This window comes from Talpa occidentalis, unplaced genomic scaffold (assembly GCF_014898055.3).
Source record: "Talpa occidentalis isolate TD23 unplaced genomic scaffold, MPIMG_talOcc4v2.1 talOcc4.9, whole genome shotgun sequence".
NCBI lineage: Eukaryota > Metazoa > Chordata > Mammalia > Eulipotyphla > Talpidae > Talpa > Talpa occidentalis.
This window is the reverse complement of record NW_023605305.1, coordinates 21,310,568-21,419,053: the sequence shown is the minus strand read 5'-3', so window position 1 is coordinate 21,419,053 and position 108,486 is coordinate 21,310,568. Positions and strand designations below refer to the sequence as shown.

At 41.3% G+C, this 108,486-nt stretch overlaps 3 protein-coding genes across 5 annotated transcripts; 1 reads left to right on the top strand and 2 right to left on the bottom strand.

Moving 5' to 3' along the window:
- Nucleotides 1-18,321: 18,321 nt before the first annotated feature.
- Nucleotides 18,322-47,897, bottom strand: LOC119237221 (protein argonaute-1). 2 transcript variants are annotated; one of them, XM_037501342.1, is made up of 19 exons: nucleotides 47,672-47,897; nucleotides 42,394-42,577; nucleotides 39,719-39,839; nucleotides 39,094-39,275; nucleotides 38,559-38,695; nucleotides 38,201-38,335; nucleotides 37,983-38,070; nucleotides 37,437-37,584; nucleotides 34,252-34,371; nucleotides 33,780-33,902; nucleotides 33,510-33,643; nucleotides 29,806-29,990; nucleotides 24,553-24,712; nucleotides 24,279-24,369; nucleotides 23,040-23,234; nucleotides 21,198-21,332; nucleotides 20,496-20,597; nucleotides 19,987-20,186; nucleotides 18,322-19,771 (listed from the first exon to the last, which is right to left on the bottom strand). In XM_037501342.1, exons 1-19 carry the CDS (start codon nucleotides 47,694-47,696, stop codon nucleotides 19,663-19,665), a joined length of 2,574 nt encoding a protein of 857 aa, XP_037357239.1. In that variant the 5' UTR covers nucleotides 47,697-47,897; the 3' UTR covers nucleotides 18,322-19,662. The 2 variants fall into 2 exon arrangements, with proteins under 2 accessions (XP_037357239.1, XP_037357238.1); XM_037501341.2 differs by having other exon boundaries at nucleotides 33,771-33,902; nucleotides 47,672-47,799.
- A 90-nt stretch (nucleotides 47,898-47,987) lies between these two features.
- Nucleotides 47,988-61,011, top strand: LOC119236166 (60S ribosomal protein L10-like). Its single transcript, XM_037499850.1, has 2 exons — nucleotides 47,988-48,116; nucleotides 60,356-61,011. Exons 1-2 carry the CDS (start codon nucleotides 47,988-47,990, stop codon nucleotides 60,959-60,961), a joined length of 735 nt encoding a protein of 244 aa, XP_037355747.1. The 3' UTR covers nucleotides 60,962-61,011.
- Nucleotides 61,012-67,272: 6,261 nt separating this feature from the next.
- On the bottom strand, nucleotides 67,273-100,536 carry AGO4 (argonaute RISC component 4). Of its 2 annotated transcripts, none has more exons than XM_037498897.1 (18): nucleotides 100,344-100,536; nucleotides 93,946-94,111; nucleotides 90,089-90,209; nucleotides 88,723-88,904; nucleotides 88,401-88,537; nucleotides 88,177-88,311; nucleotides 87,429-87,516; nucleotides 84,268-84,415; nucleotides 83,912-84,031; nucleotides 83,656-83,784; nucleotides 83,278-83,411; nucleotides 82,002-82,186; nucleotides 80,627-80,786; nucleotides 77,780-78,095; nucleotides 77,501-77,635; nucleotides 71,895-71,996; nucleotides 71,431-71,630; nucleotides 67,273-69,236 (listed from the first exon to the last, which is right to left on the bottom strand). In XM_037498897.1, the coding sequence occupies exons 1-18, from the start codon at nucleotides 100,360-100,362 to the stop codon at nucleotides 69,128-69,130; spliced, it is 2,586 nt and encodes an 861-aa protein (XP_037354794.1). In that variant the 5' UTR covers nucleotides 100,363-100,536; the 3' UTR covers nucleotides 67,273-69,127. The 2 variants fall into 2 exon arrangements, with proteins under 2 accessions (XP_037354794.1, XP_037354795.1); XM_037498898.1 differs by lacking the exon at nucleotides 100,344-100,536 and adding an exon at nucleotides 100,090-100,118.
- Nucleotides 100,537-108,486: the final 7,950 nt, after the last annotated feature.

The window sequence follows — 108,486 nt, the reverse complement described above, 5'->3', positions numbered from 1 at the left end:
GCACCACACTATGAAGCAATCCAAAGCCTCTGCAGCACAAGTTCAATCCCCAGCCAGTCAGGGAGCAATCCACATGGTGCAGCAGACCTCTCCTGGTTCACCCGCTGCTCCCCTCAGCAGTGTATTTCACTCAGTCTGCCTGTTCTGTTTCCCACTCTGGTGAATCCTCTCACCAACCCCCCCATCTCTGGCCTGTAGCCGGCTCTTGTATGCATAAATAAATAAATCTTTAGGGAAAAAAATGTGTTTCAACAGGGAAGCAACTTAACCAAATGCAGCTGAAACTTCAAATAAAATTAAGATTCAAGAACTGACCTACTGGGTTTAGCAAACTCTTTGTTAACTCTGATAAGATCAATTTTAGTAAAGTGGTGGGGAAAATAAACTGAGGAATAAGTTCATAAAGAAGTCCTGAATTTCTCATCAAGTCTTTAGGTCCTAGCAGTTTACAGGAAATTCAGAGTAACATGTTAAATTACACCATGAAGACGAAACCAACAAAATCCAGACTGTGAGAAACACTAAAAGGACAAATAATCCATAAATTACAAGGGAGAGGGTGTATAAAAGATAGGAAATTTACAGATTGAAAATCACATAAAAGACGTATCATTCACAGTATGAGGAACTTATTTGGATCCTAAGTCAAAATGGAAAAAGAAAGTTAAAAAGTATAATATGTGAGACAAGTATAAATATGGACACTGACTGGATATTTGACATAAAGAATCATTATTCTGATGTGACAATGGTATTGTGGCTTATTTAAAGAAACCATATTTTGTATAGACTAGATGTTTATGAGTGAAATAAAATTATGTCTAGAATATGCTTCAAAATAGGAGAGGGGAAAAGTAGATGAGACACCAATACCAGTAGTCATGGGTAAATAACTGTTGTGTTGGGTGATGGGTACAGGGAATTTTTTATACAATTCTATTTCTATACCTCTTCAATTCTCTACAGTAAATTGTCTCAAAAATAGAAAGAGAACAAGTGCCATTTCCTTTGCATATTTAATCTGTTTACTGTACTGATAAAGAAATTAAGGTTAAGAAAAATTAAATGCACGGCCCAAAGTCATAGTTCAATCTTTAAAATAGACTTTAACTTTTTAAATAGAAGCTATTTTATTTTATTTAGACTTTATTTTAAAAGCAGTTTTAGGTTCACAGCAAAACTGAGCAGAAGATAGAGATTGCCCATATGTTTCCTGCCCCCACATAAGCACAGCCTCCTCCAGTATCAACAGCTCTGCACCAGAGTGGTAGGTACATTTGTTACAACAGATGAACCCGCAAACGACACATTATTATCAAATCACAGTTAATGTGAGAGGCAGGGTTTGACTCCAAAACCCATGCTTTTTACACTATATCACACTGCCAATTTTTTTCTCCATTATCAGTATTTTGCCTGTGGTTTTTAGAAACTGAGAAAAACCAAAATTCTGCTCATGAATAGGCAATAGAACAGAAGTCCACTATTATTAACAAATAATCACATTTAAATAATTTAAAAATATTTCAATATAAATTAACTATTTGTCAATTATATCAATATAATACATATTTCCAGTGATGCACATTTTAGTTATTTAACAAATACATAATAAATAAAGCACTGTTTGGAATTTCTCTCCACTTCAAACTTTTCTTCTTGTTGCTATAGCTAGTATTGGCTATCTTAATTAACCACCTTAAATGTCAAATATAAAACCTTACATTTTTCAAAGCAAATGCTATGTATGTTTTTTTTTTTAAGATTTATTTATTTATGCATACAAAAACTGCGGTACAGGCCAGAGGTGGGGGGGTGTGTGTGTGAGAGGATTCACCAGAGACAGGGTGGGGAACAGAAGAGGCAGACTGACTGAAATATACTGCTGAGGGGAACAGCAAGCAAGACAGGAGAGGTTTGCTGTGCCATGTGGGTAGCTCCCTGGCAGGGATGGAACTTGTGCAGCAGTGGTTTCAGAGAGCTTGACAGTGCTGTGCTTAACCCCTTGTGCAAACAGGGAGGCCCTATGCATGTTATTGACATGTACCAGTTATGAGTCTAAAGTGAAATCATGGCCTTCAGCAAATGTGACTGATAAAAGATAGCAATGAATAAGTCAAAATCAACTACAGCATACACTATGACTTGTTATCAAATTATGGATTTTGACTGGGAACTTTTACTGCAATGCTCATGGAATGCCCCTTGTTTCAACAATTTTACTTAGAGCAATTTATCCTAAAGCAATCACCACACAAAAACATATATACTAGGATACTTTCCAAAGTTCTAATCCTAATTTAAAAACAAACTGGATAAAATCTAAGTCACCATCAACAAAAATTGATTAAATAATACATAAAGGTAGGCCTTCCAGGTGGCACAAGGGGTTAAGTCTCAGCACTATCAAGCTATCCGCAGCCATGGCAGCACAAGTTCTATCCCTGGCCCGGGAGCTGACCCACATGGTGCAGCAGACCTCTCCTGTCTTGCCTGCTGCTCCCCTCAGCAGTGTATTTCAGTCAATCTGCCTCTTCTCTTCCCCACTCTGTCTCTGGTGAATCCTCTCACACACACAACAGCCCCCACCAACCCTGCACCTCTGGCCTACACTCCAGGTCTTGTATGTATAAATAAATAAATCTTTAAAAAAATAATAAAGGTTAATGCTATATACTCAGTAAAAATTATTATATTGTTATATAGATATTAGTGTTAATATGGAAACAATGTTCATGACATATTACTGAATAGAAAAAGCAGGTTAAAAACAATATGATAGATTGATAACAGATGGTTGATGTCTGGGAAGATACACAAGGAAAAATTAAAAATGGTTTTATCTGGAGGATGGGATAATATGTCACTATTTTAGACTTTCCTTTATTGTTTGCTTTAAAAAAATAATAAACATGTATTTTTATAATCAGAAAAAAAATTCCTTTTTTGTTTTGGTAAAATAAGTATATGATGTTGACCTCAAAATTTGACATAAAATACCTCTGTTTACTAGTTAACTTCACAAAGCTAACTACTAAATATCAGCATGAGATTTTAGTAACTTCCTACTATCCATTCAATGAAACTTTACATGCACTTAATATAGATACAAACTTATAAAACATTCAGTCTGTTGAGGGTTAAATTTCTCAGAAGGCAGTATGGGGGAAAATTTTTTGAAGACAAGAGACATTATCCAAGTAGTTCCTGCACTGTGGAGAAGTCTTGAGATTTATTTTGTAATTGTATGTTGAGCAGTTTTTAAAAAAGTTTGAGCATCCAAACAAAAATTTTAGAAAATTTTGAATATTAGAGTAATATCACTTTTGTGGTTAAATGTGTGTTAAATATGCAGCTAGAGAGCAAGTTCTAATTTAGAAGCCAGAGGCATCTTTAGAAAAATGACTTCATTGCTAAAGCAGAAGCCCATTTTACAATCTATACTTTAACCTTTTTAAAAACTCAGAGATATACAAATGAACTGCAGTTGTTAGAGATTAATAAGTCATTTAAAATATCAAGTATTGGTAATGACTCAAAAACAGCATTAAGTAAGCCTACAATTGAGAACATTTTCTTGCAAGATTTCTTCCACAAAGGAAAATATAAAAATATCCAACATCTATATCTTATAGATACCTTCTGCTTTCTCAAGAACTTGACTAAACAACGCAGGACAAAAAAACTAGCTGATGTAAAATAAAGAATTTTTCCAAATTATTTCATTAAACTGACATTCCAGACTAATGCACAGAATTTTTTTATTGTAACCAAATCACAAAGTCTGCATTTAAGATATAAGAGAAAGCATCAGTTGTGTGATAAGGTTTTGCTAATCTCAATAGTCTTTCTTTTTTTAAGCAGTGTCTAGTCAAAGAAAGTCATTAATATTAACACAGATAATGGCAGAAAACTACAGAACCTCCAAATACAGAAAGGCTGTTCATGTGTCCGAACAGCGTAATCATTATGGTTGAAAAACCACACAATATTCTTTCTCACATCTGTTTTGTTAATGAGCCAAGAATGAGGGCCTATTGAGTATCCTAGACAACTGAATGAGAAGTAGGAATTTCTGGTGAATGCTGTTCATCCCAACAAACTGAGACTAAACAGGTTTGGGAAGGATACTGATCTTAAATAATCTTTCAGTTTTACCTTCCTGAAAACAGAACTATCCTATCCCCTTTTCTTCATTTGTTCAAAACCAAACAAAAACAAACTATAAATTACTTAAGACCCCAGTTTTAAGTATTTTAAGAGCAAATGTTTTGTTAGACTAACAAAATATTTATTTAATTCATCTTTCAGGTAGACCCTCAAGTATTCTAAGCCTTCCGAAACCAAAGTGCAACAAGATGGTTGTGAGGAAACATAGTATTCAATCACAATCCAACAATGTATGGCAATTTAGCATAAGTTCTACTCTGATCTAGGGTTTTTTCCTATACAAAGAGGACTATTCCAGGAAATGTCCCCTTTACAGGGCCCCAGACCTCACTGCAAGCATACTGAACCAAACAAATGCAATGTTCACTGGAAAATACAATTTAATTCTAACTTTATTACATAAAATTCTCCAAATGAACAAAAGTTTCAGCAAAGATTAAAAATTATTTCAGAATTTATAAGTGGGACAGCTGACAGGTAGCAGATAAAATTTTATATCCCATTCCATATTAGAGAAAAAATAAAAAGCAGCTTTTAGAAATAATTTCATTCATTCCAACTGCTTTCCTAAATTAAATCATCAAATATTTTTAATTAATAGAGTTCAAATTTGTTAGAAAAATTTTAAGTTGTTATAACAAGGGTAATTTTACAAAGTCTTCACAGTAATGGGAAAATATTTGCAGGTTACATATGTTTTCTTTGCTTTAAATTCTTTGTTTTGAAGAAAAAAAGTTATTTCAGGTCGTCTTTCAGTTTTCCCTCAAGTTGTTCCGTCACTGTCAGAGAAATTAAAACAAAAATCAAAATAATCTTGCACATTTTTGTAAGTTTCACTGCCAGTAAAGAGCAGCAAAAACTAGATAAAAGATTATAATGGCAACTCCAAGCAGCACAAGGTAAAATATAAGTGACAACCAAATAGAAAATCTTTTCCATGTTCAAAACTCATGCTCCACAAATATTTTGACATTTTTTCTCTCAAAACAAAAATCTACAAGTGAGAATATTTATATAATACAGTCATTTCCCAAAGTAATTTAAAGATTGCTTATTTTAAATGCTAAACTAAGAATCTAATAGCATTATATATTTCAGTATTTTAAATCCCCAACTTTAACCCACCTCATTCAAATCTAGCTTCCATATATTAAACTTCTGTTCCTTCAATACTTGTTCTCAAAGGACTTTTCTTGATTTCTAATAATAAGGAAATGCAGAGCCCTAAAATGAATATATTCAAACAGAATTTAAGAGCATAACTAAGAAAGAAACAGAATCCATTCAGTTTTGCAAAAACTATTTAAAACTACTAATGAATCAGGGCCTCCCCGGTGGCGCAGTGGTTGAGCGCTGGGTTGCGAAGCTGCCCTCAGCCTTTGCTGTGCCGGTTTGATCCCTGGCCACCAGGCAAGGTTCCCACATGGCGCACAGATCTCTCCTGCCGCCCGCTGCTCCCCTCAGCAGTGTACTTCATCAGTCTGCCTGTTCTGTTCCCCGCTCTGGCTCTGGCTCTGGTGAATTCTCTCACCCTCCCGCACTTCTGACTGTACCCAGTGCTTGTATAAATAAATAAATAAATCTTTAAAAGAAAAAAAACTACTAATGAATCAGTTGCATATCATTAATTTAACGTAAAAGTAAATGGTTTCCTTTCATTGGTAGGTAAGTTCATTTACCTAAAAATACAGACTAGGATATTATACTCCTTAAAAAACAATGACTCAGAAGTGAGATCTCAATGGGCACTTCTGTTTCCCCATTCCCACTTCATTTGGAACTAAGGACATAATATACACTTTTAGTTTAGGTGTAATCAAGCCATAAAATACAGTGTTTCATCAGAAATTCCCTGGCAGAGACACAGATGCTAAGCTGATTATTATTATTTAAAAAAAACAGTTTCACCTTTTTTGTTTAAAGCAAAGTTCACACAACATTAAATCAGCAGAATGTATAGGACATCCTTAAAGATCACTTAAAATATTTGAAGTAAAAGCGAAGAATAAATATTAACTTTTAGTAAGGAATGACTCTAATGACCTCTAACATAAGTAAATTTTTCTATATATCCACCTAAACTAGAATTTTAAATCTATTACGAAATCTTTACACAGAAGAAAAAAATTAGAGCTGAACTGGATAGTCAAGATCCAATTCTGACCCACTAGACTATTCAAGAACATTTACATCTAAAACGTTTTAAACCAAACGGTGTATCTGTCAGATTCTTAATTTAAAATTCAGTTGCACATTTTTCTCACATGGAGTATAAGTTACCTATAATTTCCAAGAAGAATGAAAATTTGTTAATGATGACAAAGTATACCTTATCTTCATTATAGATTAGTCAATTATGTATTAACTGCACCAAAGAATAAAATTTGCATTTCACTATAGCTAAGCCTTTGGTTGATAAATCTAACTATATCTTTCCAGATGTAAAAACAGTTAAAATGACTCTATATTTCAGCAATGGCAAAAAGAGGTAAAATGTATCCCTAGCTTTAGAATTCACAGGAGCATTTACTGAAATGTACTTGGTGAGCTGGACCACCTGACCAGGTGGTTTGATTTCAGAAGTATTTTCTATGATGTTGTCCCAATAGCTGGGCATAACTTCAAACGAGAAACCCAAAGGAGAAAAGGAAAAAAATTAAGGGAAAAAAGTGAAATATTAAAAAAAGTTTTAGTATGATTAATAAATGTTTAAAACTCATGTTTTGTTTTCCATGCATGACAACAGGACAGTTTTTAAGAAATCACCTATAGTCTCAAACCATCACATTCCTAAATAGGAAATTTAAAAACTAGGAAAGGATAGTTTCGAAAATACACAAATTAGTAATAAATGAGTCTAAAACTCCTCACCATCTAAGTAACTTTCCCTTTTTAAGAAGATATTAAGACTACAAAAAAAAGCATGCAAAACAGAAACAGTACAAACTGATTAGAGAAAATTACATTGAACAGAAAGTAAATCCCATCCCATCTCTATGATTTCAGTGCTTTTTGCATCTAGGTAACCATTATACTCCTTAACCAAGTCAACTGATTTTTTTATTATCATTATGGTGGGTTTCTTTTATGTATGTTTTTCATATATGACATTCAGGCACGTCTCAAACTGGCAGAATGAGGTGTGTAATTCAGGATTTGTTATACCATTAGTAACAAACCCCTCCCATATTTTGAATATTAATTTTAAATAATTGTGACTGGATGAAGTATACTTTGCACAATTTAAGATGCCAAACCAAGTACGATCATTTGGAAAGCAAACCGTTACGTAACACCTACTTTATGTCTCTCAATTGATTAGTTTAGAAAAATAAAGTGTAGCTTTTTTATGGTAAGCAATTGCATCCTTGCTGCAATTTTCCTCAAGACTGTCGTTTTTCCCAAGGGCAGAAAACCATTTTCTTAAAATTTCAATTTTCCAAGAAAATAGAAAAGCAGAACATCTGCTTTTCCAGGGACGAGAGAATGAAAAAAAAAAAATTGTCAAAAATTTAACTGCCACCTCCTCACATAAACAGCGGTCCAGGCTAATGTGACATTTCCAAGATCCTCAGATGTGTGCAGCCACACACATGTGAAGAGAATTCAGGGGTGGGAGAAATGCAATCTTGGACTCGCCGATGCCGTAATACTTATCAAACTTAATTCTCATCCGTTATCTGGATGTGTGGTCGCCACTCCCGTAAGAGGCAAGTTACGGAGAGGGCCGGCGGCCGCTGCCTCTGCGGGACACGGCGCCCGACGAAAGGACACGCACGCCGTTAAATGTAAAACCAGAATAAAAGCGAAGGCAACCTCCTCAGATTCCAGGAAAGGGGGTATTACCGCCCAGAAAACCCCAAACTTCAAACCTTTAAGCAGTGACTCCTCCCCGCAGTTCCGCCTACTCCACGTTCCCGAAAACTGCGGCGGGGCTGCGGGGCGCAGAGGGGGGGCCGGGCTGGGGACCGACTGGGGAGGCGCCCGGACGGCGCTCACCTCGCGCACCTGGGCCGGGGCGGAGGGAGCGACGATGCTCGGGGGACACCCGCGCCGACGCGGCCACTCACCTGCGGAGCCGATTTCCATTCATGGAGCTGGGGGGAGTGCTGCGGGCGAGAAGGCGCTTGCCGCCGGGGGCAAGGGGGCGGCGAGGGGACGACGCGGCGGGCACCCGGACTCGGCCCCGGGGCGGGGTGGCGACGGCCGCGGGTCAGCAGCCGCAGTCCAGCAGCGAGCGCCGGGACGCGCCGCCGTCGGGAGGCAGCACCCGACCAGGCGAACGGCGAGGCGCGGGGCCGGCGAGGGGAGCCCCGTGCGGAACTTGCGTCGCCCGCGGCCGCTCACGCTCCCGCTGCCCCTCCACGACTGCGGCGCCGCCGCCGCCGACCTCCCCGGGCCGCCCCGGAAGCCCGCTGGCGTCAGTTCCGCCGCCCCGACTCCCCGACGTCCGAGTCTCGCCTTTTCGCTCCGAGTGTGCGGGCGCGACGTCTGTGCGGGCGCGGCCGGCGCGCAGGACGCAGTGTCGGGCAGCCGACGCCGGGCCTGGGCGGGGCCTGGGGCACGCGCGCGGGGCCGTGCCGGCCGGAGACAACCCCGCGGGGCTGGGCTCCTAGCGCCACCCGGATACGGGGCGGCGCCTGCCTGAGGCGACGTCGCGGAGGGCGGCGCGCCTCACCTAGGGAGGAGCCTGCCCGGAGCTTGACTGAGCTGAGGGGCAGGACCCGGTCCGGCAGCCCGGTGTCCCTAACCCGGCCCGTCTAGGGCCGGGCCACCCTCCACCCGAGCCCCTCAGCCACGCCCATTTTGGGTGGCCAGAGGCGCTTCCTTCTCTGCCGGCGGGCAAAAGGCCGCAATGGATGTCTCAACGCCAACGGGCGGCTCTGACGACCGTGTGGGGGACAAAATGGACAATGTAGTTTGGGAAATGATAGTTAAGAGGCAGGACATAACAAACATCACATAGAATTTCCCATGATTACAACTCTTTAATAGTGCCTCCTTTCACTGAGAAGACACAAACTTCTTTCCAGGGCCAAAACCCCTCTCCAGAAGACCACTTCATTACTATTCTACAGCTACAGGGGTTAAATTCCCCTCAACGGGCAAACTGCTTTTCTTGCCTACAGGGAACCCCTCAGCTTTTGGACCCCTCTCCTATTTCTTTACCCTCACCTTTCCCCAGCACCATTCCGTTTCTCTTTATAGTTCAATTTAAATCATCTCAGAGGCCTTTAGGCCACCCGTTATTCTAGTGCTGAATTTCCTTAACGTTTCCCTTAATCTGCACTTTGTTTTACAAGTTTTATAAGATTACCTGGGCCAACACTTTAACTGGGCAAGTAGTATCTTTTACTACTTAGTATCTTTTACCTTAATAAAAGAGGATACTATTCTGGTTGAGGAATGAGTCATGACTTTTCCCTTTGGCCCCTTAGTAACAGTAATTTTCAGACTTTAAACTCAAAATACTTTTTTTTTTTAAAGCCTTGGACAAAAAGGCAAAGGATAAAAATCATCTTCAGTTACCCCTAATCACTGTGGGGATTTGGGCCAATCACTTGACCTCTGGTGCCTCAGTTCCTTCATCTGAAAAATGGAGAATATGTACCTTACAGTTGTCAGGTTAGAGAATGTACATAAAGGGGGTGGGGGGGGAACTCCCTAAATGTGAGTGGATTTTAGAAGTATTTACTAGTTGCCATTATGCCTTTTAAAGGCATTTATTAGATGCACCTACTAAAAACAATAAATGGATGAGATTCAAACCCACATCTGACTTCAATTCCTCCTCACTTCTGTCTCAACCCTACCTCTTTGAAAACACTCCCCAATTCTAAAATATGAAATTAAATGTCACCAGATGAAACATTGTATCTTAAAAGTTATTTTCTATCCTTGACTGTACACAATGCAAGTTATGGTAGCAGCATCTGACAGTGTAAATACCAATTCTTGTGCAAGGAAGGGTCTAGCACACCCTAAAATCCTGATTCTGAAACTGATCCCTAAAAAAAGTGCAGGCTTTTACAACTTCTCCTAAAAAAGACAGTGACAAATCCTGGAGATGAGTCTATCTTCTTTGTTGACATTGGTAGAGCAGGATTTAGACCCTCTGACTCAATCCAATTTAATGGATGTCCATGATGTCTTCCCATCTACTTCTACCACCCAGAGACCTCACCTATGTAGAGTTGAGTCCATGTGAAAGTCTCACGAATTATAACAACTAGAAAGGCAAAAAAGGCTGAATGATTCTGCCAAAACCAAGTTGTATGGAAATTTCCCCTGATCTCACACATTCACACCCTAATTTTAGATAACCTCATTCCCAAACGGATGTACTCTTAAAGGTATAGAGAAGGGTCTTTGCGTGTCTTGTTAATGGTCATAGCCTAGTTTAGAACAGTGGCAGTGCCTGGCACATAGCAGCATTCTATAAATAGTAGTTGGAGGGATGGCTAGACTGACAAATGGATGGATGAGTGGGATTTAATGACTGGCATTCAGGAATTAGATGAAAACTCCGCACCCACTTCCCTTGCAGCGCTGGATGCTCTCAGAAGAAGGAGAATTAGAAAAATAGTACAGAAATCTCAGCAGCAAGAAAATCAGTATCCTCTGAAACTTGAGCAGCAGCTTTAGGGACCAACCAAACCCCGAATTCAAAATTTTTGAAAATATACAAAAAGTAGAAACTAGAAAAAAGGCAAAAAAAAAAAAGACTTCAAGTTAATAAGCTGGCATTAAAATTTTAAACTTTTTCTCTTCAAAATGAAAAGGCAAGACACAGACAGAGAAAATGTTTGCAAAACAAATCTAACAAAGGACTTGTGTCTACAATTTATAAAGAACTCTTACAACTCAAGAAAAGCAACCCAATTTTAAAATGAGTGAAATATATGAACACTTTTCCAAAGAAAATATCTGGAGAACATAAAAGCACACACACACACAAATGATGATGAACAACACTGGCTTTAGGGAAAGGCACCATGAGCTATCAAATACCCAATGTACTCAGAAAAAAGAAGTGGCCAGTTGCCTGCTCTAACTTCTTGTAAGACACTAAGCTCAGCAAATCAGATTCATGGACTCACAGTGCATGTCTCTCCTTTGCTGCCACTCTTATTCTGCTCTACTTGGGACTTTCATACTCCTAGGCTTCCTGTGTTATATAAAAGCATCATCACTGAATGACAGCAACTAGATAGAATCCTATTCTCTTGTAAGGTCTTAAGTTAGTCAACCTGACAATTCAGATCAAATCTCTTCTCCTAGACCAGTTTTCACACAACAGAAAGCAGGCTACTTTGCGCTGTAGCAGGACACAATAAAAAACCTAATGGCTTTATAACTAAAGGTCTTCTGTTACTATATGATTCTAGGCATAGGCAAGTCACACTGTGGAGCCTCATATTCCTCATCTGTTAAAAAATTACAAAGCAGACACTGCTGGATGCCTACCCAAAAACCCTACCCCATTCTTTTTTGCCTAGTAGACATGACCAATTTTTCTAATCCACAAGACCCTGAGGGTAACTCCTTATTAATCTCACTTGCTTTGCCAGTGATAGGAGTAGGAAAATGACCCTATCTAGCAAATGAGACATGAGGCCAGATCTGCTGGGGCTCCAGAGATTTCCTTGCTTCAAAATAAAACATTGGGAAAAATTGTTCTCTCTTTTGATAGACATTGTTCTGTCAGCATTTCCTTCCTGGGATTTCACAGCCATCTTGGGATCCCGAGTTGAGCTAGCAAGAAGATAACTAACACAGAGGATGGCAGAACAAAAAGACTACAAGAATCTGATTTATTGGTATTATCACTTATTCACTGAATTAACCACCTTGGAGTCACATTAAATCAGGAAGTCTTGTTATATGATAGTTTCCGAAGTGAATTTAATTAGGAGTTTGTTATATGCAATTGAAGGTAACTGTGAAGAATTTCACATAAATGCTGTGAAGATGCAATAAGAGACTCTGAATAAAATACCTAACCAAGTACTTCTAAGTACCCAAGTCTTTCCTCCTTTTTCAGTTCACATCCATTAACAACCCATAAGGCCAATTTCCAAAAATGTAGCTGGGAGCTCCATTATCTCTTAAAAAGTTCATTGTCTTTAGAAGCTGTAGCAGTCCAGAACAAAGGACAGTGTGTTCCTGCATGGTAAGCCATAGTGGCCTAAAAAACCTTGATAAGGTGTCTGAAGACAGCCCTTATGCTTAAATGGAGAACTTACAAATGCACCTCATCCCCAGCAAGTCCATTTTGCCAACTATTCCTTCCTAACACAGCTTCTTAAAGGAGAGCTGCTATTATGCTCTGTGCACATTCTATGCTTGCCAGGTTTTCTCAGCTTATAGCCTAAGTCCTAAAAGCTGGAAACAAACGAGGGGGGGGGGGGGAGCGTGCGCGCACTAATTTTCCAATTCAATGCTATTTTCTATTCAAGCTACACATAACAGCTTGAGGATGGCCTAGATTCAGAACTCAAAAATAGTCTTCTCTTCGTACTATAATCTTTTCTTTTAGCCACCAAATCTTAACTTCATGAGATTCTGGGGGTCTGCTAAGCCAAGGGATACCAAAAAAAAAAAAAAAATACTCAGTTCCACTTTGCCCCAAGGCACTTGCTAGATAAGAATATATTGCCAAGAGACAGGGCAGAGGGAAGCTGCTTAACTAATATAGAAAAGGGATGTCCAGGTAGGCTAGGTCAAGTCTTAACTCAAAACCTTGACTCTTAAGAACAGGCAAATCAGGCCTTGGGTGCCCATTATCTTTTTCTCTTAAATGACAACCAAAAGTCAAACTCTGAAACTGTTTTAACATCAACCATTTCTAAAACTAAAATTTATGGCAAATGTGCCACAATCACCATATACTCTGACTTGCTCTGGTAAATACTTTATTTCTGCTTCATTAAGGGTCATAAATGTAATTTAAATCCAATTTCACAAATTTTATTCCATTGAGGAAAATCTCCTTCACTTTCCAATTTGCTCAAGTTCGACCAATCTCCTACACATTTGCTGCTGAAAAGGAACATGGGTCTTACTGGCTTGCTCCAAAGAGAATCTGGCAGGTGGTAGCTACAGGTTAGCTCAATTTGAAAAATCACAACACTTGGTCTCAGAGGAATGCTAGGCCTGCTTATGTACACATTAGCTGCCACTAAGAATTTCTCACTGGGCCCTCTGCCAGAATCCTTTCTGAGCCATCCTCCCCCAATACACAGAAATAACAATACTTTAGCAGTAGCAGAGAGGGATGCCAGAACTTACATGTTTGACAACTGTACCATCAGCTTGAGGCACAAAACCACAAAGTCTCCAACTTGGGGTGAAAGTGAGAAAAGATGAGAGTAATCTGGTTAACTTGCTGCTTATCTGAAGATTCAGGAAGGTTGACTCCAATCTGTGTACTCAATTATCACTTCTTGATTCTATAGTCATGAAACAGATTTCTAACTCATTCAAATCTATTCATAAAATGTAGACCTCCCTAATATATGTGATGGACCTGAGAAGAGAAAAATGTAAATAGAAAGTAAATTTCTGCTCCTAGTTCACAGGCTCTGGGAAAAACAAGTCATAAAAATAAATAGAGCAAGTTGCTAAGTGCTACCTGGTGCACTGGAACACCATCTATGACACTGGTTAGAAAGTAAGTTAGGTTTGTTTATTTTGTTCTTTTACAAGTATCTCCTGAAGATAGGAGAAAGCTGGAGGTGGTGGTGCTAACAACTTGGAAGTCCTAGTTTTTAGTCTGAGGTTTGTACAATGCTTATTTTCAAGAAATAATGGAGAATGACTGTATTCATCTAAGATCCCAGAGACAATGGGGTAAAGGATAGTAAACTGAGAATAGTCCCTCCTTGCTGCAACAATTCATGTTGCTAATTATACCCATCTTGAACCCAATACACTCTCTTGGTTTTTCTCACACCTCATTAGTATCAGTCAAAAATATACAAAGAGTCACCCAGTGATTTGATAGTCATCTTAGGTTTTGCTTTCTCTTCTTGTCCCTTAAACTGTGTTTCCCAAAGTTTTGTTTGTTTCCTAGAGTTGTGTACTATGTTTCCTTCACTCTGTTTTTCTAAGCCATAATGTTGGTTCTTATGGCTTTAACTACCACCCCCAAGTATGAATTCAGTATCCATAACTGCTACTTTGTAGTCTTTCCTGAGCACCAAAAGATAAAAGGTTTACTGGAAACATTAACCTCATTGCCCATGGGAGAAACTCAAGTCTATGTAAGACTGTCTTTCTTTTCAAAATTCACTACCTTCCTTCTGTGACCTCCCCTCTCCCTCAATCTTGTTTAGAGGAATGTCCCAATATACTCACTTGCTCAAGCAGAAATCTGACATCAGCTTCTACTGCCACTATCCACTGAGTCTAATTCTATCTCCTCAGTGTTGCTCAAATCTGTTCTTTCCTATCTATCTTTGTTGCTAAAGCCTAAAAGTTCTGCTCTAGTAAATTCGCTCCTATACCAGGAAACCAATTAGCTACAAATACCCCATACCAAACCTTAAGCTCCACAGAAAGAAACTGTTTTCTTCATTTTTGAATTGTACCTGCTTGCTCCCTCACAGCACTGATGTACATAGCACTCTGCATATTTGCTGAATTGAGAATTGGAGGCATTGTGAAGTATGACTGCACACAGTATGGAGTTTCAACACTTCCGGTTTGTTTTTATCCACTTCCCTCCTTTAGAAATGATGATTCTGCTCTTGTTACAACCTGTAATTCTAACCAAAAACCTAACAGAATGTATTAATCTGAGCAGTTTGCTTTAGTAATCGGGGAAAAAATGAGAGAGACCGCACTTTAGAAACAGAAGCCACTGTTGTCTTTATAAAACACAGAATTGTGCTGTTGCTGTTGCTTGCTTCAGAAGGAACTGTACATTACTGCTGCTTGGATAATTTTACAATGGACTGGACAAGGTACAGCTCAAAGCAGGACACAAACACAAGTCTCAAAGGGAAACAAATGCAAACAAGTACACAGCTGTGGGGCTCCAGGGACATTTCCCCATCCATGCTGGACTTGAGGGATAAAAAGTTCAGAAACTAAAGTGAAACCCAGAGTAGTCACACATGCCCACCAAATGGCTGCTAAGTACAACCTGCCACACCAATCAGGTTGGACTGTGTGCACAGGAAAGTCATTTCATTTTTCCTTATTGCTACTACACCGGGGGACTCAGTGCATTTGACACATTGTCTGTACTTGCACAATTCTTGGAGGGGTTTCTCTTTTCCTTCTTAAAGAAGAAAATCTGCCTTCCCCACCTTATTCTGCTTTTCTGTTTTGAGCCCATTCCTCCACTCCTTTTTTTGGGCTCCCAAACAGAAACCAGAGGTTCTAAGTCAGTAGGAATAGAGTAAGGGGAGAGCACCAACCTAGCCTCTCTCCCTGCCCAGGGAGAAGGCAAATCCTAATAAACAGGGTAAAGAGGAAACTAGAGATCCCTTCTCCCCAAACTGCTTAGAAGGTCAAATAGGAAAGCATGCCCTGCATATCCCTGCCATGATCAGACTTTACCAAGGAAGGCATCCCAGCTACCATCCTGGATTGGACTAGGCCCAGTAAATATACATAAAAACAACTTCCTTCAACATAGTTTCCAAAACTTCATTTTGACCAGTTGAGATGACTTCCTACCTGATAGGGAAAGGAACTTCTATTCTTCTTTGTTACACATGATGCTAAGTCTAAAACACTGCCCAAACAGCTTTACAAATATCTCATGGGCCAGCTAAGAAGTAAAAGTGTCCCCTTGGCTGTCCATCTTTGAGTGCTAGCCTCATTGACAGAATTCTGGACAATAAAAACTATCTAAAAACATTGTGGTTTAGCCAAAAAGGAAGCCATGGAGGAGCTATCAAGTAGGTGGGAACCAGGAGCTTTTTAGGGAGGTTTCACACTTTTAGGTACCTTCTTTTGCAGCATTATTCTAAGTTCCCAGCAACCAGTCCCAGGCTTATCCCCAAAGGCCAGCAGTAGCACCTCAACCACCAAAGGATCAGGCTAGATTGGAAAACTGATCATTGAGCAGTGTTCTCCTTTCCCACATTTATCCAAACTTTCTCCATTATCTCCCCATCACGCTCTTCTCCCCTCATGTTCATCCCCCCCCCAGCCCTCCAACCCTGAATATACCCAAGGAGTTTAACTCATGGACATCCTCAGAAAAGGAAGACTTCAGGTAGACAGAATTAAAACTAGATCTTAAACAAGCCATGAGAAACCAACTCCAAGGAGTTGACTGGTATGGAAATTGCCAGAAACCCTCTTGATTCATGCCAGTTGCGCAGACCTGCTGGTCTGCCTTCATGTAAGTTTAAGAGCAGTCCAGCCAGAAAGGACATCACTGGGTTTGGGGAACAGATTCTTGGTCTTCTGCAGCCATGGAACTAAGCCTGATCTTGCCAGCTAATAGTGAGATCACTGTAGCCATGCAGAGAATTCATCACACAGGCAGGCAGGCCAGCAAGCAAGCTGAATGAATAGAAAAAAAAGGAAAAGGAATCCAGAATGAGAGAAAAAATGACAAGAAAGGCAAAAGAGTGAAGAGAAGGAAGCAAGAGACCTGTCTAGGAGGATGAGGCTGGGGTCCACCCAGCACCTCCTCAGAGTTTAAGAAGCACCACTTTAACCAAATCAAAGAAAGCCAAAGCTTGTTGCCACGCCACTTCTTAATCTGCATGCACCACCTTTCAAACAAGAATGAATAATCCTCAAGGTCAAGAATGAATAATATTTTTCAAGTCTCAAAGGTTAAAAAATAAAAAATCAGCGCAGTCATTTTCTTGCCATTGCCAAAACTACTCTTGCTTATATTTCTTGAATGGTGTGTATAATGCCGAAGAGCTAAAAACTGCATTTCAAGTTCCAGCTCAAAATCCAATGGAGAGATTGAGGCAAAGAGAGAAAAGGAGAAAACACAAACTTGTTGCTGAGAGTAGGTGGCTACCACCAGCTCCCTGTGAACATTTGCAAATGCTGGTGAATGACTGGACCCTCCAGGAATAGTGCCCTGATCCCAGACCCAAAATGCACCCAAAAAGAGAACATGCAGAGCCCATTGTCCCAAGAGAGCTCCCCTCCCCAATGGGTGACGGAACATGAAGCAGACAGTATATGAAGGCGATGGACAGGGCAGATGGAGTGTTGGCATCACTCTCTTTAGGCACTTGTGTAAGGAATGTAGGCTCGCCAGTGAGCTGCCTCCTCCCAGAGCCCTCCATTATGTTCTTCAGCTGGATTGTGCCTGTGGGGCACTCCATGCTGCAGCCAGCAGGAAAGAAGGAGGAGTTACTCAACAGTCCTGATGCCTTCTCCATAATTAATGTTTGTGCTACGGTTTGTGAAGTTGCTGAACAAAGTAGCCATCCAGAACAGATCCTGGGATAGACTGTTTTGCATAGCAAATCTGGGTCTGTACAAGGGTTGTACAAGAGTTGCTGGAAAGGGAAAATGGTAGCTTTAGCTGCACAGGCCAGGATTCAGGCTGGCCTTCCTCTGGCTGGCCTCCAAGCCTGGGCTAGGTCTAAAGTGTCATGGCTTCGTCACCAGAATGGGGCAAACCAAAGCCCAGGCTCCTCAAAAAGAGGAATTTCCACACTGAAGCTGCAATTCCTCATCCCAAGAAGTGGGATAGGAAAAAATAAAAAATCAAGGAAAGAGGGGGCCTTGTCTCAAGGCCGGCAGGCACCAAGCTAGAACCCCCTACTTTTGTAGTTCTGCAAGACAGCCATACCCTATCTCTATCTAGGGAGACCAAAATAAAATTTTTTTAAAAACCCATGCCACCCACTCACATGCCCTAGTGGGAAACCAGGAAAAATTCATTTGTGTAAACAGAAGCAATAGGAAGCAGCAAAATCCCTCAGCCTGTCCACAGGACACACTGGAATTTGGGGTGAGCCAAAGTGTCAAGAGGACAATCCAGAGGAAGGAAGATGCACTTGCAGGAAAGAGTGCAGGGCAGTGCAGAGGAGGGAACCTGTGGTAAGAAAAAGATATTATCTGCACAGAGGAAGGCTGGAGAGCCTGAGCCCCATCCCGGGAGGATAACCACCCCCTACCTCGCCAGGCCAGAGAACGAGTCAAGTACACAGTTCCTTCTGATGGCTCAATGTTTCTGGGATGTAAACTCATTGGGCACGGGAGGAATTTCCAGATTTTGGCAATAGACTCAAGTTATGGTATAAAAATAACATTTAGTTTTTGTTCTTCTTTTCTTACTTTTTAGACATAAGGATCTTTTGTTATAAGATATCCCAGTTAAGAAATATTGAAATATAAGAGAGTTGACCATCAGGGAAAAAAGAAGCCAAGAATGAGAAATGCTTTGAAAGTAGCTCCAGACCCGGGAGGCTGGGGAGGAATGAAGATAGGGAGAAAAGGAAGCCTACATGGAAAGCCGGGGCCAGTCATCTCAGCAGCTCCTAGACTTGAGTCTGAAAGTGCAAATGTCAATGGATTTTAACCATCTTGAGGTTGTGATCTTTTTAAAAGCTCAATGAATATGGAAGTCAAAACCTTCGAATGCAAATAGCTGGAGCTCTGTCTGGAGGCCTGTTGGGTTAGGGCTTTTTATTCCCTACCTAACTCCTCTCCCTCCCCACCCCCTCCCCCCAATGAAAGGTACAAAAGGTTGCAGTTCTGCAGCATTACCGTTACAGGGAAGGCACTGGTTGCCCACCAGCAGGCGGAAGGAAGACAGGGTCGTGTCACTTCAGAGCTAAGTGCCATAGTGCCTTAAGTCTTACTAGGGGCTGGATATCTGTCTGGGAGGTGTAAGGTAGGATAGAAAAGGTGGAGAGAAAGGAATTAAGGGTAGGGGGTGGCAGCTGGGGGAGGAGCAACCAAAACCATTAGCATTAAAAATCTTCCTATAAACTGGATTCTCAACCCATTAAAACATCTAGTATCCTAAAATATTGATCTGGGTCTTGTTTCATTTTTCTTCTTAAACAAATCTAGACCTTTTCTGATTAAGGCTCCTAAAAAATCCTTCCCTTCTCCCACCCACTGTCTCAAGTCCCTCACTTTCCCATCTAAAGTATCAAACTCAAACCTACCAGCTTTTGTCCACAGGGCTGCAGAGCCAACCTTACCAAGCTGTCAGGCGTGAGTCTTTAGCACTGTGAGTCACATGAAACACCTGTGTGTATGGTGGGCACCAGTGCTGCCCCTTTTGGTCCAGTGGGGTCAGGGCCAGATATGACAAGATGGGGTGAGGGGTGGGGGGCATGAGGTGGATATCAGAGATTTCTGGCTGGTGGTCTGGCTTACTGGCCCTGTTCCCCACCTTTTTGTCCCCTCTGTAGAAGGAAACAAGGCCTTCTGCACTCCCCCCTACCCCACTTCCCTCCTCCCTGCTTCCTCTGGATTTGGGCGGCACAGCTCTTGGGGCTTGAAAAGCTTTCTTCTATCCAGTGAGGTAACAGCGTTCTGCCTTCAAGCGAAGTACATGGTGCGCAGAGTATCCTGGTGAACCTGCACAGCTTTGGCCAGGGCCTGGGGGTCCCGCCCATTGCTCTGCCCAGATATGTGGCTCCCCTCTCCACTGAAAAGAAAAAAATGAAAGAAATCTTTCCTGATGAACTGAGCTAGCTAATCCCTCTCCCCATCCCTAAGGTGCAAATTGCCATAGCAACTTAAGAGAAGACCCCAACAGACATTTGGGCAGATAAGCCCAAGGACACCAAGTCAAAAATATCCATTTCCTTCTACACAAAGAAATTGAAGAGTGTCTGAAGCAAAAAGCCAGCCTGATCTCACCTGTCATGTTCCTTGTCCACCAGGTGGTATCGTGCCCGGAAAGCCACCAGGCGGGCATAGTAGGCAGGTGCTGGGATAGAGACGGAGCGTGTACATCGTACATAAGTGTGGCACAACTGGTACGTCAAGATCTGGAGCTCATCTGCTGTGAAACGGTTGTCGTCCCAAAGGACATAGTAATGGGATGGTCGGCTGGTGCCCTGGGAAGATAGGAAGATGGAGGGGTCCCAGATTAGGCAGAGGAGATGGCTGATAATAGGAAATAGAATGTTCTTGGAAGATCCACCCAAGAACAGACAGACACAGTCACCTATGTCAAAGTACACCTTTTTAATGGACAACCTGCTTAAGATGTTTAAAATGCACTTCTGTTCAACCATATTATGGATTTATTAAGTGAACAATGCTGTTTTGAACATCACTCAGTGATGACTGATACATTCCGGAGGCACTGGGAATAATCAACTTAGTTTTGACCCATCAGAAACCCAAGGACATAGCCCAGTCACCTGGATGCCTGCGTGGCTGCACAGATAGAAGTCAAACTCAAATGGGTGGGTGATGTTGGTGTCCACAGTGGTCCCAGCTGGAATGTTGCCACTCTTCCCAATCTGTGTAGAAACAAAGACAACCAAGATCCCAAGACCTGCCTGGCCCACACCAGGGCCCCGACTCATTCTACTCTGTTTCCACCAGAATCTGAGTGTTAAGTAGAAGTTACTATTCCCAAAGGGTACCAGTTCTAGAAATAACGGGCTTATAAATTCACACAGACTTGTATTTAAGTGCTGGTTTCACCATTTATTAGTGTGATCTTAGCAAGTCATTTCACCTTTATGAGGTTAGCTGTAAATAATAATACCTACCTCACAGGGCTGCTGTGAGGAAGACGCCTTGTACAGTGTCTGGCACATAAGAGAAGTTCAATAAATGGTAGTTCCCTTTCCCTTCTCTGAGAGCTGGTCTATATATGGGGTCTATAGGCCAGGATGCTGGGAGAAGGGAGAGAGTGTATAAGGGAAGAAGGGGAAGGTGGAGAAACTAAAGAAAGAAAATGGCAGAGGAAGCACCACAAGAGCTAAGGGGAAGAAAGGGGCCAGGAAGATGGAGAGGCCAGGGACTAAATACCCAGATTTTATTTCAATGACTTCCACATTAAGATAGAGGAGACAAGATGAGGGTATGGGTGGCCTCCTCAATCCCTCACTCACTCGCTCATTCTTGTCAGCACAAAAAAGGCGGGTGTGATGGCGTTTCTGCACCACAATGTATGTGATCCCAGGCTGATAGTCCTTTTCCAGTTTGATGCATGCATCACGAATGGCCAGCAGCTCATAGTGGAGGATCTAGGCACAGGGTGATGAAGAAGACAGAGAGACACAAAGCTCCTCTTAAGTTCATGTATCTTTTTAAACTAAGGGGTTGCAATGTGTAATATGACTTTTTGCTCAATCTCTCTTTATAAACTGACACTCAACAATCAGATATGATAAGCCCTTCGTGCCAGAATCAGCCTGATACTCAATTTACCCAATATGTTCCTTCCTTGGCTGGAAGAGTTGACATCAGCAGAGAGCACTCACCTGATTCCTATGCAGAAGGAGACTTAACACTGAGACACAGAATCAAGGTTCACAGAGAAAATCACTAAAATCACAATGTCAAAAGTAAGGTCAATTTCAGAATGAGGATAACAATGGGTTTTTCACTATGAGCAGAAAACACTGGAACCACATATGGTTCAAGAATGGGTGCAGAGAGAGGAGATAAATTCAGTCTTACAAAGACGCAGGATTATAAGAAAATGGACTAAGATGCCACAAGTAAATAACCATAGTCAATAGCTGCTTTGTGGCCTTAATGTCAAACATTGCGAGTCAAAACTCCTTTGATATGGTATAAATAAAATTTGGAGTCAATTAGAACTAGATTTAAACCAATCATTATCTAGTATTACTGTAAGCAAGTTATTTAACCCCTCTAAGTCTCATTTTCTCCGCTTCTACGATAAAACCAACCTCACAAAGCTATTATGAAGACTAAAACAGATAACCAAGTAATAGCATAGAAAACCTCGTAGGAGCTTAATAACTGTTACTTGCTTTGCTAAGCTAACTGCTTTAGACTATGGGAAGCTACATTTCAGAACAGAGAAGTGATGATAAATTTACCTGATATTTTAGTACATATTGAATGACTTATAAGAAATTGGACATAATGGTTAAGAGCATGGATTTTGGAATCAGACTGATATATCTGACCCACTTCTACCACTTACTAGCTTGGTTGACAGTGAAAAAAAAAAAATCACTTAACCTTTCCTAGCCCTCACTGCAGCCTCACCCCTGCCCTGGACAGCTCTCATTCTCCTCACTGGACCCCCACATTCAATCCCTCACCCATGAAGGGTGTCATCTCCTCCCTCAAATCCTTCCATGGCACCCACTGCCAAGATGCTCTTGGAGTAGTGTCCTTGTCTTGAACTTCAGTACTGGATTTGAACTGTTAAATGTTTTAATAAGCCCTCCACGTGATCTTGATGCATGCTAAAGTTTGAAGTGTAAGGAATCAGTCTTCAAGGGGCCACCCTTGTGGCACAAGGTGTTAAGCTGCAACCTATGAAGCTATCCACAGCCCACATGGTGCAGCAAACCTCTCCTGTCTCGCCTAATGCTCTCCTCAGCAGTGTATTTCAGTAGATCTGCCTGTTCTGCTCCCCACTCTGTCTCTGGTGAATCCTCTCACCCCCTCCTCTGGCCCGTACCCCAGTTCTTTTATGCATAAATAAATAAATTAAAAAAAAAAAAAGAATCGGTCTTCAACATGAACCAACTAGCAAACAGGCGCTGAGGGTCTTCAGCAGAAAGAAGAAACGTCTATAGTTGCGTGTGTACTAGATCGGTTGTGAGCTCTGGTCCCAATCCTACTCCATTTAGCAAAGCTTCCCAAGAAGTAGCACCTCCCAGTGCCAACAGGTATGTAACAGTCTCTCTGCTATCATTAGGCCCTCTGGCTTCAACGTGAAGGTGTTCTCCACTTACTGTGGGCCCTACCTGGGGGAGCTGACCTTCAGGAACCCCATCTCGGTAGAAGATGATGCGGGTAGGCTTGAAGCGGGTTGACTTATAGAACTGGATGAGGAGCTCACGCACCATGTAGGATAAGTCTTCAATGATCTCCTGCCGTGGTCGCTGTACCCGCACTGTAGCACAGTAACGGCTGGGGTGGGCATCCATACTGCCTACCACCTACAATGAAAGAGGCAGAATCAGTCCCAGATCTTACACCCTCCCATAGTCAGGATGTCAGTTTGGGGAAAGATTTCTTAGCAAGAAAGAATGCAATTGAATGAGAAGGGTTTTGGATTCAATGAGCTCCTGTTTCAATCTCTGTTTTATTACAAATGCAAAGTTACTAGGCCTATGATCTTTTTTTCCCCTTGCAAATAGAGATGAGACTACCACCTGTTTGCAGTACTGTGGTGATACATATAACATGCTTTGCACAGGGCACAGCCCACAGTAAAAACTTGAAAATTTTGATTTTCCTGCCCCTGAAAAATGGGTATGTGAAATTTTAGCACTACTACCTCAAAGAGTGATGTTAGCCAGTCACAAATTTGTCCTTTTTTCAATTCATGTGCTAATCTACACAAAAACCACAGTGATGACTATTCTTGTGGTTGATGCAAGTAACATCATTTTCAAAGGGGGTAGTGGCCAGAGCCTAGGATGGGGCCACTAGGAAATTAGACATAAGCACAGTATAGGGTTTCCCTGATTTACTGAGATAAGAACACTCTGCCTAGAGAAATGTGAGGATTGTGAAAAGAGAAGTAAGAAGAAAATCCCTAAGGGCCAGGGGCAGAGAAAAGTCAAAAGAGGAACTGGAAAGACATCTAACCTAGTGGGTAGATTGGGGTAGGGATGCGGAAGAGGAAAAGATGGTCCTAGCAACTAAGTAACTCCTGGAAAAGGCATTTCAAAGAAGAGATAGAGCAATCCCAATCTCAAAAGTGGGTATATAGAGAGAAACCTGAACACAGAGCAAGAGAGAGTGATGGACTGGGTCAAGTCTTTGGCTATAACCTACATTCTTATTGATCTCTCTGGGGGAAAAAAAAAGATACCATACAAAGTTAGTTTTATGAAGATACCAAGGGTTAATAGATATATCAATATAACTGAAAGGAGACAATCTTATGAAAGGTCAAGAGTTAGGGCTGAGAGAAGGAAATCATGTGCAGCCTTGGGGGCTCAGAGCAAAACCTTAAGATGGAAAGTATCACTCACTGCTGTGATAGAAGGTTTTTTCCCATCTCCTGCTGGGGGATGTGTAACATCTGCTCCCAGGAATATCACTGGCTGTTGAAAGACAGCAGAGCTGAACAAAAAGAGAAAAGAAATGGTGAGGAGTTGGGTCTTCCCTTCCTGGCACCATTAGCACCCACTCTGGTCCTCTCACCCTTGTGTCTCACTGACTCTGCCTGGTCAGGGTTATATCTTTTCATCAATCCCTAGCATGGTAACTTGCTTGACAAAATCAAATGGACAACAGTGTTCATACCGCTGGTGTGGGACTAGGATGTTGTTAATGCCACCAAGTTTGACATTGATCTTGAGGCAGAGGTTGGACAGAGTCTGAGGTGAAGTCTTGACCACGTTCTTCACTTGCACACACTGTGTAGCCATTCCCAATAGTGTATCTCCAACACGTTTCACTTCAGCTAAGAGCAGGAGAGAAGTGATTAGTGCATTCACCAAGTATTTACTGAATGCCTCCTAGATGCCAGGCAGTATAGGAGGTGCTAGTACACACAATGGTGACCAGAAATACATAAGGTCCTAACTTTTACAATGCTAATTTATCACTAACAATCACTCTTACAGCAACTAATTTTTAAAAATCATGAGAAGTACAATGATTAATGCTATCACAAAAAACTCCATGGAGCTACAAAAGCATATAAGGGGGTAATAACTGAGCTAGGAAAGCATTCTTGAGTAAGTAATAATTGAACTGAACTCTAAAGGTAGAAAAGAATTTAGGATTTTGAGAAGCATTTCAGGCAGAGGGAATGCAAAAATGCGTTCTGATAGGAGATTGCAACAGACAGAAAGAATGTGGTCATTAGACTTACCTAAGGAAGAAATAAGAAGTACATAAGGAGAACAGCTCATATTAAGGAAGCTGTTGTTAAGATGGATAGAAACAAATTGATTCAAGAAATATTTAAGTAACAGAGACTATATGAGTAAGGGAAAATAATTTTATGATAACTTTTGAGTTTAGTAGTCTGGAATAAAGATATAAATCTGTGGGATATTTAGGTATTAGTGACTGAAGGCATGATCTTGTTGAGACCACCAAGGAAGAGAACAGAGTGAAAAGAGAACTCAGACCTGAATCTTGAGGAACTCCCAAAATTTGTAGAATAAGTAGATGAGTCTGTGAAGGAAGAAAATCCAGAGTAGAAAGAAGATCAAGATATTGTTGTACCATGCCTGCCAGGGGCAGGGGGAGTGTTTCAAGAAGTAAGAGGTCAACAAAGACTGCTAAGAGATCAAGTAAAATGAGGACTAGAAATGTCCTTTGGATTTAGTGATACCGAAACAAAAATTAATGTATACAGGCAAAACTGTTTTGTTGAAAGAAAATACCAAGGAAGAGATCAATGAAGGGTTTGTATGCTTTCAATAGCAGAAACATGAGCAAATTCAAAAAGTTAAGGGGCCATTTTACTTCTAAGAGAGATGGAGTAGTTAGTGGTAACCCAGTGCTCCTGGAGAGAACATTCAGAAAAGTCACATTTTAAAAAAAAGTCATCTTTTTTAAAGCAGCAGGGACAAACTGAGATAACAAGAACTGTAGGAGCTAAAAGTCCAGAGAGGTAAAGAATCTCAAACAGGTGTGCTATCTTCTGCTTTTACCCAGGGTATATTTTCAGATTCTAGGTGTGGACAGGAGGCTGAGATTGCATGCTTTACACCTGAGGAGGAACCACTGTCAGGGGAGAGAGAAAACAAGAGAGTTTTTGGCAGAGACACACTAAATGTTAAAATCAACATTTTTTTTAAAAGAAAACATAGACTAGTATTCTTATGACATTGGGAGTCCTTAAATAAGACACAGAAAAGACTAGGCATAAAGGAAAAGTACTGATAAACTAGACCTCATAAGATTTTAAATTTTGTTCACCAAACCCTAGGAAGAAAGTAAAAAGGCAAGCCACAGAGAGAAAAGATATGTGTAATAGACATACAAAGGCATTATGGAGATCACCTAAATCAATAAGGTTATTCAATTAATTTAAAAAGATAAGACTTAAGTTGGCATTTTACAAAAGAGGCTGATGAAATACCTAACAGACATATGAAAAGATACTCAACTTTTTCAATCATTACAGAAATCAAATTAAAAGCACAACACAGTATCACTATATACCCATAAGAATGGCTGAGATGAAAGACAATATCAAGTTTGATGAAGATGTAAATTATCTATATCTTTCATACAGTGAAAGTAGAAGTATAAATTGGTACAACTAAAATCCCTCTTAGATATACACCCAATAGAAATGGATATATATGTGCATATGTACAGGACATATAATAATGTTCACTGAAATTTATAATAGCCCAAACTGGAAATAACCTAACTATGTCTGCTTAACAAGATGAATAACATATGTAAGTTGTGCTATATTGATATAATGGAAAAAAATAACAAACTACAACTACATAAATATGGATGAATTTCACAATGCATCCATTTATATAAAGTTCAAAGGCAGGTAAAACTAATCTCTGGTGCCAGAAATCAGAATAGTGGTTACCATTGATAGGGAGGGGAGTTGTGACTAGTAGTCCTGGGTTGTGGTAACGTTCTGCTACCAGAACTGGGCTCTATTACACTGCCGTGACACTATGAAATTTCACTGATTTAACATAAGATTTTGGTATGTATGGTATATACTTCAATAAAAAGTTTACGTTAAAAAAAGATAGTATCAATTAGTAGAGAAGGAGTTGAATAGACTAAAAACAGGATGAGCTCTGGTGCTACATCAGAATTGGGCAAACATAACACTATCCTATACTTTCACGGCAATCACACCACCATCTTGACCTAGCTTTGACTATCATAGGGAGAAATACACTCACTTGCCCTCCCAGGAGGGAGGATGGAAGAACTTTAGGAAAATCTAACTGCTCCTCTTAACCTGCGGCCTTAATTCCTAGGCTGATGGCCCTATTGTCCAAGTATTTTAATCAAGGTATGAGCCTGGAAAGAGGAATAACATTATTAACCTTAGGAAAAGGAAAATTCTCAGAGTAAGCATGGCCTTCCCCAGGCATGCTGTACTATACTTCCCAGGCAAGCCAAAACACTGGAGTCTTACTTTAATGGAGGGAACCTGAAACATTAATTAATATTCAAAGAGTTCTAAAAAGCATCCTTATTTTCTATCCAAGGGCCATCAATTTAAGACCCAAGAGAGACATGGATAAGAGATCAACATACTTCCGTCCAGAAATAGTTACTTCTTATCATGTCAGTGAAAGACTATACCTCAGGCATATAGGTACAGAGAGAAGATTATTTCAGAGCAGAATCAGATCTATTCCATGATCAAAATAACAACAAACAAGGTGGCAACTGATCAGCAGCCTGATAAAACTTCTAGAGGAATCTAGAAAGAGATGAGTTTATACTCAATGTGGAATGAAAGACTTTAAGAAATAAGAACTTTACTCTATGACTTGAAGGATAGAGAGAAGTTCAGTGGCAAGGTGGGGGATAAGAAGAGTACTTAGATCTTCTAGGCCAAAGCAAATGATATGAGCATAACCACAGACTGGAAAACACAGACAAGAAATGAGCATTTAGAGGTCTACTATGTGCCCTGCAATGCTGTTAGATGCGGTTTTTAATGTGATTAATTCATTAAGTTCAGAAAGATAATTTGTTGAAATTGGTAAAATGGCATAGTATTGAAATCCAGTTCAAATTCTAGAACAAGCCAGCATATGTGGCAAAGAGAACAGGATAAAATAAGGCAGAAAAGGGTAAATAAAGATCAGAGCCATGAAAAACTTTATTTTGTGAATGCGGATCAATGAAGGTTTTTTTGGAATACAATCACAAAAAGTCTAACTCAGCAATGTATTCAAGAAAGACTTAAGAAGAAATACAGAACTAAGTTGAGAAATGTGGGTGGACAGGTGGGAATATATCTTAAGACTGTAAAAAAAAAAAGGGGAGGTGAAACAAAGATAAGATACACTGTCTCCAAAATTTAGACAAAGCTACCCAGAAACCATTGTGATAACAAACACAGAAAAGAAGGGTTTACTAATAGAGAAGATAAACTACTAAATAGACTATCCACCAAAACACTTTAATAGACTACATGTCTTATTTACTAGAGTATTCAGGACCTAGCACAGTGTTTCACACACAGATCAATAAACTCTTGTAGGAAAAAAGAGAGGGAAAAAGGAAAAATGGAGGCAGCAGAGAGCTGAAGGTTAGATCAAGATTTTTTTTTTAAAGATTTATTTATTTATTTTTGTACAAGAACCTGGGTATAAGCCAGATGCGTGGGAGGATGAGAAGATTCACCAGAGGCAGAGCAGGGAACAGAACAGGTAGACTGAGGAAATACAATGCTGAGGGGAGCAGCGGGCGAGATAGGAGAGGTCTGCCACGCCATGTGGGATTCTCGCCAGCAGGCCGGGATCGAAGGCATGCTGCAGAGGCTGCGGACAGCTTAACAGTATGGCGCTCAACTGCCGGCGCCACCAGGGAGGCCCTGGATCAAGATTTTAATAAGACATTGCAACATACAACAACAATAGATGATGGCTGAAGGAACTGAAGTGGAGGAAAATTTCACCAAAATGTAAAGACAGAGAGAGGGCAGAGTGTAGAGAGCTGAAGAATACCAGATATTCCTGGTAATGACAAAAATAAGGAGAAACAAAAGAGAAAATATCAAGAAATCAAAGGAAGAGTAAACCGGAAAAGGTCACTGGTGACCGTCTGTGGAGAAGAGGTTTAGGATAAAGGTAGAAGTAGTGAGATGACAGAGGTGAAGGAGTAAAGGCTGGTGAGGAAATACATGTAGTGAATGCGGAGAACTCACTCAAAAATTTTAATGATGAAAAATAAGAAAGCAGGAAGACAAAAGTTAAAGGAGATGGCGTAATTTTAGTATGTTCAAAGAAGGGGACTCTGAAGATGTTTGAGGGATAAAGGGTATGAAGCTCCAAAACCAGACTGGTCTGGGGGACGAGAAAACACATGGATTAAGCAAACTAAGAGAAGGGACCTCTCTTCCTTGGAGACAGAGAGGTGGAGAAGGAAAATGGAATAAGAGAAAAGTATTGAGCCAGAAATGTAAATAATTATTCCTATTTTTAATGAGAGAAAAGAGAGAGAGAAAAGTTCTCAAAAAGTCTGAGTCATTTATTTCCAGGAAATGGAACACTAACAGAACCAACACAAATTGTGCTTGGGTGTGCTGGACAATGTAACAGACAACACACTCCTAAGGGTTGGAATCTGCACAACTTAGCCTGGCATAAAGACCAACATACAGAGGACCCCAGTAAATGATGTGGGGAGGGGATGTGAGCAGGTGAGCAAAATCTGGTAAGAGTCAATGGTTCATAGAGGCTGCTATTCCTCCTACAGCAGGAGCATTGACATTTAGGAATAGCTCCAAGCAGAAGAATCCATGGAGTCCTCCCTAGGAGCTTCCAGGGAGCTACCTTGAAAAGTCTTATCATTATTACTGTCCCAAGAGAACTGTACCATATACTGGTGTCTTCCCTGGCAGGATGACAATAATGAGCTGCAGCCCTGAGTAGGTGTTCTTGAGATGCCGGAACATGGGCTCCACGCTGTCTGCCCCCTGTGCGTATTTGCAGAAGCAAGGCTGACCCTGGATGGGCATCCCTGCATCCTTGGAAATCTTCCGTAGCTGGTCTGTGAAGTTCCTGCAGGATAAGTATGGTGATGACAGGTGGCAGTAAGTTTCCCTTTAATATCTGACCGAATGCCTCTATCTTTAGGTGCCTAACACTGTAATAGGCACTGAGGGATTCTAAGATGAATTAGACATGATCATAGCTAGTGTAAAAAACACATTTACAGTTGAATAGGACATGACAGAGTATACTAAGTGTTCAATGGTACAAACAGAGAGTTAAGAGAGCCTGAGAAAGGGGCCTGTGGGAATTTTCATGGTCTCCACCATGTCCCACTCAAGCAGTTGACTCCTGTGCTCTGTCGCAAGTCCACAGCAATAGGCAAGTGCTCAAGAGGAAGGTCTCTTTGCTGAAAATGTAATAAATAAGGTTTGAACAGTGATCAGAGCACAGTGGATTCTCAGTAAAACTGAGCTCCCTCCTCCCCTCCACTGCTGCTTTGAAGGCTGAGCATGAACAATTAAACAAGCTTCTTTCCTTTGGCTTTAGGGCTTTACACCCTGTAAATGGAAGACAAAGCTGAAAAAGAAGATACACATGCAACAGATTTTTAAAAATCAAGCTACTTAAACATAATAGACAATGAGCAGCAGGAAATTTAATTTGTGAAAATACTGCCTTTAGATTAAAAATAATAAAGTACCATTAAAAATGAAAGCAATTATTTAAGGGATGTTATTATACAGCATATAGACATCAACATGAGATTATACAACCCTAAGGAGTGAGAAAAATTTTCACACGGAAAAACAAAAAACAAATAAATATGGCATGAAACTGAAATTTTAAATAATTTATAGTTCTATAAAACATATAAATTGCATAGGAATGTTATAATAATTCATGACAGAGACTGCATCAGAAAGGAAGGATGGGACTAGAACAGAGGATATAAAGGAACACCAAATCTATGTGTAATACTTATTTTTTAAAAGAGGCTAAAATAGGGCCTCCCTGGTGGTGCAGGGGTTAAAGACATAGCACTATCAAGCTATCACCAGCCACTGCAACATGAGTTCAATTCCTGGCCAGGGAGCTGACCCACATGGTGCAGCAGACCTCTCCTGGCTCACCCGCTGCTCTCCTCAGCAGTGTATTTCAGTATATCTGCCTGTTCTGCTCCCCACTCTGTCACTGGTGAATCCTCTCACCTTCCCCCCAACCCCAGTTCCCTCATCTCTGTCCTGCACCCCAGTTCTTGCATGCATAAGTAAATAAATCTTTAAAAAAAAAAAGAGTATAAAATAAATATGACAAAACTTTTGGATGATGAATACATGGATGCTTGCTATACTATACTAGGTTTGTAAAATTTTTAAAAAGAAATGCTAAAAAAAAAATACAATCTATTGTTTCACATAAATAAGAGTCAGAGGCTTGATGGATTACTAACAATACTTCTTCCAATTCTCTACCTTGTATATAACTACAGGGCAACCACTTAAAAAGTCAATGTGTTACTAGATTCCACTAGTGGGTCTCTGCTTCAAGGAAAGTGGTATTCCCAATCTTTATACTACATCACGCTTGGGATATTATGCTGAGGAGCATAAGAATGTTGAAAGAAGTCTATGATGGGGAGGGTCATAAAATCCTGTGCTAAAAGAAGATGTAGGTGAAGGAATGGGGTCTCTTTAGCCAAAAGAAAAATTCTGAGGATTGACTCTAGAACTTCCTTATCCATCCCCAATTACCAATCTCTCTACCTCCACAACCTCCTTCACCTCTTCTCTCCTCTGTGTCAGTGGGAAGGGTGTCTTTTCCTGTGTTCTGGACACCATCCCCTAATACACACTTAGGAATGTCGGTCTATTTCCTGTCCAGTTTTTCTGAGTTCTATTTTCAGCATCTGTTTGCTATGTATATTCTTTCTGGACAAGCTCATCCACTGCCATAGTTAAAGACTCCCAAATCTCAACCTTTGGCTCGGAATGACACATATACTGATCCAGGTGTACATGTCACCTACTTAGGTCCTATAATCCAAGGATGTCTGAAGAGCTGACTCCTTCCAATTCTGGGATTCGAGGTTTAATAGTTTCTATGCCCTAAAATATCCGAAACAAGTGACTATTTGTTAAAAGACCTGGACAGGGGAAGAACGTGGGAATAAGAGAAAAGCACATAGTGAACAGAGCTACCAAAGAGGTGACACAAATGCTAGGCCAAGACTAGGAGCAGCCTCGACTAAGTAGGGCTCAAATTCTAAGAACTCAGCAAAAGGGAAAAGAGGAACACACAAGAGAAGGTATAATTGTAAAGGTGGTACTTATGTACCTGAGGGGGAAGAGGAGGGTGCATGGCAGCCATAACTAATTCTTATAAAAACCCAAAGGCCAGGGAAGGGGGGGGGCAACAGCAAGATGGTGAGGGCACAGTGGACTATGGTGGTGGACTATGGGTGTCATGGTAGTGGGTACAACATGGTAACAACACCTGAGGTGGGAGATCCTGTACATCTAATACATAAATAACAATATAATCCAATACCTCAATAAAAATAAATAGACAGACAATCCAAGGCCAGCTGAACCCACCAGGGTGCACACCTTCTATTATCCTCACCAGAATTGATGAGGATTGATGAGTACAATTCTATCTAAAGAGGTTAGATCCATGGAGTCTTCCTCAGTTCCAGAGTCATTGACTCCCCTCAAAACCCAGAGAGAATAGTAAGTCACCAGTTTAGAAGACAGAAGGATCTATCAACAGTATACTTTAAATGAATGAATTCTGTGATATTGAAATATATCTTAATAAAGCTGTTTTTCCTTTAAAAAGGAAAAAAGATAGCAGAGAAAGGGTCAATGATTTTTTCGTTTACTCATTTAAGACCATCACTCCCCTAACCTTTTCCTTTAAACCATTGGGCTCTTATCATTTTCTTCAGAGCTGACACCTACTCCCAGACCTCAGCCACAGGTGGCTCGGAGGCCTCATATTCACCTAACTCAGGTCACTTAGTCCAAACAAATTCTGTATATAGGAAAAGACAGCTCAAAGTATAAGCAGAACAAGCTGCTCTTTTTTTGTTTTCCAATTAGGAAAACAACCTGAGCTTTGAAGTCTCAGGTCTGATTTGATGCCAACTCTATCACTTTCTTGATATGGAAACCTAATACAAGTTACTTTTAACCTTTTTTGAGCCTCAATCCACTAAAAAATGGATCACCTATTCCCTATAAAGACGAAATCAAAGAATTAGGTACAATGTTGGCATAAACATCATAGTCATCACTAGTACTATTTACTACCAATTATAACAATAAAATAATTCAGGCTTCCCTTAGGAAATTCATGCCCTGAAATCATCAATTCTGACATAGCTATGGCTCCTTATTAAGAATCCTGACCACAGATGTACAGAAAAGGAACAGGCAGAAATTTGAACCAGACAGCACAGGGAGGAATAGTCACGGTTCAGAAAGAGGAGACTATAAATCAGACCTTGGGCCCTTGGGGGAAGGGAAAGGTAGGAAGCTTTAGGGTCCTTCCCACCCTTCCACCCACATACCCAACCCTCCTTACTTGAGCACCTCTTCTCGACACTGTTTTTGGGGTGCGAAGCAGGCGATGGCCCAGACTTTGATCTCAATCCCATTGTAGAACTGTTTGCCCCGCATGTCCCAGACACCCTGATTGGGTGTAGCAATGGCCCGGTTCTGGAGATAGGCAGAGGGGGCGCCCAGGTGAGCCTCAACAGAGCCAGGTGAGTAGGGGAGCAAAAGCCCCTGGCTGGACAACCCAACCTTCCCCCCAAATGCCCCAGAGATGTTGTCTGGCCCTGACCCTGCTCACCCGGCCGCCGTACTGCAAGATGGGCGCCGGCAGCACTCTCCCTGTCACCTCCGTCATGTCATCCTTCACTTTGATCCCAAATTCCTGGATGTAGGGATCGAGGTTGTAGCTGGCATTCTTCATCTGGAAAACAAAAGAAAGGGCTCTCAGGAGAGCAACAGCTTGGCAGTACTGTCTACCCTCTGGGTCACAAGGAGAAAGCCCTGAAAGAGAAGCTAAGGCAGGTCAAGAATAGGCCTAAAAAGTGTGTAGGGGAGGGGAGGGAAGAGGAGAGAACAGAAGATGAGGTAAATGGGACCAGAGAACACAGGGGAAGTAATATAGTAGAGATGGGACTCAAAGTGCCTACAGGGTCAAGACTCAAGAGCATCATGGAGTCACAGGCAACAAATCTAGACTTGTGTTCTCCTAAGTGCTACCAGGTACCTCAAGAACTGAGCAACCAAGCATACATTTCTGCAGCCTCACTGACCAGACGGCTGATCTCCTCCTGTCTGTCTGGGGCCGATCTAGCAGTAGCCTTTATCATGGTCGAAGTCTGGTTATCAGTCAGCTTCTTAATGCAGCGCTGCCCCGCCACAATGTTACAGACCTGAGGAAACAAAGATAGGTAGCCAGTCACCTAGTACCCATACTGCAAGAGTAAGGGAAGAGACCTTGGCTATCAATCCTGGGAAGTGGAATACAAACTTCCTTGTGCATAGTTACTAAATATCCATGTGCAATACAAAAGAAAATATAGCCATTTTATGATTAAGAACTTAGGATCTAGAGCAAGGGATCATGTCTCATGTGCTAAATGGAAGAGAATAACAATCTCATAGGGTTGTCTAGAAATTAAATAAAGCACTTACAGAAAACTGAGTACAGTTATGGAACATAGTTAACACTCAATAAATTGTAGTATAAAACTACAATTACCATAGGACCTTGCATAGAGTCTTTGAATACTAAATAACTTCTTATACACAAACTGGATTCCTAAGATAGTAGGCAGCACTCCAATGGTGGCAGGCAGTCAGTTGCTTCAACTGCAACCTACCAGGAGAGCAGGGAAGGTTCTTAACTTTTTTTTTTTAAGGATTTACTCATGCATACAAGAACTGGGGTATAGGCTAGAGGTATGGGGGTGGGGGGGTTGGATTCACCAGAGACAGAGTGGGGAACAGAACAGGCCGACTGACTGAAATACACTGCTGAGGGCAACAGTAGGTGAGACAGGAGAGGTCTGCTGCACCATGTGGGTAGCTCCCTGGCCAGACTGCGGGTAGCTTCACAATGCTGTGCTTAACCCCTTGCGCCACCAGGGCGGCCTGGCTCTTAATTCTTAAGCCCCTCTTACAGATGCTTACTGAGTTCTTGATCAAAAAGCACTGCCTATTGGCTGATAGTGTCCTCTATTGGTTTGAGGAACATTTGGTTCCTCTGTTTTGGATCAGAAGAGTTCAAGAGATCAGAAAATGATTATACAAGACTTTCATTTCCCAAAATACTATATTAAGGATGCCATGAATAAGAAGCCATTTAGCAGAGCAGAGCAGAGAGCCAGTAGGTTTAGAAGACCTGAGTTTGAAGCCCATTTCTAGGTGATGAGGTGATGTTAACCTTGACCATTCTGAGACTGCTTATTTAATTTCAACCATAGGAAAAAATGCTTGCTGTCTCAAGAGGCTATTGTGAGAAATTAGAAATGTAAACTTTCTTCCCTAGGGCCAACATTCCGTAGATATTGATTCTTTTTCTAATTTCCAGGGTTCATGCTGAAAAATGGTAGAGAAAACCAGGTCAAGGTCACCTGCCCTTAAACTCCACATCCCAAAGAACAAACAAATTAGTTAATTCACCTAACGAAAATCCAGAATTGTTGAAATTTGAAGTTGTTCTCTTGAAGGCACCTTAAAGTTGCAGCACTTTCTACAGATGATTTCAGCTACAGAATCAATACTAGGAAAGACTAAAAAGCAGTGTACTGCTATTAGGAAAGCAAAATTGGTATAGCCACTGTGGAAAACAGCATGGTGATATCTCAAAAAATTAAACATAAAATTACGTATGACCCAGTAATTCCACTTCTCAGTATGTATTCAGAAAAAGTGAAAGCAGGAGCTAGAATAAATATTTGTACACTTCTATTCATAGCAGCATTATCCATTAATAGTTAAAAAGTGGAAACAATTCAAGTGTCCATCATTGAATGAATGACTAAACAAAATGTGGTAAATGAATACAACAGAATACACTCAACCTTAAACAGGAAAGAAATTTCGACACAGGCTACAACATAAGATAAATCTTGAAGGCATTATGCTAAGTGAAATAGGCCAGTCAAAAAAGGTCATGTTATAGAATTCCATTTATAGGAAATGTCCAGAACAGACAAATCCAAAGAGACAAAAGTAGATTAGTGGTTACTAGGGGCTGGTGAAGGGCAGACGGCAGGAATGGTAAGTAACTAATAGGTATGAACTTTCTTTTGGGGGTGATGAAAATGTTTTAGAATCAGGTAGTGATGATGGTTGTACAACTCTGTAAATATACCAAAAACCAGCGAATTGTACATTTTAAAAGAGTGAATTTTATGGTATGTGAATAAAGATTCTAAAAAAGAAAATAAAAGCTGTAACAGACACAATTGATCCTGCACCTCTCTCTAAAATAATCACGTACTAGTTTTCCCCTCATACACCACATGCCACTCATGGCCTTCTGTCTATCTCTCAAAAAGATGCAAGCTCTCTGCTGCTTTGAGTCTATACCATATACTTGCTATTTACCTCCTACCTGGAAGGCTCCTTCAAGTGTTACAAGATTGACACTATCTCATAATTTGGGACTAAACTCAAATGTCTCCTTAAAGAAACATTCCCCGATCACAATAACTTAGCTAGCATTCCATCTTTACTTCTATCCCTTAACCTTTACATTACTCTTCTAATGCTTACCACCATCTGAAACTATTTTACTTCTTTATCAATTTATTGTCTATCTCCCCTTTCGAGAACATAAGCTTCATAACAGGAACCTTGTTAACCTCTACATTCCCAGCACCTAAAAGAGTGTATGACACATGGTAGGAGCTTAATAAATGTTAAATAAACAATAGTAAAAATCAAGATATTAATCATCATAGAATTTATTCATATTGAAAACTATCATTTAAACAGAAGTAACATGAATTTGCTAACAAAGCTCAGCTTGTAGTAGAGATTATCTAAAACCTACCTCCTAAGCTGGGACTGCTACTTAAAACTTCTGTCTACAGGGCCTCCCTGGTGGCGCAGGTGGTTAAGACACACCCTATGAAGCAATCCACAGCCACTGCAGCATGAGTTTGATCCCCGGCCAGGGAGCTACCCACATGGCGCAGCAGACCTTTCCTGACTCGCCTGCTGCTCCCCTCAGCAGTGTACTTCAGTCTATCTGCCTGTTCTGTTCTGTTCTGCGCTCTGTCTCTGGTGGATCCTCTCACCCCCGCCCCCCCCAACACCTCTGGCCTGTTCTTGTATGTATAAATAAATAAATCTTAAAAACAAAACAAAACAACTTCTGTCTCCACCTCAGAGAACATATTCCCTTCACACCGCTTTCTGTACTCTTAGTGTTCTTGGGTTTTGTGATCTCTTTTCCCTTCACCCTAACTCCCTCTGGCAGTCTTACCTCTAAGGGTAGGTAGGTATGCTTTTGTTCCTGTCCAACCTGCAGGCAGGGCAGGTGGGGATATTTGAGCTGAAGGTTATATTTCTGCTTGAAATACTGTGCCACTGTGCACTCCACGGTCTGTCCACTTTCCAATTGCAAGGGAAACCTGTTTGGGGGAGGGAAGGAATGTCACAGCTCAGCATTCAATCCCAATTCTCTAAATTCTCTAGACAAACAACCATGGTAAGTCCCAGACTTGACTTTTCCTCTGTCTTGTCTTTTTGAGCACTGCCACTCATAGGAGCAGGCAAGAGATCCTAACATTTACAGAACCAAAATAGGAGACAGGTGTCTTCCAAGACACCTGCTCTATAGTAGAGGCTCAAGGAAAATAAGTAGAGACTGAAAAATAGTAAGAGTACCAATGAATCTGGGAAGGTTGGGGAAGGATAATATCAAATTCCTACAGCTTATTTTTGAAAACACGGTGAGCCCAAGGCTCATTCTTAGAGTAGGGTTGAAATATTAATCCTCTAGCATGACTTAACAGCCCTTCCAACTTACGTCTGATGGCTAGCAGGGCGGCGGGTAACATTACACACTCGGTATTTCCTCTTCATCTGTCCACAGTGGGTTACTTCCACCTTCAGGCCTGGATACACATACAGTTTGTCAGGGATATACCAAAGATTGCTTATGTGCCCAGGCTTGGTCTCTCCCCTGAACATCAAGAGGATTTCCTTTTAAACACTGCTTCATTCTCTGCCTAGTTGGTTCCTCACCCTTGATCTCCTTGGTGAAGCGCACACGCTGAGAGTCCGTGAGGGGTTTGGGCTGCTCGTCTATGTTCCGGATGTCCAGTACCTCACACATGAACTCAATCACCGGCTGTGCCTTGTAGAAGGCAGTAGCTGAGACTGTGGGGACAGGGTAGGTATAGTTCAGTTCAGGTGTTGTCTGCTAAAACAAATGGAGGCACTGCTCTTTACACCCTCTTCCTTGTAGGGTATTGGGGTGGGGGAGGGTCCCAGGGCTACAGGGATTAGACTAGGACTGTGGTTGCAGAGCTGGGAGGGATGAGGCTGGGAGTGTGGTCACTGGATTCAGGGTGCCCCTGGCTCCATAGCTCTCCCCACTCACCATCAATGTTGAGCATCATCTTCCACATGGCAGGGCGCACAGACTGGTGAAAGCCGAACCAGACCTCGCGCCCACCCCCCAGCGGGTGGTAGTAGCCCTCAGGCGGTGAGAAGAAGGAGCGGCCCACGGGGGTGTACCTGGCAGGGACAGGCAGAGAACTGGTCCCTCGGGCACAGGCCCCCACCCTGTGAGGCATCCTGGGCACGGAGGAGCCCTGGCCTGGAAGGCAGGACACCAGGGCTTTAATTCCAGCTCTGATCCTTTATTAGTTGGGTAACTGACCTTGTGCAAGTCTTTACCCTTTCTCTGCCCTGCTGGGACAGATGGGGTGAGGTCCAAAGAGATCTAAAAGGGACAGGGCCAAGGCTTTAAACCATCTAAATGTATATGCACACTTGCCTGGCATAAGGTAGAGTTTCAAAGAACTGTTGATTTGAAAGGTATCCAGTGGGACCTTAACATATGCTCATTTCCCTCCTCCCCCCATAGCAGTTTTGTCACCACTAGTAGCCCAGATACTAACTACACCCAGTACCTCATGGATGCCAGATGTCTCATAGCCACATCCAAGGCTTGCACAGATTCCAGGGGAACAGGGATCTGGCCACTGACCAGGGCCTCATGCAGCATGCGCCAGCTCACTATGGCTAGCCACTTGATGGAGACCTTGAATATTCGATCCTTCCCTTCCCCAGGAATAGTCACCTCAAAGTCAACCTTTAAGAGAGAGAAAAGGATGAAGGATTACCAATGCTTTTGTTGGACAAATCCCTGACCTGCCCCAACTGCACTCTACCCCATGAATTTGCCAAGAATCTACTCCTTAAGCTAGGAGGCTCACAAGGAAGTTAGGGACTCACAATGAAGACTTAAGAGTAAATAGAGCCCCTTAGTCTCCAATCATCTTGGCTCAGTACTTCTGTCCCTCTCAATCACTCCTAATAGGAAATCCTTTAAGTCTACTTTAAGTCTATTCTCTGGGACAAAGACAGACATACAGTAAGTTAAATAAACAGCAACACCTACCATTCCTCGCTCTAAAACACTTTCTTAGTATAAAAGATGAAAGGAATATCTGGACTGCCAAACTTCAGACAGGCTTACATGAGCTCTGTCCCACCCCAGACCCAACACAGGTCTAGACTGACTCCAAACCTTACCCGTTCATTTCCAATGGGCAGTGCTGTAACAGTGTAAATGTTCTTCTTTCCATCATACACAGGCTTGCGATCACCAAAGATCTGAGGCTTGAAATGCTGGACCATGTATTCCACCACTTCCCTGTAGGGGATAGGAGTGGCCTGTGGAAGCTGAGAGACTACCACTTCAAGCTTTTGGAAGTAAATCAAAGTCCAGGCAATGTCCCACCTACATTCTCTCCTAGTAACTGCTCTAATCTTATCTACTCTCTAACAGTGCTTCTCAAACGTCAACATTCATATGAACCGCCTGGAGACTTTATCAAAAAACAAATTCTGATTCAGTAGGTTTAAAGCAAAGCCTGAAGTTCTACATATCTAACATGTTCTAGAGTGATGCTTCTGGTCCTCAGATCATCAAGGTTTTAAAGGAACCCAAAGAGTGTTATGTGTGTGCCTTCTAAGCCGAGGGGGAAGATAAGAAGAGAAGGGCTTAATTCCAGATTCTATTCAGAATCAGGGGCAGAATCCATGCTGCTCCACTCCCCAGGATGATACATAAAAAAGACAGATGGGACAGATATATGAGTTGGAATAGGAACAAATTATAGAACTTTATCTCTTCCGTCTCTTTCAAGCCCTTGTTCCACACCCTGTTTTCTCACCCATTATCATCTTTTCCTTGATTTCACTTCCTGTCCTCCTAGATTGCAGTGTCCACCTATCCCTCCAAAACCCCAATGGATTCAACTATATAACCTCTTCACCTTCTAAACCAAACCTCTTGAATACTACTACATTAAAAGTCAAAATGTACATTGGAAGCAATGGTAAACACATGGTTTCAATCCCAATTAAGCATCAATGCTACCCAACAGTCTTCTGCATATTCCTGATTATGTCCACCCCTCATAGACTGTCAAATATTCCCTACTTCCCCCTAACTTCAGAACCCAGTTCTACATCTTATTAAAAACAAACTCTAGGGCTTCCCTGGTGGCGCAAGGGGTTAAGCACAGCACTATGAAGCTATCTGCAGCCTCTGTAGCACGAGTTCGATCCCCAGCTGGCCAGGGAGCTACTCACATGGAGCAGCAGATCTCTCCTGCCTCGCCCACTGCTCCCCTCAGCAGTGTATTTCGGTCAATCTGCCTGTTCTGTTCCCCATTCTGTCTCTGGTGAATCCTCTCACCCCCACACCTCTGGCCTGTACTCCAGTTCTTGTATGCATAAATCAATCTTAAAAAAAAAAAAAACGCAACTCTAATACTCTGAAAAGATCAAACAAGGTTACCCTCAGTTCCCAGATACACAAACATATGTATATCTATATGCCTCTTTTCCTCTTTCTTTCCTCTCATAGGTGAAATATCCTTTCCAGGCATAAATTTTAAACATAAAGCAATACAACTTAAAATTAGACCAAGATATAATATACTACTTATTACAATGCCAAACATCAAAAAACCCAGTATGCTAGATTGGTGCTAATTAGGAAAAAGATACTCTGACACCTTGCTGATGGGAATAAACTGGCACAATTGTTTTTGTTGTTTTTCCAATCTAGCAATATGAACTTCTTTAATGTATTGTGCCAGCAACTACACTCCTAAGAATTTATCCTCAGGTACAGTCATATTTGAATGCAAAAATGTATCTATATTTAATGATATTCAATAGTTTCATTTTTGTAGCAAAGTTTGGACTCAATCTAAATATTCAATAGATTTATTAAATAATAATACATCTTTGCTATGCAAAAGGATGAAATAGATATGTGTATACCCATAGGTATTATTTCCTAAAATGTATCATTTGATGGAAAAAGATAAGGTATAAAACAAGGTATATTGGAGTCTATATATTCTGTGCATTTGAAAAAATGTTCTATATGCATATATGCTTGCACATGCACAGAAAAATAACTGGGCAAATATCCAAGAATGGTAACCATGAATGACTATTGGGAAAAGGATCAGGGGACCAGAGACCAGGGTAACAGAAGACATTTTTCTCTGCTATTCTTATTGTAATATTTTTTTTACATTGTGCATATATAGTTTTCAAATCATAATAAAATAAATTAACTTTTAAGAGAAATATTACTGCTTCCTTCTAAAGTTAATCCCTCCCAATTATGTATCCTATAATGTCCTCTTGCCTCAGCAAGGACATTGCACTTATCTCTGTCTTCTCTGCTCTGTATCTTTAACTCCTCCACTAGCCCTTTCTTTTCAGTTTATAAACATACCTATTTCTCATTCTTTTAAAAACTTTCATTCATTCATTTCAATGAAGATTAAAATGTCCCAAGCACTGTACCTGACCCCTAATCTTCTCCAGGTAACATATTCCCTTCTCTCCTAGTGCTTCACAATCAGGCTATATCAACTTAACTGTTCTTACTATCCCTACCACATTACCTTCCACTTATTTCTTAATTCACTGTAATTAGATTACTGGCCAAACTACTCTATGGAAACTGCTCTGACAAAGGTATCAATTATCTCCTAATAGTGAAATCCAAAGACATTTTCCAACATTTACCTTACCTGGGATCTCCTCAAAAACTTTCTTGAATTTGGTGATACAATCCTGTACTAGCTTTTCTTTTACCTCTCTGGATCCTCTTTTAAGACTGAAACTCCATAAAGTGAAGACTCCTGGACTTGGGGGCTTAAATGTGCATCACTTACCTGTTAACTCTGCGAGGACACTTATCCGGCTTGATATCCACTTCGTAGTGGTAGACGTCAATCTTAGGGATGTCCACCTCAAAGTAATTGGCCAGGAGCTTGATTGGTTTTCCCACAGTGCCAATGCCAGGTCGACGGGGTGCTTGGAACACCTGCTGCAGTGGGGGCAGGTAGGCGCCCGCAGCTATAAGACAAAAAGGCTGGTCAGTGAAGTCTGGCAATCTCTTTACCACTTGGATCAGAGAAGGACAAGACCTCCCAGAACAGGAGCAGGGGAAGCTGGAAGTCTTTTTCCTGCCTCCCCAACCCAACTGAAGGCTTCCACTGGATCAGACAGCCCAGGTTCACTTTTTTTTCAAACCTCTCTCCAGTTAGGAAAATTACCCTTGTTGGCCATCTTAAATTGATCAAGTAAATTCATCAAGTTCCTAATACATGTTAAGTAGAGGAGCTTCCAGTAACAAAACTATTTGTTCTACTAGATTAAGACACCTGTCTCCACCAGGTACCTAGCAGTCCAAGAATGCCCTATTCTCTGCAAGCCAGACTGTGTGCTTCACTCATCACCATGTGAACACAGAGAAGTATCATCTTTTTTTTTTTTTAAATATTTATTTATTTATTTATTTATTTATACAAGCACTGATGCTCCTCTGCAATGCAGGCAGGGTAAGATCCAAAGAAGGCCAAGTTGGTGGTGTGGGGAGTAGTAGCACAGTGTTTGGGAAAGGATTAAAACAACCGAATGCTGGGCCTCCCCGGTGGCCCAGCGGTTGAGCGCTGGTTTGCGAAGCTGCCCGCAGCCTCTGCAGTGCCAGTTCGATTGCCGGGCGAGGGTCCCACATGGTGCGCAGACCTCTCCTGCCGCACCCGCTGCTCCCCTCAGCAGTGTATTTCGTCAGTCTGCCTGTTCTGCTCCCCGCTCTGGCTCTGGTGAATTCTCTCACCCTCCTGCACTCTGACTGTACCCAGTGCTTGTATAAATAAATAAATAAACAAACAAACAAATAAATAAATAAATCTTAAAAAAAAAAATACCATGTTTAAAAAAAAAAAACAAAAACAAACAACTGAATGCCTGAAGGTAGAGAGATAGAAAAAGCTAAAAGAATAGAGTTTGGAAACTAAAGAGAGAGGCTGAAGTAGGAAACTGGTGAAGAGGCTAGAAGCAGAGGTCACAGCAGGGAAAAAGGAAAGGCTGGAGTTAGGGGCTGAGACAAGGTAAGTTAGAGTTGGGAGCCTAGGTAAGAAGCAGTACTGTAGTTGGGAAGACAATGAAGAAAAACATGCAAGAGGAAAAAAACCAGGAAATGAAAACAAATCGAATACAGGAGACTGAGGTCCGAGGAGGCTAGGTAAAGAATGTGAAGGAGAAGGAGCGGTAAGAATGCTGCAGAAGGAAGAAATGCTGGCTCTAGGAAGGAGATGCTAAGATTTTCTCCATAGCTCCTTCCACAGAAGGTCCACAGAAGCTGTCAACATCGAGAGGGGCACTGGGACTAGGGGAGAGCCATCTCCCACTACTTTCTCTTCTCTTACCTCCAGCCAGATTGCTACCCCTAATCTTATTTTCTTGCTTGAAGAAAAAGGGAGGAAATTGGGAAACTGCCTAAGAGACGTCTTTGTCCACAGTTTTATCCTTGCCATTAGAGGACCTGCCCAGGTGGGAGGAGAGAAAAGCCAGCTCAGAACCTTCCCATCACCAGAGCTCTGATTTCACAGTTGGCCAGGATGGGGGGATGGGGCATATCTTCAGCTTGGGGGGTCAGGAAGAGGTCAGAATCATTCAAGGGAGGGAATGCTTCCCAGAGTTAAGCTGGCATGTCTCCTAACCACCTCAAACCCAGCCCTACTCCACCGGCAAGGAAAAGGGAAATAGGATTTCAAGACGTTCAGGACTCAGCTACTTGTGGAGGTGAAAGCCTAGCTACTAGCATCTGACCACCCACCCCAGAAGGAGCTAGACAGAAATGCACATAAGCCATAGACAGACACACCCACACAGCAGGATATGGTACTGTCACACACATCCAAACACACTAAGACCTAGACAGTTTATCTTTTTACGCATTCCCCTCACCACCCTAGATTGTGAGTTTTTCAAAGACAGGGATTATATCTGCTTTGATTACTGTTAAATCTCAGTGACTAGCACACAGGAGGTATTCAGTAAAGATATTAAATGAATGAATGAACAGATCCACAGATATACCACAAAGAACCTACACAAGCACACAACCACCTGCAAATTGCCCAGAAAGAATTATAAATGCTACATAAGACAAACATGCATCCTGGTGGATGTAGCTAATAAGAGATACCCATTCCCTCCCCAAGTTCTTATATTCCATTCACCTTCTTCTCCTCCCTGTCTGAACAATCATTTGGAGCCTTGAGAGAAAGAAATCCCCTAGAATTGGGGGCTGGGTAGAAATGATGGGTGATGGGACAGACATTCTAGCCTCACGCCTTCTCTTCCCCAGAAATTGGACTACACACCAGACTTAGCCTTAGGCATCCACCACTCCAAGAAGGCTTTGAGAAAACAGGAGAACTCCCACCCTCCCCTCCATCTCCAAACTAGGGAAAGCAGGAGAAAGGGGGAACCGCTCTCCAGTCACGCCCTCCTGCAAGCCTTACAGCTGTACAAAGTACCCCCCTTAGCCCACTCTACTCCCAGCTTTTAGTCTGAGAAAGGGAGACACTTCCCTTCAAACCCAGACAGGGACAGACGGCCACTTTGTGATGCAGATGAGGGCCCCAGCACTGAGGACAAAGCTTGGGCCTAGGGGGAAATGGGCGGGCCCTTCCCTGCAGACAAAAGCAAGGAGGGAGGGGCCCTGAAAAGGACACTCCCCCTCCCCCATTCCCAACCAGCCCAGAGAAGGAAAAGTAACAGAGCTGAAAAGCCTGGCTCAGGGATTCCTTCCCTGCAGTTCTGAGGCCAACATACCTCTCAAAGAGCCAGACTGCCTATTCAAAAGACTAACTGGATGCTGCGTAAGCAAACTAATAGGCCAATCTTTGCAAAAAGAATCTAGCCACACATTGAGCATACACAAATTATTAAATATGCACGTATGTGGTTAACCATTTATGTTCACACTGGAGTGTGATTCGATTCAATCAATAAGTGTGTACTCTGTGTCAGAGCCTAGACACTCACTAGTTCCACAGATAAATCAAACATTGCTTCTATCCTCAGGGAGCTCCCAGTCCAGAATATGTGCTTGGAAGACATCTGAGCACAGAAGCCACATCTGGGCATAAGCCCAATGAAGCCAGAAACAATACCTTAGTTTTGTGTACTATGTCCTCCAGCTTCCAAGAGAATAGTCTGGGACGAGGAAGGAGGCAGTGATGGGGTCCCTCTATCCACAGCTTCACTCACAATTACACTGTGATGATGTAAAGGTTATCCCACTGGGCTACAGTCAACTCCTGATACTAGATTCAAGTCCTTTCCCTTGAAGCTTGTTTCTTACAACCAACAAAAAAGGTCCATTTTTTTTTTCATCACTCCAGAGTCTATCAGGAATTCTGCAGAATAAAATCATTAGCAATCTGGTACCAGCTCCCAGCAATCCATCTGGACCTCTGTGACCCATCCTTACTTTAGTCTACAGCTTGTTGTAAACAGTGTTTAGCCTAGAAAACCAGCAGAGTTCCTGAAATCTAAAGAAAGAAGGGTCTGAGGGAAGGAGGAAGTAATTTTGTGAAATCAGACGCTCCCTACCTTAGGAGCTACACAGTCTCGGCAAGTTTTTGCTTTGGGGGAAAGTAGTCACAAAACGGTTATAGATCACTGAAAGGATGATTAGTATGAGTTGATAGAAACTATCTCCTTGAGAGAGAGACATCTGATATAAAAGACAAGCTTCTTCCACAAGAAAAGTAATGAAAATCTATTCCTACCAAGAGATTAAAAGGAAGGAGATGGTGAGAGGTAACCTAAAGGATTCTTGGGTCCAGACTTGGGTCCTCCCATCAAAGGGCAAGAGATCTAGGACACAGGAGGTGCTACCAGCCCACAGTCCATCCTGGGAACTCCAGTCTTCTAGGGCCTCAGTTTCTCCCATTCTTATCTCCTTTCCCCTGATCACCTGTGAATGAGTTAAGGCTATCACCTTGAAGTTACCAGGATGAGGCTTATAAACTTTCCCTCTTCCCAAAAAAGTTGTGACAAAAGGCTTGACAGCCTTGGGTATAAAGACTTGGTTCGAGACAGTTTCTGAGTAGAGAGAGGCAAGAGAAGATAACCACCTAGGGACAGGAGACATGAAAAAAATGAACATATAGAAACAGGCTATCATTTTAGGAGACAATTCAATAGCAAGGTCATTATTCTTGGATTAAAAAAACATCCCATCTTTACTCAGAACAGAACCAGAAACATGCAGACCAGGCAGACAACTCCTTCCAGGGATACCCGGCCCTAGCCTCGGCCCCCCCATTAGCCGACACCTTTTCTAAGATGTATCCCCAGGGGAGGTTCCGTCCCCAGAACATAGCCTAGGTCTGTCTTTCCTTATTCCAGCAGCAGAAAAAGGCACTTTCGCCGTCTTCCTCAACCCATTCTTGGCAAACAGTTACTGAGGGGTTTCAGAGCCCCGGATGGGGAAGAGGACCATTCTCCTTCCATCTGCGCCCCGTCAGCATAACCGGAGAGAACACGCACCCCAGCAGCGCGCTCTTTCCAAGCAAGCCGGGCTGGGGGAGTCGGGCGGCCACGCCCCCACCGCCCGGGCAGCCCCTCAGCCACCACCTCCGCGCATGCTCTGGCGCCTCCGCTCCAGCTCCCAGTCCTCCGGGGGGGAAATCCCGGGGCCGGGTCCCCACCCACCGCCCCCTGACCCTCACCCCGCGTCAGGCCCAGCTGGGGCGGAGCTCGCAGCCCAGCGCCGGCGCCGTCCCCCGAGAGCCACCGCCGAGCCCGGCCCGGCCGGCCGAGCCCCCGCCCCGGCTTGCGGCAGTGCTGGGCCCATCTGTGTCGCCCCCCCGACACCTGGCGCCCGCCCCTGCCACCTGCCGGGCCGCCCCCTCGGCCTCGCGGGGTCCCCGGGGTCCCCCGCGCGCCAGGCCCTCCTCGCGGACGACTCCCCGAGCTGCACACAGCCTCCCGAGGAAAACGGCCCTCCTCCCGGGCTCCCTTCCCGGGGCGCCCCCGGAACTGCACGCGACCCCTCCGCACGGGGCCTCCGCCCCCGGGCCCCCCGGGCCCGCCCGCGGAGCCCCCGCTCGGCGCCGGGACTCGCGCGCCCCCGCCTCCCGGCCTTACCTGCTCCCGAGGGTCCCGCTTCCATCCCATATACCCGTGCGGGGGTCAGGCGGCCCGGAGACTGCGGCGTCCAGCGTGAGGGGCCCAGGCACCCCGCTCCCTCTAGCTCCTCGGGCTCCCGGGCCGGGCTCGGCTCCCCCCCCCAAGCCCGGCCGCGCTCGCCGCCGCCCCCGCAGCCTCCGTAGCCGCCGCCGCGGAGCCTGCAGCAGCTCCCCCCGCGAGCGCCGGCCAGACGCCAGTGCGCAGGCGCGGCCGCCGGGCCCAGGGGGCGGACGGGAACGAGTCAGGCCGGGCGCTCCGACGGCAACAAAGGCCAATGGAGAGGGGCGGGGGCGCCCGGGACCCGCGGCAGCGGCCCCTGGCGGTCACCCGGCGCCGTGCAGCCCGGCGGGAGGGCTCCCGGGAGACGCGCCGCGGAGCAGCTCGGCGGCGCGAATGCGGCTGGGCGGGAGACACCCCCGCGGCAGGCTGCGGCCCTGGGCCGTTCCCCCAGTTCACCCCAAACCCACGCACGGCCTCCCCCCTTCGCAGGCGCAGGCACCCCACCTCATTCCCAGCTACCCCCTCACAGGCTCCAGGCGCCCCAGCACCCCGGGTCCCTGCGGCCCACCTCGCCTCCCTATCACCCTCATGCTTCAATCCTGGCTGCGAAGCGCCTGCCTCCGCGAAGCCTGTCTCCGGCCCCAGTCACTCAACTCGCTGACGCCACCCGCTCTCTCCAGGTCGCATGCTGGGCGCGGAGACCAAACAAATGACAACCACCCTCCCTGCCCTCCAAGATGTCACGTCTCAACTTAAGTGCGTCTGCGAAGCTCTGTCTGCAGGACCTGGGAAGCACCTGCCTCCACTTTCTCATCTACAGTTCGCTTCTGGATTCAGTCATTCTGCTGCTGCTTTCACCACGTCCCTAAAAGGTTTTGCGTTGAAATTCAGGGGATTTTCAAGTCTTATTTGTACGTAGCATCTAATAGTGTGCCTCTCCTTTCTTCATGAGCCTTCTATTTGGCTTCAATATTTTTGAGACCTCCTATTATGTAAGTCCTTTTCAGCCTTCTTCAAGGGTCGCCTCTTGCTTTTGCCCCATTAAATAAATAACTGTTCGCTGTAGTTTCAAACCACAGCTCTCTTCTCATTCGACTCTCCACTTTCCCCTTGAAGGTTTATGGCTCAACTATAGTTCAAATCTCTTTCCAGCCACGTCTCAGACACATATTTCCAAGTGTCTGCTGGACAGCTCCACCTGGATACTCTACCAGCAATTCAAAAGTGGCGAGTCCAAAACCAGTCTTTCCCTCTCCCCGTCAAACCGGCTATTCTTATGCCTCCTGCCTCTGAGAATGACACCTTCATCCCAGAAATGACTTCTCTTTCCCTTGTTTCATTTCCCATTCAGCTGATTATTGAGTCTTGACATCTACACCTCCTCCTGAACTGCTCTCACAATTCCCCTGCCATTCTGGTGGCTCCTTGTGCTGGTGCAGACCCTTATCATCTTTCCCCAAAGTATAATCACTTGCTAGTTTCACATTCTGTCGACTGCAGTTGACAAATATGAGAGATTCTGCTCAAGCATCACTGTCCCATCTTTTCATTCATAGTTTTTGATGCCTACTTTACACTAGATGGCTGTGCAGAGGGTTAGGAACATGGAGATAAACCGTACCTAATCCCTACCCATGCAGAGATTAATTTCTGACACTTATCATAGTATGCCTTGCTTCTCTTCTCTCTAGCAGAGATTTTCAAACAGCAGACATTAGAATCTCCTGGAGGGCAGTTAATATATTGATTACTGAACCCCACCTCCAAAATGAATGATTCGGTATATCTTGAGTGAGACCCAAGAATGTGGATTTCTAGTAAGTTTCCAGATGAGGCTACTGCTGCTGATCTGGGGGAACCACACTTTGAGAACAACTGCTTTACAGTATGAAGTTAAGAACAAAGACTCTAGAGCTAGGCTGTGCTGGTTTCAATCCTGGTCCTGCCATTTACTAGCTATGTAAGACTGGGAAAATACTTAACTTCTGTCTCAGTTTCCTCCTGTGTAAAATGAGGGTATAAAAATAGTAGCTTCCTCACTGGGCTGTCTGCCTCTTGTATTATATTCTGAATTCTTTTAAGGATAAGGACCACATCAGATGCATTTATGCACACTTTCGTGCCTGGCAAAAGTTGTGCCAGAATGATCAATAAATTTGGATTGATTTGGGTTAAGCAAATAGCATTAAACAGCCTCAGAAATAGTAAGACCCCTGGGCCTCCCTGGTGGCACAGCGGTTGAGCGCTGGGTTGTGAAGCTGCCGGCAGCCTCTGCAGCACTGGTTTGATCCCTGGCTGCCAGGCGAGGGTCCCACATGGCACACAGACCTCTCCTGCCGCCTGCTGCTCCCCTCAGCAGTGTATTTCGTCAGTCTGCCTGTTCTGCTCTCCGCTCTGGCTCTGGTGAATTCTCTCACCCTCCCGCACTTCTGACTGTACCCAGTGCTTGTATGAATGAATAAAATAAATCTTTTTAAAAAAGGAAAAAAAAAGAAATAGCAAGACCTTTTCCTTGATATAACAAAGCTGGAAACTCATTATTCCATAAGAAGAGTTTGAATCCCAGGTTCTAAATACCAAAACTCCCAATTAACTTTGTAGAAAGACATGGGTCATTATTTTGATCCATCTCCAAAGTGGCCTGGCCCTAGTGTCTCAGAACCTTTTTGCAGATTATCTCCATCATAAGGGATTTCACTCTTGCATAGGCAAAGTGGTAGATTATAAAGACATTCAGGTAACACTCTGCTTTTTCACACTAACTTCTTCCAGCAACTCCTGATGTACCTTCTCAGGAAGCTTTTGGTTTTTTCTGTTTCTAGTTCAATTCTTACATCTCAGTCCATAGCTAAATCACACCCAAGGGTCTCTGTGGTATGGGACAGCGTTCAGATCTTTCCACTTTCCTAGCCACAAAACAAGAAAGGTTTGGAAAAAGAAAATGAATCTACATCCATACTTTCTTTTTTTAATATTTAAAGAACAGCCTGAGAATGATATCAATGTAATATAATAGAGATAAAAAAAATTGTATAATGTACTATCAGGTACGAAATGAATCAACAACAATTCTTGCATTCATCATTTCTTTTTATCTATACTAAAATGTGTTTCTTCTCTCCACTCTGTCTCTGGTGAATCCTCTCACCTTCCCTGCGTCTCTGGTCTGTGCCCCAGCTCTTGTATTCATAAATAAATAAATCTTTTAAAAAATAAAAAATAATAAAAATTGAGGTATAATTCATACTCAGTAAGCTGCATATATATAAAGTATACTATTTAATCAACCCTAACATGTCCACATGTGAAACCACCACAATCAAGACTGTCAATATATCTATCACACCCAAATTTAAAATTGCTGAACATAGCAATTTAATAAACATAAGAGACTTTTTTACATAACTAATTTACAGACTAATTAATGTGAACCATTGAGTAAAATTTTAAATTACATACATAATTTTCCTTTAAGAAATGGAAAATTCAAAGGCAAGAATCGAACAACAACTGAGGACACTGAGAAAGAGATCCAAAATTATCAAAGAACATCTGGCCCAGAAATTTCATTGTTTAATACTTCCTACCATTCCCGAAAGAGATAATTCCATATTATATGAATGAGTTACATGGAAAAAAGAGGAATTTTCCAAATTTGTTCAAATAATAATAGATAAAGGTCCTGCTTTCTTATCAGATAATGATATTACAAAAGTATTCTAAGGAATATGAATACAAAAGTCACAAGTAAAATGCTAGTATATAGAATTGTAAAGATTAAATTATAATAATATCTAGCATTAAGTGTTTACCCAGTATTCAGTGCCAGACACTATTCCAACAATTTATATGTTAAATTACATTACCCTTACAAAAATCCTGGAGCATCATAGAATTGTTATAAGTAGACTTGAACTAAGAAGAAACAGATAAAATAACCAGCACAGTTAGGTGCTATTATTTGAAATGGAGACACAGAGAGAGAAAGTTACCCAAGATCATACAGTTTCCAACTAGGACAGGCAGAATTTGAACTTAGACTAGATGGTTCCAGGGTGAAGACTTTTTTTTAAGATCTATTTTATTTATTTATACATACAAGAGCTGGGGTGTAGGCTAGAGGTGTGGGGGGTGAGAGGATTCACCAGAGACAGAGTAGGGAGCAGAACAGGTGGACTGACTGAAATACACTGTTGAGGGGAGTAGTGGGAGAGACAGGAGAGGTCTGCTGCACCGTGTGGATAGCTCCCTGGCTGCCTGGGGCTCAAACTTGTGCTGCAAAGGCTGCAGATAGCTTCACAATGCTGTGCTTAAACCCTTGTGCCACCAGGGAGGCCTGCCCTACGTACCTCTTTATCTGATTATTCATTTGTATCCTCTATCATATTCTTTAATAAACCTAAGTGTTTCCTGAGTTCTGTGAGCCACTCTAGCAAATTAATCCAACTCAGGGGAGGGGGTCATAGCCAGTTGGGTGCAAGTACAGGTAACAACCTGGCCTTGTAACTAGTATTTGAAGTCCAAGGAGTGGGGTTATGGAAGCCTATATAAGTGTAGTTGGTCAGAAGCACAGGTGATAACCTGATTGTGACTGGCCTCTAAAGGAGGGGTAGTGGCAGTTTTGTAGGACTAAATGCTTAACCTGCGGTATCTGATACTTTCTCTGGGTAGAATGTTACTTCTTGGCATATGAACCTGAAAGCTCTCTGAACCCCAGGTGAATGGGACTTTATGGAGACTTCCTCACATAGGCATGATCCATTATGAACTCTATCCCCAGTCTCCCTCCTCTCTCTGGAGAACAGGGCTAAAATTCTAAGCTTCCAGTTATGATTTGATCTTTCTGGTGACCTGTCCCCAACCAGGGAACCTAGAGACTTCCCAATCTAGAAACCTACAGAGTCACCTCATTAGAACAAAAGACACTCCAAATGTTCTTATCACTTAGGAATTTACAAGGATTTTAGGAGACCTGCATCAGGGATAGGGTGAAACATAAATGTTGGAACAGAGATGTTATGACTCCTTTATGATATTACAAGGGTTTTAGCAGCTCTGTGCTAGGAACTGGGGCAGAGGCCAACATATATGCTTTATTATCTCATAGGTACCATGGAAACTATTTCTAACCCAGTCTGGTGTAATCATAGTTGGTGGGTTTCCTACAAGAAATACCTGCTTAAACAGATCTGGGAGGATGAGCAGAAATTAGTTAGGTAAAGGAGGTATGGGAGAAAGGCATGCAAACCAGCATTAGCAGAGAGCATAAAGATGAGAAATAGCACATATGCCAAAAACTCTCAGTAGTGATAGTCTAACATAAAGATGGGCACCAGAAACAGTAAGAAGAAAGGCTAGAGAAAAACAGCATACCCGAATCTGCCCACTCTCCAGCCCATGCAGGGGAGGGGATCTAGGGGAGGGGTGGGAGGAGCTGTCCCTGGTTCTGACACCCTAGGCAGATTCAGAGTAGTTTCACCCAGAGTGGAAATGAACTGCCCCAGATCAAGTCTATTTCCCTGGATCTTCTGCAACACACATGGTCCCTTAAATTTAAGAGTGGCCTAGTGGAACAGAAGAGTCCTTTGGACAGGCGTTCCAAAGTGGGTTGAAGTCTTTTAGGAACATCCACATATAGGACAGGAACTCTAGATACTGAAGTTTATGGCCAGGAAAGTCATCCTCTTTGAAATAAAAATAGATGTAGATTCACTATATGAAATGAACCCAAGAAATGGTAGTCAACCTGCAGTATCCTATCCTGAGCTCTTAGAGTATGTAAACTAACAATTTTCAACCCAGAATCTACCTGGGTGGATGTTGACTAAGCTGCTTAGTAGAAAAGTGGAAAGAATAGGGGCAGAATTGACTTCTATTATCTTTCACCTCCACTAATCCAAAAGATAGCTCAATGGAAAAATATTTACCATAAACACGGCTTCATTGTATCAATGGGACAAGGGAAAAGATAGTCTATAACAATAGGACTATATCATTCATTTGTAAGAAAAGTCAAGATGGAATAATTCTATAGCCATCAATTTAAAAATTATTACTCAATGATCAAGATATTGTGATAGAACTAATACACTGGCATTCTGTACCAATATGATCAGCTGGAAAGCAAATAGGCAAAATGTATCAATAGCCAAAATGAGGCTTTTGCTTTTCAGCTTGTAATTCCACCCAGTTACATATTGAAACCCAGTTACGTATTAATGCCTGTTTTCAGCATGCTGTTCTTTAACTCAATACTTAATGTCTCCTAGATTAAGACTGGTTTATCCTTTTTAGAAAATAAACCTTCACTCTTCAATCAGAGTGGATATAGCAGAGGTGGGTAGTCATCTGACTATTGTGAAATCAGAGAACATCTAGAAGTCTACAGGTTTTTACCATTCTTCATTCTATCTTCCTGTTTTCAGTCCCACCTTAAACCCCATGTCCAGAGTTCCTTGTGCTTCCAATTCCAACCTTGTAAATCTGTGTTTGTATGTGAGAAAGAGAGTAAGATAAAAAAAAGAAGGTCTTCACGGAAAACTGGTTTCTTTTTTGGCTTTCTCCCACATATCTTTAAGATTTAGCTTTCTGGGATATGTAAAGTCAGTTATTACTGGTCCTTATGCTTTCTTTCTTTCTTTCTTTTTTTCTCCTAAAGGGATGGCTATAGGATTTCTAACATCCAAAAACATGTTACTGTTTTCTATGTTTCTTTGCTCTATATTCCTATAGGTTTAAACCTTTTTTTTTAAATCCATGTATTGTTGTTTTGTGGGGGTTAGTAGAGGAAACAGAAATGTGTGTGTATAATCTACCATGTTTAACCAGAAGCGAGGTATCACTATGAAATATGAGTCAGTATAGAATAGTGGCTAAGGGCACATGTCCTAGACTGTTGTAGTTAATATCTTGGCTCCAGCACTTTCAAACTGTGTGAACTTAGTTTCAACTACTCAAGCTCTCATTTCCTAGTCATGGCTATTTGTACACTGTTTTATAGGATATAGACTGGTACAGTCATTACAGAAATCAGCATGAAGTTTTCTAAAAAAATTAACAAACAGAACTACCATGTGAGCAAACAATCCCATTTCTGATGATATATCCTACAGAAATGAAATCAACATCTCAAAAAATGATAGCTACACTTTAATGTTCATTGCAGCATTGTTCACAATAATCAAGATATGGAAACAACCTAAGTGTCAATGGATAAATCAATAAATATATATATGTAACATATAATATTGTGTATATGCTATTATGTGTGTGTATAGAGAGCTTATTCATCCATAAAATGAATGAAATCCCGTCATTTATGACAACACATATGAGCCTGTAGTGCATTATGCTAAGTGAAATAAGACAAATACTGCATGATATCTCTGGCATTTAGAATAAAAAAAACTGAACTCAGAAGCTGAGATTAGAATGTGGTTGCAATGGCCTACAGAGTTGGAGAAATGAGGAGATGTCAGCCAAACTCAGTTATTTTTTAAAATTAATTAATTTATTTTTGTGTAGAAGAACTGGGGTGTATGACAGAGGTGCAGGGGTGGGGTGAGAGGATTCGACAAAGACAGAGTGGGGAGCAGAACAGGCAGATCTACTGGAATACATTGCTAAGAGGAGCAGCGGGTGAAACAGGAGAGGTCTGCTGTGCTACATGTGGTTCAGCTCCCTGGCCAGGGATTGAACTGAGGCTGTAGCAATGATAGCTCTGAGCCTTAACCCCTAGGCCATCAGGGAGGCCCCAAACTTTCAGTTATAAAATGAATAAATTCTGGAGATCTAATGTACAATATGTTGACTATAGTTAATAATGTTGTATTTTATACTTGAAGTTTCCTAAGAGAGTAGATCACCACATATACACAAGGGTAACTATGTCAGATGATGATTGTTTTTGTTTTTTTGCTTGTTTTTTTTTTAAAGATTTATTTATTTATGCATACAAGAAGTGGGGTACAGGCCAGAGGTGTGGAGGGTGAGAAGATTCACCAGAGACAGAATGGGGAACAGAATAGGCAGACTGACTGAAATACATTGCTGAGGGGAGTAGCAGGTAAGACAGAAGAGGTCTGCTGCGCCATGTGGGTAGCTCCCTGGCAGGCCGGGAATGGAACTCATGCTGCAGAGGCTGAAGATTGCTTCATGGTGTGGTGCTTAACCCCTTGCGCCACCAGGGAGGCCCAAATGATGATTGTTAATTAGCCTAACTATGGCACTCATATTAGATCATCATACTATAAACCATAATACATATAATTTTTATTTGGCAGTTATACCTCATTAAAACTGGAGAAAACAATAAAAAAGCTTTCATATCCTCCATTTATAGATTGAAGGTAGCAACACCTACTTTATTATTTGTTATAAGGTTTAAATAAATATTTCAAAGAGCTGAGAACAATATCCATAACACTGAAAATACTCAATAAATGTTAGCTATTCTTATTTGAGAAAATAATATGAAAGTCCCCAATATGAAAGTCAGAGAACAAAACAAACAGTAAACACAACTCAAAGAAATAGAGACCACTCAAAGAGAACACAAGAAACACTCACTCCCCAAATTGCATTTTTATTTTCTCAGAAAGTTAAAAGATGCTGCAGCCATTAAACAAGAGACTATAATAATAGTAACAATTTTAATTAAAGTAAAATATTACAATAGTAAAAATTTAAAATTCACATATGAAAGATAAAGTTGAGAACATTGTCCCAGAAAGTAGACCAAAAAAATGGAGGGAAAACAGAAAAGGAGAATTAGAGGAATAATTCATAAGGTTCCACATCTGAACAACAGACATTCCAATTCAGGCAAGAAGTAAAATGGACAAGAAATTATCAAAGATCTGTAACAAAAAAGACTTTGTCAGAACTAAAGGTATGAGTCCCCCAAAACAGACATTTCTGTGTTCAGCACACTGAGAGAAAAACTCGCATAAAAGCACATCACGGTCAAATTAAAAAATTTCACAAGAAAAAAAATCTCAGAAGTTCCCATCAGAGCACTCAGCACACTTTTTGGTTGTCATTTTGTACAAGTGAGGGCATGGACAAAGTCCCCTTCTCAGTGGTACATTTAGGCACCGAACCACAGTACCTAGAAAAGAGAAGGTGGGCCTCCCTGGTGGCACAAGGGGTTAAGTCTCAGCACTATGAAACTGTCCGCAGCCACAGCAGCACGCTGGATCCCAGGCCAGGGAGGTGACCCACATGACACAGCAGACCTCTCCTGTCTTGCCTGCTGCTCCCCTCAGCAGTGTATTTCAGTAGATCTGCCTGTTTGGTTCCCCATTCTGTTTCTGGTGAATCCTCTTACGCCCCCACTTTTGGCCTGTACCCCAGCTCTTATATGTATAAATAAATAAAACTTCAAAAAAAGAGAAGGTGCATAATATTTGTTGAATCAACAACCCTGTGTAATTTTTGAAAATACAAAAATCACTCCATGCACCCTCGGTAATCCCTCCTTATTCAAGGCGAGTATTTTAGGGTTGTCAGACATTGACTGCATGGATTAGATTGATGAATCCCAAAAACGAATAACAAATATTCAGATGATGCTTTGAAGGAAAAACTTCAGGGACTGCAGTCCAAAGGCGCTAGATAATGGGGTGGGGGGGTTTAAAAAAAAAAAAAGCGGTTGGGCCTTCCCTGGTGGCGCAGCGGTTGAGCGCTGGGCTGCGAGGCTGCCCGCAGCCTCTGCATCGCCGGTTCGATCCCCGGCCGCAGGCGAGAGTCCCACATGGTGCGCAGACCTCTCCTGCCGCATCCGCTGCTCCCCTCAGCAGGGTATTTCGTCAGTCTGCCTGTTCTGTTTCCCGCTCTGGCTCTGGTGAATTCTCTCACCCTCCCGCGCTTCTGACTGTACCCAGTGCTTGTATAAATAAATAAATAAATAAATAAATCTTTAAAAAAAAAAAAAAAAGCCCTAGATCTGAATCCTGGCTCTTACAAACTAAAGGGAATATTCAGCCCCTTGGAAAAGAATTTCTTGAGCTCAAGCTATCCGGGCAGAGGTGCAAGGAGGGAAGTAGCCCTTTGGTGGTTAGTATGAAATAGTTCTTTCCTTCCAGAGAGCATGATTCATGACAGACTGGGGCAGAAGCCCACAGCATCCCAACCGGTCATTCCCCAAACTTTCCAACCCATTTTCCACACAGCATCAAAACACATTTTCAAACTGAACATGGCTTATTACTTGCCTGGTTAGAATCTCTTTCAAAGGTTCCCCTGTATCCTCAGGATGAACGTTCTAGAAGAGTTTCCAGCAGCTCAGAAGCTGGCACTTCGCGGACCTCCCTCTCCCATTGGTCTCCTCTTGAGTCTGCACATGGGGCGGAGTCTCGCTTGCCCAGCAGGGATCTGATGAGCTTGGATGAAGACTTGAGCATGCGCTACATAACCCCGCCCTCCGTCCCTAATTTAAAATCTCCTGGTCTGCAGAAGCCTGAGTGCTTGCTCCTTCTTCCTCAGTTCTGTTAAGTAAAACTGCACATCTTTAAAATGTACGATATGAGTTTTGACCTAAATATGCACATATGAATCCATCACCACAATCAAGCTAATAAACATAGATAAGCATCACCTTCAAATATTTCCTCCTGTCCCTTTGTAATTTTGTCTCCAGCCTTCGTCTCTGCAACCACTAAACTGCTTTCTGTCACCATAAGTTAGTTTTTAACCTTCTAGTATTTTATATAACCGGAATAATTCTTTGGGGTACTGTTTCTTTCACTCACCGTAATTATCTTGAGATTCATGAACGCTGTTGTATGTATCAATGGTTCATTACATTTTATAGCTGAGCTGTATTCTAACGATATATGACTATATGTTCACATGTTGACAGACATTTGGGTGGTTTTCAGTGGGAGGCCATTGTAAGTAAAAATGGTATAGATATTTGTCTACAAGTCTTTGGGTAAACATCTAGAAGTGGAAAGGCTGGGTCTCATGTTAAATGCATAAATTGTAAAGAAAACTTTTAAAGAAGTAGTCAAATTATTTTCCAAAATGATTGCATCATTTTATAGTCTTTCCAGGAGTGTATGCGAATTCCATTTGCTCCACATTCTCCTGAATGTGAACTAGGTATTCGCAGTCATTTTTAATGTTATTCCTTCCATTGAGAGTGTGGTGGTATCTCATTGTGGTTTTGATTTCCACTTTCCTAATCACAAATTATGTTGAATATTTTTTCAGGTGTTTATTTGCCATTCGATATTTTCTTAGATGAAGTATCTGTTCAAATCTTTTAAGGACTTTTAAATCATGTTATTCTATTAAGTTGTAAACATTCTTCATACATTCTAGATACAAGTCTTTTGCAGATATATGTAAATATTGTCTTTTGGATTATGGATTGCCTCTTCATTTTCATAAGTGTCTTTTGAATAGTAAAATGTTTAACTTTCATGAAATCCTAGTTATTGATTTGTTTTTCTTTTACGAAACTGATGCGCTACTTACTGTGCTAATGAGGCACCTGATATTTTTTCTTTGATAGTTGATGCTTTCTATGTTTTAAAAATCTTTGCCAAACTCATGGTCACTAAGATTCCCCTCCACATTGTTTACTAGAAGTTTCATCATTTTAGCTTTTATATTTAGCTCTATAGTCCATTTTGAGCATTTGGCTTTTTGTAAATGGTAAAAGGTAAAGGTGAAGGTTCATTTTTTTGGCACGAGGCTATTCAATTGTTGAAAAGACTGCTTACATTAAATTACCCTAACACTTGTGTTGAAAATCAGTTGGCCATATATGTGTGGACCTATTGCTGGGCTCTATTCTGCTCTTTATAGCTATCTGTCTTTATGCCAGCACCACATTGTCTTGATTATTGTAGCTTTATATTCTATCTTGGATCACATAGGGTATTTTATTTATGTATTTATTTATTTTTTAATATTTATTTTATTTATTTACACATACAAGAGCTGGGGTGTAGGCCAGAGGTGGTGGGGGGGTGAGAGGATTCACCAGAGACAGAGTGGGGAGCAGAACAGACGGGTTGACAGAAATACACTGCTGAGGGATGCAGCGGGAGAGTCAGGAGAGGTCTGCTGCGCCATGTGGGCAGCTCCCTGGCCAGGGATGGAACTCGTGCTGCAGTGGGCTGCGGTTAGCTTCAGAGTGCTGAGACTTAACTCCTTGTGCCACCAGGGAGGCCCCCAGTAGGGTATTTTAGTTATATGTTGCTGTATAACAGACTACCACAAATCTGGATACTTAAAAAAACACACATTTATTATCTCGCAGTTTCTGTGGGACAAGGGTACAGCCATGGTTTAGTTAGATCCTCTGCTTAGCCTCTCGCAGGTTGCAATCAAAGTATAAGCCAAGACTGGTTTCTCGTGGGGAGGCTTGACTAGGAAAAAATCCAATTTGTGTGCTTTCACAGCATTCAGTTCATTGCAGCTGTGTAACCAAGAGTTTCCAATTTTTTGTTGGCTGGGAGATGGAGGCCAACCTCAGTTCCTAGAGGCCCCTTGCAATTCCTTGCTTTCTGGGGCTTCCCCATCATCGAGAGAGAGGGGTGAGGGAGAGAGAGAGAGAGAAGGAGAGGGAGAGAGAGAGCGAGTCTTTAGATTGAGTTTGCTAGCCAGTCTAATATAAAAATGTAATTCCAGAACAAGCCCTACCCAAAGTCTCGTTTCTGCCACGGGGTCCCTGATGCCAAGATTCGCATCTTTGACCTGGGGCGGAAGAAGGCAAAAGTGGATGAGTTCCCACTCTGTGGCCACATGGTATCAGATGAATATGAGCAGCTCTCCTCCGAAGCCCTGGAGGCTGCCCGTATTTGTGCCAACAAGTACATGGTGAAAAGTTGTGGCAAAGATGGCTTCCACATCCGAGTGCGGCTCCACACCTTCCATGTCATCCGCATCAACGAGATGCTGTCCTGTGCTGGGGCCGATAGGCTCCAGACAGGTATGCGGGGTGCCTTTGGGAAGCCTCAGGGCACCGTGGCCAGGGTCCACATTGGCCATGTCATTATGTCCATCCGCACCAAGCTGCAGAACAAGGAGCATGTCATCGAGGCTCTGCGTAGGGCCAAGTTCAAGTTCCCTGGCCGCCAGAAAATCCATATTTCCAAGAAGTGGGGCTTTACCAAGTTTAATGCAGATGAGTTTGAAGTCATGGTAGCTGAAAAGCGGCTCATCCCAGATGGCTATGGTGTCAAATACATCCCAAATCGAGGCCCCCTGGACAAGTGGCGGGCCCTGCACTCATGAGAGCAGAAGAGCTGCCCCCTTGTTAGTGACACAAATAAAAACCACATTCTTAACCAAAAAAATAAAAATAAAAAAAATGTAATTCCAAAAAAAACATCCCATCACCTGTCTGCGCTTAAGGGGAGGGAATTATACAAAAACTTGAAGAGTAGGAGGTGGGGATCATGGAACTATCTTAGAATCCATTCTCCTCAGGTAGCATAATTTCTCCAACTATGTTTTTCTTTTCAAAGTTGTTTTTGGCTAGTCTAGATGCTTTGCATTTCCATATAAATTTTAGAATATGCTGTAAATCTCTACCAAAAAAACAAAACAAAACAAAACGAAACCCCGCTGGGGTTTTATTGGGATTGTGTTATATCTATAGATCAACTAGGGGATAAATGACACCTTAACACTGGTGAATCTTCTGATCCATGGTAACAGTGCATGTCTGCATTTATGTAGCTCTTTCATTTCTATCAGCAATGTTTTCTGGTTTTTAATGGTCTTGCACATCTTTTTTCAAATATTTCCTTAAGTATTTTATATTTAAAAAAGTATTTTATATTTTTGGTACATTTAAATGTTTTTTTCTGATTTTGATTTAATTCTGAAGTATTTAATCTGTGAACTTGGGAAAGTAGATGCTTTCCCCTTATGGAAAACCACACTTGGTGGGGGGGTAAGGGAAGAAGGATTAGTGTCAAAATGGGGGTGGGTGGGAATTGTGTGAGGACTATAACCAAGATGAAAATGCATACATTGTGCAAAAATGAAAAAATGATGTAAAAATATATAAAATAAAATATTAAATAAATAAAATCAGAAAAGCAAAATAAATAAATAAATAAAAAGAAACCACTAAAATAAAAAGAAAAGAAAGCCAAGGTTGTCCCGTGCTGTGACTAGGAAGGCACACATGTTATGTTAAGGGGGCTGTTATCGTTTCCACTTGCCCTCACTTCTAAGCAAGTCCTCTTATCTAAGTTTTATCAGCAAAGACGTTGACAACTTACTCTTTGTCCAACTATTTGATATCAATGTCTTTTTTTCAGTTGATTCTGCAGTGCTGTAGGGAAAGGGGTATGATTTATTAACCTCCTAGGACCTCACCATCTCCTCCATCTGACTGGTGAAACCAACCTATTTTGTTTTAAAACTCAGCTCAAGGTCTTCTGCTTTCATGACAACTTCCTGACATTCCCTCCCATGTGTCCCTGCACATGCTTCCCACAGTGTGCATGGCAACACTTTGCTGCTCTTCTTTTTGTTTTTCAGATGGGGTCTGGGGCCTCCCTGGTGGTGCAAGAGGTTAAGATGCAGCACTGTTGGCAGCCACTGCAGCAGGAGTTCAATCCCCAGCCAGGAAGCTATCCACATGGCACAGCAGACCTCTCCTGTCTCGCCCGCTGCTCCCCTCAGCAGTGTATTTCAGTCAATCTGCCTGGTCTGCTCCCCACTCAGTCTCTGGTGAATCCTCTCACCCCCCACCCCCGCATCTCTGACCTATACCCCAGCTCTTGTATGCATAAATAAAATAAATCTTTAAATGTGGGAGCCTATGGATTTCACTTGTTTTATGTATACATTTTAATAGTCTCCTTGAATTAAAATGTTTTCTATTGTTATAGTCTCCTCTTCTGTAGTGAATGCAGTATCTTCTGTTATCTTTCTGAGAATATAAAATGCAATTGGTGATAGGGAGAGTTTTCTTGTTTTCCCTTTGAGTGGTCTCTATTTCCCTGGACTTGTGTTTACTATTTGTTTTCTTTCATATTGGGTACTACTAATTATTATTAGCTACTACTAATAATAGTAACTAACATTTATGGAGCACTTACTACATGCAGACACTACGTGCTGATTTTTCAAAGATAAATAAGACAAAATCCTAATCAGGATAAATACAAAGATCCCTAGGCCTGCTATAGTAAAAGTGTTGAAAATCAAAAAAAAAAAAAGAGAGAAGATATTAAAAGCAGTCAGCAAAATAGGAGCAGTTACTTTCTCTATTAGTCAGGGAACTCCAGAGAAACAAAACCAATAGGCTATACATAGACATACAGACTGATAGCTTCCAGTCTTTCTCCAGTTCGCATCAACCACCCTCTAATTCAATTTGTCCAAAAGCTCTAATCTGTCTGTGAACTTATCACCTTCCTCCTTCCCATAAATCACAGAACTTCTGCTGTTTCTCTCTTTAGCACCTTTATCTACCCAGTTACCGGAGTCAGAAACCAAGGAGCACTCATAATGAGTCTACCTCCTTCCCTTTACTCTCGGTATCCACTTTCACATCTACCTTTTCTACTTTCTGAATATCTCTTGTGTGCATGCCTTCTCTCCATCACTGCTCAAGTTTCATCACCTTTGCTTGCACTATTGCAATAAAATTGTTACTTGAGCAGAACTTCATCTTCAACCTACCCACACCACTACTGCCAACATAATTAACACCAATGGCATTCTATTTTCCTGCACCTCTGGATAACTCTAAACTCCTTAGAATGTTCTACCCTGATAGGAACCGGTGCTTACCTTTGTGATCCAAGCTTATTGCTCTAGTTCCTCCTTCATCTCATAACCTGAGCATTGAAATTACTTATAGTCTATTGCTATACCACCCTGAACAGACCAATCTCATCTAAAGTTACTTGCAATTTATCCAAACAAGTGATGATGTTTTATCCCCTCTCTGTGGCTTTGCTGATGATGAAAATTCCTAGAATGCCTTCTCATGCCTTATTTATTTATAAAATTATTATTTATGAACTAGCTCAGTCAACACTTTCTCTGCCAATCCTCCCTTGGTGCCTGTAGGCTGGTTTAGAAACCTCTGTAAGTGATCCATTTATATGCATTTCTTAACCTGTTATATATGTGGCCCCCAAGTTTACTAGTCACCTTTCAATGACCAGAACTGTATCTTTCATCTTTATATTTCCTACTACATAATGGGAGTTTCAGAAATGTTTGCTAAACTAAAATCATTTCCTTCCCCAACTAATGTGAAATATAGTTGCTAATTTCTCTGAGTTTGTCTCTTCTCTTTAAATGTCTGGCATTACCTGGGGGAGAATGATGTCAACATAGAGGAAATCAGAACTGAGAGATGGAGATATGGAAGAGTCACATGCCTTGTAATGGTGCTGACCAGTCTGTAACTTCCCTACTCATTGGTCATACATACAGGAGTGGACACACAAGGCATTCCTGGCTGGTGTATACATCCCCCAGTGACTGATTCAAGGATGGACATAAGCCTGAAACAAATGGAGAAAGAAGGATTCTAGCTCTTAAAGAAGGAGTAAGGGAATAAGGGAACACTACCATAATCTACTTAAGGGAACAGTGCATCTAGAATTCCCTTGTTCCTCCCATCCACCTGGAAAACTGCTCACATTCCTTGATTTATACCCAAATTCACTACCACTGTAAAATCTTCCCTGACTTCCCATGACAAAAATTGCTTCCTCTTTCTAAGTTTCTTAAGTATTCCCTAATTCAGTGTGTCCAGCAGCAGATGTAAAGAAGTTAGACAGACCAGAATTCAAATTTTAGTTTTGTAAACTACTGAGTTTTGTAACTCAGTAACCATATTATTTAGCCTTTTTGAAACTGACTCCTCATCTTTAAAATGGGGATACCACGATCAGCCTCAAAGGTTATTGCTGGTATTAAAGATGTCATTATGAAGTGACTGGCATATATGAGGCACTCAGATGATGTTATTCTTGCTGCCTCCTTCATGCCCACTCCATGCCATATTAGCACAAGTTCCTTGAATAATTATTTACTTTTCTGAGTTCCCAGCACCTAGGCAGAGGTTGACATGTTTTAGGTACATGATAAATGTTGGACAGGGGATAAATATGGAGAAGGGTAAATGGTGCTGATGGAAAAAAAATCAGTATCTGGTAAAGTTAGTTGTGTGTAAGATGAGCTCCTCTGGTAACCTATATGTTGCCTGAGGATCAGGGCCATGTTCTGCAAATCTCTGCATAATCCCTGCTGTGACTTAACAAAAGGGCTTTACTGGTGAGAATTTTTAAAAGGACACCAGATTGGATAGCCCAAGGTTGAGTGAATTCTCTTCCGCTGGAGAAGTCCATTTTACAAAGTATGTGGACAGGTTGCCCTCTGGAGACTACAAATTGTTCTCAAAACATCACTTAAATAGATCTCCCCATTATGAGCTGTATTCAGAATCCTAATGAATCTTGTAAAAGTTTTCATATGTAAAGTGTTGTGAGAAATTCCTCTAAAATTCCCAAATAACAATTTCTAAAAATCAGGACAACCAGGAGTTAGAAACACCAATTATGTCCACTGTTTTTCTTTCTCAAATTGAGGAAATTGTTTTTAAAAAGCAACCATGTGTGTTGCCATTACAGTGTACTCCATATTTATTAGACAATTGACAAGAAAAACAACTTTTGGCACAGAATGCCAATTTATTCTTTTTTTGGACACATTAACACAAAATATCCCTGCAGGCCAAAAAAAAAAAAAAAAGGAGATTTTAAACAACCATCATCTTATCTCAACATGGGGATACCAACCCTCCTTTAATAGTTTAGAAAGTACCTCGTATTGCTAGAGACATACATCCAGTCCAAATTTAATAAAATACATTTTAAAACATTACAAGTCTAACAATATAGAAACAAAAATTACACCATTAGTCAAATGAACAAATGCAAACATTTTCAGTCACTAGACATAGAAAGAGTGTGAATATGTCAATAGCAAGGGATAAGAAAATGGTTAATCAATATCAAGATCTTCCCTTTAATTTTACAAGGAAAAATCCTTGGAGTTGAAGCAGAATTGATACAATGCCCTCAGCCTCCACTTTCTTAAAATGAAAGCAGAGCTACCACCTTGCTATTGAGCAAGAAAATCTTACAGCACATACACAAAGGGTCGCCAGGGCAGGGAAGAGAGGGTGAGCCTTGTTAAATAGTAGGTTGGTAACTTTTTCCACAGGAAGGACAGATAGCTGAGCCAAGTAGGTAAATTCTGAGATCGGCTGGGCACGAGACCCTAAAACACAGACCATATGGAACATGTCTGCTTAGAAATCATCACCTTTGGAAGCAGCAAATAGAATTTACAGTAAGAATGAATATGTTCTGCTTGCCCAGACTGCTGGCTGCATTAAATCAGCTAGTTTGCTTTAAAACTGCTCAGGATTCAACAGTGAACAGCAAAACATAATTGGTTCAACACTTCAATCTTCACCACTCTCTCAATAGCCTGGCTCCTTACCCCAAATTGTTACTCTTTAGCATTGCTACATTTAAGTCTTTCACACCACATGACACTGCCTAAACAGGCTGCAATTTTTAAAAACCAAACAGACAAAAACTACTTCTAGAGGAATGCACACCTCCCATTGATTGACACATGCATAACGATTCAGTCAGTCCCAAGGAATTATGTATTCAAATTGTCAAGCCGATTAATTAAAACTATGAATTCAGACTTGCTTGCAATACTATTGCTGTAACTCTGATTCTGCAGTGATTACCGCTTCAAGATTCACCCCTCAGCACGTGTTTCCTAATAACCCCAGTTCTCCCATAATTCTTTCCTTTTGTCCCAAACGACAGCATTGCACCCTTAAAGGTACTATTTTCCTATAAAAATAGGCCTCCCGGCTTTTCCTCCACCACCACAATGATTGGCTCCAGTGTACTACAACTGACTGAGGTCATACAAACTGTAGAGTTCAAGGTCAAGCACTTAGCCCAACTGCAGGCAAGCGATTCAGGGTATCCTGGCTCCCTGCTCCACACCGCCAGGAGATGTTGAGAAGTGGTGCTGCTCCTTGTGCTCTGTGCGTTATTAACAAGCAAGCCTGAGGCACTCAAGTGCAGGGATGGTGCCCGCTGGCCAGCCAGCCAACCACCAAGAGTTCTTCACATCCGGGACTCCACTGAGTTCTCCACCTACGAAAGCGTCCATCTGTCCTCCTCTTGGGTCCAGGGTGGCCATGCTGTAGGGTGTTTTCTGTGCTCTCCCTGAACGAGTGTGAATAAAAGCAGCAGCCAGCCTCTCACCAAACATGTCCTGATTTGTATTGTCCAAGTGAGGTATTTGATAAAAAGGAAAATCTTAAGAAATTAACATCTGCCATCTCTTCACTCCTGCCTATGTTGTGCCTTAATTACAGAGCTTGCTTTCACTCCACTATATGCAGAGAAGTCTGCACTCGTCTTAATGAGCTATAGAACGAGATATACATTGTAAAACTCGCAAGAGATCAGTCTCAGCAAACACTGGTGGCGCCGCTGATCAACAGCACATGGAAATGTAAACTTCAATGTATTTACAAGCTTGTTTAAAAGACTGAAGAAAAACAGTGCTTATATTGCTGGGATTTTGAGAAGGCTAGTTTTAAGAGATTTGGACTGGTTAATGAGTTCAAGCAAACACCCTTCACCATCAGATCCAGTGTTTCCCCACCAGCAGTTTCCAGATAGAGGTGGCAAATCATTTTACCACATTGTATAAAATGTGGTACCTCCCCCAGCGCCTCAGCTTCCTCAGCCACTTGGAAGTGGTGTTCTCTGCCTTTTTATGCCCTTTCCCAGCTCTTCCTCCTGGGGTTCCAGGATAGAGAATTACAAACCAGTAAAATTGGGGCTGGGAAACACTGGCTGGAACTACCAAGAAGACTCTATGTAACTGTTGTCCATTCACAAAGTATTATCTACACTAAATACAAAATACATTTCCCCCACATTGTAGCTGATGCTTGCTTTTAGTTCATCAACTCCCTTTGTTCAGACAAGAAAGGAATCCTGTCTCCTTATGAGCAAAATCCAGAATTTTAAGATAAATCAATCTTTTCTATGCAGTTTTAATGCAATAAAAGGAAGGAAAACCCCACCAAGTACTTTTCAGGCTGAAAGAGAAGCAATAAATTTCCACTGCAAGTAAGTGTGTGGGTAACCTTGACTCCCAAGAAAAGAAGTTTTAAATGCTGGTACAATTTTTGCAAGTTGCAGCATCACTCAATGTACCTTAAGGACTGGCAAAGCCTATCCAATAAGGAAGCATCCTGGTTCTAGCTTATTGTAAAACAAAGTGACAGGACACCAACTGTGACTATAAAACAGATAAAAACAATTCTTTAAAAAAGGCATGGAAATATATGTCTTATCTGACCGGTTTCAGAAATTGCCAGATTGTGATCTGTAAGAAATAGCTGATAAAATCATACTGAAATCTCATCTAGAAAACTACATTGTCAGAGGGAGGAAGAAGGGGCCCTTAAAAATGTTTATTGCCAAAGTTAACTTTCTATGAGAAAAGTTTAAAAATCATTTAGATCTAACAAACCACACAGCAGCATAAAAATGGGCACTTTTGAAAACTCTGAAAAATATTAAAAGCTAATTTTTTTTCAAAGAGGGGAAACATGAGTACTTTTACCATGGCAGTGTTATCCGTCACCATGACATGCATTACATCTGTTTGTGTTACACATTCACAAAAGTCAACCAAATAAGAGAACTGCCTGTCTGAACCTGCAGCCAAATATAGTGCAATTGCCTGGGAGCCTGTATGTACTTGCACTAGCACAAGTCTGTAGAGATCAATAAGGTAAAATAGTAAAACTAATAAAACTCTGTAAAACTTTTTAAAAATTAATGCTCGTTAAAGGCATTTACAGTGACGAAGTCAGAAATCTCCATTTAAAAGTCTATGTAACCACACAATTAAATAGTTACGCTGAACTGAAGTAGATTGTTTGGTTTTTCTCTCCCACTATGCATATACCCCACTTGATGAATACAGAAAAAAGGAATAATCTTCTCTTATAAGACTAGAGGGATGCGGTGAACACCACAGCTAGCAAAATATTCCATAGAAACCTTTCTTGTAAAGTCCTTTAGAAAGTTCAGGCTGATCAGCCTTTGCATGATGAGGTAAAAATTTAGTCCAGTGCATCAGAAAAGATAATCTATGAATGTCTATTACTTGTTTAAAAAATGGCTCAATTTTGTTGATGCATCAGACAGTGCTGTGAAGTATAGATTCAGTGCAACTATTCCGAGCTGCTGGTAGAAGACCACCTGAAGTCAATTTGGCTCTCTCAAGAGGCAGTAGGCATTTGAAACATATTGAGGCTGCATGGGGCGCCAAACTAGTTTAGTTCTTTTTCTGAGACTCTCAGGCAAAATACATCGTGTGCTGGGTATCATGGTGGATCTGCACAGCCTTAGCCAAGGCCTGAGGATCTCGGCCGTTGCTCTGTCCTGACACATGACTGCCTTCCGCACTGGAGAGAGAATAAAGAAAAAACCAGGTATAACAAAATTCATGTGTCAAATTTCACCTGTTTCAAATAACACAAATAGTACTGAATTCAAGATCTTAGCTCAAGCCGTGGCTCCCTAAACAATTTATTGCTTTTCTTAACATGAGTCTGCCCAACTGAAAGATGCAATACAACTTATTTAATGGGATGTTGCAATAATTAAGTAGAATAATGTCTGCAAAGACCTACATTCTTGACAGTGCCTACATAAGTAACTGCCTATTTCGTCAGTTTGTGTCCGTTTGTCCTTTAGGCTTCAGTCAAATGTTGTTTGCCCCAAAGAAATCTTCCTTGATTCCTAAAGTTCAGAGAATCACATACCTTTCTTTCATTTGAAGGAAACATAAGTGAAATTAAAATATTAATTGGATAATTACTTTATTTCCCCACTGAGATGTCATCTCCAAGCAGGCAAAAATTTTATCTATTTTACTCACCACTGAATCCCTAGTGCCTGACACATAGTATAGGCTCAATAATACCCCCATGGCGCAGCAGATCTCTCCTGTCTTGCCCGCTGCTCCCCTCAGCAGTGTTGTTTCAGTCAGTCTGCCTGTTCCCTGCTCTGTCTCTGGTGAGTCCTCTCACCCTCCCGCACATCTGGCCTGTACCCCGGTTCTTGTATGCATGAATAAATAAATCTTGAAAAAAAATGAACGAATGAATAAATGTATGTGCTTAGCACAATACTGGAACAAAATACTCAGGAAATGTTACTTTACCACCACTCTCTTCTGTCTTCCGCTCAATAGCCATAGAAACTTGGACAGGTAACAACTCTGATCTTTTGTCTTTCAGTTTAACAATAACAGCTACTGAATATACCTCTCAAGGGTGCCATGTGATAGAAAAGCCTCAGTAAGCTGGTAAATCATCCACTCACTCCCCCTTCTGACTTCTCTACTTAAATTATTCTTACCCTTATCATCTAGGCTCAAAATCATAAGCATTTACTTCATCCTCTTCTCTGCTACTCATACCCAATGAACTCCTAAGTAGTATCTATTTTATCCAAGAATAGCTTTTTACATTTAACAAAGACAATCTTATTCTAAATTCTTTTCCTCTTCACGCCTGCTGTTCCACTTTCACATGTGCTCCAGCCAAAGAAAACTTGCTATTGTCCAAACATGTCACTTGCTTTCTCTTCTTTGTGTCCATTGTTCCCTCTGTCTGGAAAATCCTTTTCTCTTCCTTGTAAAGCTAAATCCTACCCATCTAGTTATGAAATCTTCTCAAAAAGTCTTTCCTCTGATGTCCCAATGCACTTTCATCTATACTGCTTTGGGCCAATTGTCAGTTCCATGCTTGCTTGTAGAGTCTCCCACAAAAAAACACACAATTCCAGAAACACAGTGCTGGGCACATAGTCAATGCCTACTAATAAATGTGTTGAATGAATGAATGTATATTACAGAGTGAGAGGTATAAAGCCACAGCTGGGCATTTTACAAATAGTATATTTTCAACCCATACAGAAATAGACTTGCAGGGGAATGTCTACTGTTTAGCAGCTGAATTCAGACTTGGGGACGAGCCCAGAAACTGCTACACTTCACAAATGGTCATTTGGCAAAGAAAATTAATGCAGAGAACTTGGTTAGCTATTTAATAGTAGCTCAGCAAGAGGCCAAATGTCTGATTTTCTTGAGATCCCTATTTGGGGGTAAGAAAGGTCTGGCACCCCTTCTCCTTCCACCCACGCACCCAGGTTTACTCTGGTGCATTCTTTCTGATTGTACTGAATGTAAAGTGAGCAGATCAGGACTCCTCTTTACTTGAAGTGGAGTCCAAGGGTCTATGACTGCTGTCACTGGAGCCAGGGCACTATGCTGGCCAGCACCTGAGGCTGCTCAGCACCTTAGGAGAACCAAGATGCATTTGGCTCTCTGGGAAAAAACACAGGCTACTCTGAATTAGATGACTTTCCTTGGGCAGACTTTACACACACTATACAAGTAAAAACAAGTCTGAATACTTCTTGGACCAAAATTCACATTATAACCTCTCAAAGGTACATGCAATTTTATCCACTCCTTGCAATTTAAACCCTAAAAGGAAGTTTAACTCTTCCAAAAAGTTTTCCATAGCAGCTCATTTTTTAAAAACATGCTGCTAACAGACAAAGAGATTTTACACTGCCTGGAAAACTTGCCTGTCATGATCTTTATCAACCAGATGATACCTTGCCCTGAATGCCACAAGTCGGGCATAATATGCAGGGGCTGGAATAGAGACTGAGCGTGTGCACCGCACATAGGTGTGACACAACTGATAAGTCAGCAGCTGGAGCTCATCTGCGGTGAAGCAATTATCATCCCACAGGACCTGGTAATGAGAAGGACGGCTGGTTCCCTGAAGAAAGAGTTTTATGATTAGTATATTTCTGACAAGGGTGGACTACATGAAAGGAGAGAAGAACTGGAAACTACTCTTTAGCCCCAGAAGCATTTCTGCCAATCACACCTACACCAGATACCTAGACTGAAAGATAACAGTTCTAGGGCACCAATATTAACAAATTTCTGCACAGCATTTATAACAAGTCTACTCAAGCTAGCTGCTGAATTTGCAATCCTCTCCCTATCAAGGCAAAGATCTGGGCAGTTTCCAAATTACCTGAATTCCTGCATGACTACAGAGGTAAAAGTCAAACTCAGATGGATGTGTGATAGTACTATCCACTGTAGTTCCTGCTGGTACATTGCCACTTTTCCCCACCTACCAAAAAAAGAAAAGTATAATTATTTATCAAAGTGCCAAACTAAGCCCAGGTCACTTTTTTGTTTTCTGTGTTAACTGGTAACAAGTTAGTACACTGCTCTTAAGTGAAGTCTTAAAAATCAGTTTAATGAAAGATGTTGAATTTTCTGTAATTTTCCCTTAACCCAAATATTTCACCTGTCAGTATTTTCTCAAACACAGATTCCATGGATTCACTAGGGGAATCCAGACAAAGGACCATTTTATCTGTGGCTTTGGGCTGCATTATTGTCATATATTTATAGATGACACATTGGTATGTTCACAGAGGGGGAAAAAAACAGTTTTATTCCTTACGTGGAATAAAAATCATATCCAAAACATTCAGTAAAATTTAAGATGAGGAAGTTCTGGAACTGGTCCTCCAGATTCAACAAAACCAATACTTTTATGGAATCAACAAAAGAAGTCACTACATATGCATTATCAGAAAAAGCCACTGAAATGGGAATTAGGAAAACCAGTTTCAGTTCTAGGTCTAACCTTGAACAAAGCAAAATATTTTGGAGCCCCAATCTAACCATTTATAAAATTAGGTGATGATCTCTTATAGTTCTAAAATTGTAAAATTCTTATACAACCAAATTTCTAACACCAAACTTATTGGAAAGCAGAAAAGGCAACTTCAGAAATGCCTTTAACAAGGAAAGTTATGAAACCTTGCTACTTGGTCAATTTTATTCCTCTTCAGCAGGATTCCATATGAGGAAGTTTACTTAGCATGTAGGCACAAATTTAGCCCAAAGACCAAATTTTATTTGGTTCCCATCTGCTGTTACCTTCAGTTGAGAATGTACACAGATGCATACAAGAGCATCTGTGAGTACAGAAAAGTCTCATTCCAGCAATTCATATGTGAACTTGGAAAAGAGGACCAGCTGGACAAGAGGGACTACATTATAATAGGTCTACTACTGTTTGACAAAGTGTGTGCTTTAGGAGTGTTAGTTCTGCAAGATGTGTTTAGGTAGTTAATGGTCAAACAAATTTGAAAAATTTAAAAAGGCTTTTCCATTGAATGACTTCTTAGAACATGTATTTAGTAATGTTTGACCTTTAAAAGGAAAATGGAGTATATAGCATTTCCTAAATTTACTTGAATCCCTTCCTTAAAAATGCATTATACTCTCTAGAAGAGAACTAAATGAGGTAAAGATGGGGGGAGGGTCCAGGTATGTTCAATGCAACAATTATTTGAATTGATAGTCAAATATCAATTTGGCAGATATTAGGGCTGAAGGATCGAGAGGGAACAAATGAACTTGCCCTATAGCCTTTCACGAAAACTATAAAGAACTTCATTGCAATGTGATAAGAGCATTATGGAAGATTTGGGGGAAAGCTGGTGGGAGGAAAGAATAGAGGATAATAGTTGAAAAGGTGGATGGGATGAAAATGAGAACCCCACCCCAGGGAGAAACATCCTTTACAATCAGGAATGGATAAATAAACCATGGTTCATCCATACCATAAAATACTACTTAGCAATAAAAAGAAAAAAACTACTCATTCTTGGATATGATATGACATGACATGATATATGACAACTTGGATGAATCCTAAATATATTGTGCTAAGTAAAAGGAACCAGACCAAAAATGATGGAATTCAATTTATAGAACATTCAGGAAAAACAAACTATAGGGACAGAATTCACATCAGTGGTTGTCAGGGACTATTTTTTTTTTAAATTTACTTAATTATTTATACAAGCACTGGGTACAGTCAGAAGCGCCAGAAGGTGAGCCAGAGCCAGAGCGAGGAGCAGAATAAGCAGACCGACGAAGTACACTGCTGAGGGGAGCAGCAGGCGTCAAGAGAGGTCTGCGAGCCATGTGGGACCCTTGCCCAGGGGCTGGGATCAAGGGTCCGGGGATCTAACTGGCGCTGCAGAGGCTGCAGGCAGCTTCGCAGCCCAGCACTCAACTGCTGTGCCACCTGGGAGGCCCTTGTCAGGGACTATTAAGTGAGAGAAGGGTTGACCACAAAAAGGGCATGAGAGAATTTGTGTGTGTGACAGAATCATCCCATATCTTCACTGAGGTGGTTATACAACTATATATGTATTTGTCACAACTTACAGAACAGTACACTAAAAGGGGTGAACGTTATTGTATTTGTATTATGCCTTAATAAAAAATGAGTTTAAAAGGAACAATCATTCCAGGGATAAAAACACAGAATATATAGAGGCAATGGAAGGTGTATGGGCACAAATATGAATGAGGAAACTAAAGTGCTATGTTTTGGCTACTTTGGGAAAACACTGAATACCCTAAGTGCTTTTTTCGTAGGCCATTAATGGGGGATATGTGAACATTTGTGAGCACTGGAGTGGTAGGATAAGGTCTGTATTTTTAAAGCCTGGCCCTGTCAGCAGGTGAAGAAGGAATGGGGCCAGGCAGAGGGATAGGAGTCTCCTGAAACACAGAAAAGTTCTGCCTATTGCAGAAAGAACAAAGAAGAGGAAGAACTGAGACAAGAGATTTCAGGCGGAACACACAAGACTGTTTGACCAACTGGACATGGGGGGACAGGAAAAGAGGAAACGAATTTAAACACAACTCTGAAGTTTCTAACTTGGCTGATACAATAAACAGTGATGCCAAGTAACAGAAGAAAAGGAAAATAGGGGTGGGGGGAGGAATAGGTTTTGGATGAGGATAAAACAATAAGTAAAAGGTTTAGACGTGTTCTGCTCGAAATGCCTGTGGAAGATTGTACCACTGGTGCCAAATATTGCTGTGCCCCTCCCTGGGGGAGGATTATACATCCCCACCCAATTAACTCAGGAGTGGCCAAGTAACTTGCTTTGGCTGATAAAATGTGGCCTGAAATGTGTTACTTCTGGGCAAAGGCTTTAAGAGCCAGCACAGGCTTGTCTTGTATCTTTTCTCCCCTCTGCTACAATAACTGGCAGTGTTCCAGAGAGAGGCTTCTCGGTCAGCCTAGGTTCCAAAGGGAGGATGGCAGGGTCACAGCTGCCGAAGAGCCACAGAGAATGTGTAACATGAGTGGAAAAAATAAATCTTTACAAGCTACCAAGATAATGGCTAGAGAGCATCTAAGTAAATATGTCTGGTAGATAATTACAAGTGCAGGTCTGGAGCTTGGGGCTGCAGATATAGACTTAGGAACCCACAAACAAGTGAATCCAGAAAAGTGGGTAATACTAAAAAAAGTCAAAACTGAGAAAAGGAGGAGGAGAATGAAGCGCCAGGAAATATCAGTATTTAGTGGACAGAAGGAGGAAGAGGAGTGAAGGAAATCCTGGTTTTAGAGGTAGCTAGTGAACTTGGAAAGTCACTACTGCTGAAGCCAAAGAAGGTTCTTAGGTATAGCAAAGAGGTGGGTATGGCAAGCTGTCTGTCCCTGGATTTGAAATGAACAAGTCACTGAGAGAACCTCAGCGGAGTCCCTGAGAGTGAAGTCAGCCTACAAAGAATTGAAGTATGTGAGAAGGAACACAGAGAAAGTCACGTTTTCCTAAAAGTTTGGTCAGAAAAGGAAGGAAAGGTAAGATGGCAAGTAGAGGAAGGCGAAGCAGAGTGAAGGGGTGGTTTTTTTTTTTTTTAAGATTTATTTATTTATTTATTTATTTATTTATTTATTTATTTATTTATTTATTTATTTATACAAGCTCTGGGTACAGTCAGAAGCGCGGGAGGGTGAGAGAATTCACCAGAGCCAGAGCGGGGAGCAGAGCAGGCAGAAGGACCGAAGTACACTGCTGAGGGGAGCAGCGGGCGGCAGGAGAGGTCTGCGCACCATGTGGGACCCTCCTCCCGTGGCCGGGAGCAGCCGGGGATCGAACTGGCGCCACAGTGGACGCGGGCAGCTTCGCAACCCAGCACTCAACCGCTGCATCACCAGGGAGGCCCTGAAGGGGTGTTTTTTTAGGGAGATTGAAGAAGAGATAGGCAATGTTAGAGGATGCAGAGAAAGGAAGCCAGTAGGATGGGAAAGATGGAAATTTTGGAAAATAATTGGTAATTATTGAAATGCGATCCTGGTGAAGGCATAAAGGGTAAGGAACAAAAGCACTGGTGGGGGAAAGAAAACAAAGGTAGAAAGGGTGGCCTGAGATTCAAGGAAGGAGATGAGAAAACAAGATTTCATTCAGTTTGAAAGAGGAGAGGAACCTGAGAAAATTCATACCATCTGTATTTTGTTTTCTGGGAGAAATAGGTTGTTTGATTGTTGGCAATGTAGACTGTTGGCAATGAAGGCATCATGGGTAGGGTTGGGGAACTGAGAAGAGTATAAAGGTTTTATTTTATTTTTTTAATCTATTTTTTTAGATTTATTTATTTATTTATACAAGCACTGGGTACAGTCAGAAGCGCGGGAGGGTGAGAGAATTCACCAGAGCCAGAGCGGAGAGCAGAGCAGGCAGAAGGACCGAAGTACACTGCTGAGGGGAGCAGCGGGCGCAGCAGCAGGCGCAGCAGGAGAGGTCCGCGCGCCATGTGGGACACTCGCAACCCAGCGCTCAACCGCTGCGCCACCGGGGAGGCCCAGGGTTTGGGCAATTTAGATGACAGCATTTTAAATCTGAGCTGACTAGTGGATCTGGAGCCCAAGGAGAAAACTTAGTTCTCTAATGATTCAGGAAAAAAAAAAAGACACAGCTCAGCCTTGGATTAAAGACAAAAACTAAGGGTGTACTAGAAAATAATGGGAGTGACCCACAAGATTAGGCAATAGAAAGAACTGGTCTCCCTGGGGATGGATCAGGGAGAGCTTGGAAAAGATGAAGTAATATTAGAAAAAATATCACAGAAGTGAAGTCAACCAACATTATGTACCTGCAACTTACCTACTTTACATATAAGTATCAGATTATAGCTGGATAGGTTACACAAAATACCTTTGACCAAGACTGGGAGGTGTACCCCAAATTAACATTCATTTATTAATTTAATACATACAACAACGCTGTGAGATAGGTATTGTTCTTATTACATTTTACTCTTGAGATAATATTATGGCTTAGAGAAGTTAAGTAACTTGCCCATGGTTAGCAGTGTGACATCATAACCATTTAAAGTTTATACCCAAGAATTATAAAGTTTCTACCATACACATCAATTGCACTGATGCACAATTATCTGGAAGAGAAATTCCTATTTATACCCTCAAACGATGCCTCAGGCACTGATAGCAGAAAGTAACAAATGGCCCTAAGTCCAAACAGATAAGCCTGCCCTTTGGGGGTTCTCTGTATCACATGTACTGGGCATCTTCTCCACCAACTCTAGAAACCAGCAATTCCGTCACATAGAAATATTCAGTCTTAACTTCTGTCATTCAAGGTCCATCGTCCAGGCCCAACTGTAGTTAGTATATTTACCAAATTATTACTAGGCACTTTTCCTTTTTATAATAAAAGGACTGTATGTACACTCATTCAAAAACACATTCATTTGTGTCAGATAGTGAAGCCAATCCTATGTTCTTACCCTTTCTGTTTTATCTGCACAGAAGAGTCGTGTGTGGTGTCTTTTCTGCACCACAATATAAGTTATTCCTGGCCGGTAATCTTCTTCCAAGCTAATACATGCCTTTCGAATTGCTATTAGTTCTGGCCAAGCTACCTAGGAGATAGAAAGTAAATGATATTTAATTGAGACCTCACCTGGTGTCCCTCAGATAAGATTTATCCAGGGTAGTAGATGGGAGGAAGTTCTTTCACGGACACCCAGAAGACTCAAAGGGCAACTATGGGATGATGAAAGTACCTGTTTCATTTGTCCCTCAGACACCCCTCCACGGTAGTAGATGATCCTTGTGGGTTTGAAGCGTGTGGATTTGTAGAACTGGATCAGCAGCTCTCGAACCATGTTAGTGAGGTCCTGGATTACCTCCTGACTATAGAGGAGCTCCTGGGAGATCTCCTGGCGGGAGGTCTGCACCCGGACGGTGGCACAGTACCGGCTGGGGTGGCCATCCATACTGCCTACAACAGCAGCGATGGAAGGTTTCTTGCCATCCCCGGCTGGGGGGTGTGTGACATCCGCTCCCAGGAAGATGACAGGCTGCTGGAATACTGAGGGCCTGCACAGATTTAAGGAGACATAACCACTGAGACATACAGATGAAAATGTTTGGGTTTAGCAAGATCACCAGATACGATCACATATTTATATATGAGAATAAAGACCTGTACCGCTGGGAAAGAATTTTCAGGTCCTGAGAGTCTCTGTGCTACCCAATACAATGAATCTAAATTGGCTGACATCAAGATGGTTCTTCTGTAGTAGTTGAAAGGGGATAGTAATAAATAGAAAAAATTTAACAAAATCTATATGTGTAAAGGGAAAACTTTCCCAAAACAAGCTCTCTCAAGATTCTGGGATTTCTGTAACAAATATGGAATTGAAGAATACACATGGCTAGAAGTAAATCCCCAATTCTTTTTAAGGTGTGAGATTTAAGGATGATAATCTAGTCTATCTCCTTCCCTATTTTATTCTTCTCCAGTGTATTTATCACTCATAACCACATAATTCATTTATTGTACACACACACACACACACACACACCTAGAATGTAAATTCCAAAAGGGCAGAAATTCTGTTTTGTTTTGTCTTATATCCCTAGTGCCTAGAACACCACCTAGTTCACAGTTGGAACTTACTAAATAAATATTTGTTGAAAGAATGAATTAATTTATTTGGTACTGATTTATATAAGGAATTAAGGGGTAAATGTCATGCATGCGTCTCTAGTAAATTCTTAAAGCTAGAATATGGGACTGAGTATTGATTGTTATAGTATAATCTGGAAGGGATCCCCAATGTGAAAATCTCATGATATAGATAGTAAAGAAGAGGTACCTCCACGACAGCAGAAGCTGTGTTGTATTTCTCTAAATACACATCATCATACAACACGAAACTGGCACAGAGCAGTGTAACAGAGAACACACATACATAACCTATACACAAATACCAGCTTCCATATATTATGTACCAGCTGCTGTGCTAAGCATTTTACAAATATGAACTCACTTAATCCTCATAATAATTTTAAGGGTGGTACAACTTATCTCAAATTTCCAGAGACATAACAGAATAAGGAATTTGCTGAAGATTACACAGCTAGGAAGAGGTAAAGCTGGAATCCAAGCCCAGGAAGTAGGACACCAAAGTATGTATTCTAAGCCACTTGGCTATTTTGTTTTGGAGGAAAATTAAATGATTTCAGACTTTACGATCACCTCCTTTATAGCCTGTATAGCTCATCTACCAATGTTGCAGGAAGGATTTATTTGCCTAGAACTTTCAATCAAGGACAAAAATGAGAATTGTGATGATTGTGTAAGAGGACTGTACTCAATTTCACTTTCTTTCTTTTTTTTTAAAAGATTTATTTATACAAGCACTGGGTACAGTCAGAAGCGCGGGAGGGTGAGAGAATTCACCAGAGCCAGAGCGGGGAGCAGAACAGGCAGAAGGACGGAAGTACACTGCTGAGGGGAGCAGCGGTCGCAGCAGGAGAGGTCTGCGCACCATATGGGACCCTCGCTGGTGGCAGGGGATCAAACCGGTGCTGCAGAGGCTGCAAGCAGCTTCGCAGCCCAGCGCTCAACCGTTGCGCCACCGGGGTGGCCCTCAATTTCACTTTCTTCTCAAGTATGGCGATGACTAAATACCACAGCCCTAAATTTAACTTTCTTCCTAAATTTAACTTCCAAATAACTTTCACATGAAAACATTTTAGAATTGATAAGTCAGACATAATCTCAATAGATAAGGAAACCACAGCTTAATGAAAAGACTAACAACCCAATACAAGAAATGGGCAAAGGAATGAATAGGCCCATCACAAAAGATGATGTACAAATAGTCAGTAAGCATATAAAAAAAATGATCAACATGATTGGCCACTAGAGGAATCAAATGAAAATTATGATGAAATGCTAGTATCCTCCAGCCAAAATGGCTAAAATTAAAAGGACTGATACTACCAAGTATTGGTGAGAATACTGGAAATGTAAATTGATACAACCACTTTGAAAATCTATTTGACAGTATCTATCAATGCTAAATCTAGGAGTCCTCTGTAACTAGGCAATTGTTCTCCCAGATACACAAAAGAAAGAGTACTTCAGTCTCTCCAAAATGTAGAAGAATTGAATAAAGACTGTATAAGAATATCCATCAGTGGTAGACTAAATTAAAACATTGTGGTATATTTATATAATGAATATATAACAACAAAAAATAAAATACTTAACAACATGAATGAATCTCAGAGACATAATACTGAACAAAAGAAGACAGACATAAATAGTACATACTGTATGGTTCCATTTATATGAAACTCAAAACCAGGCAAAACTAATCTAGATTAATAAAGATGAGAATAGTGGTTACCCTGGGTGGGTTATCTATTTGTAGAGGCCACAAGGAAGCCTGATGAGGTGCTGGAAGTAGTTTATATCTTAATATGGGTAATGATTATATGAGTATGTACATATACAAGAACAATTTGAGATGCAAATTTGAGATTTGTAGGCTTTACCATAAATTATGTTAAGTTAGATCTTAATAAAAAAGTGGGGGAAAAGTTCAGAATCTTACCTCTGATGAGGTACAAGTACATTGTTAATTCCTCCAAGCTTTGCATTTATCTTCAGGCAAAGGTTGGAAAGGGTTTGAGGTGAAGTCTTCACCACATTTTTTACCTGGACACACTGTGTGGCCATACCCAGGAGGGTATCCCCAACACGTTTCACTTCCGCTAAAAAAACAAGATAATTATATTTTAAAAAATTTAAGTAGTGCATTTTATTTATTTTTAATTATTAATTTTATTGAGGTAATACTGGTCTACACACTGTTTTAGAAGTACAGGTTCAAACCTCTTCAATTGTATGTAAGTTCGTTAATTTTAACATTTTCAAATATTCTTCTAATTACTAAGAGTGGAGGGGGAACTGCACATTAATATTTATAAAGTGCTTACAATAGAGTCTACAATATGTGAGATACTTTTCACATCTGATCCTTTCACCCGCTACCCCCACCAGGGTGACTTCTTCTCCAGTTTAATACACACTTCCTCTTTTTTCTTCTCTCCCCTGACCCCACCACCCTGGGGTCTCCAAGCCAGTTCATTTCCTTCCTTTTTCCTGCTGCCACTCAGTTCCTTGAGGTTCCCTTTCCCACAGGAACCAGTCTCCCCAGTTTCTCCCTCTCATTACACAAGCCTACCCTTTTAATTTTAGACTTTTTTTTCTTCACTTCTCCCCACTTTAAAGACTAGTGATAAACAGAAGTTAACAAAAGCAGTAACAAAGAGAGGGTTGAAGACATCTGACAAAGTTCAAAAGGCTGGTCTGTAGTTCTTAAATCCCTCACTTAGATGATAGACAAAAGAACTATGCATCATTCTTTTAATAGATACTAACTAAACCCTCCTTTCCTGAATGTGGTAGGCTCCCCACTCTTTCCTGGTCTGATTCCTCAATACTTTTCATCAAACATTCCAACCCTCCTTGCTTGGGGGACTATGGTAGAGCTACACTGTATGCTCCAGCCCTCACTCCCACTGCATTTCCCAGCACCAAGTTCTACAGACCCCTTCACCTGACACTTCCCACTCACCCACCCACCGCCACCCCAACCTAGGTCAGAAGAGCCATGTAGCCGGTTGTGACCAAGAAATTGCAAGATATTAAAAGCCCTTCAGAGCTCTGTCTTCTCTCTGCCATGGGACCAGCAAAATTCCAGATAGTGACTGTTGTGCCAATCTGCATCCCAGATGAAAAATGATCAGATGACACCAAGAGACCACAGTCTGACCTTAGTAGACACACGGCATAACAAAGCCTTTGCTGCTTTGAGCCCCTCAAGAGTTTGGGGTTGTCTGTGACTGCAGCATAACACGGTTTCTCCCAACTGATATTCCCATTACTTGAAATCACCCCTCATTCAACATTAAAAGTGTCCATACCATATACTGGTGTCTTCCCAGGCAAGATAACCACTATCAGCTGTAGGCCCACATAGGTCATTTTCAGATGCTTAAACATGGGCTCCACGCTGTCTGCACCTTGTGCATACTTGCAGAAACATGGCTGACCCTGGATGGGCATCCCTGCATCCTTAGAAATTTTACGGAGTTGGTCAGTGAAACTCCTGTTAAAATAGAACCAGTGGCACAGCGCTTTCATTTCAGAGTACATTTTGCCTGCATTTCCCTTTAAGATATTTCCACTAAAAATCCTGTAAATTCTTATCTAAAATCTGAAACAAACAAATAAACTTTAACTGGTTGCCCAAAATAGAATGATAATCACATTACTACAATTACAAGAAGAACCTGTATCATTAAGTTATCAGGTTATCATTTTTAAGTTTTAAATAACTATACCTCAGCTGGGTCCCAAGAACTAGAATGTCACTATTCCCATCCAAAGATTAAAAAAAAAACAAAACACCACCACAAAATACAGTGCAGTTGGTAACTCTGCACTGAAGAAAAAACAAAGTCAACTTTTCAAATAGTGTATATTTTGATAATCCTGGTACAAGAATAGTTAGGAACATTTGTATTCAATTGAGAACAAGGAAACACACTGTCACAAAATCAACGTATTTAGGATTATATTCAAACTGGTAACAGACTTGATTTAGTCACACTGTCAAAAGAAATAGTCACTTCAAAAAAGCAAAATTCCTTGTGAGGATTTAAATTTGAGATTTAAGAAGTTACTTAATCTTTGGGAATACTTTATGTGCTTGCCAATATTTTGTAGCATTCCTTTCTTTCATTCCAGTGCCCTTTCCCTGCTTTAATTTTTCTACTCTTCTTACTAATTTCTATCTCCATCACTGCATCTGTAAGATATGACTCACTGATCTGGTGTGGTAACCCTACAGTCAAATAAGCTCACTAGTAAATAATGATTAAAATGAACTAGTTTTTATCTTAGTAGAAAAAGATACAATTAATACCAAAGAAGGCTATGCTGAGAACTCAAGAACTTGCCAACCATTTTTTTTTGTTAGTCACAAATTTCTGCTCTAAATGCAAGGAAGCTGAGTCAGATTCTTAATGTAATTCCTAAGTTTGCAATTTACTGTAACACAAGGTCTTTATCCTATAGCCAAATGGTGGCACTGTAGGAGTTAGGGATTAGTGCCGGTGCTCTCAGCACATTCACGTAAAGATGGTATTTTCATATCTGGAAGGGATATTACTAAGCTGAAAATATGAAGATACTCACTTTAGTAAATCTTCCCTACATTGTTTCTGAGGCGCAAAACAAGCAACTGCCCAGACTTTAATTTCAATGCCAGCATAAAACTGCTTTCCTCGCATGTCCCAGACACCCTGGTTGGGTGTGGCTACTGTTTTATTCTTTAAAAAACAAAAACAAAAACAAAAAAAGAAACAAAAGAAAAGAGAAAAGACATTACAATCTAAGGCCATTTTAAAATTGGTGAGGGGATAAGCAAAACTCTATTTGATATTAGCCAAAGGACAAGGAGCAATTTGAGCAAAATGACAAATCAACTCAGTCTGTCACAGTGGAAAAACAGTGGAATATTCTCTTTTTGACTGGTTGTTCAAAGGAACTTACTGAATAAAACAAAAAACTTACCCGGCCTCCGTATTGCAGCATTGGTGCTGGGAGTACCCTGCCTGTGAGCTCTGTCATTTCATTGTGGACAACGATGCCAAACTCTTTAAGATATGGATCGGGTCCACCCACCATGCTGTTACTCTTCACCTAAAGAACAGGAAAGCCTGCATATATAAAACCAAAGAGTAACTGTGTCCCATCAGGTGGCTTCTATTGTTTTGACTTTTTTTTTCTTCTTAAAGCTAGTTTATCTCAAAGACCATGCCTTACTGACCAGTCTGCTGATTTCTTCCTGCCTGTCAGGAGCAGATCTTGCTGTGGCTTTGATCATGGTGGAAGTCTGATTGTCTGTGAGCTTCTTGATACATCGCTGTCCTGCCACAATATTACAGACCTACAGAGGCAAAGAAAAATTAGCCTGTGTAATGGGTGTCTATAGTTTAAGCTTCTGCCAAATCATATCTTCCAGCTCAAAAAAAAGAAAATGCAACTAGTGAAGTGATCTGTCCACAATATTTTAGAAATCAATACTAAGTTCTATCACTAGCTTAAAATATGACTTTTTGAGGGAAAAAAAAAACTCACTCAAGAGACTGGCAGACTGGGGAAAGAAAAGTTAATTGAGCTTACCTCAAGTGGCAAGTATGTATGCTTTTGCTCTTGTCCCACTTGGAGACAGGGAAGATGGGGGTATTTCAGTTGCAGACTGTACTTTTGTTTAAAATATTGAGCTACTGTACATTCCATAGCTTGACCATTCTCTAGCTGTAAAGGAAATCTAAAGGAGAGAATGTCGTTTTAGAACTGTTTCTTTTTTTAAACAAACAAAAGTCTAACATTTTCTACTTTGATCAGTCGCTTAAAAATGTCAATCTTTATGTGAACATTTATCTTGTTATTTTAGTACTTAATCAGAATAGTGATTCGACTGGATTTTTCAAGTTTGCTGAAGCTAGGACAAGAAAAATTTTAAAAAGATGGGCCTTGGGCCTCCCTGGTGGCGCAGCGGTTGAGCACTGGGTTGCGAAGCTGCCCACAGCCTCTGCAGCACTGGTTTGATCCCCGGCCGCCGGGCAAGGGTCCCACATGGCGCGCAGACCTCTCCTGCTGCCCCCTGCTCCCCCTCAGCAGTGTACTTCTTCAGTCTTCTTGCTCTGTTCCCCGCTCTGGCTCTGGTGAATTCTCTCACCCTCCCACGCTTCTGACTGTACCCAGTGCTTGTATAAATAAATAAATCTTAAAAAAAAAAAAAAAAGATGGGCCTCCCTGGTGGTACAAGGAGTTGAGTCTCAGCACTATGAAGCTATCGGCAGCCACTCCAGCACAAATTTGATCCCCAACCAGGGAGCTACCCACATGGTGTAGCAGACCTCTCCTGTCTCACTGGTTGCTCCCCTCAGCAGTGTATTTCAGTAGATCTGCCTGTTCTGTTCCACACTCTGTCTCTGGTGAGTCCTCTTACCCCCTACGCCTCTGGCCTACACCACAGCTCTTGTATACATAAATAAATAAAAATAAATATTTTTAAAAAAAGAAAGAAAGAATTAAAAAGAAAAAGAAGCTGCAGGGCCTCCCTGGTGGTGCAGCAGTTGAGCGCTGTGTTGCAAAGCTGCCCGCAGCCTCGGCAGTGCTGGTTCGATCCCCGGCTGCTCCCTGGCCACTGGAGGAGGGTCCCACATGGCGAGCAGACCTCTCCTGCCACCCACTGCTCCCCTCAGCAGTGTACTTAGGTCCTTCTGCCTGCTCTGCTTCTAGCTCTGGCTCTGGTGAATTCTCTCACCCTCCCATGTTTCTGACTGTACCCAGTGCTTGTATAAATAAATAAAATATAAATAAATAAATCTAAAAAAAAAAAAAGCTGCAGAACTAGAAAATATACAGGTCAGTTAAGAGCTAACAACAGGGAAGAAGCACGGTGGACTATGGTGGTGGACTGTATCTGCTTGGGTGGTGGGAGCGCTGTGGTAACAGCACTGGAAGTGGGGTAACAGCACCGGGAGAAGCCTATTACACCACAAGCTGGTATTTCTTCCAAAATACCAACAACAATGTAAAACAATGCTACCTAAATTTAAAAAAAGAGCTGCCAATCTCTTGATACAAATATATTCTCTTATATATTTGGCTTTTTATAGATGATTAAACTCAAATAAGGAGCCAGGGCAAAGCACAGAGGGGATTTATTTCTGTAAGAAAACTTTTTGTAAAATGAGTATAACTGCTATGGGGGCCACATTTTCAGATCCCCAAACCAGGACAAATATATATGAATTTGGAGGCAACAAGATTTCCAAATACATGAAATTGAGACTGCACCAGGATATCTGGTATAAACTAGAATGCTTTATTTAAGAGATTCTCTTATTTGGCTCTTTGAATGGGCAAATTATCTTAAATACTAGGCACAACAGTAACTTTAATCTTGCTTTCTTCACTGTTATTGCTACACAAAGTCACAATGCAATGAATATCACCAATTTTCATGTAACGATTATATTGGTCTGTAAGTATAATTTTTTTTTTTAAGATTTACTTTTATTTATTTATGTATACAAGAACTGGGGTGCAGGCCAGAGGTGTGGGATGTGAGAAGATTCACCAGAGAGAGTGGGGAGTAGAACAGGTGGATCTACTGAAATACACTGCTGAGAGGAGCATTAGGTGAGACAGGAGAGGTCTGCTGCGCCATGTGGGTTAGTTCCCTGGCTGGGGATCATGCTGCAGTGGCTGGCCATAGCTTGATAGTGCTGAGACTTTAACCCATATGCCACCAGAGAGGCCCAATATTCATATGGATTATGTAAAAGTAATAATGGAAAAGACACCATTCTTTAAAAATGCTATAATTCAATAATGATTTCATAAAGTTTTGGTAATATTTTTCACCCTAGAGAATAAGTCAATGGTATATTATGAAGAACACATGGAATAATACTTTATTACTCTTAAGAAATCCATGTAATGTGTACATGAGTTCATACTGAAGAGTTTACTCAAATTAGACTGAATTAATATACCAAATTTATCTAGAGGCCATCAAAAAACTTCAGCTATCAAGAACAAAGCCCTCCAGGTGATTTTGATCACTAAAGTTTGAAAAAAATCTTCTGAGTAATTGAAAGCAAAACTGAAATATTTAAGTTTACACTCTACTTAGAAAAGCCAATATTTAAGTCAGATATGAGTTTAATGATATTAATTACAGGAATTAAACTTATATATATGATCATCTAAAAAACACTTTTGTATATACTTTCTCATGAGACATAGTTGACAGTGGATAAGAAGTTGGGTGATTAGAAAAGTGACACTGGGAAATTTGAAAATGAGTGTGGTACTGGAGGCAAGTCATACACACTGCCAACTGCAATGAGCACCAGCTGGCTATAAGAAGATCTACAGTTGTGTAGAAAGATCTATACAGCTCATAAAGCAGTAGGTATCTTCCCATGACAGTGTTCTATTATTTATAGCCTCAACAGACCTTTTTGGTTATGCATTGAGAATTACAGGAGTATAATAAATGATACTGGTGATGTCCCTGACTCATTAAATAAAAGCTGATCTATGTTGAGCATACTCTATTTAAGAGGTGAAATTAATTCAAGCTGGGAAATATGTTTTAGAAATATCTCTATCAAAAATATTAATTTTTTAAAGGTCTGGTGCTTAAAGTACAGATCTCAGCAATTTTGAAAATTGCAATACGGAATACCCATTTCTCAAATGAATATAGCTGCTGCTTCTGCTACCAAAATGTAATGGTATTATTTTAGATGTGGTGAACATACGTTTGGTGACTGGCTGGCCGTCTAGTCACATTACAAACTCGATATTTTCGTTTCATCTGTCCACAATGAGTCACCTCAACTTTAAGACCTTAAGATTAAAAAAAAGTCAAAACATCAGCATTAATTGAAATCATATTGACAAAAACAGATTTGAAAGTTGTCTTTAGAAAAGTATTTACATTATAAAGGACACAACTTCCAAGGACATAATAATAATTTCACTATAGGCAATGTAGGAAAAATTAGAAGTTAGACAACTTAAGATGTACAACCTACTTTATTAATTCATTCAAAAGTATTTATTAAGTATCAGTTATATTGGGGTGCTTCCAGGTCTGGAAACATCCCTAAAGAAGCTTATATCCTAACAAGAAAAGATAGCTAATAACAAATAAACAAAATAAACAAAAGAATAATAAATGAACTTTTATTATTTAATTAAGATGGAAGCTTTTAACTGTGCAAGGGTAATAGTAATTGAATGCCTGATATGGGCCAAGGACTGTGCTAGAAAATTTATAAGTCTAATTATAAGTCTTGCAACTCTGCAAGACACATTAATTATCCTTACCTTAGAGATGAATAAATCAAGGCTCACAATGGCTACGTAACTTACCCACGGCCCTACTGATCAAGCTGGAGTGGGATGGAAGCCCAGGTGTGGCTGACTCCACTACCTGAGCTTCTTGCACTATGCTGAGTTGACTCTCCATAGCTAATGCTCTGAAAAAGTAATGCAAATACCTACCTCTGATTTCTTTGGTAAATTTGACACGCTGGGAGTCTGTTAGAGGTTTGGTCTGTTCATTGATGTTCTGAATGTCTAAAACTTCACACATGAACTCAATGATAGGCTGAGCCCGGTAGAAAGCAGTTGCAGATACTGGCAAATAGAAAGGATACTTAGCTTCAGGGAAAGGTAAGGAGTAAAAAAAGCCAAAAGAGTAATGGGTAAAGGAAGTTCCACCCTACCATCGATATTGAGCATCATATTCCACATAGCAGGTCTCACAGATTGATGAAAGCCAAACCAAACCTCCCTGCCTCCTCCCAGAGGGTGGTAGTAACCTTCAGGAGGAGAGAAAAACGAACGGCCCACCGGGGTATACCTGAAGAAATAAGAGTTTACATGTTCCACCATAAAAACTTGAAAGGCTTATCATTTCACTTTCAACTTTGTAAATAAAAACCAATTTTGAACTCTAAATTATAAAGAAACCTCACAAGGGCTCCAATGTAACCATCCAAGAGAAGTCTGATATTTGTGGCAAACAATCCAAACTAAGGTACTAACCTCATGGAGGGAAGGTGTCTTGTAATAACATCAAGTGCTTGTACTGAGTCATCTGGGACTTCATTCAAGTGCCCGGTCAAGGCTTCTAACAGCAATTGAAGGCTTACAACTGACACCCACTGAACAGACACTTTAAAGGTTTGGTCTTTACCTTCACCTGGAAGGGTCACTTCCATATCAACCTAAGGGGAAAAAATATGTAAAAAATATGTATTCCTAGGGAAACTCCTAGGAATATTTAATATAATATATGCATAAGGATATTTATTTTAACACTTTTGTAACTGCAAAACCCTGGACACAACCTAAGGGCCTATCAATAGGGGGGTAATTTAATGAGGAATATTATGCAAAAGTTTAAAAATAAGGGCAATACTACAACATGGATGAACCCTGAGCACATTATGCTAAGTGAAGTAAACCAGACAGAAAGTAACAAATCTTGTATGATTCCATTTATATGAGGTATCTTGAAAAGTCAAATTCATAGCAGAAAGTAGAATTTTGGTTACAGAGACTAAGGGAGGAAGGTTGTTTAATAGGTACAGATTTCAGTTTGAGATGATGAAAAAATTCTAGAGATAGTGGTCAGCATTACCAAACAATGTAAATACACTACTGCCCTTGAATTATACACTTAAAAATGGTAAAAATAGTAATTTTATGTTATGTATACTTTACCACAATAAAAATAATTTGATTTTAAAAATTAAGGTAGATTTAAATGCAGAGAAATGGAAAGATCTCCCAAACATATTGCTAAATGAAAAAAACAAATCACAGAACAATATGCAAACAAATGAGAATATACATTAACATATGTACAGTTAATGCACATAAAAATATCTGAAAGGATAAACTAAATTATTAAAGTAGATTCCTCTGAAAAGGAAAATGGAATTAAGGGGTACAGGTAGGTGGAGAGGCAGGGACCCACAGCATTTCTAGATAGCCTCAGTAAGTTTATAGTGAGTGTATATTTACACATTACTTTTCTAATTTTAAAATTAAATTTTTAAAAGTTACTTTGTTATTATTTTTATAAGTAGGTTTTAGATAATTTTCTATAATTTATAAAACCTCTGGTGTTCGGATTCAAGTGGTACTATAATAATATTAGAAATTTGGAATATGTGTAAAGATGACATAAACCACCAAAATTTTAATGCTCATCTCATTTGCAATTATCAGTTAACTAAAGGACAAGAAAAACAAGTCCTTAGGACAGAATAACAAGTCTATCACCACTCTGAGAAAAAAACCTCTAAGCATTCAATTGTTACCAGGAAAGGAAACATTTTTTGCTGTATGTAACTACTACTAAGTGATCTCAGTTTAATATATACTTCTTGCTACTAACACTTACCCTATCCCGTCCAATTGGCAATGGATGTGCTGTGTACATATTTCTTTTGCCATCATAGCCAGGCTGCCGGTCGCCAAATATTTGCATCTTGAAGTGACGCACCATTGTGTCTACTACCTCCCTTAACAGTAATTGAGACAGTGGAGGTTAGCTTTGAGAAATTGTGAACAGTAAGTATCACCATACCCTAATGATCTAACTGTAGCTCCAGCTCGCTGGAAAAAAATAAGAGTTAAAGAAACAATTGATTCAAACAATTAATCTTCACAACAGCTTTTCCAGAATGGGCAAGGGAACAGTCCCAGGACACTCAGTCATTAAGTGACTGAGTTATATGACCCTGGACTAGTTATTTCAGCTCTCACATTTGTAAATGTGAGATAGTCATAATGCCTACCATAAAAGTTGTGGTATGAAGTGAATAAATATACCTAAAGTATTTGGAAGGATGCTTGTCACACAGTAAGTCTATTTACTCTGGTGTGCTCCTGAATAGCACTCCAGGAATTTTCCTCTCTTCTGAATTAGCAGTATTTTCCTCCCTACTGCATTATTCCCCTCAGCATACAAACACAGCAGGTCCCCCCAAAAAATATCATTTTGTTCAACATCATTTCCTTATAAAGTTGATGAAGGGGACAAAAATCAGTTCTATCCAGGGTGACTGTGTGTGGAATTTGCACATTCTCTCCATGACCAGAGCTATGCACCTTAGGTTAATGTCCCAGTATGAGTGAGTGTGGCTATGTGGGAGTGTGCCCTGTGAATGAAGTTATTACCTGTCCAGTGTTGGTTCCCACCTGTGCCCTGAGTTTCTGAGACAGGCTTTGGTCATCTACTACTCCAGACTGGAATAAGAATGTTGGGAAATAAGTGAATGAGTGACTACAGATTATTGTTTACTAATAGAAGTGTTTGGGGTCTTGATTTTGGAGTTTGTTGATTTTTATGACCAGAAATGTGCCATAGGAACTTTAAATCTTGTTTATATCAACTAGCCTGTGGTAAAATTGGTTCCATTATATGTTGTTTTGCTTAAAGGTAGAGTTTTTGAGAATCAGTCTATGATGTTATGTGAGGACATACTGTATGATTTAGTCTTTTCCATCTCAAAAAAAAAGTAAACTTTGTTGACTCACTTCCTTTTCATCTGAACATCCATTCCTTAGTTCCCCTTTGCATTGAAGAAGTTATTTCTGATTGTTCTCCTATCTCTCTTAAACTTTCTCAGTAACGCTTTTCCTCCACCAAAACTGCTTTTATCAAGATCCCCAGTGAGTTCCCCATTTAGTAATGCTCACTGAACATTAGATGATAAATTCTCCCAACTTAACACATCTTTCCTTGCCTCCTTATTCTCTCCTGGTTTTCTCTATCCCAGTGGCCTCTCTATGTCACTGTCATTAATGACACTTCCTAATCTCCCAATTTTTAAATTAAAAAAAAAATTTTTAAGATTTTTTTTTTTATTTATATAAGAGCTGGCGTACAGTTCAGAGTCATAGGAGGGTAAGAGGATTCACCAGAGACAGAGCTGGGAGCAGAACAGGCAGATGGACCGAAAGCACTGCTGAGGGGAACAGCAGGTAAGACAGGAGAGGTCTGCCTCGCCATGTGGGATTCTCCATGGCTGGCTGGGAGTTGAACTGGCGCTGCAGCAGCTGTGGACAGCTTCAGAGCGCTGTGCTCAGCCTGCTGCACCACTGGGGAGGCCCTCTCCCAATTTTTAAATATTGGAGCACCTTAGCATTCAGTATCAGTCTTATTTTTTCTAACCACACTCACTTCCTATATATTTCATCCAGTCTCATAGCTTTACCCCCAGGATGCTGGTGACTCAAATGCTTATCTCCATTCTGGACTTCTCCCCTGAATCCAAACTCATGAATTCAGATTCCTGCTCACCATCTCCACCAGGATGTCTAGAAGACATCTCAGCCCTAACATGTCAAAAACATGTCTGTTTTGGCCACCCGTTAACTTATCCCAAGGGTTTCCCCAACCCAATAAATGGCAACGTCATTTTTCCACGTGTTCAGGGCAAAACCCCTAGAGTCAATCACAACTCATTTCTTTTTCTCATACCCGTGTCGAACCCATCAGCAATTATTCTTGGTACTATCTTTAAAATATTTGTATAGGGCCTCCCCGGTGGCGCAGCAGTTGAGCGCTGGGCTGTGAAGCTGCCCGCAGCCGCTGCAGTGCTGGTTCGATCAGGCGATCAGGCGAAGGTCCCACATGGCACTCAGACCTCTCCTGCTGCCTGCTGCTCCCCTCAGCAGTGTATTTTGTCAGTCTGCCTGTTCTGTTCCCCGCTCTGTCTCTGGTGAATTCTCTCACCCTCCCACACTTCTGACCATACCCAGTGCTTGTACATAATAAATAAATAAATCTTTAAAAAATAAAAAATAAAATATTTGTATATCTGATCATTTATTATTACTATTACTTTTACTACCCAAGTCCAAGCCACCTTCGTTTTTCATCTAAATCATATGTCTAATGCCTTACTTGATTTCCATGCTTTTCATCCTTACCTGCTAGAGTTCATTTTCAACACAGCAACCAGAAAGATCCAATAAAAATAATACCACACATCACATCAACGCGCATCTAATCAGAGGCAAGGCTAAAGTTCTATCCTGCCTCTAAGACTCTACTTGACAGGCCCTCTACAGTTTCTCTAAACTTATCTCCTATCATTCCCCCCTTCAATCACTCCAGCAACACAGGCCTATCTGCTGTTTCTTGAATATACAGTGCAAGCTACTGCTTCTGCCTTGGATTTTATTCATCTAGAAATCCCTCACCTCCTCTAGGGATGCGTATGTGTGTTTGTGTGTGTTTTTAGTGGCTCACACCCATGTCCCTCATTTCCTATCCTCTATCCCTGTTCTATTTTTCTTCATAGGACTTATCACCTAACAAATAATATGTATTATTTGCTTATTTATTTTTTTGTCTTCCCCCATTACAGTATAAGCACCTCAAGGTAGAAACTTTTGCCTTTTATTCATGCCCTATTTCTAGGGCACAGAATAATATCTGACACATAGTAAATACCCAATAAAATAAAATGTTGAATGGATCCATGTTAGCTATTGGCACCACTTCTAGTACTACTGATCTCAGTTATACAGTAACCAGAAAATTATGGACTTGCATGAAACTGAACTGTATCAGGAAGTCAAATTAGTGATCTATAAGGAGAAAAAAAAACCAAGCAGTATAAAATTAAGCATTTGACAACAAAAGCATATTTAGAAAAGCAAGGCCCTTAACATTATGGATTGCTTGACTATCACAGTGTGTAAACACAGAAAAGGAAAGTGGGTGTTTTCAGCACACTGTAAGGATATCTGCTAGGAGAGCATGTCTTCAGAGTTGGTAAATTCCTTCCACACAGGCAACGCTTAAATCATCTAATTATCTTGGATAATGCTAGAAATAAACAGGGCTTCTTGCTGAGCTTCCTTTTTTAATACTTCAGGATGATTCTTCTCTTTACAGTTACTTTTCACATGCCCAATATCAAAACTTAATAACATTTTAATTTCTAGATTGTTCTATTTTCCATAGACAATAAGGTCTCATCTATGTTTATAAACTTCTGGTAACCTTGGTCAATGAAAAAGTGACCTTTCTCTTTCACTCAATAGGTATTTACCGATTGGCCACCGATATAGCCAACACTCTGCTAGGATCGTGCATGATAACCATGTATGAGACAGCAAACCTGCTATCCAGAAACTTATCTTAGGAAAAAACAAAGTCTACATGTTGAAAGAATTTACAAAACAATATGATCCATAATAAAGTACATGCATTTTAATATATGTCTACTCGTTAATCCTTACCTGTTGACTCTACGAGGCCGTTTTTCTGGTTTAATATCCACGTCATAGTGATACACATCTATTTTAGGAATCTGAACCTGAAAATGATTGGCTAACAGTCGAATTGGTTTTCCAACAGTTCCAAGGCCAGGGCGACGAGGTGGCTGAAACAGGCTGGTTGGAGGTCCTGAAGAAATTGAAAGACATTTGATGAGTTACATGGTCATGGATGATATTCCTTTCACGATGATGATAAAAGTTACAATTATTGAGATCTTATTATTCACTGAACATAATTTGCTATGAAGAGTTTGTGGTATATTTTGACCTAATATTCTCTAGATTTCTAAATGTTTTTGCCATGTTGCTATTATTTTGAATATGGGAGACACCAAAATCAGATTGACAGTACAATGAACCCCTCACAGATGCAGGCCACTTTATAAAACCTTTTATGAGCATTAGCAGATCCATAGGTAGGCTTGAAAAATTACATGAATGTAATTCATTTTAAAATAAAAACATCTCTAAGCTCTGGGGGGTCATCAACATGTTCCACTTAACTTGTATTATTATAGTTTACACAGAAAGACAGGATTAAACAGCACATATGTTTATCAATTTACTCATCAATTTTTCAACAAAATAATACCAAAAATACTAGACTTTTTTGTTTATAATCTGATTATTTTTAGAATATTGACAGTCTGAAATTTTCTGATAGCAAGATCTATTTTATTTTTTCAATAAGTATTTATTAGTTTATTGCATGTCTAGCCTGCACTATGAACTCAGAAAAAGGCAAAGTCCCTGCCCTTAAAGAGTGTACAGTCTACACCAGTGGTTCTCAGCCTGATGGAGATTTTGTCACCCAGAAAACATTTGGCAAATGTCTGAAGGTATTTTGGGTTGCCACAACTTGGGAGGTGCTACTGCCATGTAGTGGGTGGGGGCCCTGGGTACAGCTAAACATCCTATAATGCACAGGACAGTCCCCACAACAAAGAATTATCCAGTCCAAAATGTCAATAGTACTGAGAATGAGACAGAACAATCATTCCAAGTTATTTCATTGATGGTTCACAAGATTTTCCACAAAAAGAAAGAATTGCTAAGCTAAAGAAACTGCATATTCTTTCCCCTTCTTAAAATTCTAATATTCATTATTGTAGTAAATTCTCTAAAAAGTCGTGTAACAAATAAATCTGTTTAAGTCATCATTAACTTACTTTCCACCAGAACTTTCTCATCTTAAAAAAAAAAAAATCTTCCTTTAAAAAAAAATCAAACATCTATCAATATTCAGCAGGAAAGGATTTTATGAACACAGTCTGGGATATTGGTCTACAGAAAAATCTTTCTTCTTTTTGGTGATAAGGGTAAATGGACATTGGTCTTAAAAAAATAAACATCTTTTCTTCTATGAATAGGTGTTGAATAAAGTAGGCTGTGATTACAATGGAAAGTTACATCAAGTCCTCTTCTTGCTATGGCATTTCATTGAGAACAAAGAAAATTCACTAAGGAGAGAAAATGTTGAAGCAAGAAGTTGTTCATGTCCAATAATGACTTAGGAAAATAAAAGCAAAGATTTTAATGAAATTTGTGTTGATAGATATCCACATACTAATTCCTTTTTCTTAATCGAAGTAATATTGCATTATGTTATATACATTTATAAATATTTATGGATATAAATATATATATTTTAGGTGTTTATCATTGAGAATCAACACATGCATATATTAATTCTTAAATTACTGAAGATCTTTTCACATATTAAATTTATTATTCATCTTACCCCTACGTTCTACTCATCCTTCAAAACTGAGGTCAGGTGTAATATCCTTGGAAAGCCTTTCCTGAATCTCCCAGACTGGTTTGTCCCCAAGACTTTCTGTTTGAAAGAGCACTTAGCACAAGTTATAAGAAAGAAATTGTTAAATTACTCTGTTTCCTCCACTAGACTGTAAACTCTTAGAAGAAATGCGCCTCGAGTCACTGCTCTCTCTTCAATACCTCATTCAACTACCAGCACATTGTAGGAATTCAACATCTGGATGAACATGCTCCCTGTTGAAATGAACTATACTAATACTCCTTTAGAAGTTCCAGATAGAAATTTAATGAAAACCCATTCCTAAAATCCAACAACTGACAATACTTTTCTTTTTTTAAGAGTTTTATTTATTTATGCATACAAGAACTGGGGTATAGGCCAGAGGTGTGGGGGGTGAGAGAATTCACCAGAGACAGAGTGAGGAGCAGAACAGATAGATCTACTGAAACACACTGCTGAAGGGAGCAGCGGGTGAGACAGGAGAGGTTTGCTGCTCCATGTGGGTCAGCTCCCTGCCCAGGGGTTGAACTTGCTGCAGTGGCTGGTGATAGCTTCATAGTGCTGAGACTTAACCCCCTGCACCAACAGGGAGGCCTAATTGACAATACTTTTCACTGAAGCAAAATAATTTATACAAAAATAGTATTATTGCACAAAGTTGAATTCCACTTCTGGTATACAAAGGGATCTACTTTGGGTGTGATAAGACATTTATAAACAAGGTAAGAGGTCAATAATCAGATGTGACAGGCATGCTGAATTAACCCAATTAAATCACATAACTACACAAGTCCCGTATATTCCAAGATACACTTAAACAATCACTGTATCATAAAATTGGAAGAAATTCAGCTTTATGATAGAAATTTGGAACTTGGATCCAGAGTCTTGCCCAAGGACATATGACTTTGATTTTAAATCCTGACTAGCATCCAGGTCTCCTCATGCCCAATCTAGTGCTTTTGCTTCTCTAACTTCACAATCATATGGTAGCTACTATACCTCTCCAAAGTACTTGATGCCAAAGGGATAGAGGCAGAGGAAGTGAAAGAAAAGGGATTAAGAAGCAGAGAAAAGTAAATAGTGTATATGTTCTTTTTCCTTGGCAAGAGAGAAGAGTTAGAAGGTGAATGATCATTGCCTTTAATAAGATTAGAAAATTTACTTGGAAAATTATATTCTAAAGTTTTCTATTCCATAAACTGTTTTCCTTGAAGTTAGGAAACTGTTCATGAAGAAATAAAGCACAGTGACTAAGCCTCTAGAACCAAACCACTTGGGTTTCAACCTGGTTTTACTGCTCCCTAACTGCATGATGCTGGACCATTTTCTTGGGCTCTCTGTGCCTCAGTTTCTTCATCTGTAACATGGGTAAGGAGTGACAATAACATCTCCATCATTGGGTTCTTATGAGGATCCCATGAGACAATGTATGTAAAAGGCTTAACATAGATGTGTAACAGTAAGTATTCAATAAATGTTAGCTATTACAACTCCGTTTACATAAATGTTATAGTCAGTGCTCAAAGATCCCTGGGCTTTATATTGAGGGTATCTCCAAGATTGGCGACAAAGTCAGAAAATCACATTTTCTGAAAAGGAAACAAATATGACTCAGCATAGACTGAATGTCAGCCTTAAATGAAGAGGAGGGCACTAGAGGAGTCTCATGACCCAGACAAATCTTCATTTTACCACTCATCCTTGAGACCTTGATGAAGTTATTTAAGCTCTTTGAACCTCTTCTTTCAACTGTAAAATGGGGATAATACCGGCCTTGCTTCTGTGAAGCTATCCGCAGCCTCTGCAGCATGAGTTCGATTCCGGTCGGCCAGGGAGCTACCCACATGGCACAGCAGACTTCTCCTGTCTTGCCCACTGCTCCCCTCAGCAGTGTACTTCAGTAAATCCAACTGTTCTGTTTCCCACTCTGTATCTGGTGAATCCACTCATCCCCTGCACCTCTATCCTGTACCCCAGTTCTTGAATGCACAAATAAATCTTAAAAAAAAAAAAAAACCTCTCTTGCCTACCTCACACAGGACCAAATGAGCTGATAGCTTAAAAAAAAAAAAAAAAAAGCTCTTTCCAAATGGCAAAGCACTGTAAAAAATAGAAGTTACCATCAATAAGGCCAAAATAATAGTAACCCAATTAATTACATTTCCAAGTTAATATCAGAAATTGAAACAGGATGGGTAAGAGTATCACAAAACTAAGAATGCTTCAATGATTTTCAATTGAGGATGGCACAAAGCACTAAATAGGTGTATTTTGACAAAGAAGTAGCAATGTTTCTCTGGGTTCTAAAACAGTCTGGATGAATTATCCCACAGGACTATCAAATCCCTTTGCTCTGATTCTATGCTCAACAAACAGCTTCTTCTTATTAAGTATATTTCCAAGATACTGTGACACTAAAAAAGGAGTCTGCTAGACAGCAGACAGGAAAATATTCCAGTCAATGGGAAAGATCTATATGACATTTTGGCTTATCCATTATGAGAATCTTTAAAATGTGATTAATGAGGGCCTCCCCGGTGGCGCAGCGGTTGAGCGCTGGGTTGCGAAGCTGCCCGCGTCCACTGTGGCGCCAGTTCGATCCCCGGCTGCTCCCCGGCCACCGGAGGAGGGTCCCACATGGTGCACAGACCTCCCCTGCCGCCTGCTGCTCCCCTCAGCAGTGTACTTCGGTCCTTCTGCCTGCTCTGCTCCCCGCTCTGGCTCTGGTGAATTCTCACCCTCCCGCGCTTCTGACTGCACCCAGTGCTTGTATAAACAAACAAACAAATAAATAAAAAAATAAATAAATAAAACTTAAAAAAAAAAAGAAAAGATATTAAAAAAAATAAAAAAAAAAATGTGATTAATGAGAATTACTATTCCACAATCTGAACAATCCTGGCTGAAATGATAAGTCTGCAAGCCTGCAAATACTAACATCTAACAAAAAAAAAAGGGTCCCTGGAATGTCCCAACAGCACCAGCTTAATCTTTTCCAAGAAATTCAGCTTGTGCACAGTTACAGAGTCTCTTTCAATATTAGCTCATAAATGCAACAGTTCCTTCAGTTATGAGTTACTAACAGGGGAGGGAGGGAAGAGACATTAGTTGAGGATTTAGAATGCATTAGTTTTTATAAAAAGATGTCTCACATACATTATCTCATTTCATTCTCACAACAATCATGCAGCATATAACTATTATTATCCTCATTTTATAGATGAGGAAATGAAAGTTCAAAGGAATTAAGTAATTTGCTCAAGGTTATACAACTATTAAATTACTAGATTGGATTTGAACAGAAGTCTGTTACATTCCTAAAGACCTGATCATGCCTCTAGCTGGGGGACATAGCTAAAGTAACCCAACATAATATTCACACTAAGGTTTATCAAATATATTAATGTGACAAAACCAATTTATTTTTAAAAGGCATATGAAATTTCATTATGAGGGCCTTTTAGAAATACTTTAAGCAGAAAAATTAAGGTGGGGTTTAATCATTCAGCTATGCAAACAAGTTCTAAGTAAACAAACCTGCAAAGTTGCCCAACTCAAACCATAAACTCAATTTTCTATGCTCTGAAAAAATGAAATGCTCTACAACTATGTTCACTATGCAGATAAGGTTTGATATTAAAGTTAATTCTATCACACCCTCTAACCCTTAACCCTGTCCTATTTGGTCAAGGCATTAGAAACCTGGGATTCCAGTAGGGAGGACCAGGCTCCAACCTGCAGAGTATTTGTTACAACCTAGAATGCTTCTTCTGTTTTAGACATAATAGATAACCAGAGGCTATTCATAAAGGGGAGGAATTACACTTTCCAAAGCACTTTCTCCTTCATTTGCTCCTTCAGCCACACATAACCCAGTCAGGAAAATTTCAGGCATTGAAGGGTCTAGTGCTGGCTGGTAACTCTCCTGTCAGTGAGGCACTATCCGAGACTGTCACACTCCAGGACTGTCACACTGACTGACAGACAGACAGAGGCAAAGATCCACGTTCCAGGAGATTTCCAGGCCTTGGAGAAAGGGTGGGAACTTCGCCTCTTGGCCTTCAGGGGTCATGAGAAGTATTTGAGGGAAGTTCTCTTCCTTACCATGGGCTCTGGACCTCCTGCCAGTGCAATGAAAAACAGGGGTCCGGCCCTAATCCAAGAAGAACCCTGGTAGTAGGTGCGGAGTCCTTCCTGGTCAGGTCCAGGCCGGGCCTCTGCAGCGCACCTGGCACAAATCGACCCTTGTGAGGCCCAAACTGGCCTGGCACAACCCTGGAGCTCAGACCATCTCCACGAAATTGGCGAGCTCTCCCCTCTACCTGGGCGTCCCGTCCTTAGACCTTGAGATCCGGTTCTTCAGTCCAGGCTGGGGCGCGGTCCCCAGCCCCGGAGGCCCGGGTCAGCTTACTCCTCCCTGTGCCATGGGGCGCAGGTCTGCTTCCCCCAGGCCCGAGCGCCCGAGCCCGGCCGCGAGCGAGCGGACGGCGGCGCCTGGGAGCGGCCGCGCCGCCCGCCCCCCCGCCCCCGCCCGGTCCCGCGCCCGACCCCGGCCCGGCCCCCGCGCGCTCCTCACCGGGTCCCAGCGCCTCCATGGCGGCGGCGGGGGCCGCCTCGCCCCGGTCCCCGGCGCCTCCCGCTCCGGGCCCCGCCGCCGCCGCGTAACGCTGGATCTCGGGAATATTGGCGCTGGGGGGGCGCCGCGGAGACGCGGGCGCGCGGCGGGGGGCGGCGGCGGCACCCGCCCGGGGACCGGGACGCGGCTCCTGCGGCTCTTCCGGCCTCGGCGACAACAAAAACAATCCCCGCCGCCGCCGCGGCCAGCGGAGCGGGAGCGGGAGCGGGAGCGGGAGCCAGTGCGCGCGCCCGCGCGGGCGGGGCGCGGGCGCGGGGCGCGGGGCGCGGGGCGCGGGCGCGGGGCGCGCGCGGCCTGGGGTCTCGGCGGGCGGAGGGGGCGTGCGCGCGGCGGGCGCCGGGTGCACCGAGCCCGGCGGGGGGCAGGGGGCGGGGTGGGGCGAGGCGGGCGCGCGCCCGGAGGGGGCAGTGCCCCATGGACGTGTCGGGCACGCGCCCGCCCGCACCGGTCGGTCAGCCGGGGCTGCCATCCCGGGGCAAGCGGCTGTCGGGGGGCCCGTGTGCCACCCTCCTCTGGCACACTGTCCCGCGTGAAATCGGGCTTCCAGGCCCCGCTGATCCACAGACGCATTCTCCACTCGGTCGGCGGAAAGTGTGCTGAGAGTCACATCAGCCACCTCTCCAACCTCCCCCGGCACACGCTCCTGTCTCCTCTCTTGCTGGGACAGAGACCCCCGGGTGACCTGAGACGCAGCACCTCCCATCCATGTCTTCATCCATCATCACGCACCAGGTTGTTTCCCTCCCGTGCGGCCGCAGCTGGAAAGCACCTATGGAATGGACCGTGGTGAGGACGCTTTCTCTCCCCGGTGCCATGACCCTAAGGGCCTCCAGATAGCGAGTCACCACTCAAGAAGTGAAAAGTTTTGCTCTAGCCGTGGAGAACCAGGAGAGCGGCACCCCCTCCCAGGCGGCATGGTCAGCCCATGGCCCAGGGTCCGCAGGTCTTCTCACTGGCACTTCACCTTAGAGAACTAGGGCTGCAGACCAAGAAGCAGTCTCTAGTCAGCACAAGCAGGATGCTCTGTCCTCCAGTTAAAAAGGCACAACTTGTGCTTGTTGAATTCCTTTGTTAAGGTGGTGTGCCACAGACCAGGTGGTTTAGTCAACAGAAATTTGTTTTTTCACAATTTTAGAGGCAAGAGCAAGGATTGGTTTCCTCTGAGATGTCTCTGGGCTTGCAGGTGACTGACTGTCTTCTCCCTGTGTCTTGTGGGTGTCCATTTCTGTGTCCACATTTACTCTTTTTATAAGGACACCAGTCTCACTAGAGTAGGACCCATCTTATAGACTTTGTTTAGACTTAATTGCCTCTTCCAAATACAGTCGAATTCTGAGTATTAGGATGTCACATTCTGGGGATGAGGATTTCAACATATGAATTTTGAGGGGGACACAATTCAGTTTATAACATGGCATGATGTATTTTTTTGAGCACCTACTATGTGCAGTGACAGAGCCAAATAACTCTTGTACGTAATGATAAAATATGTTAAAGGTACACCAGGGCCGGCCACTCTGTTATAGGCTTCGTGTGTTCTTTAATCTTCACACCTGTAAGGCAGTTGTCAAGGAAGATATTTGTACTGGGGAAGCTAAGTAAATTAGGCTCTGCATTATATGTGGCAGTACAACATGGGAAAATGAGAGTTCTAAATCCTGCCTTTTAGTCCTGGCTTATTCCATCTCTGGCTGGCTATGGAAAAGGGACTTTTAATCAAATGATTTGGTTCTAGTCTACCAATACTACAAGTCCAAGTTCTTTCCACAGCACCATGCCTCTGTTAAAACAGGCATTAACTAGAAATGGCAGGTGACAATGTTTAAAGGGGAGGAAGTAGTCACTAAATGTATAGGCTGCTTGACACCTAAAAGGATAAGAAAAACAATGAGAGGTCAAGTTTTGAGTTAAATCTAGTAACCACATCCCTTTTTCTCCAGATTAAATTCCTCCACCAGTTTAAGAGGTGTGAGTGACATGGAGGCTGAGTTGAGGCAGACTCTACCACTCTCACTTCCTAACAAAATTCCCCCATATTCTATTTGGCGTCCTGAGCAGAGAGCATCATTTATTTCCTGTACTGAAAATAATCTCACAACCTCAGTATGAAATGCATTTACCCCACAGTTTCAATTCTTCAGTACACTCCTCATTCGTCACCTCTCTGACCATCTTTACTCTCATCCCCAAACCCACTCCCACTTAGGTGCCACTGCCTCCTTCCAAAGACCCTTCTGAATGAGCCCTCCCAAGCTGAAGTTCTGTAGTTAATAAACTCCCCTAAACTGACTTGTTCTGCAAGCCCTAGCTCCACTTCCTGCTGTGGCTGAAAAGAGGCCGTGCCCCAGAATACCACTTCCCCCTCAGCTCTCTGATGGCAGCTGCTCATTCTCCCACAGCCCACACATCTCCAGGATAGCGTGGGGGATGGGTAGGTAATTGGCAATTTATTTGCCTCCATTGCACCAAACCTTGTATTCTCATTCTCGTAGTAAAACCACTTGCCATCTGGCCAAACCACCATGTGGCCTCCCTTGATGGTATAATTAACTCTGCTCCTGATCTTATGTCTCAGTCCAGGCCTGGCTCCAATTACACTGTAAATCCTTGAGGGCAGGGCTCATGCCTTATTCAGGTATTCCATTTGTGTCTCTATTGACTAACACCCTAGCTGGCACCAGGTGCCTACTCCAGAAAATGTATGGAATGAATGAATGAATGAGCAAGTGATATGTTAATCGTGGGAACTAGAAATAGTCCAGCAGAGGGGCCTAGGGTCACCGTTCAGTGAGCTTCCAGGTTTTCCAGAGCACAGACTTTTGAATCAGATGTTCCTGTCCCAATTTTACAACATATTCATTCTAGGTATCTGGAGCAAGTCCCTTCACCTTCTGCTCAAGGATGTCCTAAGGAGGAAGTTAATCACCTATGTCCATGTTCCTTGTGTCTGGCACAGCATAAATTCCCAATGGTCACTAATTTCATCTGCTTTCCTTTCCCCCAGCTAAAAGCTGCTCCTCTGCCTCTGTCCTACTCTCCTTTGAACACAAGATCTCAGCTCAGTTCAAGAGAAGGGAGCAGAGCCATCAGGGACTTGGCTTATCCAACTGGGGGTAAGAGCCAGAACATGCTGGGTCAAGGTTTATGAATGAAACAGAACTTCTCAAGTCTGTCAATGCTTCCCTGAGACTAGATGGAACCAGGGGAAAGATTTCCTAGCAGGTTTCATCACCTGTTATGACTGAGTGACAGTCTATGTGTTACACCCAACTTTGTTTATCCATTCATCATGGAGATGTGAATTGTTTCCACTTTGGAGTTATAATAATGCTGCTGTGAACATTTGTGTATAACTTTTTATGTGGATATACGTTATTAATTCTTTTGAGCTTATACTTGAAAGTAATATATGTGGTAATTCTGTTTAACTTTTTGAGGAGTTGTTTTCCACAGCAGCTACGCTGTTCTACCTTCCCATCAGCATTGTATAAGGGTTCTCATTTCCCAACATCCTTGCTAACACTTATTTTTAGGTAAAAGAACATGTAGCCATCTTGTGGATATGAAGCGGTATCTTACTGTGGATTTGGTTCGCATTTCCCAAGAGAATAATGATATTGATCATCTATTTATGTGCTAAATGGTCATTTTCATATTTTATTCAGAGAAATGTTGATTTAAATAACTGTTTATTTAGAAATGGGGTTATTTATCTTTTTTATTATTGAGTTGTAGCAGCCCTTTCTACATGGTAACTTATCTCCCTTATCAGCTAGATGATTTTCAAAACTTTTCTCCCATATAATAAAATGCTACTTCTCTCTCTATTTTTTTTTAAGATTTATTTATTATTATACAAGAGTTGGGGTACAGGCCAGAGGTGCAAGAGAGTGAGAGGATTCACCAGAGACAGAGCAGGGAGCAGAACAGGCAGACGACCGAAAGACACTACTGAGGGGAGCAATGGGTGCGACATGAGAGGTCTGCTGCGCCATGTGGGAATCTCCCTGGCCAGCTGGCTGGGAATCAAACCCATACTGCAGAAGCTGCGGACAGCTTCCAGTGCTGCGCTCAACCTGCTGTGCCACTGGGAGACCCTGCTTCTCTTTTTTATGGTGTCCTTTGAAGTACAAAAGTTTTAAATTTGGATGAAATCCAATTTTTCTTTCTTTCTTTTTGGTTATGTCTAAGAAACCTAACCCAAGGACATAAAGATTTATTCTTATGTTGTCTTCTAAAAGTTTTAGCTCCTACATTTGATCTATTTTGAGTTAACTTTTGTATATGATGTGAAATAGTGGTTCAGAGTCATTCTTTTGCATGTAGATACTCAGTTATCCAAGCACCATTTGTTGAAAAGACTATTCTTTCTCCCAACCAATGGTCTGACATCCATATCAAAATCAATTGACCATAAATGTAAGGGTTCATTTCTGGAGTCTCAGGTCTATTCCATCAATCTTATGTTTATCATTAGGTTAGTATCACTCCATCTTGATTACTATAGCTTTGTAGCAAGTGTTGAAATAAAGAAGTGTGAGTCCCTTAAACTTTGTTCTTTTTCAAGATTGCTTTGATTATTCTGGGTCCATTGCATCTTCCATGTGAATTATAGGATCACCTTGTTCAAATCTGCAAAAAAGGCAACTGGAATTTTGATAGGGATTACATTGGATATGTAGATCAATTTAGGAGATATTGCCTTCTTAACAATATTAAATATTCCAATCCCTGAACACAATATAGCTTTCTATTTGTTTAGGTCTTCTTTCTAGATTTCACGGTACAAATATTATACCTCTTTAGTTAAATTTTAGAAATATTTAATTTTTTGGTGCTATTATAAATGGAGTTATTAAAGAATGAGATAACTGTTTCATAGGATTGTTGAGAGGATCAAAAAAGATAATGAATGGCAAATACCTGACACAGCACCTGGCACTCAGGGCTCAAAAAGCGTCTGATCCCTTTGACTTCTTTACCAACCCTGAAAAGTCTTCCTTTATCTGTAGGTTGGAGGAAATAATTAATTTTCAAAAGACTTTCCTAATACTCAAAGTCATCCAAAGAAGTCAGGATTCTCAGGAAACAGTGAGCTTTATTTTCTGGGTATGTCCAAGCATCTTAGAGATGATGAAAAGGTAAGGTCAGATGACTTTTGTGATTCCTTGTCTATTATGTGAAAATATCTATTGGCTTATGTATTATGTAATTTTTCAGCAACTATTTATTGTGCCAGATCCTGCACTAAGAAATGGAAATTCCAGGTGTATCCAAAGAGTCAGGGTTCCTGTCCTCATGGAGATCAGAGTCTTAAAGTGAGACTAACAATGAAAAGAAAACAAACCAAAAACAAAAGAAGAACATAATTACAAGTTGTGATGAGTTATAGAATAAACAAAATGAGCTACAGTATCTAGGGGAGACTATTTTTAGAAAAACTAGAAAAGACTAGACTCCCTGATATAGTGACATTTGAACTGAGAGCTTGTGGTGGTTTTAACACATGGCCACAGATTATTTGACAGTTTACCCTTTAAGAGGTGGAGTTTATGTCCCCTCCCTTTGAATATGAGTGGGTTTCTATTTGAACTCAATTTGTTCTAAATTCAATTCTAATGTGTATGGGGAAAAGCATTCCACCTCACACCTTGAAGCACTGCTTGGAATACCAGCTGACTGGCCTAAAATTCAACACAATTCTGACACTATCTACCCAGAGATTGCAATAGATTCCATGCATTAAAACAGGCTACGTCACACAAGACAGATGCCAAGTGCAAGCCCTGGTTGTTATCTGTGCTTCTTACTGGCTAGAAATCAATGGTTTTATGAGAAACTGACATCCCTGGAGCCATTGAAAGATGTGTCTGGGGGCCTCCCTGGTGGCGCAAGGGGTTAAGATGCAGCGTATGAAGATATCCTCAGCCACTGCAGCACGAGTTCGATCCCCAGCCAGCGACCTACCCACATGGTGCAGCAGACCTCTCCTGTCTTGTACGCTGCTCCCCTCATTAGTGTATTTCAGTCAATCTGCCTGTTCTGCTCCCCACTCTGTCTTTAGTGAATCCTCTCATCCCCCCACACCTCTGGCCTATACCCCAGTTCTTGGATGCATAAATAAATAAATCTTTAAAACAAAAAAAAAAGATGTGTCTGGAGAAAGGCTTGCAGAAAGTAACCACTTTACTGTCCTCTTTAAACTGAACCAGAACCTTGGACTGGGTCAAACTGCCAATATTACAAGAAGCCAGCAGAATGAATACATCCTAGGGTCCTCCCCTGGTGGCTCAGTGGCTGAGCACTGGGCTGCAAGGCTGCCCACAGCCTCTGCTGCACCGGTTCGATCCCCGGCCACCAGCGAGGGTCCCAAAAAAAAAAAAAAGAATGAATACATCCTGGTTCAAAAGACTGATAAAAGTGAACTTTTTACTGTTTCTACTTTTTGGCTCCTCCACCTGACCATTTTACATTATGACCCTGCTAGAAGAGTGGACTCTGAGCAGGTCCAATGGGGCTGTACTGGCCAGTGCTCCTTGCTGTGGTCTGTCTGCTTTGGGGTCTCCTCCCATTCGCAGCTGACTCACTCCTACCCTTGGACTGCATGGGCACCAACAAGGCATGTTCTGGGAACTTGTTCAGTGACACATGGAAGAATTCTGGTTTCCCAAGCCAGGAGCTCTTCCAAACTTGTCTTTTTGGGGTTTCATTACACAGGCATTATTGATCAACTCATTGTCCTTTGCTGATTAATGCAATCTCCACTTCCTCTCCCCTCCCTGGAAATGAGGGGGTAGGACTGAAAATTCCAACCCGCTGTTCACCATTAGCTCCCTTGGCAATGAGCCCCCATACTCAGGAACTTTGCCAGTTACCTCATTAACATAAAGCAAGTTGTGATGCAAAGGGATTTGCTATGAATAACAAGATATCCATTTCTCCTTTATGGCTCCGAAGGGATTTCAGGAACTGAGAACAAGAGACCAAATATTATTACAAAAGATGCTCATGATGCTTTCAATGTTCAGGAAATTGCAAGGGTTTGGGGAGCTATTAGCTAGGTACTCTGGATGAAGATCAAATAATATATTTCTTATAAGGCATAGCTTGTGACCACTTGGACCAACAGAGAGCTGCAGAATTGATGTTACTTGACTTTCAAAATAGATCATGAAAGTTTACACAGTTTTAATCATGCTTGTGGATGTATTCTCTCTGGGAGCCCTGAACTGCCATGTAAGAAGTCTGACTACCCTGAGGCCACAGTGCTTGAGAGGCCAGTTTAGATGCGCCAGTTGATTGTCCCAGCCGAGACCAGCTTTCCAGTTATTCCTGCTAGCGTGCCAGACATGTGAGTAAGAGAGTCTCTAGATATTTTCAGCAACTATTTATAGTGCCAGATCATATAGAGGTGCCCAGAGTCATCTGAGTCACCCCCATGTACTTGAGGATCCAGACATTGCAGAGCAGACACAAACCATTTCCACTGTTCTTCTGCAGTCCCACAAATCCATAATGATAATAAAATGGTTGTTCCTTTATTCCAGTAAGTGTTTGTGTGATTCAATACCCAGAAATAGACAACTATAATAGCAACAGGTATAATAGAAGCAGGTAAGTTTCTTTAATTTTTCTAATATAAAAAATATAAATGAGTAATATAAATGATATAAATGCAAATATAAATGAGTAAAGATATGACCTAAAGGTTGTAAATAGAAGGAAGAAAAGGAAGGCAATAAAGAGTAAATAGAGTAGGAAGGGATGGGAAAGATATAGAAAGTTCTTGAGAAATAGAATGAGGAAGAAGAAGAAAGAAAAAAGAAAAAAAGGGAAGATGAGTTCCCATGATACTAAAGCTGGAGTGTGTGTGTGTATGTGTGTGTGTGTGTGTGTGTGTGTATAGACAATTGGATTTTATTCCTGAATATACAGACAGTGGGAAAATTTCAAGGCATGTACCTGTTTATTTCAACATCCCTAATATTTAGCACACAGCTAAATATTTGTATTTGTATCTGTATTTGCAGATCAGGACAGTTAAGTGGAGCACCTACACATAGCTTTTCCAGTCTTGTGGCCT

What these genes read in the sequence shown, in the direction of transcription:
- LOC119237221 (XM_037501341.2), bottom strand. Translation starts at nt 47,696, where the DNA reads ATGGAAGCGGGACCCTCGGGAGCAG. An exon ending in GATGATGCTCAACATTGATG is followed by an intron (nt 38,336 to 38,558) that starts GTGAGTGGGGAG and finishes CTGTCCCCACAG; the next exon opens with TCTCAGCTACTGCCTTCTAC. An exon ending in TGTCGAGAAGAGGTGCTCAA is followed by an intron (nt 29,991 to 33,509) that starts GTAAGGAGGGTT and finishes CTTATCCTGCAG; the next exon opens with GAACTTCACAGACCAGCTAC.
- LOC119236166 (XM_037499850.1), top strand. Translation starts at nt 47,988, where the DNA reads ATGGAGAGGGGCGGGGGCGCCCGGGACCCGCGGCAGCGGCCCCTGGCG. An exon ending in GGCGGCGCGAATGCGGCTGG is followed by an intron (nt 48,117 to 60,355) that starts GCGGGAGACACC and finishes ATGTAATTCCAG; the next exon opens with AACAAGCCCTACCCAAAGTC.
- AGO4 (XM_037498897.1), bottom strand. An exon ending in CGGCCTCGTAGAGTCAACAG is followed by an intron (nt 90,210 to 93,945) that starts GTAAGGATTAAC and finishes ATTACTGTTAAG; the next exon opens with GGAGGTAGTAGACACAATGG. An exon ending in AGGAAGAAATCAGCAGACTG is followed by an intron (nt 83,785 to 83,911) that starts GTCAGTAAGGCA and finishes CCTGTTCTTTAG; the next exon opens with GTGAAGAGTAACAGCATGGT.